General features: G+C 42.6%; 5 protein-coding genes, 1 long non-coding RNA gene and 1 other non-coding gene across 17 annotated transcripts; 4 read left to right on the top strand and 3 right to left on the bottom strand.

Annotated features, from left to right (window-relative positions):
• Positions 1–4,941: 4,941 nt before the first annotated feature.
• On the bottom strand, positions 4,942–5,385 carry LOC101316757 (large ribosomal subunit protein eL31-like). The gene is given in 1 exon segment (XM_033855397.1): positions 4,942–5,385. A coding segment is annotated over 1 exon segment (378 nt). The 5' UTR covers positions 5,368–5,385; the 3' UTR covers positions 4,942–4,989.
• A 3,138-nt stretch (positions 5,386–8,523) lies between these two features.
• Positions 8,524–17,493, bottom strand: IFI6 (interferon alpha inducible protein 6). 3 transcript variants are annotated; one of them, XR_002176863.3, is made up of 5 exons: positions 15,880–17,374; positions 15,465–15,518; positions 15,235–15,384; positions 14,532–14,745; positions 8,524–14,452 (listed from the first exon to the last, which is right to left on the bottom strand). XR_002176863.3 is itself a non-coding variant. In XM_073793467.1 (5 exons), exons 2-5 carry the CDS (start codon positions 15,947–15,949, stop codon positions 14,346–14,348), a joined length of 381 nt encoding a protein of 126 aa, XP_073649568.1. In that variant the 5' UTR covers positions 15,950–15,979; positions 17,386–17,493; the 3' UTR covers positions 14,199–14,345. The 3 variants fall into 3 exon arrangements, 2 of the variants coding, with proteins under 2 accessions (XP_073649568.1, XP_019793288.1); XM_073793467.1 differs by lacking the exon at positions 14,532–14,745 and adding an exon at positions 17,386–17,493 and having other exon boundaries at positions 14,199–14,452; positions 15,880–15,979; XM_019937729.3 differs by lacking the exons at positions 14,532–14,745; positions 15,465–15,518 and adding an exon at positions 17,386–17,492 and having other exon boundaries at positions 14,199–14,452; positions 15,880–15,979.
• A 9,318-nt stretch (positions 17,494–26,811) lies between these two features.
• Positions 26,812–28,466, bottom strand: LOC141276328 (uncharacterized). 2 transcript variants are annotated; one of them, XR_012325691.1, is made up of 4 exons: positions 28,407–28,466; positions 27,795–27,878; positions 27,045–27,125; positions 26,812–26,910 (listed from the first exon to the last, which is right to left on the bottom strand). It is a non-coding gene; the product is annotated as an uncharacterized lncRNA (long non-coding RNA). The 2 variants fall into 2 exon arrangements; XR_012325684.1 differs by lacking the exon at positions 28,407–28,466 and having other exon boundaries at positions 27,795–28,002.
• A 14,135-nt stretch (positions 28,467–42,601) lies between these two features.
• Positions 42,602–70,802, top strand: FAM76A (family with sequence similarity 76 member A). Of its 2 annotated transcripts, XM_004323700.4 has the most exons (9): positions 42,608–42,821; positions 44,115–44,179; positions 47,074–47,128; positions 47,878–48,030; positions 52,832–52,989; positions 57,848–57,934; positions 65,107–65,242; positions 67,890–67,991; positions 68,518–70,802. In XM_004323700.4, exons 1-9 carry the CDS (start codon positions 42,741–42,743, stop codon positions 68,602–68,604), a joined length of 924 nt encoding a protein of 307 aa, XP_004323748.1. In that variant the 5' UTR covers positions 42,608–42,740; the 3' UTR covers positions 68,605–70,802. The 2 variants fall into 2 exon arrangements, with proteins under 2 accessions (XP_004323749.1, XP_004323748.1); XM_004323701.4 differs by lacking the exon at positions 57,848–57,934 and having other exon boundaries at positions 42,602–42,821.
• An 8,473-nt stretch (positions 70,803–79,275) lies between these two features.
• On the top strand, positions 79,276–113,097 carry STX12 (syntaxin 12). Of its 5 annotated transcripts, XM_033839898.2 has the most exons (11): positions 79,357–79,499; positions 90,287–90,433; positions 91,214–91,402; positions 92,586–92,655; positions 94,408–94,507; positions 98,660–98,797; positions 104,666–104,709; positions 106,024–106,129; positions 109,353–109,425; positions 110,483–110,565; positions 111,866–113,097. In XM_033839898.2, the coding sequence occupies exons 3-11, from the start codon at positions 91,315–91,317 to the stop codon at positions 111,956–111,958; spliced, it is 795 nt and encodes a 264-aa protein (XP_033695789.1). In that variant the 5' UTR covers positions 79,357–79,499; positions 90,287–90,433; positions 91,214–91,314; the 3' UTR covers positions 111,959–113,097. The 5 variants fall into 5 exon arrangements, with proteins under 5 accessions (XP_073649550.1, XP_073649543.1, XP_033695786.1 ...); XM_073793442.1 differs by lacking the exons at positions 90,287–90,433; positions 91,214–91,402 and adding an exon at positions 110,705–110,775 and having other exon boundaries at positions 79,278–79,499; XM_033839895.2 differs by lacking the exons at positions 90,287–90,433; positions 91,214–91,402 and having other exon boundaries at positions 79,283–79,499.
• A 4,922-nt stretch (positions 113,098–118,019) lies between these two features.
• On the top strand, positions 118,020–135,719 carry PPP1R8 (protein phosphatase 1 regulatory subunit 8). Of its 3 annotated transcripts, none has more exons than XM_004323697.4 (7): positions 118,020–118,174; positions 120,067–120,127; positions 124,762–124,915; positions 126,220–126,440; positions 128,028–128,172; positions 132,719–132,783; positions 134,257–135,719. In XM_004323697.4, exons 1-7 carry the CDS (start codon positions 118,119–118,121, stop codon positions 134,608–134,610), a joined length of 1,056 nt encoding a protein of 351 aa, XP_004323745.1. In that variant the 5' UTR covers positions 118,020–118,118; the 3' UTR covers positions 134,611–135,719. The 3 variants fall into 3 exon arrangements, with proteins under 3 accessions (XP_004323745.1, XP_033695775.1, XP_019793910.1); XM_033839884.2 differs by lacking the exon at positions 126,220–126,440 and adding an exon at positions 125,683–126,161; XM_019938351.3 differs by lacking the exons at positions 118,020–118,174; positions 120,067–120,127; positions 124,762–124,915; positions 126,220–126,440 and adding an exon at positions 126,463–127,929.
• On the top strand, positions 121,699–121,864 carry LOC117309966 (small Cajal body-specific RNA 1). Its single transcript, XR_004524240.1, has one exon.
• Positions 135,720–141,981: the final 6,262 nt, after the last annotated feature.

Here is a 141,981-nt window from a genome sequence, read left to right as displayed (position 1 = left end):
GCCGCCAACCTTTGGGGACTACTATCATGTTTTGTTAGTGGGGCCCTTAACCTGGGTGGGGGTGGGGGGAAGATTTCTAGAAGGGGACTCTGTTTGGCTGGAGGACTGTGAGGAAGCTGGTGGGGTCATCTTACAGCCTCCTCCCAGCAGGGGTGTTGATGCTGCCCTATGCTGATGTCCAGGAGCCATTTGAGGTCCAGGAGGACGCCTGAACCAGCAGGAGCCAGAGCAGGTACTACCTCTCAGTATGTTCTAGGCAGGCCTGGGGGTCCATCTTTGTGGACAGACAGAGCATTACAGAGGTTTGGGGCTATCAGAGTGAGACTGGAGTGTTACTGAAGGGGCTGGAGGATTTTCACTGGGGGTGGAGACTATAATGGGAGTGAGGACTAGAGTATTATCGTGGGGTGAGGAGTATTACGCGTGTTGGCATATTTCAGGGGGACTGGAGTATTGAACTTGGAGCACACATTTAAAGTTGAGCTGCAGGACTTCCCTGGCGGTCCAGTGGTTAAGACTCCGCGCTTCCACTCCAGGGGGCACGGATTCGATCCCTGGTTGGGGAAGTTCTGCATGCTGTGTGGTGCGGCCTAAATAAATAAATAAAATTTAAAAATAAAGTTGAGCTGCAGCTTAACAGTGGAGTGCTGTTTCAAAGCCGGGGCCGGAGTACTTCAGAGATGATTGGAATATTGTATAGTGAGGGACTACAGAATGTCACTGAGGGCTGGGTTATTTCAGAAAGTGCTAGAATATTATGGGGAGTGAGGAGGATCTAGAGTATTTCAGAGAGAAGCTGGAATGTTGTAGAGAAGGTTGAAGTCTTCTGGGGGAGGCTGGATTATTTCAGAGGCAACAGGAGTACTTCAGAGGGGGCTGGAGTCTTTCACTGAGTGGGCTGGGATATTTCAGAGATGAGTGAGAATAGTGGTGGAGATGGTATATGGTCTTGGAGGCTGCCCAGAGAGCACCGTTCAGCCCCGAGTCTGCAGTCCAAGGATTCTGGGGTCCCTGGAAGTCCCATGCTCTCTCCTGCCCCTCAGGGCAGGTCATCACCCTCCAGTTCAGCCATAAGCAGCCCTTCAGTATGGGCTATAAGGTGATGCTCGTGACCATGGCCTGGGGGGGGGGCCAACATCCGCTGTGGCCTCCAAGTCAGTGGCACCAAGGAGAAGCCAGTCCTGATGCAGCGTCCCGTCTGAGCTCTGGGGCTTCCAGATAAGGGTCAGGTTAACTTGGCCATCCCTCTGCCTTTGGGCAGGACTCCTTTCCTTTCCTCAGCAACCCTTTCTCAAGAATGGGACTCCCAGTTGAAGTGGGGAGCATTGCTGGGCACAGACCCTTCTTCCAAGGGTGTCTCTGCAGTCTACCTGCAGTCCCTCCTGCTTTATGGACGGCTTGCTTATTTCCAGAGTATAGGAGCCCTGTTGGGGTGGAGGAGCTACTCTGCTTCATAGCCTGTGAGACCTGAGGCCCTTGGGGGCCAGGGCGCTCAGTGAGAGGGTGTCAGTAGGTGGTGGGCGGAAGAAAGTGGGCCAGTTTGGGTGGCCCAGGCCCTCAGGGTACAATTCCTATTTGTTCCACCATGCGTAGCGTTAGCGACGCACTGGGCTGTCACTTGGACAAGCAGCAGCTGGACTGTGCCAACTTCTCCAGCTGCCGTCCACACAATGTGTTCACCTTCCAGCGGGTAGTAGCCCGGCAGCTCACTCAACATGGGGCAGAGCGCCAGCCACGCCCCTGCAGAGCACCAGCCCTTCTACCTCCTGTGTGCACACGCTAGCCACACACACACTGCTCAATGAGGTGGCACAATGCTGTGGTTTCTGTGTCAGGCCTGGGGCCGGAATAGCCCTTCTCCGACTGGGCTGCTCTCCATCAGCCTGGCGACTATCCCCTAGACCCCAGCAGGCAGAGGCTCCCTGCGAATGGAGTGACCCTGGGACTGAGGGGTGCTCTCAGCAGTCCCCCAGGCCTTTTCAGTATGGGAGGAGGGAACACAAATATTGTCTCTAAGACAGCTAGGTCAGCCCGCAGGCCTGACATCCCTACCAGAGCAGGGAAATAAGGAAGGGAGGAGGGAACACCCTTTACTGAGCACCTACTCTATGCCAGGCCTTGTTCTAGACATTCTACCTGCATTATCTCCCTGTGAAGTAGAGTCATTCTTCCTGTTAATAGGGATAGAGGCCAGAGAGTTCCAGAGACTCACCCAAGGTCACACAACTAGTGAATAAGTGAAAAACTGGGGTTTGGCCCAGGGTCTGTTTGAACTGATTAACACTGCCTTCTCTCCATAACCTTGACGTTGGCCTCTAGACAAATCCTGACTACTCCATTTACTGACTGGGTAACCTTGAACAAGCTGCTTAAACTCCTGAAGCCTGTCTCCTCATCTGTAAAATGGCTATATTAATAAAGTCTGTAATGTGATGAACTGAGATGAGGCATGTGAGGTGCCCATTGTATTGTGTCACTGAGCACACTAAACGCACAGTAAGGTCAATCTCACTGTCCTTATTTTACAGATGGGGAAACTGAGGCCCAGGGAGGCTGAGTTACTTGTCCAAGAATATAGTGATTCATTGATAGTTGTCCCTTGGTATCTGTGGAGGATTGGTTCCAGGACCAATGAGAAAACTGGAGCACAGAGAGGCTAAATAACTTTTCCAAGATTACACAGCTTCTAAGTAGCTGTATTACTACTACAGCTTCTAGGGCTGCTATAAGAAATTATCGCAAACTGGGTAGCTTAAAACAACAGAAATTTATTCTCTCACAGTTCTGGAGGCTAAAAGTCCAAAATTGAGGTGTCAAAAAGGCTCATTCCTTCCGGTGGCTATAGGGAGAACTTCCGTGCCTCTTTCCTATTTTCAGGTGGTTGCCGGCAATCCTTGTCATTCCTTGACTTGTAGATGCAGCACTCTAATCTCTGCCTCTGTCTTCATATGTGTGTGTCTGTCGCTGTGTCCAAAGTTTCTTCTTCTTAAAAGGACACCAGTCATATTGGATGTAGGGCCCACCCTAATCAGGGATGACCTCATCTTACCTTGATTACATCTGCAAAGACCTATTTCCAAATAAGGTCACATTCACAGGTTCCAAGTGGACATTTGGTGGGACACTACTGAACCCAGTATGGTACTAGAATGTGTATTTGTACTCAGGCAGTCTGGCTTCTGAGCCTGGGCTCTTAATCACTGGTTGCCCTGCTCCTCAGCAGGAATTTGAATATATAGTTGGCCCTTGAACGACACAGGTGGTTCCACTTATACAGGGATTTTTTTCCAATAAATATAGTACCTGGATTTTCATTTTACAGATCTTTAATTGTGTGGGGAAAAGTTTGTGTTTGATTAGCGATCACAATCTATGGAATCAAAAGAGTTAGAGTCTGAATCCTGATTCTCTCCAAACTGTTTCCGTTCCTGCCCTTGTGTGAGTCATTTATCAAGTCCTTTGTTTATGAGGCAGAGAGAGCAGTACATGGGTTTTTCCACTGTGCAGGGATTCAGAGCCCCTAACCCCTGCATTGTTCAAGGGTCAACTGTGTATATAATTCTCCCCCCTTTTCCTACGAAAGGTGGGATATCATATATGCTGCTCTGCACTTTGTTTTTTAAACTTAATATCCCTTACAGATATCCTTTCCCCATCTGGACACACAGATCTCCCTTATTCTCTTTCTTAGTTGCATAGTATCGCATTTTATGGATAGACTGTGCTCTACCTAACCTAACACTTACTAATGGACAGTTGACTTGTTTCCAGTCTTTTGCTATTGCAAACAGTGCTGCAGATAATAACTGTATCCATACATCATTTCTCACTTGTGCAAGTATATCCAAAGGATAAATTCCCAGATGTAGAATACCTGGGCTCATTTGTAATTTTGATAGATTTTGCCAAAATGTCCTTTTGGGGACCTGTACCAATTTATATTTGCAGGTGTGAGAGTACGGTTTCCTTACAGAAATGCCCACAGAGTATATTATTAAATTTTTGGATTTTTTGCCAGACTGATAAGAAATGGTATCCTAGTGTGGTTTTCCTGATTTTCATTTCTTTCGAGTGAGTTTGATCTTCTTTCTATATCTTTAAAAGCCATTTTTATTTACTTTTCTGCAAACTGTCAGTTCATATCTTATGCCTATTTCTACAGATTGTTGGCCCTTTTAATGGACTTCTGGGAATTCTTTATAAATTAGAGAGATGACCCTTTATCTGTGATCTGAGATGCAAATATTTTCCTTTAGTTTTTCATTCATCTTATGACTTGATTTATATGAGTTTTCCATGAAACAGTTTTTAATTTTATATAGTTGACTTTATCAATCTTTTCTTTTTTATTTATTTATGTATTTAGGTTTTCTTTCTTTTTTTTTTTTTTTTTGGCTGCATTGGGTCTTCGTTGCTGCGCATGGGCTTTCTCTAGCTGCGGCGAGTGGGGCCTGCTCTTCGTTGCGGTGCGCAGGTTTCTCGTGGTGGTGGCTTCTCTTGTCGCGGAGCATGGGCTCTAGGTGCGCGGGCTTCAGTAGTTGTGGCATGTGGGCTCAGCAGCTGTGGCGCGTGGGCTCTAGAGTGCAGGCTCAGTAGTTGTGGCGTTAGGGCTTAGTCGCTCCGCAGCATGTGGGATCTTCTCTGACCAGGGCTCAAACCCATGTCCCCTGCATTGGCAGGCAGATTCTTAACCACGGCGCCACCAGGGAAGTCCCTATCAATCTTTTCTAATGACTCTTTTTGAGTCATGGTTAGACTTTTCCCACTATGAGATTACAGATTCTTTCCCGTTTTCCTTTAGTGCTTTTATTTTAAATTTATTTATTTATTTATTTATGACAACTAAGTGGCACACAGGCTTAGTTGCTCCGCGACATGTGGGATCTTCCCGAACCAGGGCTCGAACCCGAACTCATGTCCCCTGCATTGGCAGGCGGATCCTTTTTTTTTTGCGAAGGCAGCTCTGTAACTTTGTTGGAGAATCAGCAGTTAGTTCTCATCCACATTAACTGTCTGTAGATTTTTGAAAGTGGTGACAGGTACATAGGTAACCAACGTACAGAGCTTGTTTGGTGAATCTTCATCTTCATTCCGTTTTCTGGACAACCGCACACGGATACGTTATGGGACATTCCTTATTCCTTTGGCTCAGACAGCTTTGTTGAACCTGGTGTCAATGCATACATCTGGAGTTCCCATCTCCTTCATGGCAAATTTCCATATTTTTTTGAGTGCCCGAGGGGCACGCTTCTTGAAACCCACTCCACGGATGCGCTTGTGAATGTTGATGGTGTATTCTCTGGTCACCACCTCGTTGATGGCGGACCGGCCCTTCTTCTTCCGGCCACCCTTCTTTGCGGGAGCCATCTTGCCTAGCCGGGGTTAGAAAGGAACGGCAGGCGGATTCTTAACCACTGTGCCGCCAGGGAAGTCCCAGTGCTTTTATTTTATTTTAATATTTTTTAACATTTATTTTGTTTTTGTTTTTTGTTTGTTTGTTTTTGCGGTACGCGGGCCTCTCACTGCTGTGGCCTCTCCCGTTGTGGAGCACAGGCTCCGGACACGCAGGCTCAGCGGCCATGGCTCACGGGCCCAGCCGCTCCGCGGCATGTGGGATCCTCCCGGACCGGGGCACGAACCCGCGTCCCCTGCATCGGCAGGCGGACTCTCAACCACTGCACCACCAGGGAAGCCCCTATTTTTTAACATTTAAATCTTTGGAGCTTATCCTAATGCTCCGTGTGAGGTAGAGATCTCATTTTTCCCCCAGTAGGCTACCCAGTTGTCCTAGAACAATTTACTAGAGAGTCCATTCTCCACTTTGAGATGACACCTTTATCAAATACTAAATTCTCCTGTGCAGTTGGGTCTATTTCTGGACATTCTAGTCCAGCCCATTCCTTTGTCTCTTCCTGCAACCAAAGCAAGTTGTTTTAATTATTGAGGCTTTAAATATAATTATCTATAGTAATATGGTTAATGGTGTCTTTTCTTTCTTCATAGTTTCCTGATATTCTTTTCTCTTTCCCCCCCTTTTTTGTTCTCCTGAGGGGTGGGGAACTGTAGGAGATTTCATGGGACTTATACTCCTGTAGGGGAACACACAATAAGCAATACCTGTCATTTGGTAGGGCCAAGAAAAAGATAATAAAGCAGATAAAAGGACAGAAGGCAAGTAGGAAGTAGTATTTAGATGGGCAGTGAGGGAAGCCCTTGGACGAGGTGGAGACATCTGAGTGAAGAGAGGGAGGCCACCTGGATACCTGGGGAAGACATTCCTAGCAGCACCAAGGGCAAATGCAAAGGCTTGAGGCAGAAGCATGCTCGGCAGGTTGAAAAACAGCAAGGCAGCCCGTGCAGCCAGAATAGAGCTCTCAGAGGGGAGAGTGGGAGGCGGTGAGGTAGCTCATGCAGGCCTTGCAGGTCACAGCAAGGACACTGGTTTTTCCTCTGGGCTAGGGAGCCATGGGAGGGGGTTGAGCATAAGAGTGACATGTTCTGACCTCCCTTTTATCGGGATGGCTCAAGCTGCAGTGTGGAGAGCAGACTGCACCGCTGAGGGCAGAACAGGGGAAGGCAATAGGATTGGGGATGGGTGAATGAATTATAACGTGGTTTCCTTGTCAGTCTCTCCCTTTGCAAGGACCAGCACTGAGCTTATTCAGTGACACAGAGTAGGCATGGATAAACATTTGTGGGAGGAAGAAGGGAGAGAGGACAATAGGAGGAGGCAGGAGAGGCAGGGTCCCTTGGGGAATGGCTCTGCAAAGGCCACAGATAGTAGAGGGAGCAGAGGTGATGAGATCCGGCTCCTCAGCAGAGATGGAGGCCAAGCAAATAATTACCTGCCGTTTGGTAGTGCCAAGAAAAAAATAATAAAGGAGATAAAAGGACAGAAGGCAAGTGCGAAGTAGTATTTAGATGGGCAGCAAGGGAAGGCCCTTGGATGAGGTGGAGACACCTGAGTGAAGGGAGGGAGGCCACCTGGATACCTGGGGAAGCTATGCCCTCTCCCACCTGGTGCCTGCCCAACCCAGGATCTGTGACCCCCATGTGCTGCCCAGACACAGCTGCTGAGGCCCCAGTGGGGGTGGGATCCAGCTGTGTGGAACAGGAGCCATGGGACCCTCAGGACTTTATGATGCTTCCGGCAGGATGGGCCTGGTAGCAGGGCAGGTGGACAAGAGACACCAAGCTGAGGGGTAGAAGAAAGAGGTTGGGCTTTGAAGTTTGCCCTGCCTTGGCCACTATCTCACATGTGACCTTAGGTAAAGAGCATCCATCCAGAGACCCCAGTTTGTGCCTCTGTAAAATGGGAACAGCATCTCCTGCGGGGCTGGCATGGGGTCTGAAGGAGGTAGGAGTCCAGTGCTACTCCTCGTCCAGCTCTTTGGGGTCTGAGTTTGGGGTGGGGGGAAGAGGTGAAGCGTGTCCAGAGGTGTGAGGGGGGAGTGTGGGGCTGTGTTTCTGGGACTTTCCTCGCTGAGGTCAGCGGCCCGAAATAGCCGCGCTTCAGTGAGCGCGTCGAGGTTTGGTCACTGGCTCTCTGCCCCGCCCGCTGCGGGCAGCCGTCCAGCCACAGCGCGGGCCCCTTCCGCTGTCACATCTCCCTGCAGGATGGCGAGAACCTGGCCAAACGCTCGGCGCTACGTGAACGCGACCTCAGGGGACTCCGATGAGCTGAGGCTGGCGCGGCTGCGGACGACCTCGCCGAGGTCCACGGGCACGCCTTGCTGCGTTCCCTCGCCTTGGGTCCCACTGCATCTACTCCGACAGCAGTGGCTGTGAGTGCAGCCTGTCGTGGCGCCCGCCAATCAGGGAGCAGAGGCTGACTCCGGGCACGCCTCCCGTGCCGTCAATCATCCAGCCCCCGGAAGCCCCGCCCAGTGGCCTGGCCTGAGAAAGGCCTTGAAGGGCTGGTGGGTGGGGCCTCTAGAAGGATGAAAATAACACCCCTGTGAATCGCGCACTTTATAGCTGACCTGAGAAATACAGGCAGGTGAATAGTTTTATAAGTTTTAAAATATATTTGTTCACTCAGTCACTCGTCCACCCATCCGTCTGTCCATCCAGCTGTCCACCCACTCAACCAAAGCTATTGGACGCCTCTTGTGTGCCAGGCGCTGAGCTGGGTGCTGGCGGTAAATAACGATGAGTCCTGTGCTTGTGCTCAGAGAGCTCAAGTCTAGTGAGCAGGTCTGACAGTAACAAAATGCTTATACCAATCGTGCTGTTATTACAACCGTGATCAATTCTAGGAACATAAGGTACAGGCTGCTGGAATAACGGAGTGTTTAATTTAGACTGGGGGCTCAGGTCTCTGGAGAAGTCACATTCCAGCTGACTCCTGAAGCAACAAGAGTGTTCCAAGCAGAGGAAAGAGCTTGTGGACAGGCACTGAACTTGGCAGGCTCTTGGAGGGTTCTGGGAAGGGAAAAGAGGCCAGTATGGCTGGAAAAGAGTTGGGGGAGGGGAAGGAAGGTGAGGTAAGACTGTGGAGATTTAGGGGAGCAGGTTATTAAAGACCTTGAAGGCCAAAGCAAGGAAGTAGAATTTTTAAAAAAATAAATTTATTTATTTATGTTATTTTTGGCTCTGTTGGGTCCTCGTTGCTGCGCGCGGGCTTTCTTTTAGTTGCGGCGAGCGGGGGCTACTCTTCGTTGTGGTGCGTGGGTTTCTCATTGCGATGGCTTCTCTTGTTGCGGAGCACGGGCTCTAGGCACGCAGGCTTCAGCAGTTGTGGCACGCGGGCTTCAGCAGCTGTGGCTTGCGGGCTCTAGAGCACAGACTCAGTAGTTGTGACACACGGGCTTAGTTGCTCCACGGCATGTGGGATCTTCCCGGGCCAGGGCTCGAACCTGTGTCCCCTGCACTGGCAGGCAGATTCTTTACCACTGTGCCACCAGGAAAGCCCAGGAAGTAGAATTTTATGCTAAGTGTGATGGGCAGCCACCGTTGGTTTTGAGGGGGTTGGGGCGGATGTCACTTGATCTACTTTGTTTTCAGATCTTCCTGACTCTATGTGGAGAATAGACAAGAGTGAACACAGGGGGGCAAGAGTGGACACAGGGAGACCCATTAGAAGGACCTTGTAGTTGCCCTCCAGGCCTGAGGGTAGTGAGCTAGATGCTGAGAGGGGGGCCATGTGGGTGGAGACGTGTGAACAGACTAAAGAAATAATTAGAAAATAGAATCTCCAGGCTGCCTGGTTGCTCAGTTGAATGGGGTTGGATGGGTGAGGCAGAAGGAGATTAACATTAAGTTCCTTGACTGGACAGTCACTTATAGAGTCCCCTCTGGGTGCCAGGCACTGTCCTAGTGAGGCTGACTGGGTTTGAATCCTGGCCTGTCACTTGCCAGCTGTTTACCTCGGGGAAGTGATTTGACCTCTCTCTGCCTTGATTTCTTTTCTGTAAAATGAGGATCCTAATAACACCTAAGAAGATTGTGGTAAAGGGACTTCCCTGGTGGTCCAGTGGGTAAGACTCTGCGGCCCCGGTTCAATCCCTAGTCGGGGAACTAAGTCCCACATGCACGCCGCAACTAAGAGTTCGCACGCTGCAATGAAGATCCCGTGTGCTGCAACTAAGACCTGGCACAGCCTAAATAAACAAATAAATATTAAAAAAAAAGAAGATTGTGGTAAGGATGACATGAGTCAATATATGTAAAACCTTGGATCTGGGTGTTTGGGACTGGGTTCTGAAGCTGAGTACTTGGACTTGAGTATTTGGGGCTGAGGGCTTGGGCCTGCTTCTTGAAGTAACCAAGCCCCATTTCTTCACTGGCCTCACATAGAAAATCGAAACAGGATCATATGCTAGCACAGTGGTTCCCACACTTGCCTGTCTGCACATTAGAATCACCCAGAGATTTTTTTTTTAACTGCCGAAGCCCAAGGCTACACCCCAGACCAGTTAAATCATAATCTCTGTGGGTGAGACACAGGTATCTGTATGTTTTGAGGCCTCCAAGTAATCCCCAGCAGCGGATAAGTTTGGGAACCACTCTGGTAGAGAGAAACAAGGAGGCTGCTTTAAAGTAGTGGTCAGGGAGGGCTTCTCCGAGTAGGTGACATTTGAGCGGAGACCCCAGAGTGAAGAAGGAACTGTCACTGGAAGGTCATGGGGAAGGCCTTTGTCTAGTCTCGGTTCCTGCATGCCTGGAGGTGCCTTTGGGCCTACTTCTTTGAGTAACCAAGGTGCCATTTGTTTACTGGTCTTGTACAAATGAACTGCCCCTAACCTGACTCTCCTCTCTGTGGCTTCACAGCACGTGGGAAAGGTGTGACCCTGCCTGTCTGCACTGTCTGCTTCATGGAGACCCCAGAGGGAAAGGAAATAGAAGGCTGCCCTGGGCCACTTCCTAGGGTCTTCCTAGGGCCTTCCTCTCCCTCTGAGCCAGGAAGCCCGCGCTCTCTAATCTTCTGCCCCTCCCTCACAGCCATCTGCTTAAAGGAAGTGGCTCTTTAGTTCTTCACAGGAAGCCACAGGCCTCCTCTGCCTCAGCTCCCTCCGGCTACTGCTGACCCAGGCCCTCTGCTGGCCCAGGTCCCCTTCAAGTCTGGGTCCAGGGATGCCCTCTTCCTGGCATCACCATCTGCTGCCCAGACAAGAAATGTTTGTGTGGAGTGCTCCTCTCATTGCCTTTAAATCCCTGTGGCTCAGGTCTGGAAGCACAGGCTGGAAGTGAGACCTGATTGCAGAGGGTCCTGAATGCTGTGCTCAGGAGATCCCAGCATTGCAGGACTGAGGGTCTGGAAGGAGAGGAAGAGGCAGGCCCTGCAGGGATCCTGAGCGTTGACCACTCCTGTGAGCTTCAGGAGCTCCTGCTGCAGAGCAGGCGCAGGGCCTGAATCTTTTTGGTCTCTAACATCTATGGGGGGCCTGGCCCCAGGGAGGGCTGTTGATCTTGGTGGAGCTGCTGGAGGAGAATTCAGGCTGAGGATTCCAGGCTGGGACTGTATTGCCACCTGGTGGCCACATCCATGCATAGAGCAATGGAATTGTGGGAGGCTTGCCTGGAGAGGGAGTGAGTGGACTTTCAAGGGTCTGGGGGCCAGGGAGGGCCTTAAAGAATAAAAGAAATCTCTAGATAAAGGGATTTTTATCAAAGAGCAAGACACCTCTAACTTGAGCACTTTGGAAAGACATTCTAGGTCTAGAGGAGAGTCTAACACTTCCCTTCCTCTGTTTTATAGACTAGGACACTGAGGTCCAGAGAGAAATGATGATGTCAGAGGACCTCAATGCTGTTTTCCATCAAGTAAGCCACACAGATGGGATCTATTTTTGGGCTTGTGTTAGGGTGTGGTCCCAGAGTGAGGAACTGCCCTGCTAGTTTCTAGCCACCCTCATTTGTGACCAAACAGGCATCTCTCAGCACCATCACCCACCTTAGTCACCAAAGTTGGCACCACAAGGTGGCTTTTGGTAGCTTCCAAAAATAAAATCTCAGAGGACTGGGACCTGACAGGACCCAGGGGATTCAGAAGTCTGTGCTTCAGGCTCAGCAGTTGTAGAGCAGGAAGCGCTCGGAGACTCTGATGTCCAGCCCCCCTGGTTTTGAAAATGAGGAAGCTGGGACTCAGAGAGGGCAAGTAACCTGCCTGAGTGCCCCCCCCGGAGCTGGGCCAGGACTCAGCATTGTGTCTTTCTGAAGGCCATTGTCAAGGAGAAGTCCAAAGGTGATTAGCATGTCCGGACTTGTTGCACTAGTGAATTCTGGTTTGTATCCATCATTCTGTCTCCTACTTTGTAGACAAGACAATTGTGGTCCGTGAAAGTTGACAAGGGCCAGGATGGGTGAAAGGAGATGGGGGTGAGGAGGTGGTGACAGGGAGGGAGAAAGGGGGTCATGGATGCTTTGGGAGGCTCCTAGTTTGTACGCTATGGGCTCCAAGTACGTAGGAACTGGGTCTCTTCCACTGCAGTGTCCTTAACACTTGGCACAGTGCCTGACACAGAGTGAGCGCCCAGCAAACCGCTGCAGAATGAAAGCAAAGATTTATCCTGCACAGGCCCAAAGGGATCCTGTGGTAGGCAGAGGATCTCCTTAAAGACAAGTCATTGCCAGTGTCATTCAGCTTGAGAATTGCTGAGGCCTCAGATCTAAAATCTGGGGGTAGAGCTGTCCATTTCTCTCTGGCCTTGATGCTGTGCAAGGCAATATGATGTCTAAGGAGGGTGTTTGCCCCTGGGGCAGGCTGCCCGCTCTTAGGAGGAAGGAAGAACAGGGGCTGTGAGCCCCAGAAAGTAAACCCTGACTCTACAGTTAGAGCATCTCATTCTTGGCTGTTGTTTGGCTCTTTCCTCTTTGCTTCATGCAAGTTCTTAATCATAATAATAACGGACATTGACTGAGTGCTTACTATGTGCCAGCGTCATGTTAAACTTTCTGTTCATTATTTCATCTAATCTCATAACAAAAACCCCACGAGGTAGATGCTATTATCATTCTCAGTTTACAGGGGAGGAAACTGAGGCACAGAGAAGTGAAGGAACTTGTGCCAGGGCATGCAGGTAGGAGATGGCAGGGCGGGTTTGAACCCAGGTCTGTGGGACTCCAGAGGGACATCCCTAACCACTCTGCTCCACTGCCTTATTGAAAACCCAGCCTCATCTGTGCTAGAGAATATTGAATAAAAGGTTAGGGGCCTGTGTTTACTTGACCACAGTGTTAAAGGGGGTTGAGGTCCCCTCTCCGAGGCCTGCATGGCAGTGACAGCGGGTATTATCAAGGGCTCCCCAGGGAAAGAACAAGTGGTCCAGTCCCTCCTTCCCATGAAAGTTGGGAAAGGTAAAGGGACAGGTAGATGGGCGGAGACTAACCTCAGGTTCAATTCTACCCACATATATTGAGCACCTACTGTGTGCCAGGCACTGGGGAGGAGAGATGAATTAGACGCAGTGCCCGCCGTGAAGGGGCTGAGGGATACACGTTTCTGTCTCTGGGATATCAACTCTACAGACTGGGGTGCAGTTACCAGGCCTGGGAGAGTGTGATGCTTGAGACCCCATCCCCTCCTGGGCAGAGGTCCACTCCATCTGCCCCTCAGTGAATGGCCCGAACAAAGGCAGGACTCAGCTGAGGCCCAGTGGTGATTATCAGGGCAGGGGACTCAGCTCAGCTTCCGCTCTTGGACACAAGCTGTGGAGACAGTGTTTGAGGTGCAGATAGTGCTTGCACCACCTGTGTCCCCTCTTCCACAAACACTGCTTCTCTGGGGGCCTGGGGCAAGCCAGCTGAGGCAAACCATTGCCACCTGCAGGGGTGGCGCTGGACCTGGGGATGGGAGCAAGCACGAAGGAGCCTCTTACCCACCTCCATACATTTGTAATCGAAGAAGAAATTCTGGATTAGAAGTGGGGCTGGGTAGGGGAGGCCTGAGGACAGCTGGCTTGGCCCTGTAGTGACCAGCTTTTGTAGTTCACACATGGCCACTTCCCAGGGGTGCAGATCTCTCTAGAAGGCTGGTCTGGTATCGAGGCTGGTACACCCACTCAGACCAGAACCACAGCACGATTGGTGCTAGAACCAGCCCTAGCTTTACTACCAAACAATTTCCAGGGCCTTTTTGCCCTCCCCCTGCCTAAGTCCTGGCACTCTCGTTCACTGAACAGGCCTCCCAAACCTCAGATCCTCCCAAGGGCTTGGCCTTCCCTTCCCCCTCAGAAGGCATGTAGGCTCCGCATGAAAACTGCCTACCCTGTCCCCAGAGTTTTCTGAGGGAAGGGAGGCCTTGTTGACCCCCCAGAAGCTGCTGTTACACCGTTTCCCCAAGACAAATGTCTGGCCTTCTATCCTGCGCCTGAGGGAGACTACTCTAGCACTTCTTTGGAGAATGGAGATCTGGCTTCTCCATCTCTGCCCAATCAGGGAAGTAGTTGGAAACTTCTCTCACCGAAAACAGAAAGAATCTGCCTCCCCAGGAACCCTGAGAAATAGAGCCTGAGCATTCAGGCTGTGACAGGAGTAGCAGCTCTGCTGGGAAGGAGTCCCGGAGGAGGAGATGTCTGCGCTGGGTTATGAGCTTCAGAAGGACATTCTAGGCAGAGAGAACAGAATACGCCGAGGCTCAGAGGCAAAATCAGCTAGTTCTGCCCCAGGAGCTGTGATGGCCTTTGGGGGAAATGCGGGTGGGGTGTGTGGATGAGGCAGCCCAGAGCCAGATCTTGTGGGGCTTCTCATAGCCAGCACGACTCACAGCAGGACAGAGTGTTTTCTGAGAGACGTTTATTCTGTTTTTTTTACCTAGGTCATTGCCAAGTGTGAAAGAGGAACCTCTGGACTGCAGCTGGAAAAGGAAGACAAGGAGGAAGGAGCGGGGTCCAGGGAGCTGCTAGCTACTCCTCATCCGCTCTCTCCTTCCCTCTGCTTTCGGTTTGCTTGTGGACAGTATAGCCCAGAAGGGCCCCAATCTTGGCCATGAGGGCACTGCCACCGTTAGCCCCTGTAAAGCAAATACAGTTGGTGAGAGAACAACCATCTTATAACACAGGACTGTTTCTAGCCTTGCCCACACCCTTCACCTCTCACTGCTGGGGTGCAGCCTGGTCTGTGTCTTCCTCTCTGCCCCCTCTGAGAAGGGCTGTGTCCTTTTGGGCTGGTTCTTTGGGCTTTTGCCATCCAGAATTGAGGGAAGATGGAGGGTTCAGAAAGGCAGAGGGGCAGTTTGTCAGGGGTGGTTTTTCTGTAGGATTTTGGACGCCTCAGAGGGGGAGAGAAAAAACAAAAAAGAAAGGGCTGGAAGAAAGAGAGAGAGAGAGGTGAAAGCACGTTTTTTAGAAGCACCATTCTGTGCTCTGTATCCATCCCCTTCATGATGTTCAAGAAATGCAAGAGCAGGGTTAGTATGAGATTGAATCGGGTCCCTTCACCACATTTCTTTGGCACTCTGGTTCTCTGGGATTGAGGAGACTCATAAAATGTTAAATTGAGGATGTTTATCCTGGTTAACGCATGAGGAAACTGAGAGACTTGTGACTTGGTCAAAGCATTAGTGAAGGCTCTGGCCTTAGAGTCTGAAAACCAGAAGGCAGACTGACTGGGTTTGAATCCTGGCCGTGGTGCTAACTATATGGGAGAATTTGAGTAAATTCCTTAATCCCTGGGTGCCTCAGTTTCCCCATTAAGTGGTGGGGATTAGAAGAAGCCCCACCTAGTAGAGCTGAGTTAGCCTGTGAAAAGGGCTCAGGACAGAAAAGAGGGCCACCTGGGCCGGCCCACACTCACCCAGGCTCTGCAGCGTGGCCACCAGCCCCCCGGCGGGCACTCCGCCCCCGTTCGCCACGGCCGACCAGCTCATCAGCGAGGCAGCCACCGAGTTGGCGGCGATGCCTGTGCTCGTGAAGCCCAGCGCGGGCAGCGCCACAGCCATGAGCCCTGGAGGAAGATGAAGCAGTGAGGGACGCCAGCCGCAGGGCCCGCCCCACCTTCCGGGGCTCCCCGCCCTCCAGACCCACCTCCTCCGACGGCCATGTAGGTCAGCGTGCCCCAGAACCCGGACTCACTTTCTTCTGGAAGGAGAGTGGGCAATGTCCAGTGGGGAGCAGGGTCCCCCTACTCTGTGCCTGATGCTCCGGACCACCCCCGGAGGTGGGGCCACCATCCTCCCATTTCGGAGAGCCTCAATGAAGGGAAGGGACTTTTCCCAGGGCGCTCTGCCTGGTACAGAACTGGCATGAACTCATTTAGGGAGAATGGAAGAATTGACAGAGCAGGGATTCGAATCTGGGACTCCAGCTACAGGGACCCCGCGCCGCGCTGTCCATTGGAATAGCTTCTCTCGTTCAGAGGCACGCCTGGGTCTCGAAACCAGGGATCCTGAAACTCTCCGCTTCTTTATCCCGGAGTCCCCAGGTGCCCCAGGATCCTTACCTGTCTCCTCGCAGCCGCAGGTGTTGAGTAGCAGGTAGCACAAGACGAGCGATACCGCCTTCTGCCGCATGGTGGCACAGCGCAAGGCTTTGTCGCCGTACTTGGGATGAGGGAGAGGGAAGAGACGGTCCCCAGAGCCCTATTGGAGCCACTCCCGCTCTATTGTATTCCCTTTAGATTCGAGGGGGAGTCCACAAAAAGCAGCAAGATGCTCTGGACTGAGCCCAGGACCCCTCTAAGGAGCCGCAGGCTTTCCGTTTCCTCACGGCACCAGCGGGCTGATGTTCCTGCCACACCGGTGGTTATGAGAATTACAGGATGGAATCCTCTCCGGTACAGTGCCTGGCATGCACTGTGCACTCAGCGGAAGTCAGCTAGTATCATTACTGTGGTTTCCGTTTCTGGCTTTGTCTGGTTTTGTCATAAGCAGGATACCTGGGGCTTCTCTGAGCCTGTTTCCTTATCCCTAAGGTGGGCCTATTAATAAAGCCTATTTCGGAGGGTGGCTGTGAGTTTTGCAACCGTTCACCACTATATCCCTAGCAATTAGAACAGTGCCTGTCACACAGAATGTTCTAAACGATGGTTGATGATAGATTTATTCTCCCACTGCATTGAATATTTACAGGCCCCAAACACTGGCTTCACATCAACTTCCTTTCTCACAAAGAAAGCAGAGAGGGGTAAAGGAGCTTGCCCAGGGTCACACAAGAAATTGTGCAGCCTAGACACAAACTCAAGACTGCAGAATCCAAAACCTATGCTCTTTCCATTACACAGCAAAATAGAAACACACTTCCCTTCCCCCACCACAACTCACCTCTAATGTGAACTTTGTCCGCTCAAAGCATTTTCCTTGAATTGAAAACGAACAAAAAACCCAAACCACTTCCCCTCTACTGAGCACTTCCTCAGCACTTTATGGTACAAGGTTATTTATACCCATAGCAACCCCATAAAGTAGGTACCTTTGTTCTAAACCACACGTTATAGATAAGGAAACTGAAGCTCAGAAAAGTAATAATCCCAAGCCTGCTAAACTAGGGAGTAGCAGTCAGGATTTAAAGCCACAATTGACTAATGCCCAAACCCACACTTTGAATATCTACTTCAGATCACTTCATCTATCCTCAAAGACAAACTCACTGTCACATTAGATTCTGCAATAAAGGGGTTTCAGAAATCGTCCAGTCCTTTGGACAGGTAGCTTGATTCTCATTTTACAGATGAGGAACTAAAGCCCAAGGAGGTGAAGTGGCAGGGTTAAGGCCAGAGACTGCTGACATGGCACCTATAAGCTAAGTTTCATGACTCTTGGGGTTTTGCAACCCAACCCCCTAAAAGCCCACCAACACATCCCCTCAGACCACTCTGAGTCCAGGGCACTCAGGGGTGTAGACTCCCTGAAGAATGGGCATCCCGGCTCTCATGGCATAAGCCTCAAGGGCAGGCAGCCTGGCAGAGGTTGGCAGCTTGACACCCACATCTCATAGCTTCTGGGTTTACCTTGGAGGAGAGCAGAGAAGGAAGCTTCCTGCCTGCAGCCTGCTGATAGACGGGAACAGCAGTGAGGTAACAGCTCTTAGGCTCGTTTTTTATAGCCCTTTCAGATTGCCCCCAGGTGGCCAATCCCTGTCAGAGTTTCTAGTTTTGGTTCCCCGAGCTCTGCGGAATCTTTTCTCTTCCCCTCCTGCTCTGCTCAGTGACAACATCTCTGCTGAGCTGCCTACTGGCCAAAAAGTGTAATTCAAGTCGGAGACTTTCCGAATAGCTAAGAGTATTCAAAGCAGGTCAAACTAGAGTGAGATCCACAGCCCTACTGGGCTTAGTGAAGCCCGATCACCAGCTCCTCCTGGGGCAGAAGGTCTTTCACAGTTTAATTCAATTAATAATAATGCCTACCACTTATTGAGCACTTGCAGCATACAAGGGCCAAGAAAGAGATCCAATCCCACAACAGTCTTGTGAAGTACTAGAACTGTTTATAATCCTATTTCGCAGAAGAGGAGATTAAAACTTGCGGAAATGAAATCACTCCATTCCATTGTTCTCTCAGGCTGGCTGCTTCTGGGTGATGGGCATATGGTAAGACCAGTGAAGCCCATGTTCATGAGGCCATTGTCACATATCCTTTGCCATAAAATGAGTCTTCTGGCTCTGGGTAATGGATTGAGCATTCTTTCAACCTTTGGATGGCGATGCTTGCAGAACTAGAAATGCAAACCATATTTGGAGTACATAATTCCAGTAAGGATGAATCATTGCTTCCTGCAAGGTGGAAGGGGGTTGATACAATTGACCTGCCCACGGAGGGCTGGCTGCCCTCCCTGACCAATGTTTCTATGCTGCTGCCTGCTGCTGGCTGGTTGACTAATTGTTGGCCGTTGTCAGATCAGCCTCGATGAAAGGGAGCCCAAGTTGTTGGGTCCATTCATAGCCTCCATCCTTGCCACTATGGCCACCATTTTATGGGTCTTTTGCAAAGCAACAGGGTGGCTAACTTTAGAGGCTAGCTGACATCCATAAGATGGGACATTTGGCCATCTGGCTGGAGAGCCTCGATGGTCTCTGGTGAGCATTAATGTGAGACACAAGATCTGCATACTTTGCACCCACTCCGATAAGTTCATCTATGTGCCCCTTACCCAGACCTGCTTGTCTCTGAAATTCTGCTCTTTCTCTTTCCATGCCCTTGACCAACTAGCCAAGCCATTTGCCAGTTATTAGGAATTAGTGTATATCTGTGCTTCAGTCATATCTTCCTCCATACAAAAGGAAGGACAAAGTATATTGCTTGGAGTTTTGCCCCAAGGGAGTTTACCGCCGTCCTTCAGGGCTACCCCCACTTGGGGTTGTAATAGAGTGGTTCATTTCCAGCTTGTGCCTATACTGACTTGCGTGTAAATTGGCTTCTACTCCCTTCCTCCTTTATCAGTTTGCTATAGGGCACCGTCCATGAGGCCATAGGTATGAATTAAAGGAGAGGTGTCAGATCAACAGAGTTAGATGCCATGGGAGTCTGAGCTGCCTGTTCATTTGATTTACTCATGCCTCTGAACTCTTTGAGCCCAGCCCTGAATGTACCACTTCCATCATATTGGATTGCTGCTGTGCCTGTCTGATAACATCTAGCTTTAGACGTACAGCCACCTGACATCTGGTGGTCACATGCTCAGTCACTACTGGGGCCCAGTGACACATCAGAACCTTTTTGTTCAAATGGACCATGGTAATTATGGCCTTACTCCAGAATCCTAGGGGTCCTCACTGCAACTCTCCTATTTGAGCTTTCAGAGACTCCCCACAGAAACTTTATCCACCACAGATTCCTCAAGCAACATTGTATCTGCAGGATCATATAATCCAAAGTGGCCGCGTTGCCTGTTTTATGATCTGAACCTGCTATACAGTCCTCTGTTGGTCTGGGCGCCACTCAGAATTGGCAGCTTTCCAGGTCACCTAATAAAGGGTTGGAGAAGTAGTTCTAAGCGTGTCTATTCTGTCTCCAAAATCTAAAGAGGCCCCCCCAAAACTGTGCATTTTTCTAAGAGATATGTGAGGTGAGATAACTTGTCCTGGCATGCCCCAAACCACTGAACCCCTAAAAATATTCCCAGTGTGGCAGGACCATGAATCTTCACGCAATTTATCTTCCACTCCCTGGCAAATATGGTGCTTACCATTTCCTTTTCATGTCCAATGAGCATGACGTCATCAATATAGTGGACCAATATGATGTTCTGTGGGATGTCAAGGTGATCAAGTTCCCTGAAGACTATAGATAACAGAGAGCAGGAAAGTTAACAAAGCCCTGAGGGGAGAGAGTGAAGGTGCTCTCACTGTCCTATTGTGATGTAAAGGCAAACTAACTGCCTTTGATCATCTCTTCTCTCGGGTATTGAAAAGAAAGCATTTGCTAAATCAATAACCACACACAAGTGTTCGAGATTGTGCTGATATGCTCCAGTAAAGATACCACATCCAGGAGAACATCTCTGATTGGGGCTATCACATGGTTAAGTTCACAGTGATCTATCCATCTTCTACCTGATCCATCTGTTTTCCTGGAGGCTAGACAGGTGAATTGAATGGGGATACGATGGGGAATCCAAGCTCAGCTAAAGTATTAGATCAGAAATAATACTGCACAAATCAGCTGTAGGGCAGTGTAATGGTTAATTTTACGTGTTAACTTGGCTAGGCCACAGTACCTGGATATTTGGTCAAACGCTACTCTAGATGCTGCTGTGAGGTAGTTTTTACATGAGATTTATATTTAAATCAGTATACTTTGAGTAAAGAAGATTACCTTCCATAATGTGGGTGCGCCTCATTCAGTCAGTTAAAAGCCTTAAGAGCTAAAAAATCCTGACTCTCCCTTGGAAGAGGGAATTCTGCCTGCAGTCTGCCTTTGGGCTCAAGCTGTATTATCAATTCTTCCCTGGGTCGCCAAGTGGCCAGCCTACCCTGAAGATTGTGCACTTGCCGGCCTCCACAATTGCATGAGTTAATTCCTTAAAATAAATCACTCTCTTACTATATATGTACACATCCTATTGGTTCTCTGTTTCTTTGGAGAACTCTGACTAATACAGGGAGTTTCAGGAGCTTCTGCTTGGCTTTTCCTATCATTATAGCCTTTACTCTGCAGATCGTGGAATCAATGAAAGGATTCTGTCAGCTTCTTTGGGACCCATTGGACTTAAACTCCATCTATCTCACCTGCGCTCCTTTACTCCCTGCTCTAGCCAGAGAACTCTGTTTTGTGTCAATTCAGACTCCATCTCTTTAACAATCTTTCAATATTCTGAATATTGTCCTTTTTCCAATGCACAGTTATCCTGGTAAATGACAGCAGATTCCTTTGGGGAAGGATTGGAGGAATATTTACTATATATAATTATGGCCTCTGCTGTAGTCAAGGGGTTCTGGCTCTGTGAACTTAGATCTAGAATCTAGATGAGGGACTGTGGTTATCCATTGTAGCAGCTGATGTCAGTCATCTGCTTACCAGCTCCTGATTTTTTAAAAAATATGAAAATAGAGGATCCCCCAGTCAGCGGTCCATCCATTCCATCTCCATAACAACTTGCCATAGATTCCTGCAGATCGAGGCATCCTCATCGTCACTCTGGCCTTGCTGCCCTTGACAGTAATTATATTCACCTGGTCTTGGATGCCGCCTCTGCCATTCTGGAATCCCAACATTAGTATTGATATTAGGGATCCCAATTCCATGGCAGCATCTATTACTCTTAATCCCAGGGTACCCAAAACAGTCACCACTGAGCTACTCAGAAGTGCTGGTGTCCCTTTTATCAGTGAGTTCCTTTTTGACTTAGTGCAGAGGGTGTCGTGTGGGCCCTCCTAGAGAACATGGGTGCTGAGTTCTTAGATCTTACATTCCCACCTCCCTAAACTTTCTGACCTCTTCTTTTTTTTTTTTAATTTTTTAAAATTTTTATTTATTTATTTTGGCTGCGTTAGGTCTTTATTGCTGCGTGCGGGCTTTCCTCTAGCTGTGGCGAGCAGGGGCTACTCTTCATTGCAGTGTGCGGGCTTCTCATTGCAGGGGCTTCTCTTGCTGCGGAGCACGGGCTCCAGGTGTGCAGGCTTCAGTAGTTGTGGCTCTGGGGCTCAGTAGTTGTGGCTCGCAGGCTCTAGAGCGCAGGCTCAGTGGTTGCGGTGCACGGGCTTAGTTGCTTCGCGGCATGTGGGATCTTCCCGGACCAGGGCTCAAACCCTTGTCCCCTGCATTGGCAGGCGGATTCTTAACCACTGCGCCACCAGGGAAGTCCCTGACCTCTTCTTAATACTCTACCAAGGAAGTTCTAGCATCTTGACCTCATTTATTGTAGGTCATCATCCTGCTTTAAGGAACCATCCTTGCAAACTATTAAGATCATATTTCAATCATCTATTGCTGAATAACCACCCACCCAAAACTTAAAGGCTTAACACAACAGCAATTTATTATTTCTCACAATTCTGCAGCCTGGGTTAGGCTCAGCTGGGTGTTCGTACGCTTCATGTATTGTTTGTAGGTGTTGCAGGAGGCACAATGTCCAGGATGTCCTTTTCACTTACATAAATGGCAGCTCAGCTGGGATGGACGGAACATCTGGGGCTGGTCAGGCATCTCTCTTTCTCAGCATGGTGTCTCTTCACAGTGTAAGGGCGTCCGTGTGGTTGGATTTCTTACATGGTGGCTGGCATCCAAGAGGGAGGAAATGGAAGCTGCCAGTCTTCTCAAAGGCCAGGTCTGGAACTGGAACAGTGTCACTTCTACCATATTCTGTTGGTTATGGCAAGTCATAGGCCAGTCCAAATTCAAGGAAAGGAGGAAAATAGACTCCATCTTCTGATGTGAGGAGTGGCATGTACATAGAGGGAAGGAAGGAATTGATGGTGACCCTCTTTGGAAACTACCAGAGACCAGCTCAGGCATCCTTGCAAGCATATGAAAGCCTGACTTACTCAAGTGTGGTCCATGACAATGTATTCCCCATTAGCCAGTCTTATATTCTGCCATGCCTGCCCCCTCACTGCCATGTCTAAAACTCCCAAGATCACTCCCACATATATTAGCCAGGCCTTTCGATTCCTTTGATGTGTAGCTTATATTTCCTGGGTCAGGACTTAAATCTCCCCACTTAGGATTTGCTAGGAACTGATCCCAGTTCTTTGAGTGTGTTTTGGGAGTACATTTGTATTAAGGAGAACAAATATCTTGTGAAGGACCTGCTTCATGTGAGATCATTGTATAGTCTCAAGGAAGTGAGAAACTGTTATTCCTTAGCAAGAGGGCAGGGGCTGCTTCAGCCACCCAGGAGAACTTATGAGATAAAGATTCTTAGGTTTGTCTACCCTGATGTCCCTAGCCCAGGTCTCAGGATCCTACTCTTTCCCTATCAGGGCCTTGACTATGACGGAGGAGGTCTACTGACACTGTACATTTAGAGACCTTTGCAACTCTGCCACTTATAATGTGATTGGCTGTGATTTCTTTTTTCTACACAGCCTTCCCTTCACCACAAGTGAAAGCTTTACTAATTGTGATGCCAGCTGAAGGGCAAAGTTATTATCACTCCATCTACTACCAACAATGAGATTCCTATTGCTTTCACATGGGTGAGAAATTCAACTACAAAATCACACCCCGGAGGTCTGTTTTCTAGGACCTCTTCTGGTACTAAATGTCAACCTATGTTCCTTAGAAAATGGAGCCTGAATCAAAGGTTGTACACTGATGCTTTCTTGGGTGTTACAATCCCAAGGAAGCAAAAGTGAGGGGGAGAACAGAAGTGAAACAAAAAGAAGGAAAGAAATATAAGATCTTACATTACTTAGCTGGCCAGAGCCCCACAAAAACCAAGGCCAGTTGCTCAGTCACATGGGATCTCTTCAAAGAGGTCACATGGAACCATTATGTCTTGAAATAGTCCATAGTAAGGCAGAAGAGTGAGGAATTTATCTGTCATCAATTTTTCATTGTCCAGTCTCATGGTTGCCAACAGGGTCTTAACAGTCTGCCCTTTGGAACCGTGTTAACTCCTTCCACTGGGCTGTTGCTGGGGAAGCCAGAGCCTTCATAAGCCCAGTTGGGTCAGACATGAGTGCCAAAGCTTCTGGTGTTCCTACTGTAGCAGGCTTAATTGAGTTCATGCCAAAGACTAGCTCTTGCCTCCTGATGATGCTGAGGCAGCCAGTAACGTTCGGCAATGAGGCAAGGATGTTGACTGCTGAGAGACATCCAAACTGAATCTGGTACAATTAAAGGAAAGACTTTGGCATTTACTTAGAATGAGATGGGAAGCTACTGGAGAGATTTGAGCAGAAGAGTGACATGTCTGAAAAGCTTTCACAGGATCACTCTGGCTTCCCAGGAGGGCAGGGACAGAAGCAAGGGGACCAGTTAGGAGTCAGTTGCAATAATCCAGATGTATCCATCAGGGTTCCATCAGAGAAGCAGAACCATTAAGAGTGGTAAGAATAAGGGATTTATTATACATATTTGATTATATGCAATTATGGGTGCTGGTTACACAGTTTATGTACAGCTGTTGTTTGTGCTTCTGCTGTTGGGTTAGGAGTCAGCAGGGAAGTCCTAAATGATGGGTGTTCTGAAAGACGGACATGAAGTGGTGGAGGGCAAGGTCAAGCTGGCACCCATGAAGATGAACTGGAATCTATGAGGACAAACTAGACCTCCACCCCCGCATTTCTCTCTCCCCACCTCTAAGCCTCCAATTTTGATGATGACCGGCAAGAGAATCTGGTGCCTTTCATCAACACACACCTACCCTGGAGCTGGAGAAGCTGGGGCGGGGAGGGGGTGCTGGAGGAGCTACGGCCCAGCCGCTGCCTTACACCGACAAGGGGAGCCAACAGATCAGTGAAAACATGTATGAACTGCAGCAGCACTTGACCCTGTACTAGCCTTCCAAGCGTAAGCATGTCTACAGCTTCACTTCCACCTCCTAAATCCTGCCTAAATTTCCCTCTGTGGTCAATTCTCATCCAAAACTATACAAGAAAAGGAACTCTGGGAAACATAGTTGCAGCTTGGTTGAGTTGACGTAATACAAAGCCCACCACACCAGATGAGAAATTGAAATGGCTTGGACCAGAGTATTGGCAACAGGGGTGTAAGAAGTGCTTGAATTCTGGAAGTATCCTGACTATCCCTCACTATCTGAATCTATGTGGTTTCTGAGCTTGGATGGTGAGCTCTGATGTGAGAGTGGTCATGTCACCTTGAGTTTGATGAGGGAGAAGCAAACAGGCCCACCACTCACTTCTACAGGGCCTGGGACAATGGTATAAATGGATGCTCACCTACCAGATGTCTAAATATTTAAAAACTCTAAATCAAGACAAAAACCTATTATTTAAGGTATATTCTATCTTCATACCTTAACAAATATAGTTTCATAACAACAAAATGAAAAATATGTATAGAAACCTATGGTTTTTATATGACTGAAAGTCTGTTAAAATGACTGAATATTAGTACATACCTGGGTGTTCTATTGGTGGACTGGAAATACTTGGATGAGGAGTAAGAAAATATGTACACAATTAATAAATTATGTATTTATTCCATTTAAGAAAGAAAAAAAAAAGGAGGCTGGCCTGGCACTCCGAGCTAGGTCATGTTATTGAACATAAATGACCACACAGAATACCAGTCTTAGACAAGATTGCTCTGACACCATGATAAAATGAGACAAAACAAGGCCACTTTATATTTTGTCTAAGCATAGACAACAAGTCAAAATATGAAACAACCCCACCTTAGCTAAAATGAGTGACTGCTACTTCTTACCAATTAGTTTTACCCTTGGGCTAGTCTCTTCCTTCTATAGATCAAACTTGCATCCCCAATCATAGCATTGTCCTTGCTTTCTATCTTTTTTTCTTTTTTAAAATATTTATTTATTTATTTGGCTGCGCCAGTTCTTAGTTGCAGCATGTGGGATCTTAGTTGTGGCAAGTGGATTCTTTAGTTGTGGCCTGTGAACTCCTAGTTGTGGCATGCAGGATCTAGTTCCCTGACCAGGGATGGAACCTGGGCCCCCTGCATTGGGAGTGCAGCATCCTAGCCACTGGACCACCAGGGAAGTCCCTGCCCTTGCTTTCTGACATCCAATCTAGAGCAATCCCTCACTTTCTTAGACCTTCCCCCAAGTCACTCAACCTTAGCCCAGATCCTGTAATAGGTTCTTCCTAACACCCTCTGAGACATCCTATGATTCCCAGTGATGTGTATTCTCCCTCACTGCTGGGAGTTATAAATCCAATTCATTTAACTACAGGTGTGTTTCTGCTGGTCTTTGGCTGAAGGGTACTGACACACCTACAATGTATTTTTCTTGATTTTGTTTCAGCAAAATTACTAATATTTTTTCATAATTAAAAATTTCACATAATTTGTGTTCTCTTGACAGCACTGGAAAACTATAACCTGTGGACCAAATCAGGCCTTTTGCCCGTTTTTGTAAATAAAGTTTTATTAGAACACAGCCACATTAATTCATTTATGTATTGTCTATGGCTGCTTTCATGCTACAATGGCAGAGTAGTTACAACAGAGAATGCAATGACCAACAAAGCCTAAAATATTTAGTATCCCTCCCTTTACAGAAAAGTTTACCAACCTCTGATTTAAAGAATTAAAATTAAAATGTAGGGCTTCCCTGGTGGTGCAGTGGTTGGGAGTCCGCCTGACGATGCAGGGGACACGGGTTCGTGCCCCCGGTCCGGGAGGATCCCACGTGCCGCAGAGCGGCTGCACCCGTGAGCCATGGCCGCTGAGCCTGCGCGTCCGGAGCCTGTGCTCCGCAACGGGAGAGGCCACAGCGGTGAGAGGTCCGCGTACTACGAAAGAAAAAAAAAAAAAAATTAAAATGTAATTGTTTTCAGAATACACAAAATTTGAATATATTTTCATCAAAAGATTAGCTAAAAATTAATCTTTTATTATATATTTTAAAATTTAAAAAATTACTTCAAAAGATTTAAATCATATATTACAAATAAAAAAGCAAGCTATACATATTAATATAACATTTTTTTTTTGCGGTACGTGGGCCTCTCACTGTTGTGGCCTCTCCCTCTGTGGAGCGCAGGCTCAGCGGCCATGGCTCACAGGCCCAGCCGCTCCGCAGCACGTGGGATCCTCTCGGACCAGGGCATGAACCCCTGTCCCCTACATCGGCAGGCAGACTCTCAACCACTGCGCCACTAGGGAAGCCCCTAATATAACATTTTAAATCAAAATTTGAAGCTGATATATTTTGTTTTGGTAAAGTTTATCAAATCTTATTTTTTTAAAATAAAACTTTCTACCATTTTAGTATTCAATATCTATCTAAATGCTAATAGAAAGAATTTGCTTCACATATAATCTAGAGCTATACATACCCGGGTGAGTAATAATTGTTTAATTGGAAAACATCCCTTTGCTGCCATGTGCAGCTGTTGTGAATGGTGAGGTAATTTATGGGTACGTCTCATTTGGAATTGAAACTGGAAGAGAAGCAAGAAAATGGATATTGGGCACTACCGGCAAATGATGCTTTGTCATGCAAGGATTTATAACTACATTCATGCTATCGGAGAGGAAGGATTTGGCAGGTCAACCAGTTTGTTGTTTCTCTTACCTAAGCTCTTCCATCTCTCAATCTTCCCCAGACACTGTAGCCGTGTCTGTCCCTGATGTTGGCAGCAACGCAACCTGTAAACTTTTACAGCAATCGACACAGTCAACTTTTGTTTTGAGGACATAGGGCAAGAGATTTTAGAAGCATTCCCCAGGGCCTGAATGGTGCTAGTCCTAGAGCGGATGTTTATGATTACGAGCTGTGCTGTGCCAGTGCTGGGCTTCGGATCCTGGGAGTCAGAGGCACTTGTGTGTTCTTTATTTGATGTGTGTTTGTGATATGCAGGGTCCCCTAACCCCTAAAACACAGGGCCTAGGTGGAAGGCTGGTTGTAGTAGTAAGGGCTCAGATACTGAAGGACTTTTCAAAATAGTTATCTGTGTCTTTTTGGTTTCTGAGTTTGGATAACAGGAGTTCAACTAGTGAGGGATACGTAGCCTTTACTGACTGTCCAGATGTGAGATATGAGAGAAAGAGAGGAGTAAAGGATGACACCAAGATTTTTGGCCCAAACAACTGGAAAAATGGAACTGTTGTTAAAAGAAAGGGGGAGGACTCCAGGACTTTTTCTGCCAGTTCAGCTCTACATGAACTAGCCTGTGGAAGGAATCTGGGTGCCTGGATGACAACAGAGAGCACAGCCACCAGACGACTTGAATGTTAGTCCTTAGACCGTGATTGTCAGTTCAGGCTGCTATAGCAGAAGACCATAGACTGGGTGGCTAATCAACAACAGAAATTTATTTCTTACTGTTCTCTAGGCTGTGAAGTCCAAGAGCACGGTGCTGGCAGATTCAGTGTCTGATGAAGACACCTGTTTCCTGGTTCCTGTCTTCTGTGTCCTCACATGGTGGAGGGAGAAAGGGAGCTCTCTAGGGCCTCTTTCGTAAGGGCACTAATCCCACTTGTGAGGGCTTAGCCCTCTTGACCTAATCACCTCTCAAAGGCTCCACCTCCAAATACTATCACACTCAGGATTAGGTTTAAACATATGAATTTTGGGAGGACATATTCAGTCCATTGCAATTATACAAGAGAAAAAGAAGCTTCTATTTCGTTCAAGCCACTGAGTGATTGTTCATTCTCTTTGTAACAGCAGCCTAGCCTTAGGTCCTCACACCCAACCCAGTCCAGGAGCAGTGGAAAAGGAATGGTTGGAGAACGTGACTCCTCATGTTTGAGGGTGGCACCGGGAGCAGTGGAACATTTTCTCCAGTGGCCTTGAGCAGAGTAGGTGTGGCACATATTGCTGGCAGGCATGAAGAGGAGGACACAGTAGCAAGCCACATGGGCAGATGACTTCACACCAGGTAGGAAGGAAGATGTCAGTAAGGACAGATGATCAAGACTAGATATTCCTTACCCTGCTCCATTCCACCTGTGTTTGTGGTTCAGAAGACTCCTAGAACTTAGATGCAGGCCCTGGGAAGTGTGTGGGGAAAACTCTAAATTATTCCTCCTGCTATGCCTATAGGCAACTTTCAACTTATACACTGGATCCCATCCCCACTCACCTACTCAAAGACTTTGCTCCTGCAAGTTTCTCCTCCTTCTCCTGTATCACTAATTTCCCCTTTACTGTCATAACCCCTATTTGAGAGAAAGAGGTCAAACTTCCCTTGACCCCCAGGCCCCCCTTCAATTATTATCCTGTTTTTGTTTTCCACTTTTTCTAAATGCTTCTCTATACTCCCTGACTCCACTGCCTCACCTCTCATTCTCTCTCTTTCTCCTCTTCTCCCCCCATTCTGTCTTTAACCCATCCCAAGCAGGCTTTTCTTCCTGCCAACCCAGTGAAACTGGTCATGTCAGGCTCACCAAACACCCTTTACCACAGGTGATCACTTCTTTCTTGAAGCCATTTCTTCACTTGGCTTCTGAGACTCAAAACTCTCCTGGTTTATGGGGCTTTCCTGGTGGCGCAGTGGTTGAGAGTCCGCCTGCTGATGTAGGGGACACGGGTTCATGCCCTGGTCCGAGAAGATCCCACATGCCGCGGAGCGGCTGGGCCTGTGAGCCATGGCCGCTGAGCCTGCGCGTCCGGAGCCTGTGCTCCGCAACGGGAGAGGCCACAACAGTAAGAGGCCCGCGTACCACACCAAAAAAAACCAAAACAAAACAACTCTCCTGGTTTTCTTTCTTCCTAACTGGTTGTACCTTCTCAGTCTCATTTGCTTATTACCACTCTCTCCTTCCTTCATCCCATCCTCAGTTCCCAATCTATTGTTTGGAGCTCCAGGCCTGTCTTTGGAATTCTTTCTTCACTCTTCCCAGATGATCTCACGGCTTTTGAAACCATCTACATGTTCATGACTTCCAGGTTACACTTGCAGCCCTCGCTGATACTCTACACCCCAGGTCTGTATCTCTAACTGCCTATTCATCTTATAATCATCTCAAAATTATGGCCAAAATGGAAGCTTTGATTTTCCCTTCCAAATTAGCACCTCTATGACTCTTCCCATCTCAGTAAATGCCATCACTTTTTACCCAGTTGCTCAAGCCAAAAACATAGGACACACATCCATCATTCCTCTCTATTGTTCACACCAATGTCCAATTCCTTGGCTGGCCATTTAAGTTCTAGTCTCGAAACTTATCCCATCTTCATGATCTTGGATTTGGTAATAGTTTCTTAAGTGTCACAACAAAAGCACGGGCAACAAAAGGAAAAAATAGACAAATTGGATCGCACCAAAATTAAAAACTTTTATGCATCAAAAGACATTATCTTATTACTCAGCCATAAAAGAGAATGAAATAATGCCATTTGCAGCAACATAGGTGGACCTAGAGATTACCATATTAAGTGAAGTAAGTCAGACAAAGGCAAATATCATATGATATCACTTATATGTAGAATCTAAAAAAATGATACAAATGGACTTGTTTACAAAACAGAAGTAGACTCACAGACATAGCAAACAAACTTATGGTTACCAAAGGGAAATGGGGGGAGGGATAAATCAGGAGTTTTGGATTAACATATACACACTACTATATATAAAATAAACAATGACTTACTGTATAGCACAGGGGACTATGCTCAATATCTTGTAATAACTTATAATGGAAAAGAATCTGAAAAAGAATATACATATATACATATATATTATATATATATATATAACTGGATCACTTTGCTGTACACTTGAAACTAACACAATATTGTAAATTAACAATACTTTGATTTTTAAAAATGTTTTAAAAAGACACTATCCAGAGAGTGAGGAAAAAAACCCCACAGAATGGGAGAAAATATTTGTAAATTATATATCTGGGGCTTCCCTGGTGGCGCAGTGGTTGAGAATCTGCCTGCCAATGCAGGGGACACGGGTTCGAGCCCTGGTCTGGGAAGATCCCACATGCCATGGAGCAGCTGGGCCCGTGAGCCACAACTACTGAGCCTGCGCATCTGGAACCTGTGCTCCACAACAAGGGAGGCTGCGATAGTGAGAGGCCCGCGTACCGCAATGAAGAGTGGCCCCCGCTTGCCGCAAGTTGAGAAAGCCCTCGCGCAGAAACGAAGACCCAACGCAGCCAAAAAATAAGTAAATAAATAAATTAAAAAAAAAAAAAGAACTACTACACGTTAACAACAAAAAACAATCCAATTTAAAATTGGGCAAAGGATTTGAACAGACATTTCTCCAAAGAAGATGTACAAATGACCAATAAGCACATGCAAAGATACCCATCATTAATCATTAGGGAAATACAAATCAAAACCACAATGAGAAGAGCTCTTCAGACCCATTAGAATGACTATTAAGAAAAATAATAGGAAATAAGTGTTGGCAAGGATGTGGAGAAGCTGGAACCCTTATTCATTGCTAGTGGGAATGTACAGTGGTGTAGCTATTGTGGAAAACAATTTGGAGGTTCCTCAAAAAGTTAAACATAGAATTGCCATATGATCCAGCAATTCCACTCCTAGGTATGTATCGCAAATAATTGAAAGCGAGGACTCGAACAGGTACTTGAACATCGATATTCATAGCAGCATTATTCACAGTAGCCAAAAGGCGGACAAAACCCAAATGTCCAACAATAGATGAAAGGATAAACAAAATGTGATATAGACATACAATGGAATATTATTCAGCCATTGAAAGGAATGAGGTTCTGATACATTCTTCAATATGGATGAACCTTGAAAATAAGCCAGACACAAAGGGACAAATTTGTATGATTTCACTTATTTGAGATATCTTGAATAGGCAAATTCATGCAGACAGGGGTTAGAATAAAGGTTACTGGGGCTGGAGGGAGGGGGAATTGGGGAGTTATTGCTTAACAGGTACAGAGTTTCTGTTTGGGATGATGAAAATGTTCTGGATATAAATATATAGATGGGTGGATATAAATAGTGATAGTTGCATAACACTGTGAATATATTTAATGCCACTGAATTATAGATCTAAAACTGGTTAAACTGGCAAATTATACATATTTTACCACAATGAAAGAAAAAAAACTTATCCCAAATCTGGCCACCTTTCACCATCTCTACCTTTTTCTCCTGAGTCCCAGGCATCATCACCTCTGGTCATCTAACTGGTCTCCCTGCTGCCATTCTCATCTCAGATCAGCCAGAGTGATCTTTTAAAACGTAAATCAGATCGCACACTCTGCAGTTCAAAACCGTCCAATGACTTAGCATAACCCTCGAACAACATCCAAACTCCTTATCATGGCCCATAAACCCTGGAGGATATGGCTGCTGGCTGCCTCTCTAACCTATCTCCTACCATTCTCCCTTTCACTGGTCTTGTTACTCGGACATGCCCAGCGCTCCTAGCCTCAGGCCCTTTGCACTTACTGTCCCTTTCCTCTGGAATTCTTTCCCCCAGATCTTCACATGCTTGACACCTTCACTTCATTTAGGTGTCTGCTCATGTGCCACCTCCTCAGGGAAGCCTTCTTGACCATTCTATCTAAAATAGAGCCTTTCCCATCATTCTCTGTCCCTTTCTCCCACTTTATTTTATTTATTTTATTATTTCCCCCACTTTATTTTTTATCAGAGCACTTAGCATCACTTGAAATTATGTTATACGTTTGTTTACTCGTATTATCGCCTGTTTCTCCCCTCTCTGGAATGGAAACTTCACAAGAGCAGGGACTTTGTCATATTCATTGCTGTCCTTCCAAGGCCTAGCACTAGATACTAGATGTACAATTCATGTTTACTGGATAAATAATATAGAAATTAAATTCAGTTATATGTCAATTATATCTCAATAAAGCTGGGGAAATAATTAACTTTAAAAAAATTAATTAATTTATTTTTGGCTGCATTGCATCTTCAATGCTGCACGCGGGCTTTCCCTAGTTGCGCTGAGTGGGAGCTACTCTTTGTTGAGGTGCGCGGGCTTCTCACTGTGGTGGCTTCTCTTGTTGTGGAGCACGGGCTCTAGGTGTGCGGGCTTCAGTAGTTGTGGCACGCAGGCTCAGTAGTTATGGTGCATGGGCTTAGTTGCTCTGCAGCGTGTGAGATCTTCCCGGGCTGGGGCTCGACCCCGTGTCCCCTGCATTGGCAGGTGGATTCTTAACCACTGAGCCCCCAGGGAAGTCCAATAATTAACTTTTTTAAAAAGAAATTGAATTCAGTTTTTTTTTAAGTGTGTTGGTATTTGTTTTCACACACACACTGTATTTTATTTTTACAAGAGATAAATAAACTGACACCAAGCATTGTAAATGGATGACCACAACAAAAGCAACAATGATTGCAATTACCAAACACGAAACACACTCATACTATGTCATAATATTGACATTCACTCCAGTAATCCTCCACTGTAACAGGTCCTTTACTTTGCAGTGAAAATTGATTTGAATATTTTTTTGCCTCTCAGCCCTTGTAGGATTTTTCTTTTATTCAAAAAGAAAGTCACAAAAATTATAATCATCCTCATCAGTTTGCTCAGACCCATGTAATTAATTTTTTTTATCTTGATCTTTTGTTAGCACTTTTATGAATTCATCAGTTTTCCATTAGAGTTCTGAAAATGCTTATTCATTCAGTTCAGCAGTATAGTCAGTTACCAGAAATCTGTACTTGTCAGAGTCTTTTCCATGAATTCCTTGAAGATGAAACCCTTTTATAGGAACATTTTTGCAAAAGCATCAGAGTACACCCAGAACTGTCTGTAAATGACAAAAGACTTTAAAATGACCACGTTAAAGATTTGATGAAAGTTCATAATAATGCAATTGACAAGGAAATTTAGTTATTTCTTAGATATACATTTTAAAGTAATAACTAGAATTATGACTTATAACATTATACCAGAACATATAAGATTTTTAGAAATTTCATGTAATGTCTGAAACATTTATATTAACATATTTCCATACAAATAACCCAAGGAAAGTTTAGTATGTTTTTTTGTTTGTTTTTTTATACTGCAGGTTCTTATTAGTCATCAATTTTATACACATCAGTGTGTACATGTCAACCCCAATCACCCAATTCAGCACACCACCATCCCCACCCCACTGCAGTTATCCCCCCTTGGTGTCCATACGTTTGTTCCCTACATCTGTGTCTCAACTTCTGCCCTGCAAACCGGTTGATCTGTACCATTTTTCTAGGTTCCACATACATGCATTAATACACGATATTTGTTTTTCTCTTTCTGACTTACTTCACTCTGTATGACAGTCTCTAGATCCATCCACGTCTCAACAAATGACTCAATTTTGTTCCTTTTAGGTCTGAGTAATATTCCATTGTATATATATATCACATCTTCTTTATCCATTCGTCTGTCGAAGGGCATTTAGGTTGCTTCCATGACCTGGCTATTGTAAACGGTGCTGCAATGAACATTGGGGTGCATGTGTCTTTTTGAATTATGGTTTTCTCTGGGTATATGCCCAGTAGTGGGATTGCTGGATCATATGGTAATTCTATTTTTAGTTTTTTAAGGAACCTCTGTACTGTTCTCCATAGTGGCTGTATCAATTTACATTCCCAGCAACAGTGCAAGAGAGTTCCCTTTTCTCCACACCCTCTCCAGCATTTGTGGTTTGTAGATTTCTGATGATGCCCATTCTAACTGGTGTGAGGTGATACCTCATTGTACTTTTGATTTGCATTTCTCTAATAATTAGTGATGTTGAGCAGCTTTTCATGTGCTTCTTGGCCATCTATATGTCATCTTTGGAGAAATGACTATTTAGGTCTTCTGCCCATTTTTGGATTGGGTTGTTTATTTCTTTAATATTGAGCTGTATGAGCTGTTTATATGTTTTGGAAATTAATCCTTTGTCCATTGATTCGTTTGCAAATATTTTCTCCCATTCTGAGGGTTGTCTTTTCGTCTTGTTTATGGTTTCCTTTGCTGTGCAAAAGCTCTGAAGTTTCATTAGGTCGCATTTGTTTATTTTTGTTTTTATTTCCATTACTCTAGGAGGTGGATCAAAAAAGATCTTGCTGTGATTTATGTCAAAGAGTGTTCTTCCTATGTTTTCCTCTAAGAGTTTTATAGTGTCTGGCCTTACATTTAGGTCTTTAATCCATTTTGAGTTTATTTTTGTGTATGGTGTTAGGGAGAGTTCTAATTTCATTCTTATACATGTAGCTGTCCAGTTTTCCCAGCACCACTTATTGAACAGACTGTCTTTTCTCCATTGTATATCTTTGTCTCCTTTGTCATAGATTAGTTGACCATAGGTGTGTGGGTTTATCTCTGGGCTTTCTTGTTCCATTGATCTATGTTTCTGTTTTTGTGCCAGTACCATATGTCTTGATTACTGTAGCTTTGTAGTATAGTCTGAAGTCAGGGAGTCTGATTCCTCCAGCTCCATTTTTTTCCCTCAAGACTGCTTTGGCTACTCAGGGTCTTTTGTGTCTCCATACAAATTTTAAGATGATTTGTTCTGGTCCCATAAAAAATGCCATTGGTAATTTGATAGGGATTGCATTGAATCTGTAGATTGCTTTGGGTAGTATAGTCATTTTCACAATATTGATTTTTCCAATCCAAGAACATGGTATATCTCTTCATCTGTTGGTATCATCTTTAATTTCTTTCATCAGTGTCTTGTAGTTTTCTGCATACAGGTCTTTTGTCTCCCTAGACAGGTTTATTCTTAGGTATTTTATTATTTTTGTTGCAATGGTAAATGGGAGTGTTTCCATAAGTTCTCTTTCAGATTTTTCATCATTAGTGTATAGGAATGCAAGAGATTTCTGTGCATTAATTTTGTATCCTGCAACTTTACCAAATTCATTGATTAGCGCTAGTAGTTTTCTGGTGGCATCTTTAGGATTCTCTCTATATAGTATCATGTCATCTGCAAACAGTGACAGTTTTACTTCTTCTTTTGTAATTTGTATACCTTTTTCTTCTCAGATTGCCATGGCTAGGACTTCCAAAACTATGTTGAATAATAGTGGTGAGAGTGGACATCCTTGTCTTGTTCCTGATCTTAGAGGAAATTCTTTCAGTTTTTCACCATTGAGAATGATGTTTGCTGTGGGTTTGTCGTATATGGCCTTTATTATGTTGAGGTAGGTTCCCTCTATGCCCACTTTCTGGAGAGTTTTTATCATAAATGGGTGTTGAATTTTGTCAAAAGCTTTTTCTGCATCTATTGAGATGATCATATGTTTTTTATTCTTCAATTTGTTAATATGGTGTATCACATTGATTGATTTGGGTATATTGAAGAATCCTTCCATCCCTGGGATAAATCCCACCTGATCATGGTGTATGATCCTTTCAATGTGTTGTTGGATTCTGTTTGCTAGTATTTTGTTGAGGATTTTTGCATCTCTATTCATGAGTGATATTGGTCTGTAATTTTCTTTTTTTGTAGTATCTTTGTCTGGTTTGGGTATCAGGGTGATGGTAGCCTCATAGAATGAGTTTGGGAGTGTTCCTTCCTCTGCAATTTTTTGGTAGAGTTTGAGAAGGGTGGGTGTCAGCTCTTCTCTAAATGTTTGATAGAATTCACCTGTGAAGCCATCTGGTCCTGGACTTTTGTTTGTTGGAAGATTTTTAATCACAGTTTCAATTTCATTACTTGTGATTGATCTGTTCATATTTTCTATTTCTTCCTGGTTCAGTCTTGGAAGGTTATACCTTTCTAAGAATTTGTCCATTTCTTCCAGGTTGTCCATTTTGTTGGCATAGAGTTGCTTGTAGTAGTCTCTTAGGATGCTTTGTATTTCTGCGGTGTCTGTTGTAACTTCTCCTTTTTCATTTCTAATTTTATTGATTTGAGTCCTCTCCCTCTTTTTCTTGATGAGTCTGGCTAATGGTTTATCAATTGTGTTTATCTTCTCAAAGAACCAGCTTTTAGTTTTATTGATCTTTGTGATTGTTTTCTTTGTTTCTATTTCATTTATTTCTGCTCTGATCTTGATTTCTTTCCTTCTGCTAACTTTGGGTTTTGTTTGTTCTTCTTTCTCTAGTTCCTTTAGGTGTAAGGTTAGATTGTTTACTTGAGTTTTTTCTTGTTTCTTGAGGTAGGCTTGTAGAGCTATAAACTTCCCTCTTAGAACTGCTTTTGCTGCATCACATAGGTTTTGGATCATCGTGTTTTCATTGTCATTTGTCTCTAGGTATTTTTTGATTTCCTGTTTGATTTTTTCAGTGATCTCTTGGTTGTTTTGTAACGTATTGTTTAGCCTCCATTTGTTTGTGTTTTTTATGTTTATTTCCCTGTAATTCATTTCTAATTTCATAGCGTTGTGGTCAGAAAAGAAGCTTGATATGATTTCAATATTCTTAAATTTACTGAGGCTTGATTTGTGACCCAAGATGTGATCTATCCTGGAGAATGTTCCATGCGCACTTGAGAAGAAAGTGTAATCTGCTGTTTTTGGATGGAATGTCCTATAAATATCAATTAAACCTATCTGGTGTATTGTGTCATTTAAAATTTGTGTTTCCTTATTTATTTTCATTTTGGATGATCTGTCCATTGGTGTAAGTGAGGTGTTAAATCCCCCACTATTATTGTGTTACTGTCGATTTCCTCCTTTTTAGCTGTTAGCAGTTGCCTTATGTATTGAGGTGCTCTTATGTTGGGTGCATATAGATTTATAATTGTTATATCTTCTTCTTTGATTGATCCCTTGATGATTATGTAGTGTCCTTCCTTGTCTCTTGTAATATTCTTTATTTTAAAGTCTATTTTATCTGATATGAGTATTGCTACTCCAGCTTTCTTTTGATTTCCATTTGCATGGAATATCTTTTTCCATCACCTCACTTTCAGTATGTATGTGTCCCTAGGTCTGAAGTGGGTCTCTTGTAGACCGAATATATATGGGTCTTGTTTTTGTATCCATTCAGCAAGCCTGTGTCTTTTGGTTGGAGCATTTAATCCATTCACGTTTAAGGTAATTATCGATATGTATGTTCCTATAACCATTTTCTTAATTGTTTTGGGTTTGTTTTTGTAGATCCTTTTCTTCTCTTGTGTTTCCCACTTAGAGAAGTTCCTTTAGCATTTGTTATAGAGCTGGTTTGGTGGTGCTGAATTCTCTTAGCTTTTGCTTGTCTGTAAAGCTTTTGATTTCTCCATCAAATCTGAATGAGACCCTTGCCGGGTAGAGTAATCTTGGTTGTAAGTTCTTCCCTTTCATCACTTTAAGTATATCATGCCACTCCCTTCTGGCTTGTCGAGTTTCTGCTGAGAAATCAGCTGTTAACCTTATGGGAGTTTCCTTATACATTATTTTTCATTTTTCCTTTTCTGCTTTCAATAATTTTTCTTAGTCTTTAATTTTTGCCAGTTTGATTACTATGTGTCTTGGCGTGTTTCTCCTTGGATTTATCCTGTATGAGACTCGCTGTGCTTCCTGGATTTGGGTGGCTACTTCCTTTCCCATGTTAGGGAAGTTTTTCACTATAATGTCTTCAAATATTTTCTCGGTCCTTTCTCTCTCTCTTCTCCTTCTGGGACCCCTATGTGAATGATGTTGTGTTTAATGTTGTTCCAGAGGTCTCTTAGGCTGTCTTCATTTCTTTTCATTCTTTTTTCTTTATTCTGTTCCACAGCAGTGAATTCCACCATTCTGACTTCCAGGTCACTTATCCGTTCTCCTCCTCAGTTATTCTGCTATTGATTCCTTCTAGTGTAGTTTTCATTTCAATTATTGTATTGTTCATCTCTGTTTGTTTGTTCTTTAATCCTACTAGGTCTTTGTTAAACATTTCTGGCATTTTCTCGATCTTTGCCCCAATTCTTTTTCCAAGGTCCTGGATCATCTTCACTATCATTATTCTGAATTATTTTTCTGTAAGGTTGCCTATCTCCACTTCATTTAGTTGTTTTTCTGGGGTTTTTATCTTGTTCCTTCATCTGGTACATAGCCCTCTGCCTTTTCATCTTGTCTATCTTTCTGTGACTGTGGTTTTTGTTCCACAGGCTGCAGGACTGTCTGAATTCAGTTTTTTAAAGTTTTATTTCTGAGTTTGCAGATCAAGAATTTACACCTGCCAATAGAAGGCAGTTTCGATTTTTATCAACTCCCCCCTTCCACCCTGGACCTATACCATCCTCCTTAGCATGAAGATTTTTCTGGAGATTGTGAACAGGAGGCAAGCAGTGACACTCTGGGAGAGCTGACCCCGTTGAAGCTAAGTGTCCCCTCCGTGTACTTCCACGATACTCTAAGCACAGCACAATTCAGTCATCCATTATTCTGTCCATGGTTATTCCCTTTTTGTCCCCCTTTTCTTTTGCTACCATGAACAATCCTGCTAGAAATACCCTTTTTTCCTACTGTTCCCACAGGGACACACCCAACTGCTGTTGCCGAAGACACATGGAAGGAAACTTGATAAAGGGAAGGAGGGATAAGGTTTGACAGGCTAGACATTCAGCAAACAGGTGTGTGTTCAGATCAGTTCAGGAAACATCAGTCACTGTCATCACTTTAGTCTCCCAGTAGCTGATGCCACTGTTGACTGATGTCTCCTGCTCTTCTCTTGGCTTCTGTGAAACTACTCTCCTCTCTGAACTCTCTTGCTCATGGCTCCTTTGCAGGCATCTCCTCATGACAAGATCTCTGTTGGATGGACTTTCTCTTGACTCAGGAAGGGGCACTGCTATCTTCTCTCTCTAGGCTTCCAAGGTAATATCGTCCAGTCTCAGGGCATATATGCTGATCATTTCCCCAGAAACTCTCTTCATCCCAGACCTCTCCTCTAAGAGATATACAGACTAGAGCCGCCACCTACATAATGTCTCCCTCTGGAGGTCCCATAGGCATTTAGAACTTACTATGTCAAAAATAAAACTCTTGGGGATTCCCTGGTTGTCCAGTGGTTAGGACTTCATGCTTCTACTGCCAAGGGCCCAGGTTTGATCCCTGATCGGAGAACTAAGATCCCACAAGCCATGTGGCGTGGCCAAAAAAAAAGCAAAGAAATAAAACTCTTGGTTTTGTCTCTGAAACCCGTCCTTCTAGTCTTCACTTTTGCTGGAAATGATACCATCATCTGCACAGAGCTGGGCACATAGACCATAATTTCTTTCTTTCCCTCACCACCCCCTAAATCCACTCCACCCCTAAGTCCTGTTGACTCTATCTTCAAAATATATCCTGACTCTTTCCACTTCTCTCCACTGCAAACTTGTCATCATCACCTCTCACCTGGATGACTGCAATAGCCTCCTCACTGATCTCTGTGCATTTATGCTGGCCCCCTACAGTCTATTCTCCTCGTAGCAGCCAAGTAAATTGTTAAAAAAATTTATATCTGTCACTTGACTGCTTAAAAACTGCCTATGGCTTCTTTCCCATTATACTTCATACGCTGTACTTTGAAAAAAAAATCATATGCGCATCAGGGTCTACAGGCTTTGCACATCTGGCCCCTGCTGACTCCTGCCAACCTCTCCACTTGCCCTCTGTCCAACTAAGCCCCAGCTATACTGGCCTCTCCTCCATTTCTTGAAGATGCCAAGAAATATTCCACCCCAAGGTCATCACCTTTCCCTCTGCCCAGAACATTCTTGGCTAAGTCATATGTCTAAGTCCTTCTCAACCTTCAGGCCTTGGCATCCCCTGGCCTTCTCTCTACCCAAGTGACTCCCCCTACCTTCTCCCTATCCCAACTTTGTTGTTTATCCCTGCAGCATGTTTATTCGTTCATAGTCTTTGCTATTTAACTGTCTTTGCCACTAGACTGTTGGCTTCACAAGGGCAGGGATCACATCTGTTTTACACACCAGCGTATGCCCAGCGCCTAAGCCAGAGCCTGGCACATAGTAAATATGTAAATATTTGTTGAATGAATGGGTTAATTAGCCCTGCACTGGATGAATAGGATACAGAGGACCCAGATATGGTCTTTCTGTTCCATAATGCCATAATCTGATGCATGAAAAAGAAGTAGATAGGTAATTGCAAAACTGGTAAATAATAGAGACCAGAACTGGAGGCAGTAGAAACATAGAGGGGCCCATACCCCAGTGTGGAGTATGCATGTGAGCAGAGAGGAGGCTGTGTTTCCACGATCGATGGCACCAGCATCTCCCTAGAAGAAATTCAGTTTCTCCTAATAGCATTTATTTAGTGTACCAAGTTCCATGTACTGTTTCTTGTTTGTTTGTTTTTAATAGGCCCAAAGTCATACAACTTCTAAGTGATAGAATTGGGATTCAAAGCCAGGCAGTCTGGTTCCCAAACCTGCATCTTTTAAAAATTTTTTTAAATTAAATTGTTTATTTATTTATTTTGGCTGAGCCACGTGGCGGCTTGCGGGATCTTAGCTCCCCAACCAGGGATCGAACCCAGACCCCCCTGCAGTGGAAGCGCAGAATTCAAACCACTGGACTGCCAGGGAATTCCCTGCATCCTTTTTTTAAAAAAAATAATTTGAGGTGAAATTCACATAATATAAAATTCATCATTTTAAAGTGAACAATTCAGTGGCAGTTAGTACATTCACAATGTTGTGCAACCATCTATCTAGTTCCAAAACATTTCCATCATTCCAAAGTAAAACCCCTTATCCAGGAAGCAGTTTCCCATTACCCTCCATGTACTGTTTCTGATCCCCGCAATGACCCAATTGTACAATTGAGGAAAGAGGCTCTGAGAAATTCAGCTATAGTGAGAAGTTCAGAAGTTCAAGGTTACCTAGCTAGTAGAAATGGAGAAGTGATTTTTGAACCTTTGTTTTCTGACCCCAGAGTCTAAATCTTTGATTAATACGGGTCTTTGGGCAAAGTCACAAGTAGCGGGCTGGATTTGGGTATCAAAGAGAGTAAACTGGGGGGGGGGGGGGCACGGATTTATAAGCCATAAATGCGCCCTCGGTTGTTAAAAAACGCACGTTTAGGTAAAACTGCAATTAGCATCGCTCAGGCGAGCACAGTCAAAAGTAAGAGCAGGGTCTTCCCTGGTGGCGCAGTGGTTGAGAGTCCGCCTGCTGATGCAGGGGACACGGGTTCGTGCCCCGGTCTAGGAGGATCCCACATGCCGCGGAGCTGCTGGGCCCGCGAGCCGCGCGGGCCGCTGAGCCTGCGCGTCCAGAGCCTGTGCTCCGCAACGGGAGAGGTCACAACAGTGAGAGGTCCGCGTACCGCAAAAAAAAAAAAAAAAAGTAAGAGCGGCTATAGGGCAGAGACCTGGAAAGGTCAGCACTGCCGGAAGCTTTGCCAAAGCCTCAACAACAAGTTTGTAATTCCTTGGGCAGCCCCTAGATGCACCACGCTGGGACCTGAAAAGAGGCAGAGTAGCTGGGAGGGTGTGGCTTGCCTTCCTGTGGCCGGACCTAACCAGGAAATGCCAGGGAGTTGTTCGACAGAGAAGCTGAGGGTGCAATTGGATTAGGCACAGTAGGAAGCAGTCCTCAGGCCAATTGCATCCGACTCAGAGTGGGCCTCCTGGGCACGAGTACTCTCAGGGGTGGAGGGCCTCGCCTTAGTACCCGTCTTCTCCTTCCGGGAGGAGCTGTCATCACTCTAGCACCCCTCTTCCACAAAATAGGGGTGCTCTCTCTGGGGCTTCTTTCTTCCTCTCGGGAAGTCAGGGACCCTGGAGGTCCCTCTTTTTTAGGGATCTCAGACAGAGGGCTTCCCTCTAAGTTGCCTCTCACGTTTCCTCTCCTCCCTCGAGTGAGAGGGCTGTGCGGGCCCCTCCTACTCCGACGTTGGAGGCGTTTTCTCAGAAGCCCCCATCTCCTTCAGGCTCGGGGTGGCGGCCGAGTTCTAGTTCAACAATGCACCGCGCTCGGCTCAACCAGCTGCGAGAGGGCAACTCCATGGAAACCAAAACATCACAACTCCGTGGAGATATCGCGAGAAGCACGGTGGCTCCAGCTGCTGAGAGAGGAGGAGCGAGGGCGGGAACAGAGAGCGAAGTGGGAGGAGCCTAGGCACTTCAGAGTCCCCCGCGGGAGACCTTCCCTTCCAGCGGCGCCCCCTCGTGACTGCGCTTTACATAATCGAGGCCGCGCGCGTCATAAGTGGCGTACTCCAGTCCAGACCGAATCAGAGTCGTAAGAAGCTCCGTGTTCCGCCCCTTCCTCCTTGATAGACGTCAAAATGAACCAGTGAACGGGCGTCCAGCGCCGCCGCGCCAGCCCTGGTCCGCTCGCACACGAGAACCCGCCCGCCTGCCGCAGCCCGCAGCCTGCCGCCGCCAGGTTGTGCTTCAGACTGTCAGATAAAGCGGCGGGCCGGGCCGGTAGGGTTGTGAGCACGGCCCGGGCCGGACATGGCGGCGCTCTACGCCTGCACCAAGTGCCACCAGCGCTTCCCCTTCGAGGCGCTGTCTCAGGGGCAGCAGCTGTGCAAGGTGCGCGGGCTGGGGCGGCAGCCGGGAACTGGGACGCTGGAGGCGCGGCCCAGAGCTCCCGGTTCTGTGGGAACGCCCGGCGGGGTCCCCCGGGCAGGGCGTGGCAGGCCCGCCTAGCTGCGGAACCGCACCCGCTCCGCCGGGGGCTGGCGGGGCACGTGGGGGAGACCCGGGCCGTGTCCAGGCCCCAGCGGCCGGCGTGTCCGGGTGCTTAGCAACAGCGAGGGATTGTTCTCGGACCCCGTGAGGTCGGGGGAGGGGACAGCTGGTCCCCCGCTCGCCCTCGACCAGCCGCGGCGGAGATCCCTTTTGGGCTGGCTTCCTCCCGCGTCGGGGTCTGCCGGGTTTCAAGCTTAGGAACCTCCTGCCCCGCCTGGGACAGAACTCCAGAGTTGGGTGCTGTCTGGGATGATCGTGTCGAACTGGGCGCTTCACGGGCACTTTTCAGCCAGTTCCAGAGTCGGAGGTAGCCAGGCTTTATAATAAAGCCCCACAGTCAAACGCACGAAGCAAAAGGATGATATTTCAGCTTCTAGTTAGTGACCTTCTGTCGTCGCAGTAACCAGCTGCTGATCAGTTTTTACCCCTGAAGGTCCAAGTTCTCTTTTTTTCTTTTAAGTTGTTTCATCTTGCTTTGCCTATATAAATGAATAGAGGGGCTGTGAAGCGACAGTTAAAAGTCACCAAGCCGGCTGGAGAGTGATGTTGAGATATCTCCAGATAATCCAGAGTTTGTGTCTCTGGTATGGCTAACTCATAATTGTGTGTCATCAATGCTTTCAGTGGCCATGACTTTGTCTCTTTTGTTTACTAGGTATGAGAGAACTCAAAAAGTCAAATGTCTGAATGCCTTTTTGGCCTTAAAAAATACATATTTGATTATATGTTTGTATATGTATATATTTATTGATTTTAAGGGAGTTTTATATATGTAAGCAATAATGATTTTAATTCAGTACTTTGATTTCACAAGTGAACCTGCTCAAAAATCACACAGTGGCGGAGGCAGAACTGGACTAGAATCCAGGGCTTCTCATTCCCTTAGGTCTGAGGCTTATTCATACCTTTGTTTTACAATTTATGACTAGTTCCATATAAATTCTTACTTAACTCCCACATCAATGCAGGGTGGTGGTGCCAGTTTTACAGACAAAAAAAATTAGTCCCAGAAAGTTTAAGTGACTCACTCAAGCACAGTGGCTATGCTTGGAATAGTACCCAGGTCTTCTGCCTCCTACTGAAGACTTTCCATTTCTGACTGCCTTTTAAAATTATATCCTCATTTCATTTCAGGAATGTCGGATTGCACACCCTGTTGTGAAGTGTACCTACTGTAGGACTGAGTACCAGCAGGAGAGGTACAGTTTTCGTTGACCATGAGCTTTTCCTTTGAAAATCTGTAATCGATTGCATTTCAATATACAGATTTGTAATCAGTTGCATTGTAATATATAGATTTGTAATCAATTGCATTATACACAGATTCTGCCATTTCCTGTTATAACACAATGGAAGTAAAATACACATATTTTTCCCTAGTTATTCATTAATTGCTTAAATTATTAGTTACTTATTTTTCACATCCTTGATAATTTTATATTGTGGGGTTTTTAAAATAAATAAATTTATTTATTTATTTATTTTTGGCTGCATCGGGTCTTCGTTGCTGTGTGCGGGCTTCTCATTGTGGTGGCTTCTCTTGTTGTGGAGCACGGTCTCTGGGCACGCGGGCTTCAGTAGTTGGGGCTCGCTGGCTTCAGTAGTTGGGGCTCACTGGCTTCAGTAGTTGGGGCTCGCGGGCTCTAGAGCGCAGGCTCAGTAGTTGTGGCCCATGGGCTTAGTTGCTCCGCGGCATGTGGCATCTTCCTGGACCAGGGATCAAACCCGTGTCCCAGGGAAGCCCTGTATTATGGTTTTGACATTTTTGACACTAAGAAACCAATCCCACAACAGTAAAACATGAGCCTTGTGCTCTAGTATATTTATATGCAGAGTTTGGAGAACTTATAAGCCGAAAGAAGATACTTTTGAAAATGTGACAATCTGATAAAGAGTTTGTTAGCCCTAGTCACATTTGAAAAAACTCACTTGCCTTTACACTTGCCTTGTGTGAATCTCATTTTGAAAAGTGTGAAAAATATTTAGGTGTGAATGAACACACATCTTTGGGGGACTTTTTAATAGCAGCAAAGTGGTTTATTGGTATAGTAAGTTAAACTTTTGGGGAACCGTGGCTGTAGGTAATATTGCCTTAAGCAGGATGGGGTCTGTTTGCCAGCTCACACATGGACCCAGAAGCCTAATTTTGGTCAGCTTCATTTCAATTCTAGGAATATTTTCCCTGATATTTCGTTATGTATATTTTCAAAGAAAAAAAAGCTAAAAAAACTAGATAGTAAACACTCATCTACCCACTACTTAGATTCTACAATTTACACTTACTACTTTTGCATCTATCCATCTCTCTATCCATCAGTGTATTAATCCATCTTATTTGTGATGCAGTTTAAATTTGGGGACATCAGTGTACTTGACCCTAAACACTTCAGCATGCATATCATTAACTTAGAGTTCAATATTTGTTTATGGTTTTTAAATTTTTTTAGAGGTAAAATTTGCACACATTGAAATGCTCAAATCTTAAGTGCATCATTCAATGAGTTTTACAAACAGTATATATCTGTGTAACCCTAAACCCCATCAAAATACAAAACATTTCTATCACCCCAGAGATTCTAACCCCAACCCAGTCAGTCCCCACCCTCCTTGCTTTTTCCAAGCAACTACTGTTCTGATTTTCCTTTGCACCATAGATTAGTTTTACCTGTTCTAGAACTTCATGTAAATGAAGACACACAGAATATACTCTGGAAGGTTTATATTTTAGCTTTTACATTTAGGCCTATGATCCCTTTCAAATTTATTTCTGTGTGTAGGGTGAGCTTTGAAGTATAACCCTTAATTCACACCATACATAAAAATTAATTCAAGATGGATTATAGAAATAGGTTTTTTTGCATTTTTTTCTAAAATGTCAAGAGCATTTGTATATATTGATATATATGTCCCACTCCTTGAGTAATAAATCTAAAATAAACTCAAATGTTCAACATCACAGAATCACTGATGCTAATCCTCTTTCTAGAGGTCTCTTTCAATGTACTTCACTTCCTGAACTGCCTTTTTTTTTTCTTTTTGGCCACCCTGTGGCTTGTTGGATCTTAGTTCCCCACTAGGGATTGAACCCGGGCCACGGCAGTGGAAGTGCTGAGACCTAACCACTAGACCCCACTGGACCACCAGGGAAGTCCCTGAACTGCCTTTTTAAAATGGCAGAAAATTGCCCTGGGAAATATTTTGTTTGAATATCTCATTTTAATTTAATGATTTTTACTTTGAGGTTTTTCTTTTGTCTTTTAAGTTTGTAGTCACTTTGATAGGAACTGTATGGGAAAAAAATCACAAAGTAACAATATACTGGATTTTTATGTGATTTTGTTTTTAGCCCCCAAATATTGTTTAAACTGTTGTTAAACATGAAGCATTCGTTTGTACCTCCCTTTGTGAAGGGTTAGACTTTATTTGAAGATAATATTTTTTCCCCAAGGCAGTTTATCAGTTTAGGCATGTAGGTAATATTATGACTTGGATCTTCACAAGGGAAAGGGCGTGTTTATTTTTGTCAGTGCTTAGCTCTTAGAGAAATTGGAAATATTGAAAAAATATTTGGTGTTAGCATCTATTTCCCCACATCAGGGATTTTCACATACTTTTACTTATAGAGGAGAACATAGAGTAAGGTCAACATGGATAGAGTCTCTGAGCTTATATCCCAAACACAAATACTTTACTCCTCATCTCGAATTTCTCAGCTGCTCATCTGAATTGAGGAGAATTAATTTCTTTTTTGCTAGTCCATTTTGGTCTAACATAATATTCTTTTCAGGGTCCTTTGCATATCTGATAATTTTACTTAGTGGTACTTGGAGATGTCATAATCATAAATAACTCACTCTTCATTTTAACCAAAGCCTCCTTGTATTTGAGCTAATAAAATTTATAACTACAGAATAATTAAAAGAGTTACTGGCCAGATACTCACCCTTCAGTTAATCAAATGTCCAAACCATATTCCACCTTGGCACTTAGTAAGGAACAAATTCCTTGGACTTAAGGAAGAATCAGTTTTCAAATGTTGTAAGTAAAACGATTTTTTTCTTATAAAGCCTTGTGTCTCTTTCTTCCTTAACAGTAAAACCAATACAATATGCAAGAAATGTGCTCAGAATGTGCAGTTGTATGGAACGGTAAGTAGGGTTTCTCTGTACCTAACAGTCAGGTCTCTTGGGACCGTACATTCTGTGGACTATTAATATAATTACAATATTTTTATTAGAAGACCTAGTTATGCGTAAAAATGTTCTCAGAAAAATTTATGTAGTGTTTTAGCTTTCAAACTTAGCTAATACTTAGTATTAAGGAGTTCTGTGTTTATAGTCACTGTGGCAGGATTGTGATTATAATTTTCCTTGAGAAGCTTCAGTAACCAGTATGTAAAGAGAAGGGGAATGATGAATCCTATGACGTGACCTCTTTGTTTGGTAACAGTTGACTATTCATTTTGATGAATGATTTTTTTTCTTTCAGTGTTAGGGTTCAGCATACTGTGTCCTTGCAGGCATTCTCCCCACATGTTTATACACTGATAATGTCAAAGAGGCCTTTTCAGAAATTTGGACACACTTGCTCATTTCTCCAAGAGCTGGTTCTGTTGAATTGGTTAGAGAAGTCCCAGCATATATGCTAATGGGTTTTTGTTATTTGTTTATTTATTTAAAAATCAATAGTCCTGTGCAGAAAAACACTTTACATGGTGTTAGGAATTGGGCTTTATTGGATCAGTGTAAAAGGAAATTTATGAAGTTGGGAATGCATTTTTACCATGACTAATGAACTGTGTATAATAGAAATCATTGCTTTAAAAAATGCACTGGAAAAAAAAATGCACTGGTATTTTACAACATACTTACTTGACACTTTTTTTTTTCTCTTTAAGCCCAAACCTTGTCAGTATTGCAACATAATTGCAGCATTTATTGGCAACAAATGCCAACGCTGCACAAATTCAGAGAAGAAGTATGGACCACCATATTCTTGTGAACAGTGCAAGCAGCAGTGTGCATTTGACAGGAAAGATGATAGAAAGAAGGTAAATCTCTGTGTTTTTCTGGATATTTTTTTCTTTCAGAGAAATTCAGGTGGGCCAATTGTGTTAAAAAGACATATAACCAAGATTGATTTCTCAGTTCCTCTCCAAATTCTGTTATTGACTTTGAAGAAGATATTCAGCCTTTGTTTTCTTCATTTATCAAATGTGGACCATTATATTATAACATTTCATAGGTTAGTATTTCATGAGAATTTGAATTACAGTGTTCAACATCCCTTATAAGTGAAGTGGTGATTGGCAAAATTCTACAAAACTCTTTAAAGGAGAGATTGTGACTTAAGCAGGATATAGTCTGTTACCAGTTTTACTATCTGGCTCTTTAAATGTTTCTATCTGTTGAAGTTAAAGACCACAAGAAGATGATATAGATAAACCTCTATGTGGAATGATGGTACCTTGGTGGAATTAAAATGATTTAGATTTGGTCTGTTTAAAACCCTCAACTGGCTTCCAGTTGCACTTAGAATGAAACCCAAACTCCTTCCATAGCCTGCAAGGCCCATACCTGACTCTCAGTCTCATCTTCCATCACACTCCCCTCCTCCTCCCTTGGTCCAGCCACACTGGCCACCTTTCAGTCCTTCAGATATACCAGTCTCATTTCCACCTTTGTGCCGGCTGGATTTGCCTGATACACAGCCTTCTCCAGAGTGTCATAACTTGTTCCTTGCGTCAAGTCTCAGCTCAATTGCCAGCTTCTCACAGAGACCTTCTTTACTAACTCCCCCGATCACTCTATCATAGTACCCTGTTTATTGTCTTCATAGCATGTAATGTTATGAGAAATTATCTTGTTTGTTTACATGTTTGTCCACCCCCACTAAAGTATGAGTTCTTTGTCCATCTGTTTTCATGCTGTATTACCAGCAGCCTGGCACATAGTAGGTACTTGATAAATTTTTTTTGAATGAAAGAATGTAGTACAGAAACTCTCAGTTTCCAGAGATGCTTTTCAGAGATGCTTAGGCTCTCAAAAGCTGATTCGTGGTAACCAAATTCATTAATTTACAATGGGAGGAAGTAACTTTCCAGTGACCAGAATATTCCTGCCTGCCAACCAGGGCACCTCTTCCCTGAATCAAGATACTAGAGAAGCTGAATTAGTAATCAGAAGGTAACATATAATAATAGTTGGAGCACAAGCTTTTTAGTCCCATAGATCTGGGTTCCAGCCCACTTCTGGCTTAGCTGAATGATCCTGGGCAAATTATTTACTCCTGTTATGCATCAGTTTTGTCATCTTTACTGTGGGAATAACAGTAGCTACTTCACAAGGGCATAGGGAGATTTAATTGAGATAGGTATATAAAACAATTTTGAGCCTAGCATATACTATACTTCATTAAATGGTACCTATATTATTATTATTTGGATTACACTAGAATTCATTGTTTCTACTTTCTAGTTACAATCCTATCATAAGAGTTTGCGTATTTGTAGGCATCCTCAATCATCTATTTATAAACTTTAGGAGGACCAAGCTTAGGGATTGAGAGTGGATGATCTGGACTCAGAGTGCCTGGATTGAAATCTTTGTCTGTCACTTATTTGTTGTGTGACTTCAGGTGAGTTAATCTATCAGTGCCTCAGTTTCCTCATCCGTAAATGAGGCTGCTCAGACCTCATCGTTGTTATGAAGGTCAAGTGTAAACCCCTTCAGAAGGAATCTGGCACATGATAAGTACTCAGTGTTATCTATGATTATTTCTTTATGATAGTTTAATTCTGAGAGGGTGATTTTATATTTTTAAAGTTTGTGAAGGAGAGATCTGAAGTAAAGTGTCCTGTGGTTCAGTGTGTGATTTTCATGTTTAATGTTGGCTCTCTTTCAGTGTAGTTGCTTTGTTTTCAAACCCTTCTTCAGTGAAAGCTCTTTCGTGGAGAAGGTCTCCTATTTTTTTTTTTTTTGGCTGCATTGGGTCTTTGTTGCTGGGCGCAGGCTTTCTCTAGTTGCGGCGAGTGGGGGCTACTCTTTGTTGCAGTGTGTGGGCTTCTCATTGCGGTGGCTTCTCATTGCAGAGCATGGGCTCTAGGCATGCGGGCTCAGTAGTTGTGGCTTGCGAGCTCTAGAGCGCAGGCTCAGTAGCTGTGGCATACGGGGCTTAGTTGCTCTGCAGCATGTGGGATCTTCCCGGACCAGGGATCAAACCCGTGTCTCCTGCATTGGCAGGTGGATTCTTAACCATTACGCCACCAGGGAAGTCCTCCTAAAGTCAGACCTTCAGGCCATATCCCATAACCATGAAATGCAGCAAATTGAAGTTTGGTTTCAAAATTCATTTATACACTCGTTAACAAATAATTAGATGCTTATCATGTCTCAGACACTGCTCTGGGTGTTGGAAATACACTGATGAACTAAGCAGAAGAGACCTTATTCTCTCAGAGCTTTTATTTATGTGTGTAAGAGATGGATGAGAACAAACAAGGAAATAAATGAACACAGATTTTAGGTGTAAGTGCTATAAGGAAATAGGGTATATGGTAGAGAGTGACTGGGGAGGCCAGTTTTGATTGGGCAATCAGGAGGACCTGCATGGAGATAAAATCTGAGCTGAAACAGGAAAGATGAGAAGGAAGCAGCCATGGGAAGCCCTGGAGGGCAAAGATCCTGGAAAGAGAGACCAGCTATGAAAAGACCCAGAGGCAAGAGTGAGCTTGGCAGATGGGAAGAACAGAAAGAAGGCAGAGTGAACAGAGAATGAGATTATAAAGGCAGGCAGAGGCTACATTTAAGTCAACATAGGCTATGGTAAAAAGTTTAGATTTTATATTTTAAGGCGAGGAGAGACATAATCAGATTTACATTTAAGGAGCCCTCTTTGGCAGCTATGTGGAAATGGTTGATCTGGAGAAAAATAGATCATTTGGGTGGGTCTTGCAGTTGTGACAAGTAAGAATGGCTTTGCTTGGGTGGAAGCAGTGGAGTTGGAAAGAAGTGGGTAGATTCGGACGGATGACTTGCTAATAGGTTAGGAGAATAAGGTGCAAAGAAGCTTTTGCTAACAAGACAAATACTTTAGGTAAATGATGGTCTGGCTTACCCATGTTCAAGATGGGGCAGAAGATGTAATTTAGAGGCAAGACATGAAAACTAAGATTCCATGAAATATCAGCACACTCCCTCCTCAACCTGAGTAACTGCAACCAGCTCTGCTGCCCTGCCACTTGTACCAGGCCACCCCACAAACTTACTTTTGCCATCTGAGTGCTGTACAGAGGCACCCCAGCTTCAGAGGATTGTGGAAGCCCCATTCTGCTTTCCTAGCCCTGTGCCCTGCACCCTGGTACAGAGCTGCTTCTGCCCAAAGTGATCAACTTTTTCTAAATCAAACAAAGTGCCATGGTAGGCCACGACCAGGGATTGGGGCCCTGGAAGCTACTTGCCCATCAGTCTTTTTCTGGAGACATTTTTTTTTTTTTTTAACAGAAGATATTGGGGGTAGGAGTTTATTAATTAATTAATTGATTTTTGCTGTGTTGCATCTTTGTTTCTGTGCGAGGGCTTTCTCTAGTTGTGGCAAGCGGGGGCCACTCTTCATCGCGGTGTGCGGGCGTCTCACTATCGCGGCCTCTTGTTGCGGAGCACAGGCTCCAGACGCGCAGGCTCAGTAGTTGTCGCTCACGGGCCTAGTTGCTCCACGGCATGTGGGATCCTCCCAGACCAGGGCTTGAACTCGTGTCCCCTGCATTAGCAGACAGATTCTCAACCACTGCGCCACCAGGGAAGCCCTCTGGAGACATTTATTTCCATCTGAGAAAAGATATCCAGCATACCATTTTATGAGCCATTTATAAGGTATTAAAGCTAAAGTATAGGGCTTCCCTGGTGGCACAGTGGTTAAGAATCCGCCTGCCAAGGCAGGGGACACAGGTTCGAGCCCTGGTCTGGGAAGATCCCACATGCTGCGGAGCAACTAAGCCCATGCACCACAACTACTGAGCCTACGCTCTAGAGTCTGCGAGCCACAACTACTGAGCCCATGTGCCACAACTACTGAAGCCTGCGCGCCTAGAGCCCGTGCTCCACAACAAGAGAAGCCACCGCAATAAGAAGCCCATGCACCGCAACAAAGAGTAGCCCTCACTCACCACAACTAAAGACAGCCCATGCACAGCAACAAAGACCCAATGCAGCCAAAGATAAATAAATAAAATAAATTTTAAAAAAAAGGAAAAGGAAAAGCTAAATTAGAAATTTTATGTTTCATCTTCTGTCTTCTCTTTTCCCTGCTGTGTTTTCCTTGATGAGCACCATAGAGATATTTGTGTCTTTTGAAATTCTTATGGGAACTTTGCTCTGGTCTGTGTTAAGTTGAAGAAAAACAAAATTAAAAAATATATAAAATTAGCAGCTCATTTTTATTTTATTTATTTATTTAAAAAATTTTTTGGCCATACCACACAGCATGTGGGATCTTAGTTCCCCACCAGGAATCAAACATGTGCCCCCTGCAGTGGAAGTGTGGAGCCCTAACCACTGGACCGCCAGGGAAATCCCCAGCTCCTATTTTATTGAGCAATTTTTATGTACCTTGCACCATGCTTTACCTACATTATGTCACTAGATCCTTGCACCAGCCCTCTGAAGTAGGTTCTATTATCCTTCATTTTATAGATGAAGAAATTGACCCCATGAGTACCCAGCTGACTTCCGTAAGGTCACACAGCTTGTAAGTGGCAGATCTGGACTTAACCAGAGGTTCTAGCTCCTAATACCCATGTTCTCAGCCACTGCACTAGCACATTCCTTCTTTATCTTTGTCTCCTCATCTTCCAGGTAGATGGGAAATTGCTATGCTGGCTGTGCACACTTTCATACAAACGGGTCCTTCAGAAGACCAAAGAGCAGAGGAAGCACCTGAGCAGTTCTTCCCGTGCCAGCCACCAGGAGAAGGAGCAGTACAGTCGACTGAGTGGTGGCAGCCATTATAACAGGTAACCCCGAGATGCATGAGATAGGACTAGAGGTGCTGGGAGGTCAGATGTAATACTCACACAATTAGCCGTGGAAGATACCATTTTGTCTAAATTTTCCTATTTTCTCTCTAGTTATTAGTCTATAGAGGGAATCTCCTTTGTCGTAGTTTGTAATTCATGTATCATCCAAGGGCCAGAGAGACTTCCATAAGGCATCAGGATTTTCTGACTTGGTTTCTGTTGTGTCTTAAAAGTTTGTGGAACTTACTCCACTTCAACATGTAACGTTTTCCCCTCCGTTAGAGTGGGTTATCTCCCTAGAAGATTGGACATTTCACAGTCTGAGGGATGCAGCTTTTTTATGCATATTGGCTAGGAGATTGATAGATATTCTAGGTTTGTCCTTGTGAGATCCAGTCAAAATGATGTCCTTTCATTATTGTCTTAAGCTTCTTTTCAGAGTATCTGTAGAATTGTTAAGAGTTCTGGCTTTGGATTGAATCCTGGGTCTGCCAAGTTTTCTGTATGGGATATTGGGCAAGTTTTTTCATCTGTGAAATGAGGGAAATAATAATATTACCTCATGGAGTTGTTGCAGAAATAAATTATATAGTATGTACATAGTGATTAGTTTTATAACCGGCATATAGGAAGCTTCAATACATTTTAGTTATTCGTTGTTATTATTACCATTGTGACTTTCTTTGTTCATTGTTAAGTACTTTCATGAGCCAGGTTCTCTGCAAGGAATGCAGAGATAAGTAAAAGACTCATGCTGCTATCCAAGAGTATGCAGTCTGGTAGGGAAGACAGACCTGTAATCAAATCATTGCAGGATAATTCGATGGGCATCACAGTGGAAACATGTCAAAATACAGGCATAAGAGGCAGTGGTAATTAACTGCCTCGGGAGGTTAGGGAACGAAAGATCAGAGAAATGCTGGTGTTGGAGCTAGATCTTAGGATGGGTCAGAATCATCAGATAAGGAATGGGCAGAGACATTCTAGGCTGAGGGAATAGCATTTGCAAAGACATGGAGGGCATGAGACCACACGGAACTTGGAAACAGCAAGTCCTTTTATTTTGCTGGAGCTTATGATTGGGAGCTGGAAAATGGGAGGAAAAGGAATCCAGCAGACCTGGTAAGGAGCATGAACTTGATCTTAGTGATCTTAACGGGAAGCCACTGAAAGGATCTATGCAGGGGAGGGGCCAAATCTGCATTTAAAAAAAAATTAACCCAGACTACTGGGGAGAATGCATTGGAGGAAAAAGAGGCTGGGGCCTAGTTAAGAAGCTTTTTTGGTAAGAGTCCAGATAAGAGATGTTAATAGAGAACCTCAACTTGAGGCAGTGACACTGAAGAGGCAGATTCAGGAAGATACTTTAGAAGGAGATTTTTGAGTAAATTAGATAATGTGATGAACAGATAGATGGGCAGGAGCTGGGTGAGTAAAGGACAATTCTCAAATTTCTTGCTTGGGTGAATGGGTAGATCCTTATCTGAGAGAGAGTATAGGAAGGGGGAAAAAGAAGTTCAGTTTTGGAAAGTTGAGTTTAAAGCATCAAGAAGAATTATTTAGCTCTTTTCCGTAGCACCTTGGAGGTGAACGGCTGCTTCAGGATGAAGCTGAACATCTTTCCCAGCCACTGTCTGCCAGAAACTCACTGAAGTGAACTATGAACGCAAACTTTGTACCATCTGTGAGAAGTTTATGGCCATGGAAATTGCTGCTGATGCTCCAGGTGAAGAATGGACGGGTTATGTGGTCCAAATCAGTGGTGAGAGTGACAAACAAGGGACCATGAAGCCGGGTGGCACGACCCACAGCCGCGTCTGCTTGCTACTGAGTAAACAGCATTCCTGTCACAGGCCAAGGAGGACTGGAGAAAGAAAGTGCAGATCTGTACAGGGTTGCATTGTGGATGCCAATCTGAGTGTCCTGAATTTGGTCATTTTGAAAAAAGGTGAGAAGGATATTTCTAGATTTGCTGATACAACTGTGCTGCATTGCCTGGGGCCCAAGAGCTAGAATCCGCAAACTTTTTAAGCTCTCTAAAGAGGATGATGGGGCTTCCCTGGTGGCTCAGTGGTTAAGAATCTGCCTGCTAATGCAGGGGACACGGGTTCGAGCCCTGCTCCGGGAAGATCCCACATGCCGTGGAGCAACTAAGCCCGTGCGCCACAACTACTGAGCCTGCGCTCCAGAGCCCATGAGCCACAACTACTGAAGCCCGCGCACCTAGAGCCCGCGCTCTGCAACAAGAGAAGCCACCACAATGAGGAGCCCAAGCACCGCAACGAAGGGTAGCCCCTGCTCACCCCAACTAGAGAAAAGCCCGCGCGCAGCAACAAAGACCCAAGGCAGCCCAAAATAAAAATAAATAAATTTATTAAAAAATAAATTAAAAAAAATAAAGAAGATGATGTCTACCATTATGTTGTGAGAAGGCCCTTAAACAAAGAAGGTAAGAAACGTAGGACTGAAGCACCCAAAATTCAGCGTCTTGTTGCTCCACATGTTCTGCAACACAAACATCGGCATATTGCTCTGAAGAAACAGCATGCTAAGAAAAATAAGGAAGAGACTGCAGAATATGCTACACTTTTGGTCAAGAGAATGAAGGAGGCCAAAGAAAAATGCAAGGAACAGATTGTCAAGAGACAGAAGCTGTCCTTGGTCAAAAAGAAGATGTTCTAAGAGTAACAAATAAATAGATACGACATCCAAAAAAAAAAAAGAATTATTTAGTGGAAGTTTAGCCTAAACTCACAAGAGAGGTTTGAACATGAGCCATTGGTAGCACATAAGAGTCAGTGGTAGCAGAGATTAGTTTAAAATGTAGATTTCTGTGGCCCTACCTCAGAGTTTAATTCAGTAGAATCTAGGATAGAGTCCAGGAATCTGCTTTGTTTTATAAACATCTCAGATGATTCTGATGCAGGTGATCTGGGGAACATCATTTCTAACCACTATGATAGATAGTTGTTAAAACCATGCTCTTGAATGACACGACTCAGGTTGGAGGCTGAGAACAGATTCTAGAAGCACTCAAGAAGGATGGAGTGAATATTTGAAAACCAAATATCTGATCAGGGTTAATATCCAAAATATATAAAGGACTCAACAGTATGGTGTTTCCTGAAAAAATTAAAAATAAAACTATCATATGATCCAGCAGTCGCTCCTGGGTATATATCTGAAGGAACTGAAATCAGTATCTCATATTCATTATAACTTTATTCATAATACCTAAGATATGGAAGCAACCTAAATGTCCTTCGAGGGATGAATGGCTAAAGAAAATGTGTATATATATACAATGGAATATCCAGCCATAAAAAAAGAAGGAAATCCTGCTATTTGCTACAATAGATAAACCTGGAAGGCATATGCTAAGTGAAGTGAGCCAGAGAGAGAAAGACAAACACCATGTGGTATGACTTTTATGTGGAATCTTAAAAAAAATAAAGCTGATTTCATAGAAATAGAGAATAGAATGGTGGTTGCCAGGGGCAGGGGGAGAGGGAAATGGGGAGGTGTAGGTCAAAGGGTACAAACTTTATAAGAAGAAGTAGTTCTGAGGATCTAATGTGTAGCTTAGTGACGATAGTTAATAATACCATGTTGTATGCTTGAAAGTTGCTGAGAGTAGATCTTAAGCATTCTCACCATTAAAAAAAATAAAAGAGGGAATTCCCTGGGAGTCCAGTGATTAGGACTCTGTGCTTCCACTGCAGAGGGCATGGGTTCAGTCTCTTGTCGGGGAACTAATATCCTGCAAGCCACATGGTGCAGCCAAAAAATAAAGTAAAAGAATTAAGTATTCAAGGTGATGGGTGTATTAATTATCTTGATCTTGGTAATCATTCTATAATGTACATGTATATCAAATTGTCACCTTGTACACTTTAAATATGTACAATTATATTTGTCAGTTATTCCTCAATAAAGTCAGGGGGGGAAATGGATGGCATGGTCAGTGGTATCAAATATTGAAAAGAGGCCAAGTAAGAAAAGGTCTGAAACATCCTTTGGGCTTGGCGATTGGACATCCATCAAAGTAAAAGGGTTGCAGACTAGTTTTAGGGGGTCAACTTATTGGGGCTAAAACTGATCTTTAGTGTTGTTGTGGGACTCAGACACCAGAAGATTCACAGAAATAGAGTGAGGAAGAACTGGACTTGGAGTTCAAATATGTCAGCCTGGTGTCTAGTCCCAGCTTCACTGCTAACTAGCTGTATATCCCTGGGTAGGTCAGTTAACCTTGATGAGCCTCAGTTTATGCAAAATAGAAACAATCCCTTGTATATACCTCACTGTATTATAAGATACATGTGAGACAATGAATGTGAAAGTACTTTTTAAATTGTAAGATAGATTATACTTCTGAGGTTTTATTGACTCTATTCTCATAGTTATTAATAAAGCAGATAATATTTAATCAAGGCCAAGAATTTGGGGGAGGACTGTAGAAACGAGCTACCCATGCATCCAGGACCTATGAAATCAAGACTTTGGTGGATTTTGATGATCAAGAATAATTAGCTCTTAGATCTTAGATCAGGCCACCTGGACATTTGTGCTTGTTGTCTGTTTCATGCGGACAGCGTGCCCCACCTGACCTCAGAATTGAAAGCTTTACCCCCTTTAAGTAACAACACAGCTTCATGTGTGTTCCTTGTGTTATGCTGTATTTTTTTAAGTAAAATAAATGAAAGAGAAAAAAAATAATAATTAGCTCTTGCATAGAATGGGTACAGTATTACATTGGTCCCATTTGACAAGACTTTCATTGTGATGTTTTATTAATCTTTGATTTCTAAAGTGTGTGTATCTCTCTCTCTCTCTCCTTTTTTTTTGCCACTAAAAGTCAGAAAACACTTTCTACATCTTCAATTCAAAATGAAATCCCAAAGAAAAAATCCAAGTTTGAGTCGATCACAACCAATGGAGATAGGTAAGCCAATTCAAGTGTGTGTGCATGTTTCTGTTTGAAATGCATACACAGTTCCTGAAACAGGAATACATTTTAGGGTGTGTCATGGAGCTAGTCTGTGGTTGTCAATGAACTTCTCAGGTTCGCTACACTAGCCACTTGATATCTTATAAATAAACAGTACTGATATTTGTTTATAAATCTAATCTTGTCTAGAACATATAACTGGATTTCATAGCAATTGAATTCTGCAGTCCACAAATAACTTCCTCACACGAATTCAAAGAAGTCAATAGCTAGATGCTTTTTATTGTGATCTGTGCCTGTAGCCTCCTCCAGGCAGGGCAGGAGTTGGTCTCCAGACGCAAAGCAGAGACAAGTTGGGATTTTTTTTTTTTGGCTGCACTGCACAGCTTGTGGGATCTTAGTTCCCCGACCAGGGATTGAATCTGGGCTACGGCAGTGAAAGCGCTGAGTCTTAACCACTGGACCGCCAGGGAATTCCCGACAAGTTGGAATTAAGGCAGTATTGCTCAGTCTGTGAGGGATAATCCATGCTTCCTTAGCATTAACAGAGATAGCCCAATGCAGATGCTGGCTCAGGAGAGAAGGAGATGTGTTTAAATATTTTTGTTTCATTTTAAGCCTTTCTAAATGCATTTTTATTCCTCACTTTCCCCTCTCCTTCTCAGTGATGCTTCGCTTACGAGCTACTTTCTCCTCATATCCAGGGTGCCCCATCCATGTTGGTGCAGTGGGCGGCTTCTCAGCAGAGTCTTGGGGCCACCTGTTTTCCTGTTCCTCCAGGCCTGGGCATCCTGAAGTGAGACCACCTGACACACTGTTCCCTAAAATCCTTGGAATCATCTCCGTTCTGAAAACTTCCATTCTTGGTTCTCCCTCCCAGGCAGTGGTGGGTATGGGAGCAGACCAGCATATAGGCTTACCAGCGCTGAATTTTATTTATTTAGCTGGTTACACAGCGTCTATGAAGTTGGCTTTTTCATTAACTTGATTTGAGACTCTGCAAGCTGTCTTCTTAATGCTAGTATTAGTGACTTTAAACTTCTTGAATTGATCCTTCTAGAAATGCTTAATTTAGATATTCTGATTACATAGGGGAAGGAACCATAAAGACCATCTTTCTGGTCAGCTTTATTGTTTATTCTCTGAGCAGCTAGTTTGACCATTCTGAAGAAAATAGATGTGGCACTGATTGTCCCATCACTTCTGCCAGGATTCATGATCCTGTAAAAACTACTTTTTAAAAGAGTGAACCATTCTGAATGCCCTGCTTTATAAAGGCCTAAGCCAAGACCTACAGCCTTTAGATTCATCATTTCTGTTTTGTGCTATTTGTGACGCAGGCTATGTTTGAATGACCCAGAAAAGCTCATTTAGTTTAACTTTTAGTTTAACCAACAGTCCTTAAAGTTTGCCTTCTATTAGCTCATTTTGTTCTTGAGATACTGCCACTATTCTTTCTGACTATTGTTATGGATACACCAAGCCAAAGACTTAAACTTTCTGCTCTGTTTTATTGCATCCGGTTACCAGCAATGATTGTTTTCCTCAAGTAGGATGCCGATCCTTAACTTAGGTCTGTAGTCTTTCATAATGTCCTCTGGGAAAGATCTTTAAAAATAATTTTTCCTTTAAATGTACATGGTAATTAAAAAAATAACTTATCCTAATAACCTGAAAATTTGGAAAAAAATTTTCTGCTGCCAAAAAAATTATTTTCATATACAAGTTCCATTTGAATGTTCCTGTATTAGCAATCTTAACAATCTATTCCACTTGTTTACATTTCTGTCTTTTAAAAGTTCATATACAAGGTAAATTACATTTTTCCTTTTCTTTTTACTTTTTGTGTTTTTTTCCCTTGCTTTTCCTTCACTTAGAAAACATTCTGACAAGACTTTTTTTTAACAGTCCTTTTTTTAATGTCATGCAAACCAAAAATTTTTTCCTGAGTATCCATTTTGAATTCAGTTCTGTAGTAAATGTTACCAGTTTTGTTTCCTAACTATCTATTGTGACTGCCTCCCAGTTTTTAATTAATCACAATCCACTTTGCTTGTCCCACTCTTAAAATATCCATATACTTTTTATTTTACTACAGTAAAGTTGCTTTACAATGTTGTATTAGTTTCTGCTGTACAGCAGAGTGAATCAGCCACACGTAATATACATATACTTTTAAATTTATGCTTTTATTCTTTCATTTTTATCCCTTCATGTCTTCTGCAGGTTGCTCTCTAACAGTTTTCCATTGACCTTTCTATACTACCATATTCTCCTCTTTTTTTTTTTTTTTGGCCGTGCTGCACGGCATTTGGGATCTTAGTTCCCCAACCAGGGATCAAACCCGCGCCCCCTGCAGTGGAAGTGTGGAGTTGTAACCACTGGACCATCAGGGAAGTCCTCTTTTTTATTTTTTAAATATCGAGGAATATTTGATTATTTTTTCTCGTCTTTTTCTTTTTTTTTTTTTGCGGTACGCGGGCCTCTCACTGTCGTGGGCTCTCCCGTTGCGGAGCACAGGCTCCGGACGCGCAGGCTCAGCGGCCATGGCTCACGGGCCTAGCCGCTCCGTGGCATGTGGGATCTTCCTGCACCGGGGCACGAACCCGTGTTCCCTGCATCGGACTCTCAACCACTGCGCCACCAGGGAAGCCCTCTTCTTTTTCTTTATTCATTAGCCTTCCATATCATAGAGAACCCATTACTTTAGGGGTTTTTTTAAAAAAATAAAACCATTCTTCTCATGGTTTTATACTTATAAAATGCCTTAGTCTTTTTATTTTTTAGTATCCTATAAAATTCACAGCCTCCATCTCAATATTTTATAGTTTGTCAAAATTGTAACGGAAACTCTTCAATTTGAAGAAAATCGGAGTTCATTTCTAGCTTTCCTTCCCTGAGAAATGCACTTTTTGATCATATTTGTTTATTGTTCTATGGGCAGTAAAAGCAGTGGGTGGCCTCCAGGCACACCTTGTGGTTTATTGTTTCTAAAGGACATTCTTTTCCTTTCCTTATAGTTTTATTTTATTCTCCCTCTGAAATATGCCTGAAAGATCAGACTTACTCTGTGTGGCCTTTGAGGACAGACCCAGGACTAATGGATGGGACTGATAGGGAGGCAGGTTTTGGCTCAACCTGAGGAAAGGTGTTCTCTTAAGCTTTTGGAAAAGACAAGAAGATTCCTGGAGAAATAGTGAGTTCCGTCTTTGGAGGTATTTAGAAAGAGACTGGATTTGATTTTCTGCCTTGGTAACCTAGTTATCTTTTTTCATTTTGATACCCAGCAGTTCTTATTAATCAGGAGTTACAGAGTTAGAGAGGTCAGGACCTAACACAAGAAAGACACAACTAGTTTTGTCAACGATTTATTGGTATAGGAAGACTCCTTCCTCAAGAAGCAGGTAGAGCCAAAGCAATCTTGAGAATGAAGAACAAAGTTGGAGGTGTCATGCTTTCTGATTTCAAACTGTACTACAAATCTGCAGTAATCAAAACAGTATGGGATTGGCACAAAAACAGACACATGGACTGATGGAACAGAATAGAGAGCCCAGAAATAAACCCACACTTATATGAGCAATTAATCTACAACAAAAGAGGCAAGAATATACAGTGGGGAAAAGACAGCCTTTTCACTAAATGGTGTTGGGAAAATTAGACAGCTACATGCAGAAGAATCAAACTGGACTACTTTCTCACACTACTTACAAAAATAACTCAAAATAGATTAAAGACTTAAATGTAAGACCTGAAAGCATTAAACTCCTAGAAGAAAACATTGACAGTATGCTCTTTGACATTGGTCTTAGCAATGTTTTTTGGATATGTATCCTCAGGCAAGGGAAACAAAAGCAAAAGTAAACAAATAGGACTACCTCAGACTGAAAAGCTTTTGCACAATGAAGGAAACTATCCATAAGGTGAAAAGGCAACCCACTGAATGGGAGAAGATATTTGCAAACGATATATCCGATAAGGGGTTAATATCCAAAATGTACAAAAAAATCATATATCTCAACATCAAAAAAGCAAACAGTTCTATTTAAAAATGGGCAGAGGGGACTTCCCTGGTGGTGCACTGGTTAAGAATCAGCCTGGCAATGCAGGGGACATGGGTTCAAGCCCTGGTCTAGGAAGATCCCACATGCTGTGGAGCAACTAAGCCCGTGCACAACTACTGAACCTGCACTCTAGAGCCCGCGAGCCACAGCTACTGAGCCCGTGTGCCACAACTACTGAAGCCCGCCCGCCACAGAGCCTGTGCTCCACAACAAGAAAAGCCACCGCAATGAGAAGCCCACGCACCGCAACTAAGAGTAGCCCCCGCTTGACACAACTAGAGAAAGCCCGCACGCAGCAACGAAGACCCAATGCAGCTATAAATAAATGAAGTTTATCAAAAAAAATAAAATGGGCCAAGGACCTGAATAGATGTTTTTCCAAAGAAGACATACAGATGGCCTACAGTCACATGAAAAAATGTTCAACATCACTAATCATCAGGGAAATGCAAATCAAAACCACAATGAGATACCACCTCACACCTGTCAGAATGGCTATCAAAAAGACAACAAACAACAAGCGTTGATGAGGATGTGGAGAAAATAGAACCTTGTGCACTGTTGGTGGGATTGTAAGTTGGTGTAGCCACTAGTATGGAGGTTCCTCAAAGAATTAAAAATAGTACTGCCGTATGATCCAGCAATTTCACTTCTAAGTATTTATCCAAAGAAAACAAAAATACTAATTCAAAAAGATAGGGCTTCCCTGGTGGCGCAGTGGTTGAGAGTCCGCCTGCCGATGCAGGGGACACAGGTTTGTGCCCCGGTCCGGGAAGATCCCACATGCCGCGGAGCGGCTGGGCCCGTGAGCCATGGCCGCTGAGCCTGCGCGTCCGGAGCCTGTGCTCCGCAACGGGAGAGGCCACAACAGTGAGAGGCCCGCGTACCGCAAAACAAAAACAAAAACAACAAAAAGATATATAGACCCCAATGTTCATTGTAGCATTAGTTACAATAGCCAAAATAATGAAAGCAACCTAAGTGACCATTAATGGACAAGTGGATAAAGAAGCTATGATGTGTGTGTGTGTGTGTGTGTGTGTGTGTGTATGTATGTATACACACACACACACATACACACACACACACAGTGGAATATTACTCATCCATAAAAAATGAAATCTTGCTGTTTGCAACGACATGGATGGATCTAGAGGGTATTATGCTAAATGAAATAAGTTGGAGAAAGACCAGTACTGCATGATCTCACGTATATGTGAATCTAAAAAACAAACAAAGCAAAATAAAAACATGCTCATAGGTACAGAGAACAAACAGGTAGTTGTCAGAAGGGTGGGGGTAGGGGATGGGCAAAATAGGTTGAAGGAGATTAAGAGGTATAGACCTCCAGTTATATAATCAGTAAGTCATGGAGATGTAATATACAGCATAAAGAATATGGTCAATAATATAATAATGTTATATGGGGACAGATGTTTACTAGACTTCCGGTGATCATGATATATGCAAATGTCAAATCATTATGTATGAAACTAACATAATATTGTACGTCAACTATATTTCAGTTTAAAAAAAAGAAGAAGCAGGTAGAGCAGAGTATTAGGAGCTGTGAGGACAAGAAGAAGTTATTTATAGTAGCCCATTACTCTATTTCATTTGTTGCTCTGCTTATGGGTTTACCTAGATTCTGTTGGGTTGAGGGAAGACAGTCCCTTGGTGAGCATGAAAACCGGTGGACACAATGATGGGTCCTTTCAATATTTTCTCCTGCATGCCTTGTTTTATTATTTTACATTTACTTTTTGTTACCCAGTAATTCTGCATGTTTATCAGTTAGAAAAGCAGTGATCCATTCTTCCTCTGACATTCTTCTCATATGCTTCGTGTAGACAGAGGGGGAACATTCTTATCAATGGAGTGTGTCTTCCCATTCTAGCCATAGAAATGTTTGACTTGGTAACTATGAGGAAGTTTGTCCAGTGGTTCACCTTGTTATTTGGAGTTTCTACCTGTGTAGAGAATTATTAGTTATTAGATGTTGTTTAAGATGTAGGAAAGAACCAACAGCAGGGGGTATCTAGAGTAGTTGCTATATTGATATAGGGAGTTGGGAATCAGCATTGCAGTATCTGTTAGGAGAAACAGGTTTGTGTTTTACTTTAAAGGTTGCCCTGGGAAAAGTAAAGAGCTTCCTTTGGGAAGTCTGTAGAGAAGGGCAGGATTTGACTCTCTTGGCCGTGATTCCTTAACTTGTTTGGGTCTAAGACACCTCTGACCAGCCTTAGAAAGCTATGGATCCTCACCCTAGAAACCATCCATTGTATGTATACATAGAATTGTACATACAATTTCAGAGCTTTACAGATTCCCTGAACGTGTCCTGGTTACTCTACTAAAAGGATGGAGTTCACCTGGCACTTTGACAGAGTGTAGTGCTCAGAGACTATTACTGGGAGGAATCTGTTGAAAACCCCAGGTTGTGGTGTGGCTTTGCAGTTTGCCACCTCTTTGTTCTTTTCCTAACTAAATATTGCAGAATTCTTGATATTGGAAGTGACAATGAATAGGCCAGTTGTAGTGGGGGAAGTTGGCTTCTTTCCTATTAATTTCATCTTCTTTCTATCACTTTTTAAAAAAGACTGACTGCTCCTGGGGCAGAACACAGCAGCTGCACCACATCGTGGGCTTTGGAGCAGAAAACAAAGAGTCAAAAACTCTATGGGTAGCTTTAAAGAAAAACGCATGAACTTACAATTGATAATTTATCCAGATTCTAGGGAAATTATCTAATCACAAAAAAATTATGACTCTCACCCATAAATAATCGGAGATCTTCAGTGAACCTGGAACAGAATATCCTTGGCTGTTGTGAGAAGGCATTTATTTTAGTCCTGAATGTGAGCAAAGATGCTGCAGGAATGCTGTGGGTTGTGGCTTTGGTTGGTATAATTATCTGATGGCTACCTTACCTGTGCAGTTTAGCAAATACTCTCAAGTCAGGTGTGTATTTTGCTTGATGCTGGGAATTCACGTAGTTGCTCCTGCTCTTGCACTTGCAGTCAAGTGGCCTACGATGTGTACTCAGGTAGAAAAAAGTTTATCAATCCAACTGATTTTCTCCCCCTCCATTTTTCCACTCAGCTTTTCCCCAGACCTGGCTCTGGACTCACCAGGCACTGACCACTTTGTCATCATTGCCCAACTGAAGGAAGAAGTAGCCACTCTAAAGAAGATGCTGCATCAAAAGGATCAAATGATTTTAGAGAAAGAGAAGAAGGTACTGTTTAGTTAGTGCTTCCCAGGTCAGAATGAGACAGGCGGGTAAGATATGTGGTGCAGGGCATGATGCTGTTTTTTTGGTTTTGTTTTTTATAAATTTATTTATTTATCTTTGGCTGCGTTGGGTCTTCGTTGCTGTGCACGGGCTTTCTCTAGTTGCGGTGAGCGGGGGCTACTCTTTGTTGCGGTACATGGGCTTCTCATTGCAGTGGCTTCTCTCCTGTTGTGCGGTTTCTCTCTTGCACCTGGGCTTCAGTAGTTGTGGCATATGGACTCAGTAGTTGTGGCTCGCAGGCTCTAGAACGCAGGCTCTCAGTATTCGTGGCGCATGGGCTTAGTTGCTCCGTGGCATGTGGGATCTTCCCGGACCAGGGCTCGAACCTGTGTCCCCTGCATTGGCAGGCGGATTCTTAACCACTGTGCCACCAGGGAAGTCCCAAAAGTTGATTTTTCTTTCTTGCATTTGGAGGAAGCTTCCACTTCTAAGGGAGGACCGATGTTGACCAAGCTTACAGAGATGATGTGTAAAACTATAATGTCTGCCTCTTAATTCACAACTATAATGTCTGCCTCTTAATATAACAGAGTACTACTCTTTTCAGCATAAGCTGTCTAGGAAGCTTGTAATCAGAGGGTGCTGAATGAGCACGGAGTTGGGACAAGAGGAAGTAGTTACATAATTGGAATTTTTAGTGCTCTCAGGCTAGGAGAACCTGATGCCTCCGTCTCTATTATTGGGATGGCTGTGTCCAGGGGACAGTAATACTCAAAATATGTGGACCAGGTCTCTCTCCTCCCTGGACAGTGTTCAGGTAGGCCTTCCTCTGTAACTGCATCACTTTGTTTCTATTGCTGATAACTCCCTTCCTGAGTGACCTACTCTTTGAGCTCATTAATATCTTCAGTAAAGCCTTACTCTGGTCTAAGAGCCATCTCCCCCTCTTGCGGGGAATTTTTTATGTCCTTGTTCTGATTCATATCTATTGTTTCTTATTTTCAGATTGTTAGAGAATATCTCATTTTTGCCTTAATATTTTAATAACAATAAAAATAATAGCTAACTTTTTTGGAGGCTTACTGTGTGCCTGACGCCATTCTAAGTGCTTATATATATTAACTCATTTATCCCCATAACAACACTTGGAGGTAGGAATTATTATTTTCATCATTTCATAGATAAACAGTACCTTCAGTATTTTTCCCCTTAGGGTTCCAGTCCCTTCCTCTAGCTCTGTTTTCTTCCGGAGGCTGTTATGTTGTTTTGCACTGTGTTCGGAATGCTATGATTCATTCTGAATGGCTAACAAAGACATTTATAATGTTAAAATCTTTACGTGCATTCTTTGCATCTGATTTCTACCTCATCTTACAGATGAGGAAGTGGACCCAAGAGGATTAAACGACCAAATTAAATGTCCGAATCACACAGCTGATAAATGACAGAACAAAGGAATGAACCCAAATCTTCCTGACCCTACTGTGCTGTGTTTCTACTCTGCCAGTAAGGTGGAGATTCATGGGAAGAGACCAATGTTCTTTCCAATTTACTACATGACTGTCAGATGAAAGCAGACCCAAGTATATTTTCTTCATGAACTAGATCAGAATGACACATAAAAGGATTTTTGCAAAATAGAGACAAAATGAACACTTGTTTCTAGTGCTTTGCAATTGCGGGATCTTAGTTCCCTCACCAGGGATTGAACCTGGACCAGGGCAGTGAAAGCGCTGAGTCCTAACCACTGGACCGCCAGGGAATTCCCACAAAGTTAAGGTTTTAGAAAGAGCAAAAACAAGTAGTAGATTATTTCCCATAACTTTCAGGATCAAGGTCACACTCTTTGGTTGGAACACAGGCTCTTCCACATCATGCCTGCCTATCAGTAGCCTCATCTCCTGACACTCTCATCAGTCATTTGAACACGCTCTCAATTATCTCGCACTCTGCCTGTGCCCATACTGTTCCCTTTGCTCGGATGGCCTTTTCCTTACCTCATCTGCCAGTTGCTGCTTGTACCTCAAAACTCAGCTCATACATCACTTCTCTGATTTAGATACCTCTTCTCTGTGTTCCTTGAATAGCATAGTCAATAGAAGGCCTGGAGTTTGAATTCTAGCTCTGCTACTTGCTAACATGTATGATCTTGGCCACTTTACTTAACCTTTTCTAAGGCTTTGATGTTCCCATCTATAAAATGGGAAGAGTAACATTACTGTCCCACAGGGTTGTCATAGGATTGAATGAAATAATATAATCAAACAGTTTGCCTGGAACAAGGTAAAAATTCAGTAAATGGCAGCAGCTGTTATTCTCATGGCTTCTCTCAAACTGTCAGTCATATTTGTTATAATCGCTGATTTATTTGGAGGTATTTGAAAGATTATTGCATATATTAAATACATGAAATATCTAAAACCTTCTAGTAAGTGGTTAAGTATCAAACATGCTATTTCAGGATTTTGTGTAATTTTCAGGAAATCATTAGAAAGAATAGGATACACAGTTCCCTGGCTTTGATTCAGGTATGAATCTTTAGGAGAGCCCTGGATTTCATTAATTTGGGGGACCATTTAGCACTCTGGTACCAAAACATTTCTCATTGCACAGAGATTTCTTCTGGTCACTCTGCCTTTTCTTCCCTCAGATCACAGAGCTGAAGGCTGATTTTCAATACCAAGAATCTCAGATGAGAGCCAAAATGAACCAGATGGAGAAAACCCACAAAGAAGTTACAGAACAATTGCAGGTGACTCTTCCTATTTAATATGGTAACTCTGGTTTATTTAGCTGATGGTATTTTAAGTGGTCATCTCTTAGATTTCTTTTTTCTCAGAGAATTGACAAATCACATTAATCCACCTTATAGATGTCTTTTAATATTTTCTCTTGGATGTGTTCTGATCTTTTTCTCTCAAAAACAGTGGAATTAATAAATGTATTCTTTGATTTTTGGGTAAACCAGATGTGATTCCAGATGTCTGAATTGTAAATTCTGTTTATCCAGCACATTAAGGCACTCCACGGTTCGTTTGTGTTGCATAAAGCATCCTTTTGTGATAGTGGATCCCAGGAGATTGAAGTACACTGATTAATCTCCAGCAAATACTTTCTTCCCTCTGAACCAAACCCTAGAGCTTTCTGTTGTTTTCTGCCTCTAGAGTTTGTTCACCTCTTCCTGACCTCTGCATTGTCTCCCTTAGCATCTGCATGAAAAACATAGCCTATCCTGCTAAAACGTCTTGTGTGCACTGATTTTTTTTTTTTTTTAAAAGGCCAAAAACCGAGAGCTCCTGAAGCAGGCAGCTGCCTTGTCCAAGAGCAAGAAGTCAGAGAAGTCAGGAGCTATAACCTCTCCATGAGAGACCACAAGGACGCTCCTGGCAATAGCAATGGATTCCTGGGTTAGGGTGGCAACGTAGCTGTTCTCTGGGAATTGCAAGCTTTCTTAAGAAATCTCTATTTTACTATAGTTATCCTTCTTTGTGCGATTGCAGTGAGGCTGAGTGGAAACACCTGGTTTGTGCTATATTATGACTGCATGCTTGAATGTTTGGGGTTTCAGGCTCTCTCTCTCTCTCTCTCCCACTCTCTCTCACTCTCCCTCACTCCCCTCTCTACCCCCAACCCTCCTCTCAGTACTACTGTCTCTCTGTCTGTCTCTATTTTGTTACTTTTTTATGTGTGTGTGGTGTTCACTGCTCAGTGTTATGTGCAGAATGGTTTGGTTTTTTTTGTTTGGTCCATCATGGCATCCTGCCATACCCATGAGCAAATAGTTGGCATTAATTACATATCACTGCCACCCTCTGAACTTTGAAAACTGCCACCTTAAGACTTGGTACAGTGGAAGAGAATTTTTCTCTCCAGTAAACCTTTTGCTTCAGGGTATACTCTTGGGTTTTTTTCCAGGTGTATTATGTACTTTGTACTATGTATAGCCAGAGTTTTATTTATTTTTTAAAAAAAGAAACTTTTTCTTGATAAAGGAGTAATGGTAGCCTAGCGTGTTCTTCTTGTAAAAGTGATGCCTCTTAAAAAAAAGTCCTACTCTCCAGCGTTTAGTAAAAGAATCAGATCTTTTCTTTCTTGTTACCTTGGAGTCTTAAAAACTGATTGCTAAGGTGAAACAATTCAATATATAAGTATGGAGTTAAGTGCCTTTTGGAGGATTTCTTGGAAGACCATGTAAGAAGATACTTAAGGGAGGTAGCAAAGATTTGGGCAGTCTGTCTTTCTAAGTAAAGGCAGAAAGAAGGGTTGTCCAGGTTGTACTGGACACTTCTCTCCCCCACCCCTTTCTTGATTGTTTTACGTGACTGATTTTAAATTCTCACACTGCCACCTCTTTTTTAAAAAATGCCCTTTACTTATATCAGTTGTCATACTGGGCCATTTTCAGGTAACTTTTTTTTTTACATGATTCAAAATGGGATAATACTCAGACTACAGAGCATTTTGGAGGTTAGTATGAGCTGCTCAAGTATGGACTGTAAGTCCTGGGAGAATGATATCACTGTACCTTTTCCCCACTCCTCCTCACCCACCCCAGCCTGTACACTCCCTGCCTTTAATGGAAATGTGTTGAAAACAGCTGCTTCTCAAAAGCAGCTTGGCCGCAGCCTGAACTGTGTCCTGTTTTCCCTTCTTGACCCAATAGGCACATGGATTCTCTTTTCCAGGTGAGAGGATAGATTTGCATTTCTAGCTGTACTCTCAGGTCCTCTAGATGATGTTTGTGAAAGGAACTAGAGATGTGTAGTGTGCCATGAAACAGTGAAACCAGCTACCTTGGAATCATTGATGCAGGGGGTGGTACTAGAGTTAGAGGTAATCATAAGGGCAGATGACATTTGTACCTCAGTCTACCAAAAGTGTAGCAGTAAGTTTAACTTGCTAGGCATTTCCTAGGAGCGAATGCTTCTAATCTGTGAGCATTCTCACAAGTGGAGCCATGCACATAATTGGACAGAGATGTGGCAATGAGTGGCTTCCTTCTGGTAAGAGGAACAATGGACCATGTTACTTATCTATCACTCTAGTAGAGGATGTAATTTTCCCTTCTAAGCAAGGGAAATGGCGTGCTAAACAGTTTTGTAACTTTTTGAATGAGAAACTTTTAGGTAAAGATAAACTGTCAGATAATATTTTCAGCTGCATTTACATTGACTATGGGGAAAAGATTGTGAAAATAGTTACAGTCATTTTTTTTTTTTAATTTTAAAGACTTGAGAAATTCTGTTACGTGAAGTGACAATGTAAAAACACATTTAGTTTTATACTAAATCTTTTTTTAAGGTCTTGGCATTTAATATAAAGCAAATCCACACATTTTCTAACTTTCCACAAGTTCCAAAAAGGGAAGGAAGAAACCTCAGTCTTGAAATTTTGGTTTTTAAAAATCATGACACTGTTTTACCGTGAAATTGAGTAGCTAACTTTTGGTAACACCTTTTGTTTATTTGTATGTTTGTAATAATGGACCTTTTAAAACACAGGAATGTTTTGGTTTGTACAGACTTTGAAAAATGTGTGTTAATAAAAATTCATATTGACTTAAGTATAATTGTTTTTTTTTTCATTTCTTGCTGGTTCACCAATAGACATATCTCATAATCCCCTTCAACCTAGAAAAGAGTCAGTTTGTCTTGCTTGTAGAATTTAAACAATTAAAAACCTAACAGTGCTAATAGGGAGTTTTGTGTCCATAAAATCATTCTCTTTCTTCTTTGAGTTTATTTATTCAGTTTAAGTGCTTGCTTTGTTATAAGCACTGGTAGGCAATGAGGATACAGCAGTGAAGACAATTGACAAAGTTACTCTCCTCATGAGGCTCCCATTTAATGGAATATTGGACTACACCATTGTTCCTTGATTTTATATTTACCATTATTACTCAAAATTAATACGGGATGAATCTTTATAAGGTATGAGTGAAAGGTTTTTGAGATGTCATCTCAAGGAGGAAATGTATTGGTTTGAAACATTGGTGCTAGTAGGTTTCTAAATAACAGGTGCCTTTCAGACATTATTACTGTCACATCCTGGTCATTCTGTTCTATAGGTGCAATGACAACTTACTTTCTCTAAATAAAGATAGTTTTATAGGTGCTATGGTCTGAATGTTTATTGCCCCTCTCCTCTCTGCCAGATTCATATGTTGAGATCCTAACGCCTAGAGATGGTAGTGTTAGGAGGTGAGGACTTTAGGAGGGGGCTTAGGTTCTGCCCTCGTGAATGGGATTAGTGCCCTCATAAAGGATGCTCCAAATAAATCCCTTGCCCCTTCTACCATATGCCAGCTATGAATCTGGAAGAGGGCCCTCATCAGAATGCTGACCCCTTGATCTTGAACCTCCCAGCTGCCAGAAATGTGAAAAATAAATTTCTGTTGTTTATAAGCTACCCAGTCTGTGATATGTTGTTATAGCAGCCCAAACAGACTACAACAGTAGGTTATGTTTATGACCGCATTTATTGTGTGAATTACCTTAATTTACCCATTTACACAGCCGTATGAACGGCTGTAGGGGAAGGATATAGTATAAACAGAGAAAGATATCTAGTTCTTCAGGAAGTTCTTCAACCACTCTAACTAACCTTAAAAGCAACTTAGCAGGATTTTGGTTGCATCCTTTTCAGTTTAAGACCGTATGTTACCTGCAGTATAGCTATCTTCAGCTAACGGTCAGTTCGAGGATTTGGGGGGAGGGGCCATTTTCGGGAAGGTCCAAACTGTCAGGACCTACAGAGTGTTGTGGTTATTATTCCTGCATAACAAATTACCCCCAAATTTAGGTGTTTTGTTTTTGTTTTGTTTTTTGGCTGTGCCGGGGGCTTGCGGGATCTTAGCTCCCTGACCAAGGCAGTGAAAGCACTGAGTCCTAACCACTGGACCGCCAGGGAACTCCCCAAAATTTAGTGTTTGAAAACAACCATTTTAATATGCCCACAAACTCTGTTGATCAAGAATTTGGACAGGGCACTGTGGGGACGACTGGTCTTTGTTCTTTAATGTCTGGGTCCTCAGCTGGGAAGATTCAAAAGCTGAAGGAAACTTATTGGAACTGAAATCATCTCTCTGAAGGCTCTTCTTACTTGTGTATCTAGTGCCTGGACTGAGATGACAAAGTCTAGTAATGCTGACTGAAGCACCTATGTAGGGCTCCTCCATATATACCTTGCCTTCTCCAGCATGATGGGCTCAAGGTAATCAGACTTCTTCCATGGTGGATCAAGACTCCAAGCACAAGTGGACAAATCTGAAGCTGTGTTTCATCATCTGACCTGTCCTCAGAAGTCACATTACCTCACTTCTGCAGCATTTTATTGGTCAAAGCAGTCAGGAGTCCATCCAGACTCAAGGGAAGGGGACATAGATCCCTTCTCTTGATGAGAAGGTGACAAAGTAGAAGAGCATGTGTGATGGAAGCTACTGTGGAGGCTATTTTAAAAAATATAATCTGCCAGACTTCCCTGGTGGTGCAGTGGTTAAGAATGCGCCTGCCAATGCAGGGGACACGGGTTCGAGCCCTGGTCTGGGAAGATCCCACATGCCGCGGAGCAACTAAGCCTGTGTGCCACAACTACTGAGCCTGCTCTCTAGAGCCCGTGAGCCACAACTACTGAGCCTATGTTCCACAACTACTGAAGCCCGTGTGCCTAGAGCCTGAGCTCCGGAACAAGAGAAGCCACCACAATGAGAAGGCCACGCACCACAGCGAAGAGAAGCCCCTGGTCGCTGCAACTAGAGAAAGCCTGCGCGCAGCAGCGAAGACCCAACAACGAAGACCCAACGCAGCCAAAAATAAACAAATAAATTTATTTAAAATATATATATATATAAAATCTGCCACATAGAGAATGGATTTTGGAAACAAACCGAATTTAAGAGAACAAGGCACAAGGCAGAAGCTGCAATGACTTTCATGGCCTATCTTTGGATGTCACACTGCATCATTTCTGCAATACCCTATTGGTTACAGAGGACAAATTACACTGGACTTCCCTGGTGGTATGGTGGTTAAGAATCTGCCTGCCAATGAAGGGCACACGGGTTCGAGTCCTGGTCCGGGAAGATCCCACAAGCCATGGGGCAACTAAGCCCATGCGCCACAACTACTGAGCCTACATGCCCCAACTACTGAAGCCCGTGCGCCTAGAGCCTGTGCTCCGCAGCAAGAGAAGCCACCGCAATGAGAAGCCCGCGCACTGCAACAAAGAGTAACACCCGCTCGCTGCAACTAGAGAAAGCCTGCACACAGCAACAAAGACCCAACGCAACCAAAAATAAGTAAATAAATTTTTTAAAAAATTACTGACACTATTCAATGTGGAATGGGACTACCCATGTGCATTCATATCAGGAGGCGGAACCACTGGGGTCCATCTTGGAGACTGGCTACCACATTGACCTTTGACCAATAAGATTGATTAACAACTATGTGAATCTCTGGATTTTGAAGGCAGGAATGACAGTTGGCATTTGGGGGAAAGGAGTTCATATTTCTTAGTTATGACTGGAGTCAAATAACCACTTTGCCTGCCAGTGCTTGTCAGGCTGTCACTGAAGCAGATTATCAACTCTACTTGAAAAGTGAGACTGTGTCAGGCTGTGGTTAGCTCTAAAGTCAGACTGCCTGTGTGTGAGTTCTATCTCTGCTTAGGGTTGTTGTGAGGATTAAATAATGTATGTAGAAGTCTCTAAAACAGTGCTTGGCACATAGTAGGCACTCGATTTTTCAAGCTATTATTATCACAGAATCTACATTTTCTGTTTCTTGAGAGAGAAAACAGTGACAAAATAGAGTGAACATATATGTTCACTTTTTTAAAATTTATTTTATTTATTTTTACTTTTTTGGCTGCATTGGGTCTTCGTTGCAGCGCACGGGCCTTCTCCAGTTGCGGCAAGCGGGGGCTACTCTTCGTTGCAGTGCGCAGTCTTCTCATTGCGGCGGCTTCTCTTGTCGCGGAGCATGGGCTCTAGGTGCGCGGGCTCAGTAGTTGTGGCTCACGGGCCTAGCTCCATGGCATGTGGGATCCTCTCAGACCAGGGCTTGAACCCGTGTCCCCTGCATTGGCAGGCGGACTCCCAACCACTGCGCCACCAGGGAAGCCCTGTTCACTTGTTTTTTGTTTCCAAAGTTACTTTATCTCCAGATCACTTTATCCCCAGATTCACGCAAGACACAACTTTTATATCTTTTTTTCAACTCCACATTACCCACCTCATGCGTGCCACTTCATTACACTGATCCTTAGAGTGCCATTTTTCTTTACGTTTAATAAGATATAACTTGCATATGGTAAAATTTATCCTTCTCAGTGTATAGATCAAAAAGATTTTGATGGATGTATGCAGTCGTGTAGTCACCACAATCAAGACATGGAACATTTCCATCAGCACGAAAACTTCCCTTGTGCCCCTTGGCAGTCAGTTCCCTCCCCCAGCTCCAGCCCCTGGCAACCATTAATCTGATTTCTATCCTTATAGCCTTGCCTCTTCCAGAATGTCATATAAATGGAATCAAACAGTATGTAGACTTTCATGTCTGACTTCTTTCATTTAGCATATGCGTTTGAGATTCATCCATGTTGTTTCACGTCCCAGTAAATTTATTCCGTGTTTCAGTAGTTTGTTCCTTCTTATAGCTGAAAAGTTTTCCATTGATAGATGTACCACAATTTGTTTATCTATTCAGCAGCTGACGGATATTTGAGTTATTTCTAATTTTTGGTTACTATGAATGAAGCTAACACATTTGCATATACATCTTTATATGAACATGTGCTTTCATTTCTCTTGGGTAAATACCTGGCAGTGGGATTGCTGGATTGCGTGATAAATTTATGTTTAATTTTCTGAGAAACTGACAAACTTTTCCAAGTGGTTGTACAAGTTTGCATTCTCACTGGCAATATATGATGAGTGCTAATTTTAACACAGTCTTCTTTGCAAACTTCTTTGAATTTCTCCACTGACTCTTCCCTACGTTTCCCAGAAAGCTTGTTATATTGGTGATAATGATACTTTATTTTTAAAATATGAGATGTATTTACTGAAGTGTAGCATATATACAGAAGAGGACACACATCACAAATGTATGACTTGATGAATTTTCACAAAGTAAACACAGTTATATAATCACCATCCGGATCAAGAAAGACTGCTACCAGCACCCTAGCCCATCTCATGTGCCCATTCCTAGTCACTCCCTCTCTTCCTCAAAACTGAGAGTTCCATGGTGGCCTAATGCTTAGGATTCCAGGTTTTCATTGCCGTGGCCCGGGTTCAATCCCTGGTCGGGGGACTGAGATCCTGTATAGCTGCACAGTAAGGCAAAAAACCAAACAAAACCAAAAAACTAACTACATGCTACTCTGAATTTTAATAATATAGATTCATCTTGCTGGTTTTGAACCTAATAAATATGGGATAATACAGAGTGTACTCATCTTTGTCTGCTTCTTTTGCTAGACGTTATGTTGGACAAGGTCACCCACATTGCTCACATAGCAGTGGGCCATGAATTTTCATGCTCTATGATACTACAATTTATCCATCCTACTGTCGATGTACATTTGGGCTGTTTCCAGTTTGGAACTTGTGAAAATAAATGCTGCTCTGGCCATCTTCATAATAGCTTCGAACTGGAAACTATCCAAATGCCTATAAATAAGAGAATGGATAATCAAATTGTAGTAAGATCATATGATAAAATACTACTCAGCAATAAAGACCAAACCACTGACATATGCAATATCATGGATAAATCTCAAAAACATTATGTTAATTGAAATAAGCCAACACTAAAGAATACATAACGTATGATCTCTTCTTGATGGAGCCTGAGAATAGGCAAAACTAATCTGTAATGATAAAAATCAGACAGTGATTTCTGGGGATGAGGAGAATTGATTAGAAAGGAACACAGCCTGGACTTCCCTGGTGGCGCAGTGGTTAAGAATCCAACTGCCAATGCAGGGGACACGGGGTCGAGCCCTGGTCCGGGAAGATCCCATATGCCGCGGAGCAACTAAGCCCGTGTGCCACAACTACTGAGCCTGCTCTCTAGAGCCCGCGAGCCACAACTACTGAGCCCATGTGCCACAACTACTGAAGCCTGCGCACCTAGAGCCCATGCTCCACAACAAGAGAAGCCACTGCAATGAGAAGCCTGTGCACTGCGACGAAGAGTAGCTCCTGCTCGCTGCAACTAGAGAAGCCTGCGTGCAGCAACGAAGACCCAACAGAGCCAAAAATAAATAAATTTAAATAAATAAATAAAAATAAAAAAGACATTGGTGACTTACAAAAGAAAAGCATCTCTTAAAAGAAAAAAAAGAAAGGAACACAGCCTGAGGAAACTTCCTTGGGTAACAGTGAAAGTGTTTTATTTCTCAGTTTGGATGGTTGTCACGTGGGTATATACAAATGTCAAAATTCATTGAAATGAACACTTAATACCTGTGTACTCTATTGTGTGTTAATTATGATGAAATAAAAATTAATACAGAGAAATGCTGCTTAGTCGTAAAAAATGCTGTCATGAACTTTCTGATACTTGGTTTTTGGAACACATATGGATGCACATCTGTTGAGTATACAGGTAGGAGTAGAATTGCTGGGTCATAGAATATGTATGAATCATGGCTCTGCAATTTAATAGCTGGATGACATTGGGCAAGTGCCCAGAACCTCTAGAGAACACCAGTTTCCTTATCTGTTACCAAGGAGCTAATCTCACCTTGATGGGTTCGAACCATGAAAACTGTTTTTGTCAGTTAGCAAAAAGACATAATGCTGAGAAACCTCATTTTCTAAAAGCACTGCTTTTTCAGAAAATTTGCTATTTGAAATATCAGTAAGAACGGAATATTCCACTCTCGCCTGGAGGATCTGAGTAACTTTGACACAGAGAAGCAGCCTCAATTTCCAACCCAGGTGCAGAGCTTCAGATAAGGGGTTTCCAGATACAGCATTCCACATTTATCTTCACGGGGTAGTTTCCAAGGAAACAGGATTCTGAATCTTCTTGTTAGCTCAGGCCTGACGATAATCCCTTTACACATAGCCTGGTGTGCTTTGAGGCTATCAAAAACACTGCTTCTTTTAAATTTTACCTACACTCCATCTTTCCAAATCCTGGAATAATTCTCTCTCTCCTGTGCTTGGTGAGATACCCCATGATTCCTCTGGTGTGTAGTCCCCCTTGCAGCAGTAAGTTAATAAACCTAACTTTGTCAGACCGTATAAAGATAAAGCCACTTTATCAGATGGGCTTTATCTTGGGTATTACCAATAACTTCGTAAAATGTGTTCACATTACCTGGATGGACATTAAGAAATGATAGTTATTTTTTATTATTCATGTATAAATTCAATATATGTTCATTTGACATCTAGTATTTGCGAGGCACAAATGTATTGCTATGAGAGATAGCACAAGATAGCCATGGCACAGATGGAAAACCACTTTTTATTTTAGCTGGAGAAAGAAACCAACAATAACAACCACCACTATGTTTTCAATCCTAGGAGAAAAATACCTTTACTGAACTTCACTTTAAATAGAATCAAATGTAAATGAAAACATTCTCAAGACTATTTTATAGGTAAAAAAGTACAATGTACACGATTTACTATAAGATAGGACATAAAACTATGGATTCTAAGAAATCGTATGGTTTTAATAACCAGAATGAGAGGACCCAAATGTCGTCTGACCTTTTCTAAAGAGAAAAAATTGCTCTTATAAACGCTCCAACGAAAAATAGAGACAGCATTGCTTACAAAAGCTCTAAGGCTGAATGCAGGCTCATTCACCCATTTAGGGTCCCCTCCTACACAGGCAAGCAGCTTCCTCTCTTGGTCATTCCCCAGAGATTGCAAAGCAGACTGGAGTGAAGTGGGGTGGAGAATACAGGAAACAAACACTGCCAGTTCCCCTTCACTTCTCTCTATCTTGATCTCCTCCCAAAGCAAAATCCTACTCTTGTCTTTCCATCTAACATACGCTCACAAAATGCAGTCTTCTATGGGAACATTGAGGTCATACACTCCAAATTACTTAAGAGAATGATTTTAAAAATTTGACAGTCTAGTTCTCCAAGAAATCCTGGTTTGGGATATAGATGAAGAAGTTATTTGGGAGGGATTTAGATGGAGAATGAATTTGGTAATATGAGAATGCGTTTTAGGGACATAGCAAGATGACAATACAATTAGCTTAGTGTTTGGGTTTTGCAGTCAAATCTCAGAAAAACAAATTAACCTCTATGGTCTTAACTTTCTCAACTGTAAAAGGGAAAATAATAATGCTTGCTCTGTCGAGTTACTTTACTTCAACATTAAAAAAAATCGATTGTCCGTTATCTAGTCTGAAGGTAAAAATATAGTTAGAACATCGTCCCTTGCTGTGAAGGAGCTTATGAACAACTGAATTGCAGTGAGGGGATCACAAATAATACGTGCTCAAGAAATCTTATTATTATCATTTTATTGTTTAGACTAGAAGAGGGGTGGAGGGAGAAATGAAAGTAATTTGTAAACCATAAAAGTGCACTCCGATAAAGATGTAAAAAAATAATAATAGTAAAAAAAAGTGCTCCACAAATCCTAACAAAGCCCTAGAGGATGGAAGCAGAGTGAGGAATTTCAGGAGTTTGGTTACGGATCTGGGTTTCAAGGCTGTCGAATTCTCCATATTTGGGCCTGAATGCTCAGAATAGAACAGAATAGGATGTTAGGGCTGAGATCATCTGGTACAATTTTATGCTAATCGAAAAATTCTTGCCTTCTGTCACCGTGCCCTGGCGATAAACAACACCGCCACCTCAGATTCTCCAATCCGAGCCCCAATGGTATGATGTCATCGCCCCGCCCCGCATCCCCAAGCTCCAGGGCGTCACGTCTCTAAGCTACCGTGCCTACACCAGTTCCAGAGGCGCCTGCGCAATGTGGGGGAGCCAGGGCGGACGTGTGCGCGCTGCGAGGGGGCGGGGCTAGCGCTCACGCAGCTTTAGCCCCTTCCCCGCCCTTTCTCTTCCCGGTTTCCCTGTCAGCCTGCTGGTCGGGTCTGGCGGCTGCTTCCGGTAGGAGCGCGGTGCAGGGCGAGTCGGTCTCGGCTCCTCGTCATGTCCTACGGTCCCTTAGATATGTACCGGAACCCGGGGGCCTCGGGGCCCCCGCTCCGGGACTTCAACAGCATCATCCAGACGTGCAGCGGCAACATCCAGCGGATCAGCCAAGCCAGTGAGCCGGGGTACCGGGCTGGAGGGCGGGGGCCGTCCCGGGGACAGGCCCGGGTGAGGCTGCCGGGACGCGGAGCCCGGCTAGGGCTACGGCCAGGGCCACACCTGAGGCCGTCTTGGGTGCTCTACTCTGGGTACGGCGGGCTGCTATCCCCGAGTCTGCCAGGCCCAGGCACCCCGAGGGTCCGGAGCCCCAGCTGCAGCTCGAGTTTCTTAGGAGTTCTGCTCTTACCGTGTTGGGGCCAAGACAGCAGTCCTGACAGCCGCAGGGTGGGAGGGTGTGTGTGTGTCCCCTCCAGGCAGTGAATGAGTCGACTGGCTCCAGTGGTCAGCCTAGTTTTTCCTGTCATCTGCCTCCCTCCACCCACCTCTCTTTCCTCTTTGGCCAGCTTGGATCGGGAGCTGTTTACTGGTTTAGACTTTACATTCTGCTGAGCTTCTGGCTTCTTGGAAGTCAGAACCTTTCAATTAAGGGAAGTGGAGAGTGCATGTGTTTTGGTGACTTTAATACAGTTCTTCCTGTAAGGAATTTGGAAATCAGATACAATGACTTGGATTCGAGGGGTGAGATGACTTCTACTTTAATAAAGAGAATTCACCAAAAACATTTTAGTTTACATTCTTTTGTCTTTTGTAGCAAAAGATTTGCATATATTTTTGGATTTCAAGCCAATGAGGCTTTTGTTTTCCTTCCCCACCTAGTTACTCTTTTGAACAAGCATGATACACAGAGAAGCTCAGGGACATGGCCACAATCACATAGCAAGTAAGACATGGTAGAGGTGGTGGTGGATTTCAGAATGTCATTGCTTGTCTTAAAACTCCCTCCCCACCATTAGGGTCTGAATGATACTATAGTTGAATGAGTCAAATACACGTTATTCCTTGTGCCTGAAAATTAGCTCAGAGCCTTATAAACAGGAGGTCAGCAGCAGCAACTACTTGGAAAGAATGGTATCATGATCCTTGTTGTTTATTATTGTGTTTTTGTGAGCTTGGCTGTACCCTGTTAATAGGTACAACTAGTTGGTCCTGAATTACAATTATGTTCTATATTTTAAAGAACAATCTATCACTTAGCTTTTAAATTTAAATATATAATGAGAGAGGGAAGTTTCTGATGGAAAGCGTTTGAATCTGGGCACTTTGGAAGTGGAAAGAAGAATATGTGGTCTGTTAAATCCAGAAATTTGAAACAAAAATTAATGTGACCACTGGTTAGAAAGTATAGTACTTTGTGTTCCAGTTTCCTTTGTGAGGGAGCTGTAATACAGGTTAGATCAGAATATTCTGGTTCAATACTGAAAGTTTCTTATTGAGGCCAAATATAATTTTAATGTCTATTTGTGAAATTTTCATTCTGCATGTATTTGAGTATGAGGCATGTAGTATGTATAGGAACTGACATGGATTCCTTCAACAGGGAACCTGTGGCGTACATAATGACTGAAAGCGATCGCTACTATAGAAGAGATATAATAAAATTATAGATATTCAGGAGAGAAAGACACCTTTTTCACTTGGGAGAGGCCAGGGAAATGCATTATTGGCATTTGAGCTAGGTCTGGAAAGATGGTGGAAAGTATTTGAACTTTCGAGAGTAAAGAAGGGAAGAGCATTCCAGGAGGGAATAAAATGAACAAGGCATGGTAGTGGGAAAGCATGTGGTGTGTATAGAAAAGTAGAGTGATTTAATTTGGCTAGACTGGTGGAGTCCAGAAAGTAGTGGAAAATAGGATTGGAAAGGTAAGTTGGGGCCCAAACATGAAGTGCTTTAAGTGCTACACTAAGGGGGTTTGGATATAATTCTTTAGAAATGTGTAAATTGAGTTGGAAGGGAGAGAGACTGGAATCAGAGACACCAGTTAGGATCTGAAAATGAAAAGAAGGAAAGGATAGGAGAGGTGTCTGGTGATAGAATTGTTAAGGTTTAGCTGTTGATTAGGCATCAGGCTCAAGGGATAGTTGGATTCATTTCATTAATAACATTAATAGCTAACATTTGAGTACATACTGTATGCCAGGCAATATAAGTGCTTTACATGCATTCTCTTAATTTTGTAACAAACCTGTGAAGTAATTACCAATATTATTTCTTTTTATGGGTTAGGAAACAGGCTGAGAAAGGTTAAATAATTACCCAGCTTACAAATGGCAATACCTAAATTTGAAACCAGATCTGTCTCTTATGACCAGCATTCAGCCTTTTTATAATTTTTAATTAATATTACAGTTTTATAACAGTTAACACTTCAAGTTACAAGTGACTTTTCTTTCTTTTTTTTTTTTACTCTTCATAGGAAGCTATGGGGAATACCTGAGGCTGTGGAACTTTCTCTTCTTGTGGTGTGTCTGCCTCTCCTGCTAGACTGTTAGTTCCTTTGAAGAAATGGGACATGACTTATTCATCTTTATATTTCTAGTACTTATCTCAGACCCAAGTATATGTTAGATTCATTCATTCACTGTTCAACAAATATTCTATGAGCACCTGCTGAGCACTGGGGCTGGAGTGATGAGCAGGACAGACAAAACCCTGCCCTGATTGTGTGTATGTGTGTGTGTTTGTGTATGTGTACGTATACACACATATGCATACATGCACATATATAAACAATATTGAGAAATAATAAGTGCTATGAAGAAAAAAATAAGGGGACAGAGAGTGAGGAGAGCAAGAGGGTGGGTGTGCTATTTTATATTTTTACATCAGTTGGTCAAGGAAGGCCTCTCTGAGGGGGTGATGTTTGAGTAGACACCTGAATGAAGTGAGGGAGGGAACCTCGTGAGTAGCTGGGGGAAGGCATCCTAGGCAGAGAGAATAGCAGGAGCGAAGACCTCAGTGCTTTCAAGAATAGCAAGGAGACTAGTGTGGCTGGACTGCAGTTAGAGAAGGGGAGCGTAGTAGGAAAAGAGGCCAGGGAGGTAGCCAGGGATCATATCATTTAGGGTCTTGATGCTTAGTAAATTGTATTTAGTAGATTTGAATGAATGAGGTTTCTCTACCATCTTGGAACTCTTCCTGACTCATTTACCTTGTGCTGTGTGGTTCCTACCACATCTTATGACCCTAGTCAGTGTGAGTTGGAATTCTCCCCTTGGGATTGTTTACTGAGGCACTGGGAATTTGAAATTGGTAGGGTGACATTGCTTCTACCCACTTATCAGGCTGGTGCCCATCCCCCAGACGTGGCCAGCATACCTAAGTATACAGTCTGAATGTGACCTCCCAGACATATGCCCACATCCATAAAGTCCTGCAAGGACCTGTATCTATTGAAAATTTGAGAGAATAGCTATTCTTTTTTTCTCAACTGTGGGTTTTTTCACATACGTGGGTTTGGAATTGCTGAGCATATCAGCCTGAAATACGGCAGGCCACTGCATGGGTTGTTATAGGTACAGCTAAGGTTGACTGCCTGGTACAAGGGGTTGTTACCAGTATGTGTGGGCTACAGAAGAAAACTGCTTGACTCTGTCTATTGTGAAACAAAGGGTCTGGGCAAGTATTGCTGAGGCAGATATAAGGAAATAACCTTAACAGGCGCCAAGTTATCTCTGAAGAGATTTAAAGAACATCATTTCTGTTCTTTAACGTTGCTAATTTTTTTAAAAAATTTATTTATTTATTTATTTTTGGCTGTGTTGGATCTTCGTTGCTGCGCGCGGGCTTTCTCTAGTTGCGGCGAGCGGGGGCTACTCTTCGTTGCTGTGTGCAGGCTTCTTATTGTGGTGGCTTCTCTTGTTGCGGAGCACAGGCTCTGGCGTGCGGGCTTCAGTAGTTGTGGCATGCGGGCTCAGTAGTTGTGGCTCACGGGCTCTAGAGCGCAGGCTCAGTAGTTGTGGTGCATGGGCTTAGTTGCTCTGCAGCATGTGGGATCTTCCTGGACCAGGGCTTGAACCGATGTTCCCGGCATTGGCAGGTGGATTCATAACCACTGCACCACCAGGGAAGCCCAACGTTGCTAATTTATTGATATGGTTCTGTTTACTAAAAAGATGAAAAGCAGTTGAACTTTTAAAACTGATTATCGTGTGCAATCCTCTGGGTTGTTCTTTCAGAGTTATTTTCATATTGGCCCCTTGCTCTTTATTTCATTGTCCTCCTCATAAGTCTTCATGATCTCAGCCTCTGTCGTCCAGCAGCATAGTCTCAGTGTCTCTGTTCCCATTCTAGTTCATCCTGATAAGGCTATCAGCAGTTTGTCTAAAGTCCTGTTTTCATTATACCACTCACCTCCTCAAGAGCCTATGGCTCTTGTCTCTGTTGTCTGCTGTATCAGATCTTAACATTCCACCTTGCTTTCACTGTCTCTGTCATCTTAACCCAAATTAGCCATATTTTCTACTTCTCTTTGTTACAGGCAGGCTGTTTTTCTTAACATCCCTAAACACGGGGTTTTGCTGCAAGTTTTTGCTCTTTCTGTTCCTCCTTTCTTTAATCTTTCCCTATCTCACTAGCTACCTAAATTATAAAAATGCTTTGAGTTGCGCTTAAATCCTGCCCCTTGTAACTAAGCCTTCCTTTGCTTTTGAAAGAGTGAAGTCAGGAAGAGCCTGGGTCTTAAGCTCAGTAGATCTGTGACTGAGTCCTTGCTCCTCTGTGTTGTACTGTTCACCTTGGGCAGGCTAGTTCCCCTTTCTGTCTGTTACCCCATATGTAAAATGAATGGTGTTGTTAAAGTGGGATGTTTGAAAGTGCCTAGTCTAGTGCCCGGTACATAGTAGACATTCAGTAAATGGTGATATCATTGGTTGAGCCCCCTGCTCCACTATAGTTTAGTAGTTAAGTGAGCAGGCTCAGGAGTCAGACTGCCTGGGTTTGAGTCCTAGATCTGCTTCTTACTAACTATGTAAACATATTGCTGTACCTCTCTATTTCACAGCTTCCTCATCTATAAGATGGAGTTAGTGATAGACTCTACTTCACAGGATTGTGAGAATTAAGTGAGGTAATTTATATAAAGTGCTTAAAGCAGTGCCTGCAACATTGTTTAAGAAATGTTAGCTATCATTTTGGTTTTTTCCTTTGAACTTGCAAGCTTAGCACTTACTTTATTCTGTAGTCTTTAATTCATGCTTTTTGACCTTGTTATTCCAACTGAGAGATTACTATTAGTTTTGCTGTGGGGATAGTGATCACACATTGTACAGCTGTCTTTAACTTCAGTGCCTGGCACAGCAGTGGATATGTAGTTAGCATTCGATATGTACTTAATTGATTTTATCATTGCTAAGTACATTTTTCTTGGTCTCGAGTTTGATAATAATAGCTATCCTTAATTGAGTTCTTTTAAGTGCCAGACGTGTTCTAAATTTAGCTTCATATTATCTTAGGTCATCCTCACAACAACCATATGAGGGTTCTCTTGTTTTTCCCATTTTTTAGGTGAGGAAACTGAGGCACAGGGGAATAGAAACTTTTGCTAGGAAGTGGTGGAACCAGGAATAGCACACAGCAGTCTTAACTGAGAGTCTGTGCTCTTAACGAGTTCGTGTCCTGTCATGGGTATGGTAAATAGAAGATTATACCTTTGATGTTTAGTATTCATGTTCAGTTTAGTTTAGAGCTTTACTATTGTAGTATAGTGGCTACTTTTTTTTTTTAGTTGTTTTAATTTTTTAGCTGCATTGGGTCTTCGTTGCTGTGCGCGGGCTTTCCCTAGTTGAGGTGAGCAGGGGCTACTCTTTGTTGCGGTGCGCGGGCTTCTCGTTGCTGTGGCTTCTGTTGTTGCGAAGCACGGGCTGTAGACGCATGGCTTCAGTAGTGCGGCACACGAGCTCAGTAGTTGTGGCACGTGGGCTCAGTAGTTGTGGCTCGTGGGCTCTAGAGTGCAGGCTTAGTAGTTGTGGCACACGGGCTTAGTTGCTCTGTGGCATGTGGGATCTTCCTGGACCAGGGTTCGAACCCATGTCACCTGTTTTGGCAGGCGGATTCTTTTTTGTTGTTGTTGTTGCTAGAAATCTCTCCTGTCTTAGGAAGTTGACAGAGAGATGCTACTTTTTTTTTCTTGAATTTTATTTATTTATTTATACAGCAGGTTCTTATTAGTTATCCATTTTATACATATTAGTGTATATATGTCAATCCCAATCTCCCAATTCATCACACCACCACCCCGTGGCAGGCGGATTCTTAACCCCTGCGCCACCAGTGAAGTCCTATAGTGGCTACTTTTAAAAAGTCAGGTCATTTTCATCGTAGCTTTGCAAAAGCAGTGCAAACCTAATTTTCAAAGACACTGAGATGACTTCATTGTAATAATGACCACATAGGCTATCACTTTCTCATTTAATGTAAATATTGCTCTTTCTTTTTTTTCTTTTCTTTTTTTTTTTTTAATGCTCTTTCTTTGAATTTATATTTGCTTGTTTAATATACTGAATTAGAGCATTCGAGTCTCTCAGATGAAGAAATTTTTACCTGTATGGTAGTTGCTTTTGATATGACTAGACGTTGATTTGGATTAAGGTTCATTTGGAGATTCACATTCTGCCTATATCAGCTAAAAGCACACGAAGAGTGTTCAGTTTAGAGTAGTTCCTAGTGTGGATGTTAGCTGTAATGTGCAATAAATTGATTTGCTTCGTAGTCTTTTAAAAATTTTAGCCAGGACATGCTTTTAAAAGTGAGAGGTCAGTGATAGGAGAAATTGAGGCCTAGTTTTAAAAATAACAAAATTGCTTACACGGAACTGAGGCCTAGTCATCTGGTTTCCAGGATTATGTAGCATTTCATAGAGAATAGATACCCAATTATTTTCATCCAAAATATTGTGACAAATCAATCTAAAGTAAAACTTTTATTTACTAGAATGCTTAGAAAAGGAGTTTTCTCATTAACCAAGCTGACCAGAAAACCCTTTTAGATGTAGCCCATTTTGGTAAAAATTGTTCCAAGAAGTATCACTGTACTTTTTGACATTTTAAGTACATTCAAGTGAAAATAAGCATGTATGTAAACATTCACACTATTCTATTTCTTTTTGTGCTTTAGGTTTAAGGGATACATTTCTTAGTTGTAAAACAGATGGGTCATTAAGTCACTATTTTCAAATAAACCTCTGATGTTGGTGGTTATGGAGGGCGGTATACAAAACAATGATACTTCCAGTAGATGTAGACACCACTGTCTTTATCGTTTGAGTTTTGGGGCATCTGATACCTGAGTCTTGCTGGAAACTTTTAGGAAAATATCAATATGCAGGAATTTAGATAGAATTGATGGAGGCTTGGATTCATTCTGGTGCTAAACTAGTAAGTGACCCTATAAAGTCCTCCTCCGCCCCACCCCCCATCCCAATTCAGGTAATCTCTGCAAACAAAAGAAGTCAGAAAAGTCTAGATAAATAAAAGTTCTCAGCTGAGAATATACAAAGAGCAGCTGAATTTCAATTGATTTTTTCCCCCCAAAGTCTGTAAAGTCCCCTTTGCTCTCTAGGGCATTTAATATGGTTTGATAGATGATTAACAACTTGAAACTTTGACATACCTGTAGAGTTTCTAAGGAGAATGCTCTATATAAAGACAGTCAGTAAGATGAAATGTTTCCTTGAACTGCCATACCAGTAACATTTCCCTTTATATGTCGCCCTGTAACCAACTATTTTCTGGAGGGGTATGTATGTGTGTGTGGTTATGCAAAAATGAGTAGAATGTGGTCAGTGCCATCAGAGGCATATAGTCAATCCAGTCCCATTTGTACACAGGCAGAGTCTCTCTAAGCCAAACTCTGGCTTAAAAACACTGCTTGGTTACACAGCATCATTCTGGGACTAGAGCTTCTTCATTATTGCTGAATTTTAGCATTGAGCAGTGGTGGGAGTACTTAGAGATCATTTAGTCCTTACATAGTTGTAATAATTTAATGAATACAAAGCCCCACACAAACAGTAAGTACTGTGACAAATAGTAAGTACTCAATATATGTTAGCTAAACCTGAATATCATATACAATTGGTGAAAGAGACCCAGCAACATGAAATGACTTGTCTGGTGCCATACATGTAGTTAGTGGTCGAATCTGGCTTAGAGTTTAGGTCTCATTATTCCTAGCTCATGTTTATTCATATCTTCTGCCTTGAAAGTGGCATGACATAAAACAGAGGCTAACTCAATTAATCAGCAGTTACTTATTACCCGCTGGGTGCTGGCACTCTGCTGAACTCTGGTGAGTACACAGGAACCTTACCAAAGGTGGGAGGGAGTCCGGGAAGGGAGCAGGTTAGAGCAAGGGCATCAGCCTATCTGGAGCAGAGAGCTATTAAGTTAGGAAGCTATCAGATAAGCAGGTGGGGCGAAGTGGAACACTGGGAAACGGAGGCCTGCCCTAAGTCACTAGTTCTGTGTATTTCCTTTAAGCGTCAGCCTTTTGAGAGAACCTAGTGTGGCATAAAATATATAGTCATTGGGGGCTTCCCTGGTGGCGCAGTGGTTGAGAGTCCGCCTGCCGATGCAGGGGACACGGGTTCGTGCCCTGGTCCGGGAAGATCCCACATGCCGCGGAGCGGCTGGGCCCGTGAGCCATGGCCGCTGAGCCTGCGTGTCCAGAGCCTGTGCTCCGCAAGGGGAGAGGCCACAACAGTGAGAGGCCCGCATACCGCAAGCAAAAAAAAAAAAAAAAAAAAAAAAAAAAAAAAAAAATATATATATATATATATATATATGGTTATTGGAATTAGCCCTCCTGGGTTTGAATTCTGGTTTTTATGACACTCTGCTCAAAACCATCAGTGGCCTCACATTTCTTTAAAATTCGAAGTCCTTGCTCTAGTTTACAAGGCCCTATGTAATCTGGCTCCCCTCTCTCTCTTACCTCTCTTTTGCTCCCTGTAGGCCTCCTGTGCCTCCATCACAAGTGCTCTTGCCTTGGGGATTTTGTGCTTAATGCTCTCTGCTACAGAGCTCCCCCAGAAATTTCGCATGGCTTGATCTTTCACTTCCTTTAGGTCTCTGCTCTGTGTCACCTTATCAGAGAAGTCTCTGACCGCCCGTGTAAACTAGTACCCCCTCCCTACCAGCCTTTATCTGAATTTATTTTTCTTTATAGCACTTATCACCACCTGATATATGCTTATTATCTCTTTTCCTTAAAACGTAAGCTTCTCGAAAGCAATATCTTATAGAGCATATAACAGTGTAGAGCAGGTATTCTAAATGAATGAATGAATGAGTTTTGTAACACTCAGTGTGAGCCTCAGTGTGCCCATCTGTAATAATGCTTATTTAATAAGATAATACTTATCAAGTGTGAAGGAAACACACTTCTGTGTTTCCTCCACTGTCAATACTTCTGACACCAGATGTGTGGATTTACCACACACCAAGCAATTATCATATTCTCTGGACTTCAGTTGGGTGTCCTCCAATTTAACTCAATTCTGACACTACCTGGAGTTAGCATCAGATTCCACAAATTAAGGACTTAGTCCCACAAGACTCCCCCCACCCCACCCCCTTCAGATGCCAATTGTAAGTCCAAGTTCTTATCTGTGCTTCTGACCAGTGAGCCATATTGGAAGTTCCCATGAGCCCCTCCTCAGGTTCAGCTAGTTTGCTAGCTCAGCTCGCATAACTCAGGAAAACATTTACTTACTAGATTACTGGTTTATTATAAAAGGATATCATTCAGGAGCAGCCAGATAGAAGAGATGCATAGGGCAAGGTATGTGGGAAGAGCTCAGAACTTCCATGCTCTCTCTGAGCGCTGACACCCTCCCCGCATCTCCGCCCCCACCCCCCCTGCCTTTCCAGAGGTTGATGGGTGGAACTGAAAGTTCCAACCTGATAATCACTTGATCTTTCTGGTGACTAACCCCACCCAACCTGAGCCTATCAGGAGCCCTACCCTAAGTCACTTCAATAGGTAAACTCAGTATGCTCCAAAGGAACCCTTTATGAATAACAAAAGACACTACTATCACTCAGGAAATTCCAAGGGTTTTAGGAGCTTTATGCCAAGAACTGGGGACAAAGACCAAATATATTTTTTATTATACCACATCAAGTATGTAGCCCAGTGTCTGGCACATGGTGAATGCTCAGTAAATGCTAACGTCTGTCCTCTTTCTTAAATTATTTGTTTGGCCACCCAGTAGATAGCTTTGACTCTGATTCCCATTTGACTTAGGTAAGAAGGACATTATACATCTTAGTGATGAAAAATGATTATTTATATCTTACATAGTGTTTTTTTTAGCAGAATGCAGTATTTTATAGTGCTTACATTTTCCAATGGAACCAATAAGCTAAAAACCCTCATTTAATAGAATAGATATATTTTAGGAAAGTTTGTCAAAAGGCAACTTTTTAATCAAGTGAATTCTATATTTCTATTGTAAAAGTGGAGTTATAGTTTTACTTAAAAAATGGCCTCAAAATAAGATAAAATCATAATTTGAAGTGTTAAAAACCAATATATTCTTGACTTTGCAAAATTTTGCTTTGTTACACCCATGATGACACAGAGATTTGGGCTAGCGAGTGTTGACCTAAAACAGAGACTGCCAGATATTTCTCCAGCAAAGAGGGGTTTATTCACGGTCAGCAGAGAGTTGCAGTTTGGGGTCTGCAATCATGGCTAGCCAAGTGGAATCCCCCTCCTGGCAAGGGAAGGGGAAAAGGAAGTTGGGAGGGGTATAGCAAACAAAGAGTCCATGGCTTTTCATTGGCTGAGAGGAGTCTTCTTCATAGCAGTTGGGCTTGGCTGTTGTGGCAGGGTGTGCGAGCTCCCCCTTCTGGTCTCCCAACTCTGTTTAACTGAAGTTTCTGTTTATTAATTTTTTACAGGAGAAATAACTTGTACATGCTGCTAAGGACTAAGTTGTTCAGTTTCTACTTAGGAGAAGAGTCACTCAGCAATCACCTGGAAGATTTTGCTTAATTATTGTTTCTTAACAGACTTAGAGGCTATTAACACATCTGTGTTTTTGTAAGGTAACTGGTACTTAATAAACTTCGGCTTGCCTTTTTACTACCCTTGGTGACCGAATAAGGGCCAAGGTTATGACTCTGACCCCCAAATTTTGTTATTTAAGAAGCATCTTATCATAAGAAACAGTTAATTTTTATTTATTAATTTAAAAAAATATTTATTTATTTTGGTTGTGCTGGGTCTTAGTTGCGGCAGGTGGGCTCCTTAGCTGCAGCTCACGGGCTCCTTAATTGTGGCACGTGGGCTCCTTAGTTGCGGCAGGTGGGCTCCTTAGTTGTGGCACGTGGGCTCCTTAGTTCTGGCGTGTGAACTCTTAGTTGCGGCATGCGTGTGGGATCTAGTTCCCTGACCAGGGATCGAACCTGGGCCCCCTGCATTGGGAACACAGAGCCTTAACCCCTGTGCCACCAGGGAAGTCCCAGGAACAATTAATTTTTAAAATTTAAAATTCTAATAAGTGCAATTTCGTTTTCATTGGACATTGAAGCTTTGTTTATATATTGTTACTATGAGATATATACAAATGGTACAGTATACAGTGGTTTCCTCATCTTCTTCCACTAAGCCAGTCATTTAGCAGTCTGGTGTTTCACAGGTGAAACTTGGGCATTAATCCTGAGAGGGTAGGAAAGGCCCTCACAAAGGACACTGTCTTTTGGCTAGAGGAGCCATATATTACCTATTGTGTTATAGTATCTCTTGAAGTTCTAGTGAAACTTGAAGATAATTAATTGTGTTTCCCCTGGGCAAAAAGTACTCTATTATTGTGTTCTGTATTCCAGCTACTTGCAATAGAAGACAGGGAATGCTCTTAAAATGCAAGCGTGTAAACAAACAAAAAAGTCGTACAATAAAATTCCAAGCTCTGCAAATGAATGAATGAATGAATCTCCTTAGTCCTCCCTACCAACCAGAAAAAGAAAATAGAAAGCAGGACATGGGAAATCAGGGACTCTATTCCTGTTGCAGAGGTCAGTGAGGGACAAGGGTGTTCAGATTCCCAGGCAGGCTGGTGTTTCTCCTTATTGAGAGATAATCCATTCCTCTGCTTTCCTAGTCCAGGACTAGGGGCTTAAACATCTAGGATTCAAACATGACCATTCCAAATCTTAGCACAATATCTAGGTAGAGTAATCTGAACAAAACAATACACTGTCTACAGACAGCGTAGTTAAAATATAGGCATTGCAGTCTGATGTACCTGGGATTGATTTTTTTGCCCTGCTACTTTTTGTGTGCCCTTATATAAGATATTTAACTTCTTTAAATACATTTCCTCATCTGCACAGTGGAGATACATCTGCTTCAGACTGTTGCTGTGAAAATTAATAAGATTATGTATACAAAGCTCCTAATATAGTACTTGGCACATAGAGGTGCTCAGTTAGTGGTAACTTAATAATAAGGGTACATTGTCTTTCCGAAAATGTTTGCCGTATAAAATATTGTGTATGAGTGAATTTAAATTTTTATTGTTGTGAATTGATATTTGGTATCAAGGCCATTCCAAAAGCAATGAACATTTTAACCAGTGCCATGGGAAATCTGGCAAAATGTGGGAGTTCTTTGGGAGTGACGAACAAAACCACCACCCTCTACTTAGTGGCACGGTTACTCTAGAGGAGAAAGGCGGACCTTATAAGTAGCTTTAGACGGGAATATATATGCCAAGGTCTTGATCATAGCATGCTTTCTATTAGTTGTATGTACTTATTCAGGATGTGGAGAGAGACCAGTGATCTGAGAATTAGGATGCTCGTGATGAATGTATTTTTCTTTTTTTAAAAAATTTATTTATTTTATTTATTTATTTTTGGCTGTGTTGGGTCTTCATTGCTGAGCGGGGGCTACTCTTCGTTGCGGTGCACAGGCTTCTCATTGCGGTGGCTTCTCTTGTTGTGGAACACGGGCTCTAGACGCGTGGGCTTCAGTAGTTGTGGCACGCAGGCTTCAGTAGTTGTGGCTCACGAGCTCTAGAGCGCAGGCTCAGTAGTTGTGGCGCACAGGCTTAGTTGCTCCACGGCATGTGGAATCTTCCTGGACCAGGGCTCGAACCCGTGTCTGCTGCATTGGCAGGTGGGTTCTTAACCACTGTGCCACCAGGGAAGCCCTGTGTTTTTCTTTTCAATAAATCTTTTTTTCTTCTCTCCCCAGCTGCTCAGATAAAGAATTTGATGAGCCAACTAGGAACTAAGCAAGATTCAAGCAAGCTACAGGAAAATCTGTGAGTAGCTTCCTAACAAGGTTGGGATTTGTGAGGACCTTTTGGGGACACACTTAATACCCTTGCTGCCTGGCAGCTGAGGTTTCAGGCCTGTGAAATCAGAATGAGAGGCAGTGGGATATGAGGTCATAGCTGGATCTAGAAGGGGAGCAACAAAATATATTAATGGGTTGTGATCTCCGTTGCCTCACAGAGTCCTTGAACGCTGCTTCTTTCCTCCCTTGGGCAGTTTAGCAGAACAATTTAGGGAAGCAGAGAGGGAATCCCTACCACTCTTAAACTACATTCTGCCTAAATGAGCTTCCTTGTTGGCAGAGGCCTCCTGATGAGCTACAGCGCTCGTCTAATCTGGTTGGATTTCCAACTGTCTATCATATTAGAAAAATGTATTCAGAATGACACGAGGAGAGTCTGAGGGAGAGAATAGTGGAATAGATTCTTTTTATTATGTCCTTCTTGACTCCATCTCTGCTTTTAGAAGTTCTAGTTTTCATCTTTAACACGCACTGAACAATATTCTTTGTTTCCTGACCTAGACATTGTGAAGTGAGAGAATGACTTACTACTTTGAGCTTTTTCCAGGGAGATGTGAGATAGCTCTGGGTATGTTAGTACTGTCTATGATGCTCAGGCTTCTGATTGACTTCCCTCTTGGGGTTTTTTTGTTTGTTTGTTTGTTTTGTCTCCCTCTTGGTTTTGACTCCTTTGTTTTATTTATTTTTTTATTTTTATTATCTTGGAGGCCCCTTTGCAGTGAAAAAAAATTAGTAATTAGTGGTGTGGTTTCCCTGTCCTCCCTTAAACCCTTTGTACAAATGGCCAGATAGTAGAGGAAACCATGACTAAAGGAGCCTTTTTTTTTTTTTTTTTTTTTTTTTTTCGGTACGCGGGTCTCTCGCTGCTGTGGCCTCTCCCACTGCGGAGCACAGGCTCCTGACACTCAGGCTCAGCGGCCATGGCTCACAGGCCCAGCTGCTCCGCAGCACGTGGGATCCTCCCGGACCGGGGCACGAACCCGCGTCCCCTGCATCGGCAGGCGGACTCTCAACCACTGCGCCATCAGGGAAGCCCTAAAGGAGCCTTTTTTGTATTTCTACTACCTTTCAATCCCACTTAATATAGCACACATTCTTCCCTCTTTAATTTCCTTCCCCCTCTGCTCGTTACATTTTTTTACACAGTATAGGGCTTCTTTGTTTTGGAGGGAAGAGCCAGAAAGTCAGGCCTAAGGGACAGGTAGGGAGCCAAGGATAAAGCTGAAAAAGCATGAGCTTTAAGCAAGAGCGTGGGAGTAGATCTTTGGAGGTTGTTCCCTAGGGTGGAAGCTGTGCTTCTAATGCACATTTCGTCCAACCTCCAGTGCCTGGATTCTGTCACTGGTCAGTGGACTGTGACAGACAGTACCCATGCAGAACTCCTGGGCAAATCAATACGAGAGTTTTGAGAGAGCGTTCAGTGTGTTAAAACTCTTAGATTGAGGTGTGGGGGCAGCTTCTCCTTCCTCCCCGAGGAGTTAAAATACCCAGTCAGCAGGTTTCCTTGAGGCAGGTTCTTTCTACTCAGTAACTTGAAGACGACTTGAGGTGAGTATGACTGGGTAGTATTTCCGGAATTTTGTTGTGAACCTGGGCATCTAGGAACCCATTTCTTCAAGTGCCCTTTCATTCCCTGCGTTGTGAGACACTGAGAATGAACTGATACCAACAGCTCTCAAGAAGTGAGAATATCCTAAAACATATCTTTCTCTCTTAGGCAACAGTTACAGCACTCTACAAATCAGCTTGCCAAGGAAACAAATGAATTACTGAAGGAATTAGGGTCCTTGCCCCTTCCTTTATCTACTTCAGAACAGGTTGGTATTTTGTGGGGTTTTGGCTTGTTTTTTAATAAGAAAGGACTTTGTTTTTGTGGAGAGGCAGTGTGTGAAACAAAAAATAACTTGGCCTTTGGTTCTAGATAGACCTTCTCTGAACCTCAGTTTCCTTATTCATAAAATGGATAAGTGTCTTTTGTGACAACAGAAAGAACGCATGCACCAGATCTTGCAAAGTGCCTAGCATTTAGTAGGTACTCAATATGGGTAGTGGCTGCTGTTATTAGTAATAATATATTAGTAAAATGGGTTTAACTGGAGAAGAATGTCCATGTTTGCATCTTGTTGGGGTTTGACCTGCAGCTTTATGCTTTCAGGCTTGATCCTAGTTTTCTTGTATCCTGTATCTATAAATTTCAAGCAGACGTCTTTTATATTTTGTAGTCACTTTCATGTCGCATCATGAATCATTTATAGGTCTCAGGTTGAGGAAATGCTCAGGGAGATAGATTCCTCTATTTAAGTCATTTTCTTCAGTGGCCATTTAAATCCTTTAAAAACACACAATTTTTACTGGAATTCATTGTTCCCTTGATATGCGTGCCTTTTCTTCAGACCTTCCTGAAGTCAGATGTGCCCCCTCCATTGTGGCTTGACTTTTTAATCTATTATTCATGGTCTGCCTCAGGCCTCAGATCCTCTCTCTTCCAGGGCAAAAACCTTCTCCATCTATCTTAGCCTATTATGATTCTATTTTGCTTTTAGTTTCTGTACCATTCATGGGAGCACTTAACTTACATTTCTTTTTATTATTGAATTTTTTTAAATGATGGTATCCTATCTCTGATGGCTCTGAAGATGAAGCCTACCACCTCCCTATCCCGGGTTGTCTGTGCATTGTGACTATTGGAACATAAAACAATTTTAGTGTGTTATGATCATCATTTATAAAAATGAAACAAAGTAGAAATATCAGTGTGTAACCATGTAATAAGGGTAAATACTGTTAATGAAACTTTCATACATTTGTATACATATGGTGCTAGGTCAAGATGTCACATTCTTATTCTGTGTCTCCATCAAAAAAGTTTGAAAATCATCAGTTTAACCCATTCCTGGCAAGTCATTTAATGAAGTATACGTTCAGTCTTTGGAGTTTTGGCATCCCCTTGCACAAAAGAAAAGAACCAAAACCAGGTGCTTTTGTCATCCTGCTACAAAGTAGTAACCTTAATGTAATCACCCTTTGACTATCCGCATGTGCTGTTTGTTTTGTTACTCATCCTGATATTTCACCTATGGACCAGTTCCCCCTTGCCATTCATTATCTCAAATTGTTCCCAAATCACCCCTTTCCTCCTCCCAGCTGTGCACTTAGGGAATACACACTTGCAGATAGTTTTAGCAGTAATAAAAAGGGAGTCTAAGAGTCTGATGTACAGAGTATTGAAAGTACTTAAGTGTTAAATAGTAGCCTAAGCAAAATATAAAGTTCAATCTGCTTAAAAATAAATCTAACGTATTCCAAAATCAAATAGAATTTAGTTTTGGATTATGCATGCTCTTGTTCCCTTACGTTATCTTGGATCATTAAGAACATGAAATAAATCTACAGACATATTCTCTCTGGTGAAATACAAATCCTTGATTCCCTTCCTCCTATTGTGCTGAATATTCTTTGCCCTTTCAATTGTTTCTTTATCTAATTAATGTTAGCCCTGTCACCCATCTTTTTGTTACTGGACTATCAAACCATACATCCTACTCTCAGCATTTTTCTCATACTTACGTGCTATCATCAGTAATCTTCTAGTTGCTAAATCCAGTGGCCTTTTTTGAGTTTATTCACTTTTCTTTGTTTCATTTGATCCTCTTGCCCATCCTGTCTTAGCTGAAACTTTCTTCTTTCCATGATCTCTGTAGTAAAGCCTACAAAGTAGTTTTCATGTCTCCCAACTCTGGTGATCCCTTTCTGGCCTATTTTCTCTTACCCCAGGTTGAGTCTCAGCCTCCTTCTCTGACTTTATATCTTCCTAGAAGTGGGTGTGCCCCAAGGCTCTGCCATTGATCCTGTAATTTTATTACTCTATGCTTTCTCCCTCAGGAGTCTTTTCTACTGTACTTTTATGAGCTTCCTGTCACCTTTATGAATGTGATCCCCAGATCTTTTTCAAGCCCTAGCCCCTAAACCTCTAAGTATTTGGCCCATATTGCCAATTCCTGCTCTAACATCTCCTCTTGAATATGCTGCCTTCATCTAAAATTTAATGTGTTGTCTTATACTGAATTCCTCCTGTTTCACCCAAACCCCTTAACTAAGCTGATTAACAATGCTTATTGTCATAAAAACGTTTGTGCCTTTTGACCTAATGTTCCCACTCATGCAAATGTGTCTGCGTTCTAAGAAAAAGAAACCAACTATATACTCTGGAGCCAAATTTCCTGGATTTAAATTCTACCCCTGCCATTTACTGTGTGATCATAGGCAAATTGCTTAACCTCTCTGTGCCTCATTTGTCTGATCTGTAAAATAGGTACTATAATAGTACCTAATTTATAGGTTGATGGATGGATCAAATGAGTTATTATATAAGGTACTTATAACAGTACTGGTACATGATAAGCACTGTATAAATATTAGCTGTTACAATGGGGCTCACTTTAGCTTTATTTATAATGGTTAAAAATGGAACAGTCTAGAAGGAATATTTACCTAAAATTTACTAGATCAACTTGATGGAGTATTATATAACAAAGACCATAATTGTGAAGAGTATGGTAACATGGAAAATGTTAATGATATACTTAAAAGATAGTACTTTTGTATAGTGAGATTGGGGAGTGATGGGTTTTTTTCCCCCTATTGTTATAATGTTTATGTAAAAATTAAAATCCAAGAAAAGGGATAAAAAGTCTCTTATCTAAATTTGCTTTTCAGTATTACCATCGCTCTCCCAGGTGGGAAATTTGAGTCATCCCTTGACTTTATACCCCTTTCCCCACAGCCAGTCACATAATATTCCTTAGATTCATTTCTTTGTGTTCCCATTACTGATACCACGTCTTCCTAACCTTAAACCTAGATTATTGCAGTCATCTTTTTGACTTGTTTCTTTTTCCCATTCCATCGCCATCACAGACTAATTTTTCTAAGTTATCATTTTGTACCCATCGTGTTCTCCACACAGAAATCTTCGTTGCTCTTTGTTCTGTAGAGGTTGAATCCCAAACTCATTATCTTGGCATTTAAAACCTGCCGTGGCCACCCCCTTTCCTCCTTTTCCAATTTTATCTTTTAGCTATGCTCATGAAAAAGCCTTTGGTTCAAGCCAAACTATCTTTTTCTAGATCCTCTGCAAATTTCTGCCACCATGCCTTTGCTCACACTGTTGCCTTGCCTGGATTCGCCTTACCCCTTCTCTCTGCTCTTCACGGCTTACTCTTCCTTCAGTGCCCACCTCCTCTGGAGGCCTTCTGATCACTTAGATTCTTACTGATCATACTTGCCTCTGTATAATGTGTACAGTACTCTGTATAGTACTAATTGAATATAGCAATTATTTGTATTGATTTGTTATTTGTATATCTAAATTCTTTATCTCCAAATAGATGATAAGCTGTTTGAGGTCAGGGGTGACTTTTTACTTCTGTGTTCTCAGCACCCAGCAAGTGCTCTCAGTATGTGTTTTTTGAGATGTAGCATCAGTAAGCTTAGTAAAGGTAGCTTGTAACTCTACAAAGTAGTTTTCAGGTTCTCAAAGATTTTGAACCTCACTACAGTGTGAAGGAAAATGATTCCATGGTTTTCAGGTAAGCTGCGAACTCAGTATAGATGAATACAGTTTTAACATTTTAGCAAGAAAACAATCTCTGTTGGGTATTCTGCTTTTAGATTCTCCTGGGAGCTAACATTTTGAATTGTGGTTCCCTCTGAGATTCCCTTACCAGGTAAATGATACCCAATTCCCAGGTTTGTCAGAATGAAAGAAGGAAAACTCTGACTTGGCCTATAGTATTAACCAGGGATTTGAGTTAGAAAAGGACAAATTTATTAATTTAAGGAAGAGCCTATTTCATAGTAATTTTCCTAGTTGGAACTCTTTAGGAGGTATAATTTTGCTTTTAATGGGAATTAAAACCAAATGATTCTGGGTTAATGTGAAATTTCAAGTTCTTATTTAATTTCCTTAGCGCCAGCAGAAACTTCAGAAGGAACGTCTCATGAATGACTTCTCTGCAGCCTTAAACAATTTCCAGGCTGTGCAGAGAAGGGTATCTGAAAAGGAAAAGGAGAGTATTGCCAGAGCAAGAGCTGGATCTCGTCTTTCTGTAAGTTTATTTCCAAAAGAAGACCTTTGCAAATTTCAGGATGTTCTTTCCTAAGTTTTTAAAAATTTTTTGACCATTTTCTTTGCTTACTATCCCTCCAAATAATAAACATAGACATTAGCTGCTGTGAAAATGTCAGATTGGTTTACCCTTTGTTTAAAAAAAAAAAGTGTACATATGGTCACTTTGTACACTAGACTAGAAAAGAATGTGCCCAAAGATTTACAAAAGTGACAGGTAGAATTGTGTGTAATTTTCTTTTTCCTTTTTTCTTGTCATGTTGATCTTATGTTAAAAACTTAAAAAAAGAAAAAAGAATACATCTGTTTCCTAGAATATCGCAGGCTAGGTTATTTGGACAAGCCTTCTCTTTGAAAAGAATTAACAAATACTAGACTTTAACAACCCAATTTCTTAAAAATATTAAGAGCCATGAAAATATTAAGGTCAAAGTCTAAGAGAAGGTGTGAACCCATAGACATGAGCAGAGCACTGAAACTGCTTTTCCACTGAGTGCATTTACTGAGGGCCAACTTCAGTTTTGATGTCCTCATGGCATGAAGGGGGACAAAAGTCAAAGCCAAGGATCCATGCATGGTGGATAATCTAAAAGAAGGTGCTCCTCAAATTAAACTGGGCCCTAAAAACTGAAAAGTAAGCCCTCCTTTCCCCTAGCAGACTGCAAAAAAGGTCGCATTAGCACTGAGGATGGCAGGAGGGAGGGGAAATCCAGACAGTAAGTTGTACCACAAAGTAACCTTCAGGCAGATTTACTGCCCAAATTCTACCTGAATGGTCCAAAAGCCTAAAGCTTCAAGTAGTCCTGGTCTGGTTGAGTACCTACATGCCAGACAGAAGCAAATAGAAATCCTTTCTGTTTAGAGGCCTTTATCCTAGCCCTAAAAGAATACCCTCAAATAATTTTTGAAGTGTAATGAGCAGCCCAGGGTACACAAATAAACAAATAACCCCGGACAAAAACTAGTAGAAACAAAAGTGAGGTGAAATAGACCTATAAAGACTTAATGTATTAGAATTATAAGCTAACTATACTTATTGGGTTTAAAGAAATAGAAGATCTTGAACACATCTACAGGAAGAAGGAAACTACAAAAAGCTTTGTAAAGAGTCAAAAGATTTTCTAGAATTGAAAAATATAATGTGGAAATTAAAAACTTAACGGGTGTGTGGTTTAACTAGAAAATAGGTTAGAAGATATTATCCAGCATGTAGGACAGAGGGTTAAGAAGTTAAATAGGGAAGAAAGGTTATGAGAAATGGAGACTGAAGTAAAAGGATCTAAAATAGTTTTTTTTTAAATAAATTTATTTATTTATATTTGGCTGCGTTGGGTCTTTGTTGCACATGGGCTTTCTCTAGTTGTGGCGAGTGGGGGCTACTCATTGTGGTGTGCGGGCTTCTCATCGTGGTGGCTTCTCTTGTTGCAGAGCATGGGCTCTAGGCACACGGGCTTCAGTAGTTGTGGCACACGGGCTCAGTAGTTGTGGCTCACGGGCTCTAGAGCGCAGGCTCAGTAGTTGTGGCGAACGGGCTTAGTTGCTCCGCGGCATGTGGGATCTTACTGGACCAGGGCTCGAACCCGTGTCCCCTGCACTGGCAGGCAGATTCTTAACCACTGTGCCACCAGGGAAGTCCCTATAATAGTTTTAATTAGAGTTACAGAATGAGAGTAGAGCAGACATAGATCAGAAGTCATATTTGAAGAGATAATGGCTGGTAATATTTCAGAACTGATGAAAGTCACTAATCTACAGTTTCAAGAACCCCAACAAATCCCAAGAAGGATAAATTTAAAAACTCTCATTCTATATCAAAGAGAAACTTCAGAACACCGAAGACAAAGAGAAAATCATAAAAATAGCCAGGGAGGGCTTCCCTGGTGGCGCAGTGGTTGAGAGTCTGCCTGCCGTTGCAGGGGACACGGGTTCGTGCCCCGGTCCGGGAAGATCCCACATGCTGCGGAGCGGCTGGGCCCGTGAGCCATGGCCACTGAGCCTGCACGTCCAGAGCCTGTGCTCCGCAACGGGAGAGGCCACGGCAATGAGAGGCCCGTGTACCGCAAAAACAAAACAGCAACAACAACAACAAAAAATAGCCAGGGAAACAATAGAATATCTTCAAAGGTGCAATAGTTAGACTTCTCAGCAGCAACACTTGAAGCCAGTAGAGTGTTGTCTTTAATGTTATGAAGGACGATAATTGCCTCCCTAGGATTCTAAACCCAGTGAAAATAGATAACCAGAATGAGGGCTAATTAAAGACGTTTTCAGTCAAAAGAGAGTTTGCTATCAGCACACCTTACTTAAGAACATTCTAAAGAATGAACTTCAGGCAGAAGGAAAGTGATCGCAGATAGTAAGCCTGAAAAGCAGAAAGGAGTAAGAATAAAGAAAGTGGTAAATATGTGAAAAGACAAATCACAAACAGGGAGAAGATACTGCTGTTTGTACAACTGACAAAAGACTGGTATCGACAATATATAAAGAATTCTCAGGAATCAATATGAAAAAGACACAACCCAACAGAACAATAGTTTCTTAAACTTTTTGATTTCAGGGCCCCATTATACTCTTAAAAATTATTAAGGACCCCAAAGAGCTTTTGCTTGTATGAATGATATCTATTGATATATATTGTATTAGAAATTAAAACTGAGAAGTTTTAAAAATGTTTATTATTTCATTTACAAATAATAATAAACCCATTACCTACTAACATAAAAATATAAATGAGATTTTAATTAATACTACTTTTCCAAAACAATAAAAAAAGTTTTAATGAGAAGAGTGGCATTGTTTTCATTTTTGCAAATCTCTTTAATATCTGGCTTGACAGAAGGAAGCTAGATATTCATACCTGCTTCTGTATTCAGTCTGTTACGATATGTTGTTTTGGTTGAGGTATCTGAAGAAAATCCAGCCTCACAAAGGTAAGTAACTGGAAAAGGAAGGAGTATTTTAATTAACCTCTTCAGATCATTGTTGATATTTTTCCTTGATACTACATCAAAACTGGACAAAACTTAGTTGCAATGTGGAATCGAAAACCATTGTCAATGACTTGTTCATACTCTGACGCATTAAAATCTTGGTCTGTCTTATGCTTTTATTGGATCTTTTATCCGTGTATGATTTTTATAACATCATGTATTTATCATTTGGAAAATATTGGTTCCCTGACTTATGCAGGTCTTCTAAATGTTGATATATTTCATTTTACAATATCAAAAAATCATGTATTATCTTCAGCTTGACCAGAAAAGTCTTTAAATATTGAGAATCTCTCAAGTTCACAAGCAGTAGATACAAGTTTTCCAGAATTCTTTTTTTTTTTTCTATTTGAAAGCTAGATTTTTATCACTGGCAACAAACACTGTGCATTATTTTCCTTGAAGTGACAGGCTCACATTGTTTATCTTGAAGACCTTGTCTTTTGAATACCCATCTGAGTAACCATAGATTGTTAGTTATTCTTTTATATATATCATATATAATATATGTTTGTGTATAATATATATGTGTATATATATATACACAAATTGTATTAAAAGTTTATATATTTTAAAAGTTTTATATATAAGTATAAACTATATTGAATAAGTAAAAATGCTATTCCCTAAAAAAAGTAGCTAGTTCACCCAGCAACTCAATTACACAAGTGCTTTTCCTGGAGACAAACATCGTATTGCTGTTTGTAGCAGGAGGGCTTTATGTATACTTCCCATTTCATCATACAGAATATTAAAAAGACGTACTAAAAAAAAAAAACGAGACATGTACTGAGATTTAGTTAATTAATACATTTAATGGCTTCATTAAGGACGAACTGGCTTTTATCCCCCTATGTGTGGTGATAAAGAATAGAAAACTAGTATGGTTTGGTGCCACTGCCTTGATTTGTGTTAAAGTGCAAGTGGTAGTTTTGTCCACCTTTGTTTTTGTCAACACAGTGAAAAAAGCAAATAACATCTTAGTATTGCTTTGAATAATGGTCAAATGGACCATTTTTAGTAGTCATGGAATTACAGATTAAAACCACCCTGAGATACTATTTCATGTCCAAAATAAGGGCAGAAAAAAAAAAAGGCAGAAATTTTAAATTCTGTGAACAAGGAGGGTTGTTGCCATGGATATGATGCACAGGAACTTTCCTATCTGGCCAGTGGTAGTATGAGTTGGAACAACCACTGGAAAACATTCTGGCTGCAACTTCAGAACACATGCACACCTTATGACCCAGCAGTTCTATGCTAGAGAACACTGTAAGTCTGTACCAGGGTATATGTACAGGAATGTTCATAGCAGCATTATTTGTAGTACTCAAAAATCGGAAACATCCAAATGTCAATTAACAGTAGAAGAGATAGGGCTTCCCTGGTGGTGCAGTGGTTAAGAATCCACCTGCCAATGAAGGGAACACGGGTTCGAGTCCTGGTCCGGGAAGATCCCACATGCTGCGGAGCAACTAAACCCATGCGCACAACTACTGAGCCTGCTCTCTAGAGCCCGTGAACCGCAACTACTGAAGCCTACGTGCCTAGCGCCCATGCTTTGCAACAAGAGAAGTCACTGCAATGAGAAGCCCGCGCGCTGCAATGAAGAATAGCTCCTGCTCGCCGCAGCTAGAGAAAGCTCGTTGCACAGCAACGAAGACCCAAGGCAACCAAAAATAAATAAATACATTAATTAATTTTAAAAAACATAAAAAATACAAGAAAATGATGATCACAAAGTCAGGATGATGGTTACTCTAAAGGAGAGGGAGGTGGTTGTAACTGGAGGAGGGCACATAGGTAGGCTTTAGGACACTAGCAGTGTTCTGTTTCTTTTTTTTTTAAATTTATTAAATTTATTTATTTTTGGCTGCATTGGGTCTTTGTTGCTGCGCGTGGGCTTTCTCTCATTGTGGCGAGTGGGGGCAACTCTTCATTGCTGTGCACAGGCTTCTCATTGCGGTGCCTTCTCTTGTTGCGGAGCATGGGCTCTAGGCGTGCGGGCTTCAGTAGTTGTGGCACACAGGCTCAGTAGTTGTGGCTTGTGGGCTCTAGAGCTCAGGCTCAGTAGTTGTGGCGCACGGGCTTAGTTGCTCCGCAGCATGTGGGATCTTCCTGGACCAGGGCTCAAACACGTGTCCCCTGCCTTGGCAGGCAGATTCTTAACCACTGTGCCACCAGGGAAGCCCTTGTTTTGTTTCTTGATATGGGGAAAGAGTAAAAATGTTTTTTAAAAAAACCCACAGTGTTCCTCTGGGTGGGAAGAATTTTGAAATTTTCTTTATTTTGCTTATCTTTTTAATTATTGTTATCATAAAAAGGGACGGCTTTTTAAAAATAGGAAAAGATTGCTCTTTTAACATTTTTTCTTGGTTGTTAAATTACAAAAGTAATACATAATTAGACTGATTTTTTTAAGTCAGTTTGCCACTTTAGTACCTAATATGCTTTAAATGTCCATTTAAAAAAATCTTCACATATTCTGAAAATTTGTTTCCTAGCAAATTTTCAACTCCTTCCCTTAATCCACCTGCCTCCAAATTTTAAGATAGGTTATCATTATTATTAATTTTTATTCCTTTCTCCTATCCATGTTTTCTCCGTCCTACTTATTATGGTTTCTGTTCTGAATCCAAATTGGAATGCAGATTTGCTTTCAACTACTTCACACCCATTTCCTGGTCCAGTCAGATTGCCAGAGCCCTGTGTCATCTTACAGAGTCTGTTGGAGCCAAGGGATGTTACTTCTTTATACTGTAGCTAAAGGAAGCCATTTTGTGTGTGTGTGTGTGTGTGTGTGTGTGTCTGTGACATGTTTCTGGATAACAGCAGCAATAATACCATCTGCTTTCTAGGTGGAGGAGAGGCAAAGAGAGGAGCAGCTCGTCTCATTTGACAGGTAAAGGAATTATTCTAATGTAGAGAATCGAGATGGGATTTTATACTTAATTTTAATTTTAAAAATCAATGAGAAAAAAGGAGGAAAAAGAAAGGGAGTCCTGGAGTAGGTAATTTATAATCCATCAAATAAAAAAGTCAAAACTGTGGGCTTTTCCAAGATCTTTGAATTATGGAAGGAATAATTTCAAAGTGAATAAAAAACTTACAAGAAATCTCTGATGTCTATGTGTTGAGGAGAGGGTGTGGCTCAATAAGAATAAGTATGAGCCCCCAAATCTACGGATTCGGAGGTCTAAATAATTTTACCTCAAATTCAGATTTAAATTATTCAAAGTTCTTGGGTCTGTGTTTACTCATCCCTAAAATGGAGGCAACCCATCCTTCTAGGAGTATTAAAAGAAGAAGCAAATAATTTGTATCTGAAGAACATCTCCTTTCTTAACTTCTCCAAACTGAATTAACTAATTCCATAAAAATGTACTGATGGTATTAGTTGAGAACATAAAATGTTTTCTTATAGGTATGTATCTATCTCCCCCCCACTATACTGTGAGCACCTCAAAGGCCTGGGGTGCTGTCTTATTCAGTTTTGTATCTCCAGCACATGGAGGAAATTCTTTAAATATTGTGGAGATGATTTGTGATTTATGTGTACTGTTGGAAAATGCTTCATACTGAATTTTCAAAGTGTTACATTTCTAGTATAAGATGTTGTATGCGTTTCTTTTAAATATGGTACCTGAAAAGAAGAGTTATAACATTTCACTAGCTTTTTACTTTGGCTTTCTGTTAAGAGACATTTAACCTAAAGCATAACCTCAAAGAGATTCTCGAAAACCAGGGGGTGTGATTCTATCGGACTAATTGGTGAAGCACTGACTGGTCACTTAACCTGCTCTCCTCCACCTGTCTAGTATCTGAGATACCAATACAGCTTGCACTTTGAGAGTGCCCTGGGAGAGAATGGGCCAGTGTACTTTGTTGATTTCAAACCTCTGTCCACTTCTGTCTAGCAAGCCCTAGCAAGATTGTAGAGTGTACCCCTGAAGGGAAACAGCAAGGAGTCCCATCCCTTATAATTCTGCTTCCTCTTAGTTTTGCCCAGGAAAGCTGAGACTTTGTTTTCTTGGTATTACCAACTCTTTGTCTCTGGATGTGAAGAATGTGGCCTCTGACACTTGTATTGATACCAGAGGAGTTGGAGCCCTGGTACTGTCTTTGGGCAGGCTCTGCTGGCAGCAGAGGTGATGAAGGTATGTCTTATGCACACCTTAGAGAGGAGGAATCAACTAGTGTGCTTGTCTCCCTGCAGCCATGAGGAGTGGAACCAGATGCAGAGCCAGGAGGATGAGGTGGCCATCACTGAACAGGATTTGGAACTTATTAAAGAGAGGGAAACGGCAATTCGGCAGCTGGAGGTGAGAGCCAAGTCATGTTTTTTGTTTAACTCAATGTAGATGCAGTCTCTTAATTCACTTGGTTTTTCTCGCAGTGATTATGAAAAAGGATGAAATGAGTTGTTGTATGGCTAATGAGACATATTATGTCTCAGTGTAATCACAGTGAATTTGAACTACTCTTATGTTGATATTGGCCATGGCACCTGAGAATACCCGAATCCTCTCCTCAGTTACTATATCTTATGTGGTCTCCATGAGACTATGCATAGAGAACAGAGCAAGGCCAACAAATATTTTATTGCTCATTAAGACTTTGTCCCCAAACCTCAATGCCAACCTCTAGGTTAGGTAGGGCTCTATGGAGAGCCCTTTGCTTAGTCTGAACAGCCCAGAATAAAGATAGGCCAAAAAGGTTTGCTCCATTTTTGTGTATCCCAAAGTCCACTCCCAAGTTTTGGATATCACGTCAGTGAGTCAGAGAAACAGGAAGAGTTTTTGAGGTGGGGGTTGAGAGAGCGGTCTCGAGGCCTCTCTTCCCTGAGTTCCCAACTTTAATCTTGCACAGTGACCAGTAAGATATCCTTAAACCTGAGTACTTTTCTCCTCCATGGAGATAGAAAACTGCCATCCCCGGGGGCAGTGGGGAGGGGAGGCTTGAGAGAGGAGAAACTTGGAGCTCCTCCTTGACCTTCATCTGTGGCAGTCGTTCTGAACCATGACTGCACTTTAGAATCACTTGGAGATTTTTTTAAAATTCCCCAGCTCTCCTCCTCCACTACCAATTACTATGTTTGGACTATATAATTTGCCTATTTTTCGTAGATTAAAAATGGGCAAACATCCACAAGAGGCCCTGGCCGTGGACACTTTTCGCCTTACAAACTTCGCAGGTGATTACAATGTGCATCGAGGTTGAGCCCCACTGCCCGAGAGCCCATCAGTGTCAGTTTTTTTGATGGGACAGCTCATCCTCAAGTTTGATTATTACCTTCAAAAATGTCATGTCTTTTCTCTGTTTCACCTATTGCTACTAATCATTGACTTGGTTCTTTAACATGAGAAATCCTGTTATAGCAGGGAGTAGAGTGAGATACATGGAGCTAAGGAGAAGAATGTAATGTAGTAGATGTCAGGAGTGTAATGGGCACTTCATTCAACAGAATTAAGGCCAAATTCCTTAGCCGGGGCTGGATTTTCATATCCAGTCATTTCCTGCATCTAACATACAAACCCCATTCTAACGGTGAAGCATCACACTCCTGTGTGTCTCTTCTACTGTTACACTACACTTCTGACACTTCTGGCCCCTAGATGTGTGGGCTTATTCCCACATCAAGCAGTTCTGCCACACCATCGGGATGTCCTACAATTCAACTCCATTCTGGCACTATCTCCCTGGAGTTAGCCTCAGATCCCACAAGACTGACCCCCCTCCCTGTGACTTCAGATGCCACTCCCAAATGCAGGTCGTCACCTGTGCTTCTGACTGACAGGCTGGAAACTGGAGGTTCTCACGACCCCGTCCTTGGGTTTGATTAATTTGCTAGAGCTGCTCACAGAACTCAAGAAAACAGTTTACTCACTAGATTACCGGTATATTATAAAAGGATACAGCTCAGGAACAGCCATATGGAAGAGATGTATGGGGCAAAGTATGTGGGAAGGGGTACAGAGCTTCCATACCCTCTCCAGGCGCACCACTCTCCCCAAATCTCCATGTGTTCACCACCCAAGAAGCTCTCTGAACCCTGTGGTTGCATGAGCATGATTGATTAAATAATTGGCCCTTGGTGGTTGATTTAACCTTGAGCCCTCCTCTCCTCCCCAGAGGTCAGGATTGGGGCTGAAAGTTCCAACCATCTAATCACCAAGTTGGTTCCCCTGGCAACCAGCCCCCATCCTTACTGGTTTTCCAAAAGTCAAGCCATTAACATAAACTTAGCAGTGGTTGAAAAGGGCTTGTTATGAATAAAAAAAGACATCTTTATCTCTTTTATCACTTAGAAAATTCTAAGGTTTTTAGAAGCTCTGTGCTGGGAATGGGACAAAGACCAAATATATATTTCTTATTATGCATCACAATATCACACCTTATGTTATAGCCAAACTGGGCTGTTTGTTCTTTAACCCAGTTACCTTTCTGTGTATATGGCTTCTCTTTTGCTGTAAGGCACAACTCAAGTCCTACGTCTTCTGCCATAGTCTTCCTCCTCTGCTAGACTTCCTATACCATTTATTAGTCATTTACCATGTAACACCCTTTCTTGTTATTTATCTTATTGTATACTGATCCCTCCCCGCCCGCCCCCCCCCCCCCCACGTTAGCTATTATTAAGCCCTTTTATATTCACAGCAATTAGCAGACTCTCCCAACTATAGTAGACTCTTAGCAAGTAATTGAGGTTCTGGCAAGAACTATTCTTGCAAGTTATGATTAGGAAGTCATTGCTTTGAAGACATCATTTTTTATTATAGCATTCTGAGAGGCAGTACACTTTGAAAGAGCGTGGGCTTTAGGGATATAATCCTGGCTGCAATGCTTAGTTTCCTCACTGACGAGTTGTATGACTAGACAAGTTACATAACCTCTCTGAGCCTCATTATCCTCAAAGATACTTAATTCATAGAGTTACTGAATGATTAATTCAAGTATCAAGGAGGCATAGTAACAAAAGATCATGAACTTTTAATTCTCAGTTCTGCCACTTGCTAGCTGTGAGACCTTGGGACAAGTCATTAAACCTCTTTGAGCCGTGATTTTCTCTTCTGTAGAATGGGGATAATACATGTCTCATTGGGTTGTCATGAGGGCCAATTAAGTAATAGTTAATAATAGCTGACCCTTATGAAGTGGTTATTTCACAGTTCTAAGAACTTTTTATTTAGTACTTCTGAAAACCCTATGAGATGGGTACTGTCATTGTCCACATTTTAGAGGGGAGGTCCAGAGAAGTTCTTAATTTAAGGTTGGACAACAAAACTGGAGGATTAACAGTCCTCTGTAGCTGACAGGCTCCAAGAGACTGTGCTTTTAATTACCTACCTGGTATAGTACTTGGCACATAGTAGTCATTTAGTAAATGTTAATAATTAACTATTTTTCATTTTCTGTTCATGGAGAAAACATGATTTATAAGCTTTAAAAACACATGTGTTGTTACTAGACAAAACTTTAGGTAAGTAGAGGAAATGAATCTTCTAACATGTTGCTTAATGTTAATTGTTTTTTTGTGTTCCTTAGGCTGATATTTTGGATGTCAATCAGATATTTAAAGATTTGGCGATGATGATCCATGACCAAGGTGATCTCATTGGTATGTATTACTGATACCTTTAACATGAAGGTGAGTTGACAGTATTTGTGTGCAAAGAAGTCAGTAAGATGTGTCTTAGGAATTTTGGAATACCATTTAAAAATCATTAAATTCATTTTCTTAGCAATTTTCTTATGTTGTCAAATGTGTAAGTTAAAATGAGGCTTCCGTGAATAGTCAGCTCCATTCACTTGCCATAGCCTCTTGGTAAGTCTTTGGCTGTTTAGGGAAATATTAGCTGTCAGCTTCCCAGTTTTTATCTCCAGAAACTTGCACAACTATGGGCTTAGAAACCCTTTTTTTTAAAGCTTTTTATTTGGAAATAGTTTCAAGTTTATAAAAAGTTGCAAAAATGAAAATAATAAGGAACTCCTTGGGCTTCACTGGTGGCTCAGTGGTTAAGAATCCGCCTGCCAATGCAGGGGACATGGGTTCGAGCCCTTGTCTGGGAAGATCCCATGTGCTGTGGAGCAACTAAGCCTGTGTGCCACAACTACTGAACCTGCGCTCTAGAGCCCGCGAGCCACAACTACTGAGCCCATGAGCCACAACTAGTGAAGCCCACGCGCCTAGAGCCCCTGCTCCGCAGCAAGAGAAGCCACCACAGTGAGAAGCTTGTGCAACGAAGAGTAGCCCTCGCTCGCCACAATTAGGAAAAGCCTGTGCACAGCAACAAAGACCCAACACAGCCAAAAATAAATAAATTAAATAAATAAAAAATAAGGAACTCCTTTATAAACTTTACCCAGATTTACCTCTTGTTAACGTTCTACCCCACTTGCTTTTTATTTGTACTCACTCTTTCTCACTCTATGTATATACCTGATTTTTTTCTGAACCATTTGTGGGTAAGTTATATACTTCATAACCCTCCACCCCAGTATTTATTTCCAAAGAATAGGGCTATTCTCTTATGGAGTTAGTAACTTTTGATTTCATGCCTGGATAGTTGGAGTGATGATGGTGAACCAGGACCCACAGCATCATAATTGTCTTCAGTTTGCAGTCTTGAGACATCTGAGTGTGGTAAAACATCCACTGCCCTTCTTTTTTGCAGACAGCATAGAAGCCAATGTGGAAAGCTCAGAGGTGCATGTAGAAAGAGCCACTGATCAGTTACAGCGAGCTGCTTACTATCAGGTAAAAGCAGGTACTAAAGAAAGTCACTGTGTGCTGTAGACTTTTTGAGAGCAAGCTGCAGCCTTTTGCTTAGACTTAAGCTGGAGACAGGTAGTCATAATTGCAGTCCCAGCTCCATTTTTAGTATTTTTCTTTGCAGAGAGATCTACAAAAAGGCATCAAACTTTGAATAAACTGACATAGAAGCCTCTTAGCTGCAAAGCTAACCACGTAAGCTAGCATGATACCTAATCTGGTATAAGGCTACGTTTATAACCTAAACAGCTGAAGTTTGTTTCAATTAGGATAGTAATAGGTACAAAGTAGAACTTTGCAGATGGTTTATGTTGACCTTTGCCACAGAGGATGGACAAAGAATCAACTCCGACAGCTATTTATGAATTAATAGGGGCTTATCATTTTGGGGTTATTTCGTATGAATAAATAGGGGTTAATCGTTCCACTTTCTGTAAAGTGATATTTTTCTACATATGAGTTGAAACCCTAGTTTTATGACTTTTATTTGGGTCTTTACCTCAGTTTACAAATATTGTGAATGAGGTCCCCTCATTTCTCCTCAATTTGGTGTTGCATGGCTTTTTAGAAATAAATAGCATTCAGTCAGTTACATGTTCCTAAGATAGCTGTATTTCACCTGGGACTGTTCTTAAAGAAATTCATATTTAATAATAGTGTTTCCCTTTAAAACTGAATGATGACTTTAATATCCAACAGTAAAGGAACAATTAAGTAAATTATATACATCCACTCAATGTTATGTGGGAATTAAAAGAGATGTTTATGAAGAGTTTATAATATCAAAATTTTTATGCTAAAATATTAAGTGATAAAAACATCAAACATCATACAATATGGTCCCAATTATGTCAGATAACAATATGCATGGATAAAAGATCAGAAGGAAATACAATCAAAATGTCAACTGTTTTATTATCTGTGGGTGATTATTTTCTCTTCTGCTCGTGTGTATTTTTTACAGTGAACAAAATTTTATACTAGGTATAAAACCTTTATTAAAATACACATGTACGGATAACTTATTTTATTGCAAATAATGCCTAGCAACATAGGTATAAACAGTTCCTTTGCAAAATTGTATTTGGGAGCCTGGAATTAGAACTTGCGCTGCTGCCTAGCACTGGTAATTTGAGATTTTTGAGAAGGTGTCCGCATAGTCATACATGGATAGAGTTAATTTTGAATTACCAGGAGGCAGATTGATGAAGCACTCTTGGGGTCTTAGACTGAAACATTTTTTACTTGTTTCATGAGTGTCTTCTTTACATATTTCTCTCCTCAGAAAAAATCTCGCAAGAAGATCTGTATCCTGGTGCTTGTCCTGTCAGTGATTATTGTAATCTTGGGACTTATTTTGTGGCTAGTTAATAAATGAAGTGATTGCCTCCAGCCTTCTCCTGCTGAGCTGTTTTCAAGGGCAAGTGCTTGCTGGAGTCTTGCCAGAACAAACTGATCACAAGAAGACAGAATACACCAGAATGTCCTGTAATAATTTAGTTAGAAACTAACTACTAACTAGTCCTTGGAATTAGTGACCTGTGGAGACAGTATTTATCAATTTATGTATACATTTTATTGATTTCTCAAATTAAGAATTAATTTATGTGGATTTTGCTTTCTCTTATACTCTGATTGCCCTTCGTCCCAAGTGTTTACTGAAAATTACATTCTAGATATTCTTGTTTTGGTAGGTAACACTATAGTCTTGTAATAATTGTCTTTCTATGTACATACAAGATTTACCTTTTTACTAGCAACTGAGATAGAATTACTTTCTGTCACCCAGCATATTGGAGTCTGTCAGAAACTGTATAATAAGCCAGCAATTTTTATTATTTAATATTTGTTTGAATTTCTAAGAAGCCTGCCCCCTATATGCTTTGGAAGGTTTTGGCAATGTATTTAACTAGAGAATAAAAAATTGCACAGGTGATCCAGATTAAATGAGAAGTAACTATTTGAGCTGGTCAGCTGTTGGGGTGTGTGTTAATCTGGGTTTAAGTTTATTATCTGCTAGTGTCATCGACTGCAATTCATCCATATATACACTAAATGATCTTGTTCACTTTTTGAAGAGTTTCATTTAATTAACATTATGATTCTCTGTGGGGTTCCTCTCCCACCTGTCTGTATAGAAGGGGAGAATTAGACAAAGCGTTCTTCTGGAGAGCAAATAGGAATTGTTTGGAATGATTTAATCTTTTGTTGTTGTTGCTCAGTTGTGGTTCTGCATTCCTGGTAAATGATGAATGTTGCCATCAAAAGGCTGCCCCCTACCCTAATAAGGTTTGCTGGGCATTTGATGGCAGGAAGATTTTAAAAGCTAGACTGAAGTTGGTTTAAAATTTAGTCCTGTGAACCTGGCGATAAAGCAAAGGTTCTTTTTTGTAAATAATACTGGTTTGGAATAGTGATGTTAGATTTATCCTAATTTATGAACAAGAGATTAATCTCTCCATGCATAGTTTTAGACAAAAAATGTTTCAATAAAAGATTGCTGTCTTGTAACATAAATGTTGTCCACTCCCCTTTTTCACAAGTGTAGGGAAGTTAAAGGGAAAGTAATTTCTCTAGGCTCTCACATAAATGTGAATTGGGCCGACGATTTCAGTTCATCCTTTAGTGAATCAGAGGATCTCACTACCCTGGATATATTTATACTTATTTCTTCCATTCCCTTTAATGTTACTTAATCTTCTTTTACTAAACTAATGTGAACAGCAGGGAAACAGGGCTAAATGCATAAGTTTCTTTGCACTCTTGCAGCATTCCACCCACATAAGACAAATAAACACTTGAAAAGCTTTTGTAGTAAGTTTTTATGAGTTAATATCCTAATGCAGTAGATATTGGGTAATGTGCTGTCCAGAGAAAAATTGAGACCTGCAAGAAGACTGGAGATCAGGTGAGGATTGGTTTAGGGGTGGAATAGGTCCTTTCCTTGAGGAACAGGATAGAGCTATTGGGGCATCAAGTGGCCCAAGCAGCAGCTTCAGAGGTAATTCCTTGGTTATACGATCACTGCCCCTTCAGCTCTAAATTATGGTTGGACTTGAATACATCATTTGTAACATTCCAGGCAAGAAAAAAGTCTTGACTGTAAAAAAATACCAAACAAACAACAAAAAAAACACGAAACCTTTCAGTTTGGGTAAAATGAAGCCACCATAGTTCTGTTCTGTGTTATCCAATGGTGGTGGTAATAGTAGTCATGGGTAGCAAATATGACCTTGGCCTAGAATTTCAATGGCCTGGAATTTGTAGTAGTCACCAAGAGGTTCTGCTAAGTGGTCCTAACAAACCTGTTCACAGAATCCTCCTTGACTGTGCTTTGTCCACCTTTAGGGCACCATGGTTTAGGGCAGTGGCTCTTAACCATGGCTTCACATTAGAAACTAAAAAAATACTGATACCTAGGTGACCGTGCCACAAGATTCTAATTTAGTTAGTTTGGGTTATAGCCTGGGTATAGAGACTTCTAAAAGCTCCAGATAATTCTCAGGTATAACCATGGTTGAAAACCATTGGTTTGGAGGTCAGAAACTAGACTGGGGTACAGAAGGCCTGGGGAATCTTAGCTCTGTCATTAACTTGCTGTAGGTATTTGGACAAGTTATTTAACGCATAGGCCCCTAGTTTCCTCAGTAGTTCTCTTAAAGCTGTAAAATTCTTTGATTATAAAGACCATAGGGATGTGGTCTGAACATACCAACTGTATGTTTGTCTCTGTATTCCTTTCCTTTTCTCTTTCTTTCTCCTTTCTTTATAGAATGTTTTCTCTTCAAGTGAATTAAAACAGTAGTACTGTAGTATAGGGTAAAGTAGAGGTGTCATGCTGTCCACTTCCTCTGCGAATGTTCCAGAACAAGAACTTGCTAGCTGCTAGACCAATGCTCCCTGGGTAGGTTTTGTTTTGTTTTGTTAAGGGGTGGTGATACACTGCCTTGCACCACTGGGGAAAAAATACCAAAATGAAATCATGCTTCAGTCAGTGCAAACTAAAACATACCGAGCCTCCTCCATTCAGTGTTTTTGTTTTTTGGGTTTTTCCCCCTTCTTTTGTTCAGGGGCAGTTCTCAGTCATCGGAATGAAGCTTTTGCTTTTGGTCACTAAATGCAGACCAGAACCTCACTCAGATTTCATTCTATCCTGTTTCCTAGGGCTAGAAATCTGCTTCCTCCCTTTTCTAAGCATGCTTAGCGTATCCCTAGGTTTCAAGGAATTTTTCAGTATTGCTTTCCAGTACTATGAATTACATCTACTACTTTAGAATCTCCATTTAGCCAGGAAATAGCTTGAAAGGTTTTAATTCCAACCCTTGATCCTGCTTTTAGGCCAACTGAGTAGTTCATTTTAATACGTATCCAAAATGAAATTTGATTAACAATATACTACTTAATTTTTAAAAGATAAACTTGAAATAATAGAATTTTTAATGTGGGACTCTGATTAAGGACCAAGTTTTTACAGTCCATGGAGAAATGAGAAAAATAACATAGTGGGCTTTTTAAAGTACCATCTTTGAATCTGAGCTAATGGCCTTCTCACTTTTTAAAAAAATTATGAAAAGGTGGTGATGTTAGGTGACAGTCTTCATTTAAAAATCTCAGTTGGCAAAATAAAAGTTGACACCCCTATAATACTTATTTTCCCCTGGTCCATGACATCTCGAATATCTGAACCACTCATCTATAGACTAGCTGCATCGCTTTACAACTGAAGAAGCTGAGGCCAGGAATGGCAGTACACTGCAGGAATTTAGAGGCTTGAGGAAGTACTCTGTATGTGAATGGTCATTTGTGGGGTAATACTGGAGCCCTCACTACAAGCAATTTACTATGCTGAATGTTTTACATTTATCATCTTACACTCACAAAACTATCGAGGAGATATATTTTTCTCGCCCTCTTTTTATGGATTAGGAAACCGAGGCATAGTAAGTAAGTGACCTGGCCAAGGGCACACAGTTTAGGAGCAGTGGAGCCAGGATTTGATCTCAAGCACACAGACTTCAAAACCACACCTTTAGACACTATACACTGTCTCCATTCATCACTGATACAAACTATCCTGCTCACCACGTCTTTCATGAAGCTTTAACAATGCGGAGTAGTGGCAATTTCTATTCAGTTTTCATGAATATCTTTTCTTTTGTTGGCACCTTGTAAACTTTTCATTCACCACCCTGCTAAATGAAGTCTCCTGCTGTACCATCTCTACACAAACACACAATTTTTTCAGTGTCTCCATTTGATCACTCATATATAAAAGATGTTCTAAGAAGGTTTTTGATATCAATATGCTCCTTATGTCTTTAGATTCTATTCTAAGGAAGTCTCAAAGTCTAAGAAATTAATGTCTTTGTTGAGATACCAAAATCCAAAGGCAGCTAGCCCATCAGTCTTTACATTTCAAAAGGTTCATGTCCTAGACTGCTGTCCTCCAGTTTGCTGATCTCTATTGACATCATTGGTGCCCAAAGAGCATTTTGCTTTATAAGGCCCAGGAAAGTGTAAGGTGCCATTACATCAGAGGTCAGTGTGAATATCAGCTATGCTGGAAACAGGGAACATGGCCAAGGAATAAAACATTATAAGGGTAAGAATATAGCTTAGGTTTCTTGGGTGTACATTCAGCATTATAAGGGATTAAATAATAGACCACCCACAGAAGCTGAGAAATTGAAAGGCAAAGCTGACATAAGATGGTATTAGGTCCCTGATAGTTAGACATGGCTTCAATACCTCTTCATGCCTGGAAAGGGCATGGGACCTTAAAGGCCCACACAACTCTGTAGATACAAGCACCTTGCTCCTTTCTGTTACACTCAAATGAAACTATTTAATTCTTTCTTAAGAATCAAGTCCTTGTGCTCAAAGGAGGAAGCTATAGCCTGGTTTCCTGAAACCAAGTTTAGAGCTATCAGCCTAGTCTATTTTTGGAATCACAAAGCTGGAAAGTAGGATATTAACCAGTTTGTGGGATAAGTGATCTGAGGGAATTCCCTGACAGTCCAGTGGTTAGGACTCGGCGCTTTCACTGCCGAGGGCTGGGTTCAATCACTGGTCCGGGAACAAAGATTTGCAAGCCCCGAGGCACAGCCAAAAAAAAAAAAGTGATCTGATCAGTTAACATCCTTGCTGGATGAGTTCACTGTGCATTTGAAGACCAGGAGAAAATGTGATCCTCCTGCCTAAGAGTTGATGATTTTAAATTCTAAGTTAATATTATGCTGCAGCTAAATCTTGATGCCTAGAGATGTCACCAAGGGCAAACTCTTTTGAACAGGCTGACGTTCGATTTAAAATCTAGAGGAACAGTAGCAAGCAATCAAGAAAAGAAATAACTCCACCATAGAAGGAGATAACTTGCTGTGCAGTCAGTGCCTCTTTATGGGTGAACAATAATTTTGCATTCGGTTTCCTTAAAAGAAAGAAAAAAAAAGGTCAGATAATCCTCCCATGTTTTCTACAAAAGTGAAAAAGTGTTGGGCTTTAGTTGCATGCTAATATGATCACACCAACATCAAAATGTGACAGATAGCGATGATTAAACAGCATGGCCTTTGGCATCACACTGATTTAGATTTGAATCCCACTCACCACTTGTTCTAGGGTGAGGCTGGGTAGCTCAATCTCTCTGACCCACCCCTCAGGAATCATAATACCTATTTCAAGAGAGTTGTGAGAATTAAATGAGATGATTCATAGAAACTATATACTTGCACAGATAAGTAAGCACTCAATAGACATAAGCCATTACAACCAGAGGACCTGCTGCTGGTCTCTTTCACCCAGCTGTTGGCCTAAAGCATGCCTGAATCCTAATTCTTCCTTACACTATCTAGTCACTGTGACCAAAGTTTTAAAATCCAAAGGGGCCTCAACTTGATTAACCATTTCATTCATGCACACTGAAGATCTGGACGCCTGCCATCTGGTTGGATCCGTCCCTGGCTCCTGTTTGTCCAGAGTTTAGATGACCCCCAAAGGTAGCTTCCCAGATAAACTACAGAAGCTCTCAAGTGCCGGATTTGGGTTACAATGGGGAAGGGAGTACGGTGCATGCAGCTCTACGCAGAAGGACCGGAAGAAGAGAAACAGAAAAGTTGGAGTTTTTCCAATCTCTGAGCTCTACCCTCTAGCTTCTCTCCAGACTGGGGTCGAAAGGCTGAGGGGGCAGGCCCAGAGCAAGGGTGGAGTCGCAACATTTTAGAGCCTGGGAGCGTGTTTGCAGAAAGAACGTAGAGGGAAACCGAACCCCTCCTTACGAGCCCATTTTCCTCAAACAACTCCCGGCCAAGGAAAACCCTGACCTCTGTAAATAGCGAACTATCAAGCACTGAAAAAGACCTCAAAACCCTATCCCTGTTCCCCCCGCTACTAGAAGCGCCCTGTGCGTCTGCGCGTCCATGCGTCCGTGGGTGGGCGCGCGCGCGCATACGCACAGGCTGCTGGGAAGCCGCCTCTCTCCTCTGGGTCTTCCAGTTTCCCGGCGTGCTTCAGGCCCGCCAAATGGGAGGGGGAGAAGCAAGATGGCAGCAGCCGCGAACTCCGGCTCTAGCCTCCCGCTGTTTGACTGCCCGACCTGGTGAGTGGCGGGGCGACCAGCGCTGGAGTGGCCTAGCCTACGCTGGCCAGGGCTGGCCGGGCGGCTCGTTTCTCGTAGCGAGCCGAGCGGCCCAAGGATCCTGGGACTGACTGAGGGAGAACTGTCTGTAGGGCCGGGCGGCGTGTGGAGGAACCGGGAACCCGGAGCCCGGGCCCAGGAACTGGGGAAACCCAGAGTTGGGGGCTCTGAGGCGCTCGCTTAGGCAGCCCCTCGGGCAATCAGCTGGTTGCCGGGGCGCTTCGGGGCCTTGACCCCGAACTTACCCCAACTCCTGTCTGGTGCTCTTGTGGAGCATCGTATCTGCCCCCCTGCTCTCTGTCCCGAGCGCGCACGAGCTAGCTTCCCGGCCCCGGCGCCCCGCTCAGAGCCCCGCATCCCGCGGTTGTTGATGCAGCCTGGGTGCGGCACTTGCCTGTCTCTCGCAGACTGGGAGCTCCCTGAGGGCAGGAACGGCTCTGACCTACCCCCAAGCTCGCCTCAGCGACCAGCGCGAAGCCGGGCAGCAGAGGGCATCATTGCTTGTTAGGATGAACCCCTTTCCTCCTTTCGCAAGTTCTTGGGAATAATGGAATAATTTTAGTCTTTGAGTAGAGTACACGATGAATACGTATGAATTGCCTTGCAAGGAGACCCATCCGAGTTGGGGCTATTTCTGCTCATCACAGTGTATTGTTTGTGTTACTCTCTGGCCCTCGTTATATAGAGATCCTCAAAGGCAAGGGCTGCCTAACGGATCTTTATATTCCGAGTTCCTAGACCTGAGCCTGGCACGTAGTAGGAGTTCAGAAAGCATGTTTTAGACATAACTTGGCTTTCCCTGTTTTCCAGACAAAATGGGCTTTTATCCAATGCACTTGTCTTACTGACAACCTCCATAGAGGAGTTGGGTCAGGATTGTGAGATGACTGTGTTGCATCTTAAGTTAGATGTAAACAGGTGCATTTTTGTGTGTGCATATGTAGGGACTCTGGCAAGATTGTTCATCCTTCAAACTTCAAAGGAGCAAACACAGGAAGCAAGTGAATGTGTGGCTATTTTCTGGGTCCCTCTGCACTTTTGTAACACCCAGTTGCTTCAGTCTACAAATTCTGTGTCCATTTTGGTTCCTTGCTGCATTGATTTCAGAAGTTGGGCCAGGACAGTAAACTTATAGTTAGAAGAGGCTGTATAAGATCACCTACCATTTCCTCAGCGTCTGTTAGGCACCGGGCACTGTGTTAGGTGCTTTGACATACATGTATCTCCCTTGGATGGTGTGGTTACAGGAGTGTAGAGAAAAGTTCCCTTACCCATGCCATTGTAGAATGACCTGTTCAAGGTTAACAAATATGTCTTGTATTTATTGGTACCTGGTTTCATGGGCATAGTTTTGGATTGCCTTAGCTCCCTAATTACACTTCTCTGATTTGGACTCAGAGCTCAGGACAGTACCCTCTGCTTATTCTGTGATGAGTCTAGTCTTGATCAGCCCCAGACACCAACTGATTTATTCTGCCTTTATATGGTATTAATTAATGGTAGTGGCAAATCTTAGATTCAGACTCCAAGTGACCAGACAACCCCAGCTATAGTACTTGCAGTCTTTGTGCTGCTTTCTCTCCAAGGTGGATAATCCAGTGCTAAAATATGGGTTTCTTTGGTGCTGCTCTAAATACAGATCCACTAAAATATGTTTCAGAGCAGTTGAATCACTGGGGAAGTAAGTGTCAAATGTAGAAAGGAGCTATAATAACAGTGAAGTAGATGGCATTTCTGCTTGAACGTGAACTAATTATAGGCTAGTAAGAGAGCTACAGTGTTGAATGGGATAATGATTGTAAATAGCACCTACAAACTCATCCTGAAAATGTTTTTTCACACTTATTTTTCAGGGCAGGTAAACCCCCTCCTGGTTTACATCTGGATGTAGTCAAAGGAGACAAGCTAATTGAGGTATGGAAGTAACATGTCTTCCCTTTTTTTCCCACCACACTAAAGATTTTTGCCAGTGACTCACTTTTCCACCTCCTCTCCTGTGCTTTGTTTTACAGAAATGCTACTTTCGTTCATCCTGATTTTTTTTTTCTATTAAAAGCACATGGTGATATAACACATTAAAACCACGTATCTCCACAGACACTCAGTTTTTTGTGACTCCTCTCACCTTCCAAATGAAGGGTTTTAGTAGATCATGGCCTTGTAGGCCTCAGTCAAACTGGATGCCCTATAACTTGGTGAATTCCTTCTCTCTGAGTATGTGGAGTTGTATGGAAGGTGCAAGATCTGTAGTAATTGAAGAAGACAGTGAATGATGTAGATTGAATTTAACTTTTAAGTTGCTTTTATGAGATTCAAGCCAAAACTCTTCAAAGAAGATAGTAAACTACGATACTTGCTCAAAAAAGAGAATGGAAATGGTGACAAAATTCATTCATTCATTCAAAACATTTACTGAGTACTTATTATGTGCCAGTCATTGTGCTCGGCATAGGACTATAGCAGTGAACAGAACAAATGTGGTTCCTGTCCTCAAAGGAATCATCTGATGGGAACAACAGAATCAAACAAAAATTTGCATGATTATAATTGAAATAAGTACTATAAAGGACAAGTTGAGCAGAATTCCAGCTTTTCTACAAGTCTCTAGAATGAAAACCACATAGAACTTCAAGAGAACATGAATTTTGATTAGCTGTTAGGTTGTGTACTTTTTTTAAATCCTTATGTTACCATTTATTTACCAAGAGATGGAGATTAAGCCCACTCTGACTGTGGAGTTGTGAGTCTCTGTGTCTTCAACCAATTTTATGTTTGCTTGCTCAGATAGAATTTAAGTTCAAGGCCCTATTATTGAGTGCAGTTATTTTTCTTTGGTATATATAGTAAAAACATTGCACTCCATAATGAAAAGCTGTCTTTGAGGTCTCCTGCAGGATGTTCTATAAATACAGTGTTTTCACTTTCAGGATGTTGTAGAGATACCCATGTATTTTGCAAAGTATTAAGGCATGAGTTGTGATGAATTCTCTTATTAATTCATCAAGCCCTGAGCCAGTCACTTAGAGCCCCTTTGTCATGTGTTCTTCTGTCTTAAAGATTACAGAGTACCAAGATTATTCAAGGGAATAAGTTAGCTAAAATATTTTTTGTTTTGTTTTGTTTTGTTACACTGTAGACTGTTCCACACATATAAAATATTGTTGCTAAATAGACATATAGGAGTCTTTTTTTATATATAACCAGAATTTAGTAAATCTTTACTTTACTACAGGAAGAAACAGACAAGGAGGGCTAGCTTTAATGATAATGTCATATTCCTCTGCGAAATAATTTATACTTTCAAAGCACTCTGACTTGTCAAACATCCTTCTAATTACTGGTTTCCATTAAGTGATAATGTTCTCTTTCAGTGCTCTTAGGTGTGCTGAGTTGCCACGGAACTGTCATGTTACAATACTTAGACATCACTGTATTGTTTCCGAGAGGAATAGACACGAGATGTGCTTATTTTTTAAGGATTTAGGCAGCACTTGATACTAACCGAGCTATCTATGTCCTAGCCTTATGTCAGAGGCTTGTGATGTGTTGTGATAGCTGGGTTTAAGAAGTGCAATATTAAAACAAAAGCCATGAGTCTTTTAAGCCCAGTGTGTAAAGATACACTCTGAGTTATAACTCAGAGGCACAACTGAATAATGGTACTAGCCATAGCTAGTTAAGAAATTGTGGCTTAGTGGCTATTGAAAGACCAATGCATTATTTCATTCACTTGGACAGAAGAAGCATATTGTCTAAGAATTCACACATTTTCTTGCTTCTGAGGCATACTTTTTTTTCCCCTACATTTTCACATTTCTATAATTGAGATGCCTTTAATAGTGAATGTATATATTTAATTTGGAGGCCCTTTCTTTTTTTTCCCCTCTAAACACCTAAATCGCTGGTACTGGCAGCTTAGAATCATAGAAATGTGGTCAATTTTATATTAGAGCCCAAGTGCTGGTGATCTTATGTACTGTTTCTTTAAGTCTAGCCTGTGAACACTTTGGTTAGCAAATTTAAGCTTATGAGGACATAATCTATGTGCACATAAATATGAATGAGAAATGCAGTGAGATTCAACCTGCATAGATATTATCTAGAGAGAATAAGATGCTGAAATTTCAGGGCTCTCTCAATTCTGAAGCATTGTCTTATTTTTAACCCAAATCTTAATACTTGGGTCTGAGCAGACATGGGGATGCTTGTGTGACTGAGCTGTCAGGCTGTTGTTGAATCTTGGTGCTCCCTAGCACTAGGGGCCTGGGACAAGCTCTGCCAGCAGCAGGTGGGCACTGTTGGACAGGGTTTCCCAGAGGTGACCCCCATACCTATTTTGAGCCTTAAAGGCTAAGCTGGGAAGGAACTGGGTAAGTGATTGTTTAAAAAACAATTAAGAGTGTGACCCATAGTACTTGTTCATTCCTTAAAATGTTTTTTGCCATATGGTGGATTTTTTGACGCAGGAAGAGTGAAGAAAATATATAATGTAGTGGTTTAAAAAGCTTAGACTCTGAAGTCAGACAAACCTGAAATTTCTAATCCAGTTTATACATATCTAGCTGTGTGAACTTGCGTATATTAATTAATTTCTTTGTGCCTCACTTTTCCTATCTATAAAAATAGGAATAATAGTGCCTGCCTACTTCACAGAGTGGTTGTGAGGATGGAATGACATAGCATAAAACTCATAGCATAAAACTCATAGCACATAGGCACATAAGTACTCAGCAGTTGTTAACTGTTATTAGTACGTGAGGTGTATTTCTGGTTTTGTAAGAACCAGAACCAGCTACATAAAGCATAGGGGAGAATTGTAGCCCACTGTGGATTCAATGACATAGCCAGGAATGAAATATAAGCCTCTTGATTCCTAGCCTGGTACATCCTAGTTTGACTATACTTCCCTACTCAACTTTGTGTTGTCTTCTCTCAGGGATTTTAGAAGGAGCATAGTGTGAAATGTGAACTAGAGCTTAGTGAGACCTTGTGTTTAAAGGAAAAACAGGGAATTCCCTGGCGGTCCAGTGGTTAGGACTCGGTACTTTCACTGCCGAGGGCACTGGTTCAGTCCTTGGTGGGGGAACTGAAATCCCTGCAAGCCGCGTGGCACAGCCAAAGAAAACCCCCAAAACTTAAAGGAAGAACATAATTTATATGAATGAGGGTTATTCTTCAAGTACTCATATTGTAGACTTTAAGAACTGAAAGCAGTGTTAGCGAAAATTTATCCAGAGTCCTTCATCTATGATGGCCCAGTCTACAACCAGTCTGTGGCAAAGGCTTTACTGATCATGGGCTAAAAGAAAAATAAAGACAGTGTAGTGAGTTTTTCATAAATTCAGCACGAAGAGTGGTCCTTTATCCCTCTTCTTACTTATTTGTTAAAATGACCTATCTTTCATAAAATGATTATAATACTGATTGGTGACAATTAAAAAAATAGTTCTCGTATGGCAAAAGAAAAGTTAACAATACTGTGTCACCCCCTACAATTTTTAAAATAATAGATTGCTGGTCTGCGAAATCCCCTTTTCTGCTATTATATTGGGGCCTTATACAGTTTTGTTTTTTCCAGTACCACAGCAGTGGCTAGAAACATTTTGGACCTCTTCTCAGAATTGTTTCAGACCCATGGCACTGTTGTTTAGAATGTTAGCATTGCAGGTCATTTCACACCTGAGTTTAAACCCCAGATCTGCTACTTAACCAGCTGGACTGCCTTGGATACATGGCTTCATCTCTCTGAATCTATTTTCTTATGTTTAACAGTAAAGGTGATACTTGGTTCACAGAGTTGTTTTGAGGATTAGATGACATAATACTTAAAAATGCCTAGCAATAATAGTTCTTCAATAAATGTTTAATCCCTACATCCCCTAACCCCCAAACCTGGAAAATCTATGCCCTGTGAGGTTGTTCCGTATTTGGACACAGCAAATACTCATTTAGAGTTAACTTTGAGTAATGCTTTTTTGTGGGCAAAATGAAATGGGACAATAAAGTTAGATTTAGAGGCTCATACAATGATGTCTAATGTAATTCTAGTTTCTAAAGAGGGTTCCAGAAATACTCTGGGTCTCTGGCAGCATGATTAGAATATAGATAGGTGTTTCTATCCCCTTCCTTTTTGAACCAATTGATAATCTTCATTTGAATATATATTTTTCTAAAAAGCGGTCTTATTACTTTATAGGCATGCTTTGTGTTTCCTGCTTGACCTAAAATTAAGATTCAGTGAAATCTTAAATTTCCAATGGTCAGAAGACAACCACTCTTGCATGCCATTTACATCTAATACGATTAGGAAAGTTCTTTTCATATCAACACTAAACATTTGACCACTACATTTGGGGAGATTAATTGCCATCCATCCCCCAATGTTCGTAAATTATTCTGAGCTCTTTATCTTGAAGAATAATAGTAAATATAAATACTTCCTTTGACAAGGAATTTTATCTTAAGATGCTCTACTTAGTTTATTGGAAGAATTTTTGCTAAACCCTGTTGAAACAAGCTTTAAGTAATATTTAATTTAATTTATTTAGAAACTGATCATTGATGAGAAGAAGTATTACTTATTTGGGAGAAACCCTGATTTGTGTGACTTTACCATTGACCACCAGTCTTGCTCTCGGGTCCACGCTGCCTTGGTCTACCATAAGCATCTGAAGAGAGTTTTCCTAATAGATCTCAACAGTAGTAAGTAACTCATATCCCATCCTATTTCACACATTGTCTTTTGGGCAGTGTGAAAATGCTCTTTGGGTTCTTCAGTTTTGAAATTGTGTTTTGTTGCTTATCAAGGAAGTTTATGTTTGGTTTTTAAATTAGTTGTTCTCCATTCCTGTGATATTTCCTATTTTACTGGAATAATTGATGACTGGAGAGAGAAGAGGGTTTTGGGGAGCACTTTCCTGGAGAGAGCAATAAGTATATACAGAGAACAGAAAAAGCATCCAGGAACTAAGGAATGTGTTTATAGGCCCATGATAGACTGTGGTCCAATTTAAGCAGAAGCTGTGATTAGCTCCATTAATGTAGTAGAGTTGTAGTACAGTAGGACATTAAAAAAAAAACAAAACTTGTTTTGACCAAAAGTTAATTTTTTATAATGGGCTCTTTATCCCAGCTACATTTTGCTGTGATATTAATAATATCAATTTTAATTCTATGAGCATACTCCAACTAATAAGATTTTCAAGTTTGTCAAAGATAATCCCAGAAATGCAGTTGAGACTTGACTGCATGGGGCCTTGAAATTTGTTCATTTTTGCCTATGTATAATTACAGCTTGAAATGTAAAGGATCTGCTTCCTGGGTTGATCGTGTTTTACTCCTTTCCCCGCTCCCCATACACACGCACACATCACCCCAGTATGCTTATATAATGGTTTTGGAGAGCATTGTCTCATAAGTACTTACTTGCAAATTTATCTCATCTTTTCTCTCCATTTCATAATATGCAGAATGCAGACATGGAAAGATATCCAGACTCTCCAGTAGGATTTTGGCTTGCCTTGCCATTGATATTGCACCTGTTTCAGCCAACCTCATTTCTTATCCTGGGGAAACCCCAAACATAACTGCCACCAGGCCAGCAATTTCTATGTTCCTTAGACTTGGGGCTGGAGAGGTCAGACCATAGCAATTCCTGTCTCCTGCCTTAGCGGGCATGCCTATTGCTGGGTTGGAACCATTCCTGCTGGACCCAGAATGGAGCCAAGCCTGTCTGGCAGCAGAGAGCAAGCAGTGGTATTTGTTATGTGGGGTAACAGCAGGTCTGAAGATGTGTAAGAAATCCACTGAAGAGATTCAAGATTCAGTGAAGGAGTTTCCTTTTCATTGTGACCCATGACAAGGGATGCAAAGTGGACCCAGTGCCATTTCCATTTTAAAAAGCAAAACTGATGTGCTGGCAGGAGCTACATTCCCTTCTACAACTCAGGTTTGTTTGTTTGTTTGTTTGTTTTCCTCTCTTACATTTCTGATTTGGTTATTCCCAGCACACGGCACTTTCTTGGGTCACATTCGGTTGGAGCCTCACAAGCCTCAGCAAATTCCCATCGATTCCACGGTCTCATTTGGTGCATCCACAAGGGCATACACTCTGCGTGAGAAGCCTCAGACATTGCCATCGGCTGTGAAAGGAGATGAGAAGATGGGTGGAGAGGATGATGAACTCAAGGGCTTACTGGGGCTTCCAGAGGAAGAAACAGAGCTTGATGTAATTCCATTGTCTATGTCATTGTTATGTCTTTTGGGACGCTGGCTTTTGCAGTGTGTAGCTGTTCTGTGTAGTTTGAAATGCCAGTGACTTAGCAACTGGAGGTTTTCTTGAGCCCAGTGATAAGCCTTTGCCACTTTGGCAGTGTGGTGTGGCCCTTGGAGAGCTGCATTGTGTGGGTTTGGTTATGTATAAGCAGGGCTAACTAGGAGACTGGGTCTCCTGCCAGTAGACCTTTATGGTTGTCTTGTGCACTTTCAGTGGATGTTAGAAGCCAAGGCTGGGAGTTACATTCCTCTAGAGCTGCACTGTCCAATGCAGTAGGCACTAACCACATTCCAAGTTCTCAGTAATCACATTTGGCTAGTGACTAACCATATTGAATAGCACTGATAGAAAACATTTCTATCATCCAGAAAGTTTGTTTGAACAACACTAGCTCACAGAGATTGAAGCTTTCATTCATTTATGTAGCTGTTTTTGATATTGTCCAGTCAGCCCAAGAATCTTCTGAGTAGAACTTGATTACTTTTGCTCTGGGCCTGGCTGCCCTGAAGGCCATGAATTTTACAAGATGTAATTTTAATGTGCTAAGGTTTTCTTTTCTAGAGCTGACCCCAGTAGTTTGTGATGTAGCTTTTGTCTTCACGTGTCTATCACTGCATTGGTGTGGCTGGTCTATCCAGGTAGATCAAACGCCAGCCTGTCCTTAACCACCCACATGCATTTACTATTCTTGTATACCGAGACAGTTTCCCAGCCCTTAGGAAGAAAAGCACAGTAGCAGTCTTACAACTTAGAAGTTATTTTGTTCTAAAGAAGTAGCCTGATAGCCAGGGACCTGGTTGGCAGTCACTCTTGCACATTCTCTTCCAGGCTGCTTCCATGCCTTCCTGTCTTTTAGTTCAGTATGTTAGGTCATCTCTGGGTCCTTGTTCTCAAGACATTTGGGATGTCTCAAACTGCAGTACAGATTGGAATAAGTCCAGGTGATTGGGAAGAGGCAGGCAGCAGTGATGAGGCCAAGTTAATCACTGAGATGGATAGATAGTTATGAGTAGAAATGGGGCCAGATGAAGGGATGGGGAGTGACAAAACATTAATGCCAGATATTCAGTGCACTGGTAACGTCCTTACAAGTTTTAAAGGAGAGAGCTACTGGGAAAGAAGCTGTCAGTTGTCCTTTCTCGTCTCTGTTACTTAAAAACAATTCTTGGATTTCTTCCCAGTTGTATTCTTTTAATTCTCAGCATGAAGACATGATAAACTTTATTCAGAAAAACCCAAAACCTCAACTCAAGGGTTTTTGCACAGATGACCTGTCTTCATCTCAAGGTCCTTCACTCCCTTTTGAATATCACTGCCGCACTAGTCAATGAAGATGTTCCACATTCTGTCAAATTGAGGCTTGCTGGTATTAGCTGTCTAGGGACGGTAATGAATCTTTTCTGAATGCAGAAAAGAATCTCATCTGTGTGGAGAGGTCAAGGTTAGCTCCTAACATCTTCCTGCCCTTTATTTGGTAATATTCTCCTTCAAATTCCTTGTGTACTTATTCCTGTCTTTCCTGTGTGAACCCTGTCCCAGAACCTGACGGAGTTCAACACTGCCCACAACAAGCGGATTTCCACTCTCACCATTGAGGAGGGGAATCTGGACATTCAGAGACCAAAGAGGAAGAGGAAGAACTCACGGGTGACCTTTAGTGAGGATGATGAGATCATCAACCCAGGTGAGGTATCTTCCTAGTTTTTTCTGATGAAAAAGCTGTGATGTCAGAGAGTAGTGTACACAGCCTGTAGGTCAGTTGTAATGTTTCTGTACAAGGTTTAGGATAACAGGTGCTATGTTGAGGGGAGATATTTTTGTACAGAACAGGCATACCTTGGAGATATTTTGGGTTCAGTTCAAGCATTGCAATAAGGCAAGTCACATGAATTTTTTAGTTTCCCAGTACATGTAAAAGTTACGTTTACACAACTTCAGTCTGTTAAGTGTGCAATAGCATTATGTCTAAAAAAGACAATGTACGTACCTTAATTAAAAAATACTTTATTGCTAAAAGATGCTAACCATGCTAGTCTGAGCCTTCATTGAGTTGTAATCTTTTTGCAATAGTAACAACAAAGATTGCTGATCACAGAGCACTGTTACAACTATAGTAATAATGGAAAAGTTTTAAATATTGTGAGAATTACAGAAATGTAACACAGAGACACGAAGTGAGTGAATGCTGTTGGGAAAATGGCACTGATAGACTTGCTTGATGCAGGGTTTCCACAAACCTTCAATTTATAAAAAACTCAGTATATGTGAAGTGCAGTAAAACCAAGGTATGCCTGTACATTGATGGAGTGCCCTGAAACTCAAGCATTATCCAGTTGCAGTGTGAAAGAAGTAGATGAAGGAAGGCTGTAATTCTCCTTTGCTGATCCAGGTATAGTGGAGCTTAAGTATAGGTCAGAGCAGACACTATTGTCATGGGGTTCCATGTATGATTGGTAACTCTAAGATTGGAGAACTTTCTGCTACTATTAATCGCATTGAAGACTTGCCTCTGTAAGGTCCTAATTTATAGATAGTTTGTATGGAAACGTCAGCAAGATGAGAGCATCAGTTTCTGGGAAGGCCATTGAGTTTACCCATTTGTTCCGTCATTCACCATTCGTTTATTGGGCTCATGTTATATCTCAAGTACTCTGGGAGGTGGATGGCATGGAGCTGGGAGGTGCAGTTTATACAGTGAAGATGGAATTGGGATTCCAAAAATCTTGTTTGAAAATAAACCTTCATGGATGGAAACAGGGATCCCAGACTAACAAGTTGCTTTTATATCCCAAATTGAAATGCAGTGAGAATAACTTTGAAGTCCTGCATTTAGTTTCAGAATGTCAGTTATTTAAATGGAGAAAATCTGCTCCAGTGACAGCTCATGTTAAAAAAAAGGTATAAGGATTTTAGTTAGTTAAAAATGCAGTCTGAGTCATCAGGGGGATATGGAAACTAATCAAGTACAGTTTAAAATTGCATTAATAGGGGCTTCCCTGGTGGCGCAGTGGTTGAGAGTCCGCCTGCCGATGCAGGGGACACGGGTTCGTGCCCCGGTCTGGGAAGATCCCACATGCCGCGGAGCGGCTGGGCCCGTGAGCCATGGCCGCTGAGCCTGCGCATCTGGAGCCTGTGCTCCGCAACGGGAGAGGCCACAGCAGTGAGAGGCCCGCGTACCTACAAAGAAAAAAAAAAAAAAAAAAAATTGCATTAATAGAATAATGGGGGACAGTAACCCGGTGGCCTGTGTTCTGAGCAGAACTCACCCAAATGTGTTACTAAATGCAAGCATGGCCTTAAGTACTAAATGTGTTATGTAGTCTTGAGGGAAGGAGACTCCCAGCTATGGAAAGTGGTCCCTAAATGCTGGGAGCTGTACGTGAGGGAGAGTAGATTGGAGGGAGGCACCCTGAGGTGGATGTTTGCAAGGCTGACCTTCGGGAGGACGGAGGAGGCGAAACCAGAGCCTGTGAGTAGCAAATATTTGGCTCAGCATGAAAAGCAACAACGAATCCTTCTTATATTTAGAAGAAGAATTAAAAGAATTCCTGTGAAAGAGATTGGGGCATTCATTCTAGTGACTTTTGTTCACTTTTTGATGATGTGTGAAGTGGAATGAATTACTTCTCAAGGTACTGAATGCCCAAGGGAAATGTTTGGGCAGGAGCTGGATGACTAATCTGGGAAGTTTATTTCTGAGTGCCAGATAAGAGTTTCTAGGGGTTGGACCTAGACATTTGTAGTTTTAATAAGCTCCTGTTTGTACTGATGAACAGCCAACAGTTTGGGAATCACTGAACTAGATAATTTGTTAAGTCTCTTTCAGGACTCGGGGTCTGATATGTTCTGTTTTTCTCCTTGAAAATTATTGTGGGACTTCCTGGCGATTCAGTGATTAAAACTCTGCACTCCCTGGTTGGGGAACGAAGATCTCACATACTGCACGGCATGCCCAAAAAAAAGAAAAAGGAAAAAAAAGAAAATTATTGTCTTGCAGCTTTATTAAGGCAGTACGTTCAGACAGAGTATGGCATAGTGTTTAAGAGCGTGGGCTCTGATCAGAGGGCCTAGGTATGAAATCCACCTCTCCGCTTAGTAGCTCTTTGACCCTGGCCAGTGACATGACTACTGGTCTCAGGATTGGTGGGGAGATTAAATGATTAATATATGTGAAAATACCTCATATCTGTGCTTGGCACTCAGTAGCCCTTGGTAAGTGTTAGCCATTGTCCTCATCATCATCCGCCACCCCTTTTGCCTTTACCTATGCAGACTTTCCTATACTAGAAGTAGACTTAGCAAGAAACTTCTCGGTAGATCTTCCAGGAGCAGAGATTTCCTGCAATGGGCAGACCCCCTCTCTAGGAGTCGAATGGCTAGAGAATGAGGAGAGGGTGAGAGGCCTGAGCACCGTTCAGCCAGCACAGGACAGGGTCCCCCAGATGGCTTAGCCCCCACTTCCGCAGGCCTCTTGTGTTTGTGGGCCACATACCCCGTTAGCCATGCCTCTTGGGCTCCAGTTGCTCTTGCACTTGATTTAGCTTTCCTGAAGGGATGATTGGAGCAGGGCTGTTACGGTAATGAGAGAGAAGATAAGGGTGCCTTTTTTAGAGACCTCTCCTTCCTGATGAGCCTGGATATCTTTTCCTCTTTCTTCTTCCATATAGAAGCTATTCATCCATTGAACATCGATTGTTTGTGAAAATAATTCCAGGGTATGTTCCTTAGAGGCACCCTAATATGTGAAAAGCCAGACTTAAAACAAATAAACCAGGGACTAATTATTCAAGTTAAATAAGGAATCTTTGTATTCCAAAGGGACTCACAAGAGTGTTTCTTAAATAGCAAGTGCCCTCAACACATTAAAATAAGGTGAACAACATCTATTAGGGAAGCAGCTCCTTTCCTGCCACTGCATTAAGATAAAAGGGCCCTCGAGTAGTGTTTCTAGTAATGATAATAAGTCTATGCTTGCCTGTTTCCCCACACTCAGTCTTCAGTGAGAAAACTGTTCATTCTAGGTGATCCAGCCCAATCTCCCCTCTGTGCTCCAAGAAAACTATTTTTGCACCACTCTTCAAGCACCTCCATTGTATCCTAGCCTGTCTGGCTTTACAACTGTGAACTCCTTACAGGCAGGACGGTGTCTTGTTCTTTATTTCCGTGCCTGATGTCCAGTAAATGAGAGACTGACTGACTACAAGCATGTCCCTTACTTGGTCTTAGTGCATTCTTCTGGCACAGTGAATAAATGAAGCTAGAAGCTTCGTAGGGTTCAATAGTGTGTGTATAAGCTGTGAAAAGGGAGCCGCGGTCCCACCCTGCCTGGACAGGGGCTTCAGATCCTTTAGTGAGTCTTAATTGTACAGGCACACCTTGGAGGAATTGTGGGTTTGGTTCCAGACCACTTCAGTAAAGTGAATATCAAAGCTAGTCACACATATTTGTTTGGTTTGTCAGTGCATATAAAAGTTATGTTTACATTATATTGTAAACTGTTAAGTGTGCAGTAGCATTATGTCTACAAAAGCAGTGTACTTGTTTCTTTACAATGCCTTAATTACAAAATACTTTATTGCTAAAAAATGCTAACCATCGTCTGACAATGCACGGTTGCCACCAACCTTCAATTTGTTGTTTTTTTTTTTAAAAAAAAACAATATCTGCAAAGCACAGTAAAATGAAACTCAATAAAACAAGGTATGCCTATATACAGTTGTTCAGGTTGAAAGGCGAAGTTAAGCTAGAAGCCTTGGGTCTGAATCCTAATTCTGTTATTTGCTAATGAGCGGGTGTTAGCAAGGTATGTGGTGTGTGACCTCTTTTTATCACTAACATGAGATTATTGATGTCTTCCCTCAAAAGAAGGAGGTATGTGGAATGGGAAAGAACCTGGGGGAGCCGGTGTAGCACATAGTCCGGAGCACAGGCCTGTTTCTGGCTGCTTAGATTTATATCCTGGCTCCTCTCCAGCAAGGTGACTGGGCCGGTCACTTTCCTTCTCCAAGCCTGAGTTTGTTTTCTCATCTATTAAATGTTTATTGTAGTGGTACTTACCTCGTAGGGTTGTTGTGAGGATTTAACACAGTACCCAGTAAACACTTGAAGTGTTAGCTGTATTTTACTGTTTTAATATGAATGACTGTGATTGCTTTATTCGCATTGAGCCCTATAACTTTAATCCTCCCAGCTGGTTACTGAACTAACCCTGCCCTCGTGTCTTTTTGCAGAGGATGTGGATCCCTCAGTTGGTCGCTTCCGGAACATGGTGCAGACTGCAGTGGTCCCAGTCAAGGTAGGAAGCATGTTGTGACAGTATTTGAAATGTCATATAGTCTGGTTTAAAAACCCACTCTTTTATATGTAGGTACGTGTTAAGTGTGTGCTTAATTTTAAAACATTCTCTGCTCCTTTCCCATTTTTCATACTGTGGAAATCCATTTACCCCATCTATGTGTAGGGATCCTGGAGTGCCATAGAGAGGCTGCAGGTGACCAGCTAGCTTGATCCTGCATGTAAATTATGGTGTGATGTGGGTCTGTAAATTTACCTCCCAGCAGGGTGCAGAGAGACCCACCTTTCTTTAACCTTCCCTTCTTGACTCAAAGTAAGCTATTAGGCAAAGAAGAGACATTGTTGCATTTCTGCATGGCACCTCTGGCCTTTACCACATCTTTATTTTGTGAATGGGGATGGCACAGATAGGAAAGCCAGCCCACATTGGATTAGGTTTAAAGAGCAGCTCTGTTGAAGAACCAAGAGGTGGAAGTTACAGAGGTGTTCTGATTGCTCAACATGTGGAGAACCACCTGCCAGCTAGGGCTCCAAAAGGGAGCAAGTGGCCCCTGGAAGTAGATCCCTATTAGTAGAGGTATTCAAATGTGATTGGAAGATGCTGGTCAGAGATGCTATAGGGAGTTTTATTTTTTAAAAAATCTTTAGAATATATTAGAATAGATTGATAAAATGTGTCAAGTTCATGCAAAAGGAGTAGAGGGGTGAGGGAGGATCTTTCATTGAACTTTAGTCCAGTGTGAAAAAGTATAAGATGAAATTTTTCCATACAACTCCATAGTATTTGTGTTACATTTCCCCTTGGGCACTTTTCTCTTTTTTCTTCACCCTTTGGAATTTTCTGTTGCCTTTAAAGTATAATTTGAATTTTGACAGATACATACACCTGGGTAACCACCACCATAATCAAAATACAGATTTCCATCACCCCAGAAAGTTCCCCTGCGTCCCTCTGCTGTCGGCTTCCTCCCGCTCCAGGCAGCCAGTAAGCTGCCTGCAGCCACCACAGATTTGTTCTGCTCTCAGATTAGGTGCCCAACAGGAAGACACTAACTTTTTACTTTCCCCCCAAAAAAGAAAAATGGAAATACTTACTCCATCTATTATCACCTCTGATTCCTGAAAGGGCATTTTAACATTGAAAACAAGAGGGAGGAGTATGACCTTAGGGTAAAGAATGGTCACTTAAACTGGATAAATCTTACTTTATGGAAAGTTCACACACTAGCCTCATTTTTCTCAGTTTGATGTAGGATGGTGACCACTTTGTGTGGGGCAGTGTTCGGGAGCCGTGATGTTACATGACCACTGTAAGGTCTCTTCAAACCCTGAGATTTCAGGACAGTGAGATGGGTTGTTTAAGAAACAAAACAAGTTAGAGGTTTAGGGGCCTTCCCCAGTTTTTCGAGGACTGCAATAGAACAGGCTAACAGCACTCTTGTGTCTCACTTCTTGTCTTCTCTATAAACCACAGAAGAAGCGGGTGGAGGGCCCTGGCTCCCTGGGCCTGGAGGAATCAGGGAACAGGCGCATGCAGAACTTTGCATTCAGTGGAGGACTCTATGGGGGCCTTCCCCCCACGCACAGTGAAGCCGGCTCCCAGCCGCATGGCATCCACGGGACAGCACTCATCGGTGGCTTGCCCATGCCATACCCGAACCTCGCTCCTGACGTGGACTTGACTCCTGTCGTGCCGTCAGCAGTGACCATGAACCCTGCACCAAACCCTGCCGTCTATAACCCTGAAGCTGTCAACGAACCCAAGAAGAAAAAATATGCAAAAGAGGCTTGGCCGGGCAAGAAGCCCACACCTTCCTTACTGATTTGATATTTTTGGTAATGGAGGAGGGTGGGATTGGGTGGGAACAGGGTGGAAGGGTGATGGGGGAGCTAATGAATTAGGGAGAAAAACTTTCCATGTGTGCAGTATCGTCTTTCAGAATGTCTCCTGGGGTCCTAACCATGTAATATTAAAACTGGGGGTGGGGTTGAAGTATCCCAGAAAGACCTGTCTTCAGAACACTTTCATTGAAGAGAAATGTTTCATACATCCTTTTAAATAGACTGCCCTGGCTCTTTTCCACTCTTTCCATTATCTCCTTTTTTCTTTTCTCCCTCTTTCTAGGATCACTTTTTAAAAAATTATTTACCCCAGGGAGAGACTCCAGGCCCTCAGGTTGAATGTAGAGCTGTGGAGGTGACAGTAGCATTGCCAGCTTTGTGGGTTTAGCAGCCTGATTTATATTTACTATCCTGCAAGTCCCAGGTAGCAGAAGGGTTGCCACGGATTCCAGGTTAACAAGAGGGTTTAGAATGCTTCAGTTAAGCTAAGGTTTAAAACAACTCAGAAGTTTTCCTGGGTCGGTGGTTTTGAGGTCCAGTAGTTAGGCTTTTCTCTTTTGTCCTTTCTGTTAGAATGAGAACATTTTGATTTTTCTTCATCTGTGACCAGTGCCATAGACACAGGTTGATAGTTTTAAACTTACAGTATTGTTTGAACTTTACCTGTTTTTCTTGTCAAACCTGAGTACTCTACTTGCTGAAGTTTCTCATTTGATTCCAGAGTACTGTCCTCTACTCTCTAAGGCATTACTTTCCTTTTCAAGTGTGTTATGAAGGCAATATAAAGGATATGACCAGTTAGAGCAATGTCAATTAAAAAGGAAAAGATTTTACTTTGAAGTAATGGATATCTCGAAGAGGACATCTTCAGATGTTGATTTGGAGGCTCTTTCCCCCCCTTGACTGAGAGCTCTCGTTGTCCAGAGCTCCAAGACTAGACCTGGTTAACAAACATAGGAGACGAAGGTAGGACACATTGATGTGAGCTTTGTACAGAGATTTGTACATTTGTGTAATAGGCCTTTTCACGCTTTATGTGTAGCTTTTTACCTGTAACCTTTATTACATTGTAAATTAAACGTAACTTTTGTCATTCGGGTGCAGTCTGTGATTCGGTTGCCATCACCTATTTCTACTGCCATTAGGGAATATTTGTCAATACAGCTGTCAGGCTTGGGAGGTGATGCTCTGTCCCCATTTTATTACTACAAATAAAGATGCCCCCTGATGAACGTGGAAATTCTAATTAGAGATTCCAGTCCCCAGACTGAAGCCTCAGCGAGCAAAGTGGGTTAAGAAGTGCTTGCTGCCCTTCATCAGGAGGCAGAGCCGCAGGTCTGACGAGGAAGACTGGGCTTTGAGGCCCTTGTCCTGGGTGTAACCATTGCCCTCTGGTTACAGCTGCATGCATTTGCGCTATAGCTCAGGAGGCACAGGAGTGAAAGGAAGCTAAAGATGAGTACATTTAGAAGGGATTTCAGCCAGAGTTTGGATTGGATGGGTGGGTTTTGCATACTAGAACCTCGTGTGCAGGAAGCGCATTTGTGTGTGGTGAGACTTAATATATGTGGCTTTGTGGTGAAAATGCCAACTAGGTTCCAGATCCCTTAGATTGAGAGTGTGGACTCACGGCAGGAGCAGCCTGTTAAAGAACAGATCTGTAAAATCACAGACAAGTTAACTTCTCCACTGGCCTCCGCAACAGTGAGTGTCCTCGTCTTCATGAGGGTGCCTTCCTCTCATCACAGCGAAGGTTACTGTTAGTGCTGGTTAACTGTCACTCGTTGAGCACCTGCCTACTGTGCCAGCCATCTACAAGCATGTCATTTAATTTTCATAGCCCTAAGAGGAATACTGTTTTTATCCCCATTTTACAGATGAGAAAACGGGCTCAGAGCTAAAGTAAACTTCCTTATGATTTCGTGTAGTAAAGTCAGGATTTAAACTGTAGCCTGAATCCAGAGCCTGAGCACAGGTTTACACGGCCTCCGGGATGAGTTAAGGGGAAGGATGTGCCGGTCTTAGGTGGCTCGTCATTGTGCTCCGTAGACTGGAGCTAGGTGTTTGTTCTGAAGTTTGAAAAAAGTATTTTTGGGACTTCCCTGGTGGCACAGTGGTTAAGAATCCACCTACCAATGCAGGGGACACGGGTTCGAGCCCTGATCCGAGCCCTGGTCCAGGAAGATCCCACATGCCACGGAGCAACTAAGCCCGTGTGCCACAACTACTGCGCCTGCGTGTCACAACTACTGAAGCCTGCGCGCCTAGAGCCTGTGCTCCTCAACAAGAGAAGCCACCACAATGAGAAGCCCACACACCACAACTAGAGAAAGCCCGCGCAAAGCAACGAAGACTCAACGCAGCCAAAGATGAATAAATAAGTAAATAATTTTTTTTAAGAAGGGGAAAAAAAGGTTTTTTTCCAAACTGGACAACTTACTAGAAGGTATAATAAGGGATTTAGGTCTAGTTTAGATAATAAAATAAATCCTTCCTGGTGAGAGAAAATAAAATCCTTCCTGGTGAGAGATGTCATGCATTATTCGGTTTCAGAATTTGAGTTGCAGAGTAAAACGAATTGGTGTCTCAAAGAAGGCTCAACAGAGAATATCCAAGCCTACAAAGCTCTGTCTTTCTCTTCAAAGGTCCATTTGCCTTTAGTGGAAGCAGGACTGGCTGAATTTGGTGGTTACACAGCATACGGAGGCATGTGTGTATGGAAACCTGGCTCTCCTGGCACCAGATTTCTGATTTATTCCTATCATGTTTTAGTGCCCCTCAAAGATGAACACTGCAGGAAGGGGCTCAGCTGTGCCTCGCCCCTAATGCAGCTCTAGACGATGACTGTGGGTAGGTAAGCCCCTGCTGTTCACCACCAGGATCAGCAAATGGTCTCTATCACTCAGGTGAGCACAGTGCTGCTGAGGGATGCAGGGATGAGAAGCAACTGTTGGTTTCCCCAGAGTCCTATGCCCCTAATAGACCACCTGCTAAGGAGGGAGGAGATGACTCTTCCCCTCCCCAGGGTGGGAGAGAGTGATGAACCCCATGGAGAAGGACCTATTGACAGAAAGCAATAGGTGATCACAGCTCAAGCTGTTTGGTGACTGCTTGCCTAAAATATGCTCATCATTATCAACTCAGAATTTTGGAGTCTGGAAGGGTTTGTAAGATCCTGTCTGGATCCCTCATTTTGCTTGCAAGCAAACCATGGCAGCGGGGACTGACTTCTACTTCTTTCAACTAATATGGATTGAACATGTGTGAGTAGAGATGAGTGAAACCCGGGGTGTCAGGGAGGCTTCTAGGGAGATGATGTTTGAGCTGAGCATTGAAGATCAAGGAGGGATTTGCTGCGTGAAGGACTGTGGGCCATGGTTCTCCAGGCAGAAGAACCAGTGTGAGAGGCATGGAAGGAGGACGAGGGGATGGCTGGGGGGTGGCAGGAGGGAGGAATCAGAAAGGCAGAGTCCAGGTCCCACATGGTGAGCTCTGCTGGGGAATTTGAATCTACCAGGGAGCCAAAGAAGGATTTGTTTTCCTTACTTAAAAAAAAAAAAATGTATACAGACATTCTTATACAGCAATATTGGAAAATCCAGAGACATATACCTCACACAGACACGCACCCTCCTCACCCAGAGTGGGGAGACTTCCTCGGGGAGATTTCAGGCAGGGCAGTGACTGATCGGATTCAGATGTTAGAAAGTCCCTCTGGCAGCAGCTGAAGGTGAGTCTCGAAGCAGGGGAGACAGGTGTTCTAGTGTACTCTCTCACACAGTTTAGCAAACCTAGAGGTAAGTCCAGATGTAGAGAGAATAGGGAAAAGAAAGTTCCTTAGTAGTTCTATCTGTGAGAGGGAGGGGTGCTAAGAGGAGAGGGTCATGGAAAGCTTCAGACCTTTGATGTTTCCATATGGCGGAGGTGGGGGCACTCCAAGCAAGGGCAGCTGCAGGAGTAAAGGGGGTTGGGGTGGATTAAAGGCCCTGGCGATGATGTTGGGGGTGGTAAGAAGGCTGGAGTGCTCACCTACCGAATTGGGGTAGTATCTGTAGCCATGGAATGAAATTGCTGGAGGAATTGTATGTGGAGGCTTCTACCTCTGAACTGGGGTAGAGGTGCAGTTCCAGAATCAGCCAGCAGGCAGGGCCCTGCTCCCATCCTTGCAGCCGCCGTAGGAGCCAGTGTGAAGACCCAGGGTTGTGGGTGGCAGAAGATAGGAAGGGAAAGCATCTGGCTCCTTGTCAGGCACCTGATGGCACTTTACGTGTTTTACCTCCCTAAATTCTCCCAACAGCCCCGAGAGGAGGTTGGTTGAGTCCGACTTTATACCTGGAGAACTTGAGGCTCACAGAGTGCACAGCGGGCAACTGATAAACCAGCAGTTTGAACCTGGACCTGCTGTTGAGGATGACGAAAAACACAGGGGAGCTCCTGACTCAGGTTGCTGTCCCTGCCTGTGCCTGGGGTCTGTGAGAGACTCTGGATTTTGGTCCCTTTCTGATTTTTCTCTTTCTCAGTTTCCTAACCCTTCTATCTCCATCTCTGGTCCCTTTTGGGGTCCATGGAGCTCCAAGTGCTGTCTCCATACCTGGGCCAGGCTGGGTGACTGAAGCCCCCTCCAGACACTATTGCACTCATGGCCTGGGGACAAGGTTACTGACAGGAAGTGCAGGTGAGATGTGGAGAGAGGCTCTCAGGAGAGAACCTCTGATGACCAAGTCCCCCAGCCTGCCTGCCTCGGCCTCCCCTCCACCCCCACCATTACCACGGTCTTCCTCCACAGCCAGGCCGCCACTTGGGCCTGGAGCCTGTTTTTCTGCGGTTATGCCCTCTCCAACTGACACCATCAAGACAGTCTCTCCTCCAGACCTTCCTCAGCAGTGTTCTGTTCATCGTCACTGTTCTCAAAGGGAAACAAAACCAAAACCTCTTTATTCCACTTTCTCACCAGGTACCACAGCTTCCTCCTGTTTCTCTCTTCCACCTTGCACTACAACTCTGGAAAGAATTGTCTCATCTGTGTCTTCATTCTCCACTTGCTTGTGAATCGACTTCAGTCAGGTTTTTGTCCTAACACTCCATCAAAACTGTGCCTGCTGATGACTCCAGTCCGTCGTGTTCACTGCTCTGCTCAGAACGCTCCAGAGGCCCCTCATTTCCTCTGGCCTGAGAGCCAGTCTTTTCACTGCTCTGCACCCCCTCCCATTGCCTCTCTGTCCTCCTACCTCTCTCCCCCTTGCTCATTCTGCTGCAGCCACCACGGGGTCTGGCTGGCCCTTCAGCCCTCAAGGCACACTCCCACCCTGCCCCTGTGGCTGGAACTCTTCTCCCAGATGGCTGCCTCCCTCACTGCCTTCAAGCTGAACAAGAGGAAGGCAGGCCCTGACCTCCAGAGGCTGGCCTGGCTCACACAGCTGGGCCTTGGTGCTCTCCTGCTGAACATATACAGTTTCACAGAACATCAGTGTCAGACAAGGCCACTCTGTGACCACGATGGATCAAGACAAACAGGACCACTCTGTAATGATGTCTGAACACAGACAAAAACGTGAACATTGTCCAAACCACAGAAAGGAATAATTACCTTAAATGTCAATGGACTGAATGCTCCAATTAAAAGACATAGAGTGGCAGACGGGATAAAAAAACAAGAGCCTACGATATGCTTCCTACAAGAGACCCACCTTAGGGCAAAGGACACATAGATTGAAAGTGAGGCAATGGAAAAAGGTATTTCATGCAAATGGAAATGAAAAGAAATCAGGAGTTGCAATACTCATATCAGACAAAATAGACTTTAAAGCAAAGTCTATAAAGAAGGACATTATATAATGATAAAAGGATCAATACAAGAAGAGGATTGTACACTTGTCAACATATATGAACATAATTTAGAAGCACCCAAGTGCATAAAACAAATACTAACAGACATAAAGGTAGAAATTGACGGGAATTCAATAATAGTAGGAGAATTTAACACCCCACTTACATCAATGAACAGATCTTCTAGACAGAAAATCAACAAGGCAAGAGCGATCCTAAATGATACAATAGAACAGTTAGACTTAATTGATATTTTCAGGACATTACATCCAAACCACAAAAAGGACCAGCCATCCCTGTACTGGGTTGACTTGTGGCCCCAAAAGATACGTCCACCCAGAACCTCAGAATGTGACCTTATTTGGAATAAGAGCCTTTGCAGATGTATTTAAGGTAAGCATCTTGACATGCGATCATCCTGGATAAGAGTGGGCCCTAGATCCAATGATGAATGTCCTTGTAAGAGACAGAAAAGGGAAGACACAGAGACACAGAGGGGAAGCTTGTGAAGAAGGTGGCAGAGACTGGAATAACATGTCTATAAGCTCAGGAATGCCAAGGGCTGCCAGCAGCCACCAGAAGCCAGGAGAGAGGTATGGAACAGATGCTCCTTCAGAGCCTCCAAAAAGAACCAAACCTGCCAACACCTTGATATCCAACTTCCAGCCTCCAGAATTGTGAGAGAATAAATTTCTGTTGTTATAAGCCACAAGTTTGTAGTAATTTGTTATGGCAATCCCCCTAAGCTAGCTAATATGGGAGACTTGCTTTTTGCTAATAACAGTGGTAGCCTTGGTCTGGTCTTCCCTCCTTCTAGCTAAAGTTAATTAAGATCCCCAGTCATGAAAGTAAGGGGATGGAAAAAATATTCCTTGCAAATGGAAATCAAAAGAAAGCTGGAGTAGCAATTCTCATATCAGACAAAATAAAGACTTTAAAATAAAGACTATTACAAGAGATGAAGAAGGACACTACATACTGATCAAAAGATCAATCCAAGAAGAAGATATAACAATTGTAAATATTTATGCACCCAACATAGGAGCACCTCAATACATAAGGCAAATGCTAACAGCCATAAAAGGGGAAATCGAAAGTAACACAACCATAGTAGGGGAATTTAACACCCCATTTTCACCAATGGACAGATCATCCAAAATGAAAATAAATAAGGAAACCCAAGCTTTAAATGGCACATTAAACAAGATGGACTTACTTGATATTTATAGGACACTCCAACCAAAAACAACAGAATACACTTTCTTCTCAAGTGCTCATGGAACATTCTCCAGGATAGATAATATCTTGGGTCACAAATCAAGCCTTGGTAAATTTAAGAAAATTGAAATCGTACCAAGTATCTTTTCTGACCACAACACTATGAGATTAGATATCAATTACAGGAAAAACAGTAAAAAATACAAACACATGGAGGCTGAACAATATGCTACTAAATAACCAAGAGATCACTGAAGAATTGAAAGAGGAAATCAAAAAATACCTAGAAACAAATGACAATGAAAATACGATG

This window comes from Tursiops truncatus, chromosome 1 (genome assembly GCF_011762595.2).
Source record: "Tursiops truncatus isolate mTurTru1 chromosome 1, mTurTru1.mat.Y, whole genome shotgun sequence".
Lineage (NCBI taxonomy): Eukaryota > Metazoa > Chordata > Mammalia > Artiodactyla > Delphinidae > Tursiops > Tursiops truncatus.
The sequence above is the reverse complement of the archived record's forward strand: the minus strand, read 5'-3'. Positions and strand labels throughout refer to the sequence as shown.

What these genes read in the sequence shown, in the direction of transcription:
- IFI6 (XM_073793467.1), bottom strand. Translation starts at nt 15,949, where the DNA reads ATGCGGCAGAAGGCGGTATCGCTCGTCTTGTGCTACCTGCTACTCAAC. An exon ending in CTGCGGCTGCGAGGAGACAG is followed by an intron (nt 15,519 to 15,879) that starts GTAAGGATCCTG and finishes CTCTCCTTCCAG; the next exon opens with AAGAAAGTGAGTCCGGGTTC. An exon ending in GGCCACGCTGCAGAGCCTGG is followed by an intron (nt 14,453 to 15,234) that starts GTGAGTGTGGGC and finishes TTTGCTTTACAG; the next exon opens with GGGCTAACGGTGGCAGTGCC.
- FAM76A (XM_004323700.4), top strand. Translation starts at nt 42,741, where the DNA reads ATGGCGGCGCTCTACGCCTGCACCAAGTGCCACCAGCGCTTCCCCTTC. An exon ending in GGTGGCAGCCATTATAACAG is followed by an intron (nt 52,990 to 57,847) that starts GTAACCCCGAGA and finishes TGCCACTAAAAG; the next exon opens with TCAGAAAACACTTTCTACAT. An exon ending in TTTTAGAGAAAGAGAAGAAG is followed by an intron (nt 65,243 to 67,889) that starts GTACTGTTTAGT and finishes TTCTTCCCTCAG; the next exon opens with ATCACAGAGCTGAAGGCTGA.
- STX12 (XM_033839895.2), top strand. Translation starts at nt 79,382, where the DNA reads ATGTCCTACGGTCCCTTAGATATGTACCGGAACCCGGGGGCCTCGGGG. An exon ending in CAGCTCGTCTCATTTGACAG is followed by an intron (nt 104,710 to 106,023) that starts GTAAAGGAATTA and finishes GTCTCCCTGCAG; the next exon opens with CCATGAGGAGTGGAACCAGA. An exon ending in CGGCAATTCGGCAGCTGGAG is followed by an intron (nt 106,130 to 109,352) that starts GTGAGAGCCAAG and finishes TGTGTTCCTTAG; the next exon opens with GCTGATATTTTGGATGTCAA.
- PPP1R8 (XM_004323697.4), top strand. Translation starts at nt 118,119, where the DNA reads ATGGCAGCAGCCGCGAACTCCGGCTCTAGCCTCCCGCTGTTTGACTGC. An exon ending in AAGGAGACAAGCTAATTGAG is followed by an intron (nt 120,128 to 124,761) that starts GTATGGAAGTAA and finishes TAATTTATTTAG; the next exon opens with AAACTGATCATTGATGAGAA. An exon ending in TGATGAGATCATCAACCCAG is followed by an intron (nt 128,173 to 132,718) that starts GTGAGGTATCTT and finishes GTCTTTTTGCAG; the next exon opens with AGGATGTGGATCCCTCAGTT.